The 144179-nt window shown below is 36.4% G+C and overlaps 3 protein-coding genes and 1 long non-coding RNA gene across 13 annotated transcripts; 1 reads left to right on the top strand and 3 right to left on the bottom strand.

Annotated features, from left to right (window-relative positions):
- Window positions 1-23187: 23187 nt before the first annotated feature.
- On the bottom strand, window positions 23188-36954 carry LOC136097381 (uncharacterized). 3 transcript variants are annotated; one of them, XR_011737250.1, is made up of 8 exons: window positions 36908-36954; window positions 36596-36757; window positions 35511-35553; window positions 34855-34964; window positions 33708-33886; window positions 31265-31300; window positions 28436-28543; window positions 23188-26283 (listed from the first exon to the last, which is right to left on the bottom strand). It is a non-coding gene; the product is annotated as an uncharacterized lncRNA (long non-coding RNA). The 3 variants fall into 3 exon arrangements; XR_011737249.1 differs by having other exon boundaries at window positions 36596-36918; XR_011737251.1 differs by lacking the exon at window positions 33708-33886 and having other exon boundaries at window positions 36596-36918.
- A 2563-nt stretch (window positions 36955-39517) lies between these two features.
- TMTC3 (transmembrane O-mannosyltransferase targeting cadherins 3) lies at window positions 39518-73308 on the bottom strand. Of its 3 annotated transcripts, XM_071799761.1 has the most exons (17): window positions 73200-73290; window positions 71427-71570; window positions 66473-66574; window positions 65536-65652; window positions 64719-64935; window positions 62940-63158; window positions 58742-58841; window positions 57994-58109; window positions 56134-56306; window positions 55293-55545; window positions 49533-49681; window positions 47012-47132; window positions 46285-46396; window positions 45469-45572; window positions 44115-44284; window positions 43108-43334; window positions 39518-41553 (listed from the first exon to the last, which is right to left on the bottom strand). In XM_071799761.1, exons 5-17 carry the CDS (start codon window positions 64905-64907, stop codon window positions 40733-40735), a joined length of 2754 nt encoding a protein of 917 aa, XP_071655862.1. In that variant the 5' UTR covers window positions 64908-64935; window positions 65536-65652; window positions 66473-66574; window positions 71427-71570; window positions 73200-73290; the 3' UTR covers window positions 39518-40732. The 3 variants fall into 3 exon arrangements, with proteins under 3 accessions (XP_071655862.1, XP_065693635.1, XP_071655867.1); XM_065837563.2 differs by lacking the exon at window positions 71427-71570 and having other exon boundaries at window positions 73200-73308; XM_071799766.1 differs by lacking the exon at window positions 71427-71570 and having other exon boundaries at window positions 65536-65648; window positions 73200-73308.
- A 63-nt stretch (window positions 73309-73371) lies between these two features.
- On the top strand, window positions 73372-127818 carry CEP290 (centrosomal protein 290). Of its 4 annotated transcripts, none has more exons than XM_071799741.1 (55): window positions 73372-73645; window positions 75528-75584; window positions 76187-76307; window positions 76654-76731; window positions 77502-77571; window positions 77775-77821; window positions 78194-78337; window positions 78553-78606; window positions 79573-79725; window positions 80632-80814; window positions 81174-81263; window positions 81338-81460; window positions 83290-83413; window positions 83936-84108; window positions 84623-84785; window positions 85449-85549; window positions 85642-85729; window positions 86205-86305; window positions 89351-89435; window positions 90786-90928; window positions 91485-91649; window positions 92467-92616; window positions 93673-93788; window positions 95648-95750; window positions 97355-97585; window positions 98088-98261; window positions 99818-99929; window positions 100716-100921; window positions 102294-102445; window positions 103402-103513; window positions 104286-104741; window positions 105802-105966; window positions 106189-106296; window positions 106385-106519; window positions 107170-107436; window positions 108552-108659; window positions 109243-109442; window positions 110107-110320; window positions 110518-110655; window positions 110746-110967; window positions 111523-111639; window positions 113059-113204; window positions 114091-114246; window positions 114856-114979; window positions 115536-116174; window positions 117220-117354; window positions 117597-117683; window positions 119932-120096; window positions 120445-120567; window positions 120880-121040; window positions 123875-124016; window positions 125705-125778; window positions 125931-126034; window positions 126633-126739; window positions 127029-127818. In XM_071799741.1, exons 3-55 carry the CDS (start codon window positions 76206-76208, stop codon window positions 127215-127217), a joined length of 8025 nt encoding a protein of 2674 aa, XP_071655842.1. In that variant the 5' UTR covers window positions 73372-73645; window positions 75528-75584; window positions 76187-76205; the 3' UTR covers window positions 127218-127818. The 4 variants fall into 4 exon arrangements, with proteins under 4 accessions (XP_071655842.1, XP_071655844.1, XP_071655840.1 ...); XM_071799743.1 differs by having other exon boundaries at window positions 86205-86317; window positions 115536-116069; XM_071799739.1 differs by having other exon boundaries at window positions 86205-86317.
- RLIG1 (RNA 5'-phosphate and 3'-OH ligase 1) lies at window positions 127815-137054 on the bottom strand. 3 transcript variants are annotated; one of them, XM_065837588.2, is made up of 7 exons: window positions 136897-137054; window positions 134855-134972; window positions 134138-134233; window positions 131112-131228; window positions 130493-130687; window positions 129341-129510; window positions 127815-128779 (listed from the first exon to the last, which is right to left on the bottom strand). In XM_065837588.2, the coding sequence occupies exons 1-7, from the start codon at window positions 136984-136986 to the stop codon at window positions 128591-128593; spliced, it is 975 nt and encodes a 324-aa protein (XP_065693660.1). In that variant the 5' UTR covers window positions 136987-137054; the 3' UTR covers window positions 127815-128590. The 3 variants fall into 3 exon arrangements, with proteins under 3 accessions (XP_065693660.1, XP_065693668.1, XP_071655849.1); XM_065837596.2 differs by having other exon boundaries at window positions 136933-137046; XM_071799748.1 differs by lacking the exon at window positions 136897-137054 and adding an exon at window positions 135824-136692.
- Between the last annotated feature and the right edge of the window lie 7125 nt (window positions 137055-144179).

The following is a 144179-nucleotide window of genomic DNA, read 5'->3' as shown; positions in this document are numbered from 1 at the left end:
ATATCTACATTCTCTGGCACTTCATATGTCAGCTTCACCCATTATGCTATCAGAAGTAGCAGGTTTGAGACTATGCTTATCAGTACAAACAATTCTAGTATGCTTATAATTTAAAAAGTTGTCATCAGGGGAGAAAAACCTGAGAGTAACTTGCTGTTACTACTCCAAGATGGTTCAGTTCAAAGTTGCTTTCAGTAAGCCAAGAATCTGTATGTCAGCTCTAACAGAGCTGTCAACTCCTGACTTCCATCAGAGGCTCTTAGGCTATATCTGTATCACAACATTAAATAGCACCAAGCCATAGGCTCAAGCCCAGGTGGAAATCATCCATGTAGCACATCTCCTGGCATATTTTGCCCCATGTAAATTTACACTCCATGATTCAGATACTGTTCTTAGCTGGCAGCATAGACAAGAGCAAACTGTTTTGCAGGAGGAGATGGTTAGGAACACTTTCATGATACTTGTTCTCCAGGAGAAATAAAACACCCCTGTGAGGGCCCTGAGGGCACTAATGACCCTGACCATCTTCACCTGAGACCCACAGCCCAGAAGTTCTATTTAAGCTCAGACCTGGGCTTGAACTGGAGGAATGCTGGTTTCTAGTTCAGCCACGGTTATGGCTGGTGGTGGGCCTTGTTAATTTAGACACCATCCTGCAGTCTGAATTCCTGCTTTTACCTTGGTCTTGCCTCATCACCATGAATCTGCCAAATGACTGCTGAACCTGATCCTGAACTGCAGGTTGTTTTCCAGGCTTGATTTCAGAACTACCTTATCACTGTGCTATCGATCTGGGCTGATGGTTAGACCAGGCTGCCACCTATGAGTCTGAACTGCTCTCTGTCTGCCCCAGGAGCCCCTGCTGCTCCCAGCCTTCATCCCACAGGGAGCAGCTGGCCTCTGTTGCTCCCTCACATCCCAGGTCTCTTTTATTTACTAGTGTGAGTTTAGGTCTGCAGTGCCTGTACTACCAGGGTGTCAGATGTCCAGCTCCAGTGCTGGTCTCCAGAGCAGCTCCTCAAGGAGGCATTCTTGGCTAGTTCTTCTGCCATGCCATTAAACCAGATGGGGACATCAGTGGTTCCAGATCCTTGGCCAGCAGTGATTCTGGAAAAGTGTTTTCAAAAAATAGTTTCATCTTTTTTTTTTTTTTTTTTATGACACTAAGCATTTGTGAGGAATTCTGTCAATCTGCTCTGGATCAAAACTAAGTTTTAAAAAAGAACTCATCACATTTATGATGGATCTGGCCCAAGTCAAGGCTGGATATGCAGCCTTCCCTTGAGCAGACTGTTCCTGACTGTCAGTGCTACAAGGGTTTAGTGCACCTGTTCGTATTCCTGTAGCCACGTTTAAGAAAATACTTCTGTAGCATAAGCAGAAATGTGAAGAGGAGAAAAAAAAAAACAATAAAGCTATGCTACAGTACAAGGGTATCAGCTGGAGTTTACAGTGCATATGAACATATGTTCTCAACCACTGCCACTATCTTTGACTAAAACTTTAACAGGTGATTTTCTATTACATTTCTGTAAGACAGTGCAAGTTTGTTTGCCTGACAGTCATATTGAAAAAAAATAAGCTTACAAATGCAAATGTTGGCATGAAAGTGTAGTGCTAATTTATCTCTATTACATAGCCCTACCATGTATCACTTGCAGATCTGCCCAGACAAAGCTTTTCTTCCTATAGTAGGAATCTGTTTCAAGAGTGGTCTATGACAAGCCCTCTGGGATTACTTGGTAATTACACCAAAGTCTTCAGCATTAAACACGTCCTAAAACACCAAGCAAAATTTTATATCATTTAAGGTAAAGTCTTCTAGTAACTAATTTTGCAATTCATAAGCAAGTAACTTCTTTGATTATACAGCTGTAAACCTCTATTTTAATTGGTTATTTGCAGAGTGATGGATTTTACTGGAGATAGTAATTTGCAGATTTAAGCAGCCTGACTTTGTGTGGTGAATTATGAAAATTGTGAACTTAGTGTCTGATCCCTGTAAAATGAACCATTGTCTCTGCACAAGACCAGAAGACTGCAAATCATCATGTTGTGGGGAAGCTAGCATGGGTTAATCTATTTATGGTCTGTTCTCCTTTTTCCTGTAAACAATATCCTTTTAAGCTGATCTGTACTCCTGAGTGGGGCATGTTAATTCAGTGGATGTTAGGCCACCTCCTTTCTTTTTTTCTGATGATTAAACAGGACTTAAGATTGTTTATTAGTGACCCTAAAATTTGAACTCAATCCTTGTTCCTACAAAACAAAGCCTAGCAGCATGCCTTCCATGATTAAATTAAAGCCAAAGTAGTATTTATGACTAGGATGCCCTTTATTATCTTCAAAACTGTTGCATGCTAAGAAAAAGATTATCCTTTGTCAGCAAGGGCTTTTGTTTGGTAGGCCTGGACACCTCTGCCCTTTGGGTACTTAATTTAGAGAGTAACATGAAGATAATTAAGACTGCAGAAAGAGGGTGGTGGTCATAGAATCATAGAATAGGTTGGGTTGGAAAGGACCTTCCAAGGTCATCTAGACCAACCCCCCTGCAATGAGCAGGGACATCTTCAACTAGACCAGGTTGCTCAAAGCCCTATCCAGCCTGGTCTTGAATGTTTCCAGGGATGGGGCATCTACCACCTCCCTGGACAACCTGTTCCAGTGCTTCTCCACCCTCATTGTAAAATGTTTCTTCTTCATGTCTATCCTGAATCTCCCCTTCTTTAGTTTAAACCATTACTCCTTGTCCTGTCACAACAGGCCCTGCTAAAATCTGTCACCATCTTTCTTATAGGCCCTTTTTAAGTACTGAAAGGGTGCAATAAGGTTTCCCCAATGCCTTCTCCAGGCTGAACAACCTGAACTCTCTCAGCCTGTCCTCATAGGAGAGGTGTTCCAACCCTCTGATCATTGTGGTGTCCTCTGGCCACTCTCCAACAGGTCCATGTCTCTCTTGTAGGACTTGCAGGACTCCAGGTGGGGTCTCACCAGAGCAGAGTAGAGGAGCAAAATCACTTCCCTCAACCCGCTGGCCCCTCTCTAATGTGATTTTTTTTTTTTTTTTTCCCCATATTACTTACATTTTTGAGGTCAGGAGTAAGTTCCATGTGTTTTTAAGATATTTATAAATGAAGTCATGGTAGTGATGGTATTGTCTTAACAGTGGTAATTTTAGAGACATATCTTCTAAATTATTAGCTTTAGTTTCTAGTTTGAGATTCTCAGTGAAACCATCTGTAAATATACATAATATAGGTGGTTTAGGGGTATTTTAGGAGGTCAGCTCTTTACTTGGGAAGGAAAACGTTGAAACAAATTAATAAGATTCAAGTAGTACGCCTCAGTCTTTTGCTCCAGATGGTAAATTGTACTTTGTGTCCTTTTTTTTAACCTCCTATTTCTCCTTCACACTAGGGTTATTAAGAGCAGTTTGTGCTTAGAGTTCTAGTAGCTAACATGAACTTAAACATAACCTTATTTTCTAGTAAATGAGTAGTTCCATTTGAGTCACTGAACAGCCATACACATGTCTGGTTTGATCTTCAGTTAGTATAAAAATACGAGAAAATATGCTCCACAACAGTTATTCTCGCAAACAAATAAAAAGATATTGTAGATACGCCCCCAGGTTGCATATTCGTCAAAGCGAGGATTATGAGTTACTTTATTTTCATACCTCCTACAGACCGATAATATATCTAAACACTAAAATGTTTTGAAAAAGTTGGAAACTAGTGCTGGGAGACACCTGCAAAAAGACAGAGTAAATAAAAGATGCTTATTGTTTAATAAGTAAGTAATGAAAAAGTGATTTATCTTAATCTATTTAAGTAGATAGTGCTAGTTTAATTTCTAGTGAACGTTACAAAACAACAACAACAACAACAACAACAACTACAACAAAAAAAAACCCTGACAAGTGTATTTTCATTTTCTTTTTCAATACTTCTCTCGTGGAGACAAAAAATTAAACTGTTCATCTTCTGGAAAATGAAATAAATTATTCATGAGAAGTAGTTATGCAAAATAAAGAGAGGGATACCTTAAATAAATTCCAGCATTGTAAATACTGAGAAATTATTAAAATATACTGTTTATTACAACACAAATATTAGTTACAGCATGTAAGCACCCAGTCCCTTCTTTTTGATTCCATTAGTCCCAGACTATTTAGCCACTATTGTATTAGGAGTCATAAAATACTGTTGCAAAACCCTATTAGAATGCATTAATGAAACAGACACTATGTGCTGGGTCCAGTTCTGGGCTCCTCAGTACAAGTTATGGACTAGAGTGAGTCTGGTGCAGAGCCATGAAGATGACTAAAGTATAGGAGCATCTGACATGTGAGGGGACGCTGAGATTGCCAGGGGTGTTCAGCCTGGGGAAAAGCAGCCTTAGAGGAATCTTATCCACATGTGCAAACATTAGGAGGGAATGAAGAAGGAGGAGCCACTGACTTCTCCCAGTGGTGCCCACTGACAAGGTGAGAGGCAATGTGCACAAATCAAAATACATTAAATTCCACACAAAACCAGGAAAACACTATTTTTAAATTTTTTTATTTTTTATTGTGCAGGCAGTCAAACAGGGGACCAGGTGTCCCAACAAGGTTATGGAGTCTTCATCCTAGGATTTACTCAAAACTGGACTGAACACGGTCCTGGGCAACCTGCTTTAGCTGACCCTGCTTGAGCAGGGCAGTTACACTTGATGATCTCCAGAGATGCCTTCCAATATCAACCATTCTGTAATTTCCAAAGCTAAATGATGCACAAAGATCAGCAAAGGTGAATACCTAAGTCATGTCCTACTGGTTTTGTAGCTATTCCCACCAGGGCCTGCATTGAGTCACCAAAGTCCTCACCATACTCTAGGAGAACTCTGTAACTGCAGAACCGCATTTCAATGCATAACTACCCTTGCACTGAGAGTTCAGCTTCTGATACTGTAAGAACAAGACTGAAGAAAATGTAAATTTAAGTCTCATCCTTGTGCCTCTTCCTCATCTTTGTACTTTTTCCATGAATCCACACACACACATCTGTTTGTGTCCTCCCTGTTCCAGCTCCACAGGTCATTATTCCCACATGCAGCACATTGAGGAAGGTGACAGCAGCCATTTCTCCCCTAGTGAGCCAAGCAGGAGACAGCTGGCAGCTCCCTGGAGAGCTCCAGTGCCTGAGAAAAAAGAGACCACATTTTTCATGACCATGGTATGCTGTGTGTTACATAACTCAGCTGCCGAATCCCAAGAAATTAAACAACATGGCAGACGCCTGAACACAACATTTTTTCAGGGAAATTACAGCTCAAGTACAGTGGAAACTCTGATACTCCCCTATGGCAAATACTCTTGAAAAATTGAGAGAGTAAAAACAGTCCTTGAAAGCATTTAACAGCTGCAGACAGGCTCAGAGTATAATAGCTCTTTGATCTGCTGTATGATGGGAAGAGCACCACTGGGAGCTTAATGCCATCATTTTATGGAAATGTCACGGAAGGAGACTCCATGTAGTTAAATTGTTCCGTCTCAAATACAACATTTATGAAAGCAATCACTTCTTCATTATCATCCAGGTGGATAAGATAGATCATTATATAATAGAAATTAAATCTGTATGTTATGTTTGAGTTTGGAGAACTAGAAGATGCTTTGATGAGAGAGAACTGCCTGTGGTATTTATGAGCCTGTTTGCAAAAAGCTACCACTAAGAAATGCAGACTCTAACTAATAATGCAAACCCTACCATATCATAAGCAAATCCCATATAAACAGCAAGTAAAAATGTACAAAGACAAAACCCAATCATTTAAACAAAAAGAAAAATCTAGGATACAATTTCAATTTTCTTCATGCAAACATATCAAAGCTGAAATCAGCAGAGATTTTTTTTTCAAAATGGGCTCTGCAAATTAAACATTTTTTAAAACATTGTCAGTACTGCTTTCAGACAATGCCTTTAAATTAAATAGGATTTCTCCAAACTTGTCCTGAAAAATAAATTTAAGTACTGACTTCTGACCCTGCTCTAAAGTCAGGTTTTTTTTCAGGGGCTTCAGGGATGTTTTTATCTTATTTATATAAATAAAAAGGTGTTTGTTTGATTTTAACTTTCTGATCTTTCATGAGTTAATTTTAAAATCTCATGAAAACAAACATGATCATCTGAGAAAACTCCGCGTCTTTAACTTGCAGCAAATGTTTCCAAAATACAGACTGAATGCTTTTTTTTATTGCAAAAGAAAATAAGTATAGGAACAATATACAGAACCTTTCATGAAAAGAAGACATTCAAAAATCACACAACTAAGTGATACATCTCTGTACAAACTACTTATTCAAAATAATTCCATGTCAGAAGAAAAGATGGAAGTTAGAGAGGAAGACAGACATGCTACGGAATGTATCATGAGAAATTCTAGGAGAAAAAGTTTAGAGGAAATTTATTCTAAATTGTTTGCTAGTAAATATAAATAAATAAAGTAAATCAAATTCTGCATAAGACCTCTTGGTTAAAAACAACTGAGATCATAATGGTTTGGGGTCATTACTATTCAGCCAAAAAACAAAATCAATTAAATTTAAGGGTCAATCCTTATCCTGGACTCAAGAAGGTTACAAGATGTCTTTTTTTTCCTTTTTTTTTTTTTTACTTGCTCTCTTTTTTACAAGCTACTGGCTTTGACTCAAATTTTAAAAGTAGGTATTATTGAAATGTAAGACTTCTGCTTTACATGTATTTGACAATTATAGTTCCAATATGGATTGATCCTGTTACTTTAATGGTAGACAACATAGCAAATACAGGGAGTTCGAAGAGTAAGATCCACTTAGTACAGTAATAGCAGAACTTCAGATCATATTGCAATTAACTAGTATCACCACTTCAGAAATAAAGCATCGTTAAATTTGTTATACTGCTGTGAGAAGCCTATAGGTTTTATTTATTTATTGGTTGTAGTAGCAGTAGTAGTAAATTCTCGCTTCTGCAGTTATCTTACATTAGCAAATATAGAAATGAGGAACTGAAGTAGGAAACAAGAATTTGTAAACTGAACTCTGCTCCAGCCAGTCTACTAATGACCTACAAAGCCTTATTCCTTTATCATTTGTGATGTATACGTCAGTGTTCCCCTCACTGCAATAAGTAACCAGGTCGGCACATGAGTCATTCTACAGGACCCCCAATTCCTTTGCTGTGTTTTCCTTGTGCTTTGAATTACCTCGTGGTAACCCAATTAGGTTGGGTGCTGTATGAACACGGGTGTGCTGCAGTGACCTCTTTTGTCTCATGTGCCAGAGCACAGCACAGCAAAACCCTTCCTTGGCTCTCCTTCAGAAACCTTTCCTAAAAAGGAAAGAACAATAAATCTCTCATCTTTAAATTTTTATAAAGCTTATAGGAATCTGGTATAATTTTGATACCCTGCCCCTTTGACAAATTTTGTTGCAATTAGACAGCAAGTTCAAGAACTATTGAGAAAGGTTTAGTAAGATATAAACATCCCCTCTCCATCATTTTTATCTCAATGTTCTGAGGGCTTTTATTTTTTTATTATTAATTTGATTTCATGAATATTAATTTAAGCGATATCTGCCAAATTTAATGCATTGGGAATAAATAGTCTGTACTGAAGGAAAAAATCACTAAATCATTGTTCAGTTTTTAAAAATTTGCACCAGGAAACAATTGATTCATCAGTATCAGGAAGATTTTAAAAGAGAGATGAAGGGCCCAAGTAGTCTTCTCATAGAATAAATAACAGGCAGCACACCTTTTTACTATTTACTACTTACTATTAGAAATGTTTGTAAAAAGATGGGGTTTTTTTCAAAAATATTCACTTAGAAGATTTTTTTTCCATTTTTTTCTCAAAATAAAAGCTTCATCTATTACAAAAAGACCTGACACAATTCTCTATTTATATAATCCTGATGAGCACACTATGTTTGCTAAGGTAGTGCCTAATAAAAATTCAGTTTGAGAGCCAATCCCTGGCAACACTGGCACACTGCTACAGCAGATGTTTCTTACTTTAAGAAAGCTGAAACGGCTCTTAGCTATATCCTAGAACTGAAGAGCACAAGGGGCGGAACTTGGCAAGAACAAAGTATTGTGATTCATAAAAATTTGGCTTCATAGAAAGACTCCTGAGAAAATGGAATTGTCTCCTTGGCTCAGGGAATTCTATTGCCATGGACTGACTTTGTTCTCTTGCTCTCCTACGAAAAAAACATTTTAGTGGAATTTATAGTAGTTTTTCTTGTATCTTAATTTAAATATTTGATCTTAATATTATTTCATAAACCAAGAATCTCTACTTCATGTTCTGCTGTCAGAACCATACAACTTGGTACCATTTTTGAACCTGAACTCTGCTCCAACAATGGGCTGAAACATTTACTGAGCCATAGATTGAGATTCAGTTTTTTTCCATAGGCAATCTTGCTATCCATGGAGGCAGCTTTATCACTATTACAGCTTCAGCTAGTGGATCTGCCTAGTGCCTCACTTTTTCAGGAGAACATTCCCTTCAGCTTTTAGCAGCTCTAAGGTCTGATCTGGTGCTCTGTCGAGCCCTGTACAATTTTGCCCATCCCCTCTGAATCCCCATCTTTGATGAACTCCTGGTATCCCTGTCAGGGTAGATGATGTCACTTACTCCATTTCTATACTACTTAGCACAATGGAGCTCTGTTCTTGGATGTCCCCAGGATGCCACCCTAATACAAACAACAGTATTCTTCCCTGCTCTCTGACTATCTGAATATCTCTTGGAAATACAGCAGAGCTGGATACTTATGGTATTACAGACAGAAGAGTCAAAACTTTGTTTGGATTTTACTTCTTGATATCTTTCTCAAGATTAAATTACTACTTTAAATGTCATGGGCTATGTCCACAAGTCATGCCTCTGATTTTAACAGGTGTTTTTTGCAGGAAGGAAGTATAGAGAAGATTCATTATAGCTTGAACTTTGTTTTTCTTTCAGTAAAGAGAGAAGCAGTCATATGAGCAACTGTTGACAAAGATTAGCTTACCTTTCTCACATAAAAACACCTTTCACCTAAACCTGAACAAGGTATGTCAAATTACTGTACAGAAAATGATCGCTTTCCACTCATCACTCAAAGAGATGCTTCCTCTATTCGTCATTTGTTTTCCTCATAAAATGAATAACTAACTGCCCAACATGAAGCACAGAGGCTGTTGCAAGTTCTGAGATGTTGCAAGTTCTGAGATGTTGCAAGTTCTGAGCTTTATGTGAATTTAATGTGTACTCAAAACTCAGTAGGATTTCCTCCATTTTTCTTCTTTATTTTCCTACACTGAAATGAAAACAGATATAAGATTGAATAGCCAATGAAAACAGACTTACTTTTTGGTTTGCAGAAGCTGTATGACAATCCCTTGAAATCACTAGATTTTTATATTTTGGAAACTAGATTTTTATATGAACTTTGTTTTTCTTTCAGTAAAGAGAGAAGCAGTCATATGAGCAACTGTTGACAAAGATTAGCTTACCTTTCTCACATAAAAACACCTTTCACCTAAAACCTGAACAAGGTATGTCAAATTACTGTACAGAAAATGATCGCTTTCCACTCATCACTCAAAGAGATGCTTCCTCTATTCGTCATTTGTTTTCCTCATAAAATGAATAACTAACTGCCCAACATGAAGCACAGAGGCTGTTGCAAGTTCTGAGATGTTGCAAGTTCTGAGATGTTGCAAGTTCTGAGCTTTATGTGAATTTAATGTGTACTCAAAACTCAGTAGGATTTCCTCCATTTTTCTTCTTTATTTTCCTACACTGAAATGAAAACAGATATAAGATTGAATAGCCAATGAAAACAGACTTACTTTTTGGTTTGCAGAAGCTGTATGACAATCACTTGAAATCACTAGATTTTTATATGAGTTCCTGTCCCTAACAGAGCAAGCTAAAAGTGTGAGCCCAAAACAACAGTTTAAATCACATTTTTAAAGATAATTCTTTCTATTTCAAGTAAATACCACAGGAAAAACAGAAGTGTTCAAGATTTTGCTGTGTTTTATGAGTACACTCTAGATGACTATTCGTAACTTGAGCAGAAGTCCCTGACACATGTTCAGGGAAAGAAAAAACATAAATTAGAAAGTAATTCTGGTTTTCTCTGTCCACAGCAGAATGCAGAGCTCTATTCATCCCCATGAACTAAAAACTTTATGCAGTGTTCCAACAGGACTGATAACACCCACTGGTGTGGGAAGACATGGCCACCTCTAATTGCAAAAGCACCTGACAGATAGAATTGCGCTCGCAGATATAAAGCTCAGGAGGTTTCAGGCAGAAACTAAATGGACTAAATTGTAGGCATGGCACTTGCTCATGGTATCTTCAGCCTTTCCAAACTCATCAAATTTCTAACATGGCTTCTGGTGGTGCTCTCTGAACAGTGGGACAAACAAGGGCTATAGGTGCTTCAAAAGATAAGTCCCAGAGTGGTAGCAAATCTTCCAGTCCCTATGAGGTCATGAACAACATTTTCTCATGGATGAGGATGTGAAGACATGCACTGTATGCTATGTGGAGCCCAGAATTATCAAGAGCTTCCTGGGGTGGACAGACCTGAGGGGAAGAAGTTGTGAGCACGGCAGAGCTGTTCTAGTCCAGCAAACATGGTACTTTACCACGATGACTAAAAGTCCACAGGCCTGGTGTTAACATGGCAGTGTGGGAGCTCCACACTTGTCTGGGCTAGCCTATGGCCTAAGCTGATTTTAGCTTGTTTTGGGTACAATAGGTATTACCTAGCAGTCAGGTTTGGTTAAATTAGCTTTAATTTTCTGTGAGGAAAAGTAATTATTCTTTGCAGATTGAACTATCTATGACCATGACATAAAATATGGCTTGTAAACACAGAATGGTACCAGAGATGCTGAACTAAGCTAAAAGCACAACGGTCAGCCAGTGGTCAGTACAGGAATACAATCTTGTTAAACCAGTTTAGATGTACAAAGAGAACATAAAACTGAGCAACTGAAATCATATGAAAATAACTGAGAACAAAGTAAGAGAATGCTCATGTACACATTAAGAAAATGGATAAACATAAACACAAGGGACCTCAAAACAAGGAAGAAAGAACCCTTTTGCTTTTCCCCGGAAGTATCAGGCTCCTGCTAGTATAGAAATGGTGACACGGTCAACTTGCTGGCACCCTTTCCTGTCTCCTCTGCTTGAGAAAGGCTGGCCAACAACCTTAAGAACTTGGAGGAACACTAGACAGTGAGCATACCACCAGAGAAAGTAAGTAGAGACTAAGAACTACTTTCTGTGTAATTAGGTGTATTTCTGAGAATTTCCCATATTGAGTTGGACTGTACTATTATTAAATTGTAGTACTGTGTAAGTATTTTTATAACTCTTTTCTTCATTTTGATTGCACTACCAAATTAGACTTCGAAAAAAATCATAGCTTCACATATATAGAATGAGTTTCCTTCTGGCAATGAGAAGATTTGGAGTGTTACATTGTGCACATAGTTTCCAAGTTCATCTATTAATAATAGCTCTCTCCTTTCTGTTTGCTCAGAATTCAGGAAATGTCCACACCAGCAGAGCCCCACCACCAGGAAAGGTGAACGCCATGTGGCTGCATAGCAGCTTGAGCTGACACAAGAGGGAAAGAGGGAACAAGCAGCCAAGGGCAGAGAGAGGGAAACTTGTTATTTTCCAGTGCAGTATCATATTATACCCTCACTGAACTTTTCCTTTACATCCTTGAATGTGGATGCACTGTGTCTCATAATCAGATAGTTTCTCAAATAACAAAAGCATTATCATAATATTTACTGAAAGTTCTACCTCCCAGTTCCTCTATCCTAAAATTTACTAGTGGCTCCAAAGCCACTAATGCTTAGCTTCAAACCCACTTCTCCATGACCTACTGTAAAGACCTCTGGCACACCAGCCGTTCCACTTCACGTGCTGTACCTCATCTCTCTTCCTTGGTGATCAAATTGCCAGTACAGCATCAGTGGCATTTGGTGGGATCACAGATATTGTACATGCTTAATGAGAAATCTGAATTTAGGTTCTTTCTACATCTGTTGTGCTGGCACACTTCAGGGCTTTGATGAAACAAAATAATGAATATCTATAACCACTAATTACATGCACACATTAAAAGGAATAGTCTTTTGAAGCAGTTCCTCACATTTGTTGACTGTTTTGGAATCTCTCTTCAGGTTCTATCATGACTTCATCTAAAACACTGTTTAGAGCTTAAATTAGCATTGTTAAGTAAGCAGTAAGGTTAGTGTGAGTTCTATGTTAGGACAAACCCTATAGTCTCTCAGTACCTTTCTTGAGCATGCTCTTGCCTCATAAGACAGCTTTCTCAGTTATTTATCCCTTGACAGTAGAATATAAGTTCTAGATTCTTGAGGGATTTTTTATAATAGAGAAAATAGAGATGGCAGTTATAGATGTTTTTCAAAGACTCACGTGAATAGAAGAGTTATATCATATTCAACCTCTTCACATAAATATAAATATTCATAGTTTCTTTCTTTCCATTCAAACACAGTTGGTTGTCCATGTGCTTTTACCTGACGCAGCTCTCTGATACTATCCAGCAAGTGATTGCAGTCATGTTCAATTCTTTCTCCCCAAAGCTTATCAGCTTTAACTTTTCCTAGATGTCATTCTGGCAGTATCTTTCTGCTAAGCAAGGGACAGCATCACCTGTCTGAAGATTCCAGCGCCTCTGCACTTGACTCACCTAATGACAATAACTTGAGTCAGAAGTAAAATTCCTCTGCTCTGTAGCCTTCTACAATTCAGCATAAAATGCTTCCATCCATTGAAACTTATTACTTGTTTCAACATCTAATATGAAGAATACCCTTCACACAAGTCTGTGATTAGTATTAAGCTCTTTGCTGGCTCTTGGTGGAGAACATCAATGATGGCAATCACCTACTTCTTGTTGGATTCAAATGGCCAGGACTACTGAACTACTATTGAGAAACACTGTAACTTAAAAAAAAAATAATAATAAAAAAATGTAATAATCAAGGAGGTAAAGTAGAAAGAAAAATAGATCAGAGGAGACAGATACACATTGAAGGAAAACAGATTTTTTTTCTTGATGCCAATTTATCTCATCCTGATGGAGACAGATGAATAATAAAAAACCATTTGCTTCCCTCCACTGGCTATAGGAGGGGACTGGGAATTAGCACAGATGTCTACAATGTAGGAGTTTAACATGAAGTGAAATGAATTGATCCTGGATATTTCATGAGAGGCTTTTCATTTAAGCATTTGCATTTAAAACAGCATTGTCTTTTTCTCCTTTTTTACAGAACTGATTACAGTTTAGAGAAGAGTAGATAACACAAAATGGTAAATAAAATAAGACCTTACTTTTATTTTTAGAAAAACAGATTTTAAGATCAAATCAGAAAGATACACTGAAGTGTAGGCCTCTAATCAAAGGTGATCAACATGTAAATAGAAAAACTACATCAGAATGAAATAAAACTTTAGTTCAGTGTTTTTCTTTTATGCTGAGTACAGCCTTTGATGTCTACAATTCATAATTTGTAAATTGAACACATTAGATAGTATCTGTAAAATCAGAATATGGAATCGAGTGTTTTTCTTTTCACTAGAAAAGACACTTTAGGAGAAACAAAAGGGAAGCTTCTGTAAGTATATTTGCAGAAAGCATTCTCTCTGTGACACCATATTTATAAAAATGGAGAAAATGATCCTACTCTAAAGAGAGAAAAAAAATCAAAAGCAACTTTGAGAGTTTTAGAAGCTGTCCACAGTGAAAATGTTTTAATATAATGGGGAAAATGGAATTTGCTATGTTGCATAGTCCAAATACTGAACCAACACCAGAAGATGCTCTACTTTTAGTTAAAATCTCATTCCCAATAGAAAAAAATATTCAGGAGTATTATTACTTGAAGAAATGTGTCAAAGACAGGAAGGAAATATTGATAGGGAAAGTGTGCCCTGATATCCAGTGAAGGTGCAGCCAGGATGTGTGAGTATAGTTTGAGCCATCCTATCAATGGGCTCAACCAGTTCTTAGCGCATTGGAGACTTAATCAAATATAAAATCACATTTGACCGTATGCAGTGCAAACACATTGATTTAGGAGCTAATAAAAAGTTGAGGGTTCATCATTGGAGATGGCAGAGGAGGACACCAAACAGGATGCATGGGTCAAACACAGATGATCATAAGCAAGCCAAAGGACGACACAATTGAGAAACACAAGTTGACAGTATGTGTAGATAGCTGTGAAATGCTCATTTCTTTGGAACCTGGAATCTCAAACTACAGCCTGCCCCCGTGGGTTGAGAAGTAAAGGTGCAACAAATCTGAGGGAAAGGAAAACTTTATCACTTCTGTCCTTTCCCTTTTCTCTTTTCCTGGTCCTTTTCTATGAAAATTGTTGAACATATTTGTCCTAGTTTAAAGTATCTATGATATATAAACATTACATTCTTCTGATTCTTGGCCCCAGAGCAGAATTGCTATAATCATTTGTTATGACCTAAGGTTTCTCTCAGGCACATAAAGCTGTGGTTGCAAATGCAGTCTGCAACTTATTGTGGCCTTTCAATAGTCGGGGGCTTACAAGAAAGATGGGGACAGACTTTTTAGTAGTGCCTGTAGAGATAGGACAAGACATAATGGATTTAATCTAAAAGACAGTAGATTTAGACTTGATGTAAGGAAGAAATTTTTTATGCTGAGGACGGTGAAACACTGGAACAGGTTGCCCAGAGAGGTGGTAGATACCTACAGCTCACTTATTTTGTAAAACCCAGCAGTCAAAATAGTTTGTCAGTCTGTTTTCTCTACTCTTTAGTCAGGTCTATTGGGTAATCAGGTATCCCTCTAAGTATATTCTCTTGCCTTTCTATTATGTGCGCTGTCTAGACTAACGAAGCCTTCAATATGTTAGGCACAGTCAGATATACCTCAGTTACTCCCTTCCGAAGCTAACAACACAGAAGACAAGACAGGAGAGAAAAGATTTATAGAAAAAAAAAAATAAATGAGTAGAGTACTCTGCCAGGTAAAGTGCTGACATGATGTAGAACCAAATGCACTGGTACAGGCTGGATAAGGCACTCAGCTTCTATCATTTACACTCAGAGAGATATGCTGAAATGCAAAGTACTGAACTGCAGACTACAAGTGATATTACTGTGAACACCAGTGGACTTTTCTAGGGGTCTGTAACATGGACAGTAGCTGTGTTTTCACTAGTTAAGTACAGTTAAGCACAAAGCAGAGTAGAGGTTTAGGAGGTGGAAGAGGAATGGCCTAAGACTGGAAGAGGAAGGAAGTCCATAACCTGCCGTTGCCAGTGAAACTTCTGTACTGGGGAAACACCCCATTGCTTTCATTTCCCTTACCTTCCACACCTCCTAAGTGAACTACAGCTTATGAATTTCTGTGGCTTCTGCACACATTCAATTGTTTTCAAATAACATCTTTAATTTTAACCAAAAGCAGAAATCAGCAATTTTAATTAAAGCAAGCTTGCAGCTTATGCCTTGGATTAATTTACTTCAAAAGAATCTATTACATATGTATATATGTATGTATGTATATAATACATATACAGTCAATGCATTATGGGCATCACATATATATTTGTATGTAGGAATACTATATATACACACACATATACATAATATGTATACGTACATAAATGTTATAGATTTTAATATACATAACATCTACAGTGCATTGACTTTCCCCTTCTGCACTTCGCCAGGAATCTTGCAAATAATCTGCCTTTTCTGCCATGAGATTGCCGTGATTTACTGAAAAGTACTAGAATTTCTAGCTGAAGGACTAGCTAGTCTGCAAACTTTCAAGCTAAATAAAAAAACAGCAGCACTTTTTAGCACTGACTTGTTTTAATGCCAGAAATAAGTGGTTATAACTTTCAGATTTTTTCGTTTAATTCCAGATCAACATGGGAAGGGCAGTAAACTCCTTTCAAAAACTATCATTAGTACAGAAAGGTTCATTACTTCTAATGTTTTCTAAACTTCACACTATTAAAGTCCTTTGAAACCACTGCGAGACGTAAAGTTTGACAAGAGGTTGCCTAGGTACAGCTCAGACAATCTAGATTGACTGAAAACTGTGTTGCCAGTAAAACATTTACACTTACATACTCTGTCAACAAGAGTCTTTATTCAACAAGAATTACAGATATTTCAAAGAAATGCAAACAAATTCAAAGAGAATATCAAACCCATAAATTTAAGATAGAAGAAAAGAAATAATATTTCAAGTATCAGAATTAATAAGTCCTCTGTCTTCAGAATATTTTGTCTATTAACTACTTTAAAATATTTCTTGCAATTCTTGTTAACCAAATTTAAGCATTCAATACTTCAAAGTATCTACTCAGTAATTTTGTTGTTTCAGATTACCTGTCTACAATTTATTCATATGATCTCTAACACAGCATGAGAACAGCTCATGTGGGCAGAAAATGTTATTATGGGAAATGAAAATAGTTCTGCCTAAAAACTAAGCCAGAGTCAGTAGTCACTGACAGATGATCCCTGAGGGCTTACAGTGGAAGAAAAACATTATGTAGTAAGATGTACTTTCTGGAATGTCATATACACGCATATCTTACTGCTATGGCTGACTTTTCTGACCTAAAATAAACCTCTGTTAATGAACACTATCCATTGTTTCCTGATGTGAATACACCAGAAGTCTCTTCCTGCTTCTGTGTAAGTGAAGAGGTAAGAGAAGCAGCATCAGAGCCAAATCAGTTCGCAACGAACATTCATAAAAACATTTCTCTTTGCTCTCCTTTGCAAAATTACATAATTCCAGTCTTTTCCCTATAGTGTTTTGTCTACCAATTAATGACAGACAACTTCAGGTGACTGAAAGCGGTTTTTGAGGGGAACATGACATTTCTACTGTATAAGCGCTAATGACGTGTCTGAGACACCCAAGGAGTTTAAATGTTTCTGGATGGACATGCATAATTTAAGCCAAAAGAGAAAAAAATATAATCTAAAGATCTAACAGTATAAAAGTTCTCCTTTTCCCTCCAACTAATCATGTGAAATACAGCTTATTTGAATTTTGCTGTTAATAGGCAATATATGACCAAAAAGCAACATATGACCAGGAGACCAATGTGTGCTCATACTGTACAGTCACTGCGTTCTTATGACACTTTCTTTACATTATGGATCATCTACCCAAAAAGAAACAATTGTCAGGCAAATATTTTTCCTAATGAATAATACAAAATACACCATTAATTTTTCATAGCAGGAATTCAATTTTAATACTGACAATATGGAAATGCATATTTACCCACAAAAGCACATTGCTGAGAAGGTCTCTCAGTACTCGTACCAGCCACTGTTTGAGTGGCAGGGCTGAATCACTGCAAAATACCTGCAAACAAGTCCCAAGATCTAGCACATAGGAAGCAGAAACTGGCTTAGTTAAATTTGAGAAAGTTCTGCTGCATTGACTCTGACAATTGCAGCTTTTTAACAAAATAGCAATGTCTGCAACCCTGTCCCAGACATCCTGCCTCCAAAGCTAAGCTGCTTTGAAGATGGTTTCCAACAGTATATCTTTGCTTGCTGGGCTAGCATAGCACCAACAACACTAAGCACTTATGGAACACAGAACTCTAAATAATTCTCTAATTGTTTAGTTAGCCTCTGAGATACCTTATTCTGCCATTTGGACTTGAAAAACAGCTTTGGTTATGAGTATTGCTGAGAGATGGCAAGGCCATTTGTTCTAATGATACCATGTCCCAGGGCTTACATGCCTTACATGTTTCTTCCCAGGAAAAAGTGCAGAATAAATGTTCCTTATCCTCATCAACTGAACACAAAACATCTCAATGACTCTTTTTCATTATCTGTCCAACTAGCATGGATGTATAACAACTCCTTTAATGTTTCATGGTGTCTGGCAATCATTGACTCCTACCATATGGATCACCTTCACCATTCTTCTGAAATATAATATCTACACAGGATTTTTTTAAGTCCTATCTGTCCATTTATATCTTTTTGAATTCCCAGTTCTTCTTGTATAACATATCACCAGTTGATAGCATGTTAATCTATGCTATTCCATTGCAACCATACTAAATATGGATCAGCGTCGGACTGCATTCTTTTTCAGTATGCTTTTTTATTAGGCTAATTATTTTTTTTCCCACCAGCCTATGTCACTGGGTTGTAAGGACTAACAGTTACACATCTAAATCCATGTCATACTGTAAACGGCCTAAATAATACAAAAATATCTCAAAAAATAAACCCCTGTGAATATACTATGGCTGAAAACAAACAAACAAACAAACAAAAACCACTGAACAAACAAAAAACCCACCCAGAACTAATACACACTATCTGCTGTTTATCCAATAGTAGGAAAACAACCTATTGTAAACGGTTTGTCTGGTGAATGCAAACCTGTTTATAAGTATTTGCTTTATTTACTTACAGTTTGGTGTCTATATAAAGCACAAATTTTCTCAACATTGCAGTTTTTAGGGATTAATATAGTACGGGGGGGCACACCTGGAGTGCTGGGTCCAGCTCTGGGTTCTCTAGTACAAGAGACATGGACTTGTTGGAGTCAGTTCCTTGAAGGGCCATGAACTTGATTAAGGGAATGGAGCATTTGACATACAGAGTCTGAGAGAGCTGGGAGTGCTTGGCGTGGGGAAGACAAGGCTCAAGGGGATCTTACCAATGTGTACAAATACATGATGGGGGCAGAGGAGACAATAAAGTCATACTTTTAGCCATGATGCTCAGTTAAAAAGCATAAAGTGAGATACTAGAATTTCCACTTCAACAGAAGATTTTTTTCCTGTTGTGAGGGTGGACCAAGTTGCCCAAGGAGGTTGTGGAGACTCCATTCTTGGGGATGTTCAAAACCCAACTGGACACAGACCTGAGCAACCTGCTTTATCTGACCTTTCTTCGAACAGTGTGGGTGTACTAGATGGTCTCCAGAGGTGCTTTCCAACCTAAACCATCTTGTTATTCTGTGATTATTTGGTGCTAGGGCCTGGAAGCTTGCCATCCTTTTAACTGTTCTGATAGTTTCAATCATTCTCCAGAGTAAATTGAACAGTACACTGCACAGTTAATGTCCTATTTTGTCTGATACTGGCTATATTCTTTGCTTGGTTTAGGTTAAAACATGCTGTTGCAAAAATTTGCTTTTTTTGCAAATTTTCTAATGAGTGTGTCCACAATCTATGTTCATGTTCTAGCCCATATTAAATGACAGCAGCAAGTGATTTATAATCAGTTTCAACTAGCCTTAGTTAAAGACAAAAAATATGCATCAAGTTATCTGTTCAAAATCATTATGTACATCTTGCTGCCTCTGGATGTACTGAAAGAGAGTAGGAGTAATATGACCCAATCTGACAAGCAAAAAGTTAGGAAGATGAATCAGGCCTGTCCTTTTCCATTTTCTCGAAGGCCAGGTTGTCCAACATAGACACATTCATCTTCAGTGCAGGTTTCAAACTATGACAATAATAAATATCTTGTGGTGAATTATACTTTCAATTTTCATTAGTGCTCAAAATACCTAAATCTCTAAATTTGATCTTATTTATTTTGAACAGAACTGTATCCCTCTCTAGAAGTACCTACGGAGAACTAAATTTTGTACTTCATTTTGACTGAGAATTTGAACTTTTGTGAGTTTTCCTTTTCTCAGAGTCTTTATCTCCATTGCACATCTGTGGGGAAACAGTGCTCAACAGTATTCACAAGATGCTAGGTTAAGCAACAAAATTAAATTAGAATTTCCCAGTATAATCCGTCATTTCCATGGAAACTCTCCTTGCCAGTTAGGGCAGACACCTTGGTGGTGATCTCAGCTGTGCTGTGATCTACGTGTACATGTCCAGTGTTAATGTCTTCCAGCTCCCTTTTGTTCTATTTTAAGTGTTTCACTGTTCTCTGAGAGACATTTTTAAACTACTTAATTGTTCTGGACCTCTGAGCCCTCAATGAGGATATCCTCCTGACAATAGCACAAACCTTGGTGCATGGCCAGTCCTGTAACAGCATTTATTTTCCTTTGCATTTCAATACATCACTTTAAATTTGCTATTCACCAATGTAAATATTTCACAGGCTCCTTTAGGAGGAAACTGCATCCTCCAGCTTCTTTTGTTTTAATTTTTGAATATATCAATAGATCAAGCTGCTGTCCCTCTTGAATTAATTCATTCATTGTGATTTCCATAGTTTGAAAACTTCTAGGGTTTTGTTTTTTTTTTTAGTTTTTTTTTTTTTTTTTTTTTTTTTAATTTTAGGGGTTAATTCCAAATCTTCCAGTAATCCACCCCACTGTAAACTTGTCTACAGTGTCAGATGTCAAGAATAACAAAATCAAGAGAAAGGAAGTCTCTCTGAGAGAGACTCTTTATATAAAGGTGTGGTGAGTTGATATCATCTGCTCCACCACAAGCCTCCATGGGCAGCAGGGCACAACCTGCATCACCATGGTGTTTAACACGTGCTGCAGGGCAATCTCTGCTCTGGTGCCTGGAGCACATCCTCCCCCTCCTTCTTCACTGGCCTTGGTGTAGGCAGAGTGTGTCTCACTCCTTTCTCTCAGCTGCTGTTGTGCAGCATTTTTTAACCCTTTCTTAAATATGTTATCAGAGAAGTGCTATCAACATCACTGCTTTGACCAGTGGCAGGTCCATCTTGGAGTCGGCTGGAGCTGGCTCTGTCCAATATGGGGGCAGCTTCTGGGACCTTCTCACAGATCCCACCGCTGCAGCCTCCTCCACTACTAAAGCTTTCCCACATAAACCAAATACATTTGGGCACAATACAGTACCCACACATCTAGACAGTCACTTCAGACTTCAGCTAGTGTATGCCCTGTTAACTCACAAACAGATGGTTCTACCTTGAAAATATCTGTACTTGGTCAGATCCATAAGCCTTGGTCAGTACTCCTTGCGTATGCCAGATCTATCATATTCAAACACAGTAGTCTCTTCTTACTGAGTTAACTGAAACTTTGTGAACTCAGTCAGTGTTTCAAGACACATGACAGCAAAAAATAAAGCTGCTTCTTTCCTTTCAATTGGCCAGCCTTGATCTGTTGGCCATCTCTCACATCTTAAAAAAAAAAACAACAGTGCACATATTAATTAAGTCTTAGTGTGTCGTGATTTATATAAACTACTCCTTTCTTTGTTCTTAAAAAAACTTCTATATCTATTTTTGCATTCCACAAAAATACACACACATAAATGCACACACATATATATTTATATATAACTGGATTACACTTCAATAAAAGAAAAGCCTTTACTCAAGAGTCTTCTAGAAATGCTAAGGTTTTCTTTCTTTAATTAGTCCCTGTTTAGCCTCAAGGTCTTTACAGATGAAACAACATTCTAGAGGAACAGTTAAAGTATATGGTTAAAGTATGAAATAAGTGTGTGAGTTAACTTGAATATCCCAGATAAATTCTATGGCAGCCAATTACACCTTCCATTACACCTTCTCTTTCAGCTCCTTCTTTTTATGTCTGAGTGAATGAGGACAGAAAGTGTAAAGAAATACTTGTAAATTTCGTTGTAAGCGTATATTTGGATTAAAGGTTAAAAATATAACTAAAAACTGGAAAGTACACAACAGGACTGGCATAATATTGCAGAGGCAAATTTATTTTTGATACTTCCAAAATTTTAAGAGCAACCTAATAATGACATAGGAACAGAGGTTCATATGGATGTATAAAATATAAAGATGATAGCCTTCAATGGAGTCAGATATGAAGGTCCTACTTGCACCAGAATTCAAAACATTTTCATTCTCAAACCAGCTAAAAGTGAAATTGGAATTGACAATAGGGACATGTTTTGTGTTTAAACAACAAAAGCAATGTTAGCTTTTAGAACAGAGGACATGGTATCAACCAAACTAACTGTGTCTTTAAAAATGCCAGACACAATTCTAGGAAGTTTATCAAAAGCATCCGTTTTTGGAAACAATTAAATATAGAACATCAAAGAAAAAAACCTTGCCAAGATTTTAATTAACTTCTGCAAATAATGAAACCTCTTTTTCATTTAGGCATTTTTAATTTGCCTGTTGCCATGCTATTACACCTAACAAATATATTCACATACTTACACTTCTCTATATAACCTGCTTGTGCATAAGCAATGTAGCTGTGGTATGTCTATATGTATATGTATTTTCAAAACATAAGTCCTGCCATCTACATTGTTTGAATTAATTTCCATATGAAGGCTACACTTTGATTTCAGCTGTCCCATATGAAGAAATTTGTTCTTTGTTTCCTACAATCATGCTGCCTTTGGTCTTCAATAATCTGTAAGTGCTTTAAAAAATACAAAAATCTTAATTAAATTTTCTTCTCCTGTGAAGCAAACAAACAAATAGAACTGTAATGTTTCTTCATTCAGGAACATTTAGTATCATAAAGGATATTTCATGTTTTGCCAAAAAGCTTAATAAAGGCCCATGAGGGCAAGAGACAGTAATTTAGCAATGTCAAGAATAATAATTAATGTGCTTCCTTACAAAATGAACCAATAATAAGTAAAGCAGTTTGGAGGGTTTTTAAAGAGTTTTTAAGTGATTTGGGTTTGGTAATAATTAGTCAAAATCCTTAAGAAAACCTTCTTCACATTTTTTTCCTTCATACTGCCATCTCATCTTGTTTTATTCTCTTAATGTTGCATTAGCCAGCATTTGAATGTGAAAAGGTGATATCTTGGCTTCTTTCTTCCTTGCTGTTGTTTTGCTGCTGTTTATAGCTTGCTCCTGAAAACTGATCTCAGTGCGAAAAGTGCATGAGCTAAGATTGTGCAGCACATTAAATTAGAAATCAGAAAGCAAAGCCAGAGATGCATTGATCTTTGATCTTCTTTTTCCATGGTCTCATCAAAGACAAAAGATCTTTCTGGGACTTAGTTATACACAGATTATACTCTCCAATATGTTTCAGTTTTCAAGACTGTAATGGGAATTAGCTTTACTGTAGTCTTCATTTTTTTTAATACAAAGTACTCTATGACAGAAAATATTGTTTTGCTTTTTTCAGTGGGAATAATATAATAAAATAAATAAATACTATAAAATAATATTGAAAATAAATAATCTAAAATAATATTGAAAATAATATATCATCTTAACGTTAATGTTTTAGCTATTTTTTGTTTCATTTCAGCTACCTTTCTGGGTTATTCTTTCAGTTTTGTCAGGTTGTAATAATAATGAGAACTTCGGACCAAATAATATATACTTTTTAAATGTAAAAAATTAGAAAGTCTTACTGTGATGTTTTTAATAGTAATCCATTATAGTGCCTTCATACCTTGCTATATTTGCACATAGAATGCTAATTTTCACTTAAAATAATTATCAAGCTTGTATTACACAAAGGGTTATATTTAAATACTTATAAATAAACAGAATATAAACATTGATTTTCAGAGAAGAAGAGAGAGAGAGAATCAAATACTAGTAAATGCCACTATCTTTCTGAATACTGCTTTGAAAGTATTGCAGGATACCGTGGGTTTACTTCAGAAGAAACCAAACCATGATTTCATGGCTACTAAAATGAAAACAGTATAAGATTGGAACAAAACAGAAAGAGATGCATCAACTCTCATATATTCACAGATAAGAACCTGCTTCTTCATTTAACCCTAGTTTTGAAATGAAAATGTTTTCCAAATATTTCTTAACTCTTAACAGTTACACAATTATGTACAGATATTTTTATAGAATACTCAAAATTGATTACTAAGTAAATCTTGCCAAAGGCCAAAATCAGTGTAATTTTGAGACTCCAACTTTCCGCTTCGGGGTTTCTTCAGGACTAGCAGGCTTTAGAGGAAAAATGTAACACAAACTAGTGAACAAAAACAACAAATATTTTCATTTGCAAGCAGAAGATGGGCATGACATTATCAAGATATGTGAAATACTGCAATTGTGTTTTACTGAATATCACTGAGAACCTAGTATGTGTGCCTTTAAACTACGCTTTAGTTAAAACACTTCTATTATAAAATTTGGATTTATGACTAAATGCTGTCTTTCAGTGAGGGTGAAAGATATTGCCCAGTATTTCATAAAGATAGAAAATCCCATCTGACTGAAAATCAGAATTTTGTTTTGAAAGGATTTGTTTACTTTTTGAAAGTGCTTTCCAGTAAATTGGAAGATTTTGGCCCTGACTCTCCTCATTGTGTGTTCTTGGCTACTTCACTACTAAGAGAATTAGCAAATCTCCTAAGATGATCACATTTATGAGGTTATTTACAAGGTCAGTTACCAGATTATTACAAGATTGGTGGCTGCACTGCTTCCAGCAATGCAGCTTTACTGGACCTGCTACACATCCACCAAAAAGCTGGCAGATTTTCCCTATCCCAGCTAGACTCCTGTCTTCACAGTCCCAAAATTTAATCAAACGACTAAAAGTTCATTTGAGCGAAACACAATAATAAATGACTATAAATTATTTTTTCAACAATGCTGTAATTAACGATATTTATTACTCATTCTATTGTCAATTTTCCTGTGTCACAGAATCACAAAATGTTAGGGACTTGAAGGGACCTCGAAAGATCAACTAGTCCAATCCCACTGCCAGAGCAGGAACACTTAGGTTACACAGGAAGGTGTCCAGGCGGGTTTTGAATGTCTCCAGAGTAGGAGACTCAACAACCCCCCTGGGCAGCCTGTTCCAGTGTTCTGGCACCGGTACTGAGAAGGAGTTTCTTCTCATATATAAGTGGAACCTTTTGTGTTCCAGTTTGAATCCATTACCCCTTGTCCTACCATTGGTTGTCACCGAGAAGAGCCTGGCTCCATCCTTGTGACACTCACCCTTTACATATTTATAAACATTAATGAGGTCACCGCTCAGTCTCCTCTTCTCCAAGCTAAAGAGACCCAGCTCCCTCAGCCTTTCCCCATAAGGGGGATGCTCCACTCCATCATCTTTGTTGCCCTGTGTTGGACTCACTCCAGCAGTTCCCTGTCCTTCTTGAACTGAGGGGCCCATTGATGTGTCCTTTGATGTAAATGACTCTCCTCTTATAGATAAATTTTCTGAGGAAAGGGAGTATTTTTTAAAAATCTATATACTATACTACATACTATATAATTTTTAAACAATCTATGTACAACTTTGTCTCGCACAATAGGATTATTAGTTACAGTTGACATTACTTACTTTTACTCATTGATTTCCCTAAGTGTATCATCTACCACTTCTTGTATGACAGCAGTCAGCCAGCAAGAATGTCAGTGCCTTGGTTTCTAAACAGAATATTTTACAATCTGTCTTTACAGAACATTCATAGCTCCTGTTCTCTGCGATATACACCTGTTTCACTACCAGCAAGAAAGAAAATGTGTTGACTTTATAAGATCAGTGAAGAAATGAAAAACTTTGTTCTAAAACTAGGCCAACTTGCCGTAAAGAAGCAACACAGCAAAGGAAATAATTTTGAAAGGTTCCAATTGCCATTTTAATATGTTTTGGTTAACAGTGCAGCCCCGTTCTCACAAACCAGACAGGTCCATAAAGACAGCCAAATGCACATGCAAGCTCAGATTTGAGCATGCTCTCAGATGCATGAAGGGACTCGTGCTTGAACGTGTCCAACTCTTCGATATCTCACAGAATGACTGGACAGGTTACAAGCACGGCAGCCACACATGTGGATGTATGTCCTTTCTTTGTAATGAAGGCTGAGGAAAAAAACCTTTCTTAAAGTTTAGACCACTGTTGGATCTAAATCTCAGAGTCACTGGCAATAATGCTTAGCCACTAAATTTTGCCTCACTCAGTTGAACTGCAGGCTTTGATCGCTTTTCACGTGAAACCTGTCTGATACAGTTACACTAGAAAATTTTATGGCTTAGACACATCTCAGCAGCACATTGCCTACAGGGGCAGAACACTGCCCAATATCCAGGACAAGTATCTCCGCTCCTCCAGCACAAAGGAATTGTCATAAGGCAATAGGTTCTTGGTCTACTCAAATAAGGCAATATGCTTGTCAGCTGACCTGAAATTCTGGTGTAAATCCCTCTAGAAGGCAGGAGCTGCTCTGAAGATCATGTTGTTTCACATTAAGACTGCAGAGCGGTGCTTCCATAGCAAGCCTCTTGACTGTGTAGCTTGTCCTGAAAGGGAAAGGATAAATGCCAAACTATTGTTTGTCAGATTGTTTAAAGCAATACTAGCAGGCAGTAAGATACTAGGAGTATATCAGAGCTTTTGTATGTAAGTAGACAAGAATACATATCCTTTTCTAAACTTAACAGAAAAGAACTATGGAATATGGGGAAAAGAAAGTGTGTAGCCAAAATATTTGAAGACTTATGACTGTTAAAACCTAATCTTTGACCCATGGTTACTGACACCACCAGAGAAAGCAGAGATTTCAAAGTCCACTGTGAGCATAAAAATTCTATCTCCTAAAATGCATTGAAACTAAAAATCACAACAACTTCATTTTTTTATAAATATTAAAGTCTTCAAGTAGCATACTAAACATGTGCATGGAATTCAGTTTTGCTCAGCATAGAGAGATAATTTGGGCTTGATTTAGTTCACTAGCCAGTCTACTGGAACAGATTTCACCAAAAAATTCCATGGGGTACGGTATTACACTCTAACTCTTTAACATATTTGACCTTAGAAGTCAAGAATTTTTATTTGGGTCATGTAAAGTGCAATAAGGAAGAAAACCAAAGGCCACAACTTCAGTGTTTGCTTCTGATTATCTCAAATTAAAAAAAAAAAAAAAAAAAAAAAAAAGTCTAGTGTTCATTCTAACACCTGAGATCTTATAGACCTACTATAAAAATGGTCTGGTACGAAACCAGAAGTGTCGACCTCTACAAATGCAGAATAAAAGTAGAAGCTGCAGTAACAACAAATAAACGTAGGGATTATAAAGACACTCTGAAGAGTTTGACATTTTTCATACAGTTCTGAAACGCATAATATTAGGAGCATTAATTATTAACAGGTACACTGTAACAAATTATGAAACAACCTATTTTCAGGAGTCATCTTTCAGGTCTCTTTGGAAAGTATTTCTCAGATTCTCAGTCTATCAGAAAGATTAATTTCTGAGATGTACCTCTGTATACACAGAAAACTATGTGTAACGGTATTAAAGGTTTTACAAATTTGTTCCTTTTTATATACTGCTGACATCAAATATTAATATCTTACCTGCTGAAGCTTAGGTCTACAGAATTTGTGACTAAGCTTGTCAAAATTATATTCCATTCATCACCTTATCTTCCAGATGTATTAAAAATAAAAATATTATTAAAATCTCATGCCAAATTAAATCTTCAAGCAGGATTTTATTTGAAAGTTAAATGAATTCATTGCTGACAAACTTAAAAGTATTTGCACGATCTTCTCTGGGAATAATGTGTTTTCAAGGGTATGAGTCATTAGAGATCAAAAAATCCAAGCACACGCTGTGATTTAACAGCAGAAGAGTTTATATGCATGTGAGAGTTACGAAAGAGGAGACTGAAACCCAGGACCAGCTCTCCTTTCAAGTCCTCTTGCTCCAGATTCCACAGAGCTTGCTTCCTCGTTTGATTTCACTTATCTTTCCATGTGATATGCTTACACAAGTTACCTGAAAATGTATGTGGCAGTTCCCATCATGAAAGGAGTGCTTCTATTTGGATAATATCGGGTGTTTCAAAGAGATGGACCGAATTTCAAACCACTAAATCTTTGAAACTGGGTCCATTTTTGGAAACACCCTGTATTATTTCCAAATGTAATTACTCCAGAGAAGGAAAAGAGCAATCTAAGTGTAAGTAGGAACATAATTTCCACTTCAAATGTTTTCAATTTGTTTACATAGTAAAAATGGTGTACCCAGGAGAATAACTGTGGTTATGGCATAAGAAAACTTTTCCAGAAATGGTACTTGAATAGAGAATACAGTGAAAGATCTACATTAGCCGTACAAAAATCCACTTAATTCAAGTCATCTGTTGCACAATACTTTACTCAAATATTACAATGGTCTTTTTTTGTGGTTTGTTTTATTACTAATTTGAGTATCATGGCATGTTAAGAAATGCTGTAACAAAACTTAGGACAGGTTGCATGGCTCTCATTTTTGGGGAGAAAAACGCATGCTATGAATCTGCAACACATTATTTGATTGGAAAATGCCACCTTCAGCACACTGATACATTCATTTCACTTACTGAGGAATGAAAACATGGTCACAAGCAACTATTGGGGTGCAGCTAGTACATTTAAAAAAAAAAAATCTATAATTTTCCTCACCCTTATTTTCCTAATTTAGTCATACACTAGCTTATCCATGTGGCCATTAGAAATCTTCCTGAAAATTCCAAAAACCTTCTACCTGGTCTGGTCCAATCTGCTTTTTGCCTTAAAAGAAAAGAATGCAGAAAAGGGAGAAAAGTTAATTTAACAATCTTACCCCCTTCCCAAAACAAACAAACAAAAAAAACACAACAAAAAAAACCCCAATACAGAGTATCTTAGAAACTCATTAAATTTACAAATAAAAGAGTCAGAAAACTGTTTTATACATTATATAAAATATACATTATAGCCAGTAAGAATATTAAATATTATATATTCATATAAAATATGTGTACATGTAAATATTGCATATGCATATATATATGTGTATAATTTTTCCTGCCTCTTACCCTCACCATGTGTTTTTTCACCATGTTAATTTTAAATTTCACTCCAATGATATTATGGGAGTGAAAATGACTCAACAGATCTGAGTTACTATTGCCTGTTACTTATTTGCCCTATCATCTTTGTCATTATATGTTGTATCACCTATAAGTTACATTGCTGCTAAGATCTTAATATAATATTTTCCACTACTAGGGCTGCCCATATCAAATCTATTTTATACTTTTATTCTCTAATTATAATAGAAGGTTAGATCTTTTTAATAAATCTGATAAATCATTTCCTGGATTAATTGTTTGATTGTGCATGTCTTCTATTTGAATAGGCGACTTACAAACATTTATTTGAAGAGCCATTTTTCCCTACAAGAAAATTCAAACAGCTTTCTTTATCAGATTCATATTACAGAACAAAGAAACAAACAACCTATTCTGGAATACTAGCGACAAGACGAGGAGGAAAATGTTTTCTCCACATTTAGCCTCATCTATCTCACATCTGGGATAAACCTAATCAAGATATTTTCCTTGTATGAGACATATCTGGGGGCCGAGTTCAAAATGGAATAATTACACAGTTAGCTATTGTAGGTCAGAACTCTGAGATATGTAAAAAGCAAAATCATTAGAGTAATCTGTTAGATCATTTAAAAATTGCTTATTTCTTTACAAAATAAATCAGTCCAGGCAGCAGGAGAAAAAAAAAAAAGAACAACACACAACACATTCCACACAAACAAGCTCTTCTCCGTGAACACAGCAGAGAACTAAATAAGAACAACAAAACTGTCGTTTTCAGTAAAGATGAGATAAAGAAGCATGAAATATGATGCACGTTCTCAGATGTAATGTCAATGGGTCCAGTGTCAGGAGAATTCCCCTGACCCCTAACAACTTGGGTCCTAATGAGCACCTGAACTAAATCACTATTGCCCTCAAAAGTGCTTTAAAATGTAGCCCCCCTGCAATTAGGAAGGCGGTCTCAAATCAAGAGGCTAGCTTTAAACCCGAAACTTCTGTACACAAAGCAAACCTGTATTTACAGATGGTGGTTAGGGGAAAAACAAAACAAACAAACAAAAAAACCAACACAACAACAAAACAAAAACACCAAAACAAAACAAACAACAACAAATTCAAAACCACCAAAAGAAGATTAAACCTTTTTTTCTTCATTTATGTTTTGTGCAAGGCTGAATCCTCCCAGTGCATTTTAAGCATGAAGGCTGAGAACTGAGCATTTTGCTGCCCTAATGGCTTGGCACAGCACATACGTGTGGAGATAGAAACTTAAGCTACTTGAGATGTCAGCAAGCAGAAGCTTAGGGTGCTGGTGAAGCAAGTCCTGTGTATGTGAGGACAGTCTCAGTGTTGAGAAGGCAGCTGAGAAGGGTAACTGAGGATGTGATTTTCACCCTTGCATTCCTCACAGAGCAGCCAGACATTTAAGAACCTCACAGGTCTGACACATACTGTTCAGAAATATGTGAAATCATACATCTTCTAGCAAGCAAAAGTTTTGAAAGCTGTCAAGTCTTTCTAGAAAGACTGCAGGCGAGAGAAGAACAAATCTCATGCTTTTTAAGAGAGGAGGGATAGGAAAAAAAAAAAAAGGAAACCTATAATATGATAGCAAATAGAAAAAGCTTTGGTGAAGGTTCTGGAGCACAAGTCTGATGAGGAGTGGCTGAGGGAACTGGGGCTGTTTATCCTGGAGAGAAGGAGGCTGACGGGAGACCTTATCGCTGTCTACAACTACCTGAAAGGAGGTTGTAGCATGGAGGGTGTTGGTCTCTTCTCACAAGTGATAGGACAAGAGGAAATGACCTCAAGTTCTATCAGGTGAGGTTTAGATTGGATATTAGGAAAAATTGCTTCCTGGAAAGGGTTGTCAGGCATTGGAACAGGCTGCCCAGGGAAGTGTGGAGTCGCCATCCCTGGAGGTGTTTAAAAGACGTGCAGGTGAGGATCTTAGGGACATGGTTTAGTGCCAGAGCTGGATTATGGTTGGACTTGATGATCTTGATGGTCTTTTCCAACCTAAATGATTCTATGATTCTATGAGGATTAGCACATGCTCCTAAGTTTTGGATTTAACCTCTGGTGCTCAGAAAGAATGTCTTACACGAGGCACAACCCAGCAGTGATTTATCCTGGTTCAGGGTTGTGGTTATTGTACTCAGCCATTCCAGAGTAGTGGTAGAGGTGGCCAGAGCTGCCTTCTCCTGACTTCTTGTGTACGTGCCAAGGCATATTCGTAAGGAAAGTCTTTAGCACTGCAGTGTCAAACCTTTATTGTAATATGAGCAGGAGACACTTCAAAACACAAATTATCACCACCAAAATTTTAACAAATATTATATACTATTCATTCCGTATAAACATGAAAATGTGTTTATACCTCTCAGGTGTTGAAAATTTCAAGATAGACCCTCACCTGGCATTTCAAATATATCATTTTTGCTGGAAGAATCTGTTAACCAATGAGAAATAAAATGGTAATTAGTTTTACATTTGAATATTTTTAAATTATGCAATTATTATTCTTTTTAATACAGTGCAAGCACATTCCTTAGATCCTCATGCTTTCAGAAATAAAAAGGAGACACATTAAAAGTTTGGATGAGGATCAGACCACATTTTCCAAAAATGTGCTCAACAATTTACAAAACAACTTGTTTTTAAGCATACATCATCCAAGTTATTCAGTATTGTCATTGTTTCATCGTGATTTTAGAATTGCTTTTGGTCCTCTTATTTTAATATATAAAAGATGAATCTGAATATTTCTTTCTTAAAACTTAACAGATTATTTCAAGAACCACTTTTTCCATATTTCCAGAATAAAGTAGGTTCTACTTTTGTTCTGTATTTAATGTCTTAAAACATTTCTAGGAGACAATCCTGTCCCTATGATTTACTTTTCACATATATATGACAGAACTATAAATCATAATAAAAAAAAAAATGTAATCCAGTACAAAATAATGCATTTCCATTTCTTTTTTTTATTTACAACCTTTTTTTTTTTTTTTACTATTTTTATAATGTATAATATATTTTATTATAGATACACAGTTGCAGCAAACTGTATCATCTTGGCCTACAAGCCAGGGGGCATAGAACCAAGAAAGGGAGAAATCTGCATATTCTTCTCTAACTTCATATCACCAACAATAGTGATTCACTCCAATGTTTGTAAGGCTTTCACTACCATTTCCAATAAATATAAAAAGACAATATTTGCCTCTTTATAAAAATTGAATTCTAGAACAAACTTTCAGTTACTTCATGTACTCCCCCCCAGGAACTGTACCAGTAAGTCCACACACGTGACTTTATACATCAAGGGACCTGTCTAAACGTCAATTTGGCTCTTTAAAAGCTCATTTATTTATCTTATAGTAGGAGTTTCTTAATGCAAAGGAGTAAGAAGGTAAAAAAATTCAGGGAGAAAATAAATGCACAAGTTTAGAAAACTTATTTCCACTGTTGCTTTAAGATTTCAGCAAGACTATAACCGTTGAAAACAGGAAATTTTAATATGATCTAGTTTTACATTGTTCTGTGCAGAAATAATTCACATGTAAAATATGTCAGCTTGCAATAGGCATTGTTACTTTCACAGGAGTACCTCAAATTTAAACATGCACTGTAAAATAAACAGAAGACGGGATGGAAATTCCCATAATTTCTTAGCTCAGAGTGCTTTAAGGAAGCACAAAATTAGAATGAACCTCCCGGATCACAAAGCTTAGCTTTGTATTATTACAAGTAGTGTTTTATGTATTCACATTAAAAAATGCTCATAGCCTTAGCTTAAAATAACTTTTCTTTTTCTCCCCCCTGCCACCGTCCTCCTTGAAAGATAGTCCCAGAATATATTGTTCCAGCAGTCTGCACCTTTTGCCTTATTTCCAGCTCGAGTTTATTTATAATTGTTTTCTCCCTTTTTGTTCTTATACAAACATTGGCTTTTAGCCTAAATGGTAATTTTTCTTCCAGTTTTTATCCTCCTACTGAATATCTTGATAACCACATGCCCTTTTGACTTGTCCAGCCTCAGATAAGAAGCTCTAGCTCTCTGCAGAGGATAAGCCCCCTGTTTTCTTTATTCACCCTTATTCATTTTGTATTTGTTTTAGTTTGAACTTCTTCATCTTGAGCATAGGTAATCAAAACTGAGTATTCCAGATGAGCATCACTAGTGTCTTGCAGCAGAAACAGCCCTGTTTCTACTGGAGTTACCATTTCAACACAATCACTACATTTTCTGGCTAAACGACTTCAGCAATTTATAATCCTGCTGTTCTGTAGGACAGCCAAGTGCATTTCCACCTTAGTTCTTTGCAAACTTCTAGCTTTCAATGGTTTGACACCAGTACCAGGGTGGATCACCTTGTATTATCTGTTATTGAATTTTATCTCATTTCTACTAATCCAGTCCTGAGAAGTGACTTTTATACAATAGCCTACCCTGTGTTGACACTGCTTAGAAATTTATATTGTCAACAGATAAAACCAGCATTTTTACTGCATTTCTACCAGGGCCATTGATGACAGTATTAAACAATTTCAGTGCCAAGCTCTTTTAAGAGCATTGCTAGTAACTACTGTGCTACCAGCTATTCCAGAGCTGTCTGTTGCTTCTTCTGTTTTGGATAGCTTTTATCCACCCTCCAATAACTCAGAGAACCATAGAATGTCCGGAGCTGGAAGGGACCCACAAGGTCCCATCTTTAAAGCTTTCTGTCCTGGAACATCAGCAGTGTGAGAAAGCACCACTGCCACAGAAACAAAAGATCACAAGAGAAAAAAGAAAAGACAACCCAGAGGTATTCCAGAAACACAGAGACTATGCCACTGAAATCCAAGCTCACCTTTGATCCTTTTATACCATTTCATCTAGAACTGAAGTAGGAACAGTCTACTGCCAAAAACAACAGTATGAAATGGTTTTTCAACTCTGAAGTTGAGACGGTCGGTAATTGATGAGTTTAAGTTTGCTGTATTTCTTCATTGGCCAGAAGGCTCTTAGGACACCCAGGCAGTAGACAGCCTAAGATAACAGTGTTTGTTATTTTGTTATTAATTTTTAAAACAAAAAATCCTAGATGTTGCATTTCAGTTGCTTTCAGGTTTATGTTTTTTCATTTTCTACAGTCACAATGTTTTGTGTTCATGAATTGAAGGGTCATCTGCCGCCTTTGTACTCATAATTAAAAAAAAGAAAACAAACAAAGTTGGTTTTGGGGGGAAAAGGTCTTACAGAGAGTAAGATAATCAAAATGTAAAGGAAGTCAAAGGAAAGAGGGCTCCTTTGGTTATTTTTATCACAAGATAAACCAGTGCGAATTATTGGAAATCCTTGGGAAATCCTTATGCTTAATTTTAATTTCTTAATCTTTGTAAATTTTGTGTTGCTTTTATCCTTGTTCAAATATGTATTTTTTGTGTATATTGATCAGAAGTAAATTATCACCAAAAGTTAATCATGCTTCTCACTTTTGCTTTTCATGAATATTTTAGAAAACTAGTTCTTCTGCATTACCTGTAAAAAATGTGAAAGAATAGTCCTGGAAAGGTGAATTTAAACCTAAATATTTGCACTAAAACCTTGACTATATTCACCCAAGTAAGGGGCAGAAATATAGTATGACTAATCCAAATAATCTTCATTGATACAGCTCACACTTTAACTTCATGCAAACCCACTCATATAAATACATCTAAAGAAAAACTACCTATTCAGCTTCTTTTATGTTTCTGCACAGTATTTGAATTTCATGAGTTTTAAGCTTTCACATACCTTTCATTGTCTCTATTTGTTTGTAGCTATTTATACTAGAAAAGTGATAAAAGCATTCCAGACCTGTTTAGAACTTGTTCAGGAGGGTAGAAAAGGGTGCTCAGATGCTCCTTTTAAACTTCTTTTATCAATTGTTGTCTCTCTTTTTTTTTTTTTTTAAACCGAACAAGCCTTATCATATTTTTGCATAACTTCAGAGCACAGCAGTTATTACATACCTTTTATTTTACTGGATTTCAATGAGGATTAATATCTCTTATAATTTGGCTTCCCTCACTTGTACCCTCTACAGCTTCCAGGTGTGCCTGATACCGTCATGCTCTCTCTGCTAATAAGAAATCACATTTATTGAGAAATCACAATATATTGCAGAATTATATAGTTGCACATAACAGCTGATATTCCTGTAGATGAAGCAAGTAGTGTGCTCAAACAAAGAACCCTCGATTATTCAGCTTGAGGCTGAGGAGAGAGAACTCATCTCCTATTCTGTAGGCACCAGTTGTCACAATCACGTTTGAGCTCTCAGTCCCAGGGAGTTGGTGCTCAAGCATCGTGCTCTAATGATGATCACAGACAACAAAAGTGAGGTCTGGCTTAAAAACTGCACATGAAATAAAAGGTGAGTGCATGCTCAAGAGGGTATTCTAGAAATCAAGACTTATGACTTCTACTTTTGGTAAGACATCCTGTAATTGTTGTATTTTCCTCCTCCACCTACTCTCATTGTGTGTGACTGAATACATGTATAATTAAAAATACCTTGCTACGTGTGTTTAAAAACACAATACTCTGATAATTACATGTAAGGAACAGACATGTATGTTGAATAGGTGAGGGAAATCTGAACAACATGCTTTATTTCAATGCTTACCTCTATTACACCTGGAATCTTTTAGGCTTCACATTCATTACAGCTGCAGCATAGAAAAGACACAGAGAATGCATTTCCTCATAAAATCTCATAAGTCATGTCAAATCCCAAAACTCTAAAAAATACAACAATTTGTCTGCTACATTGACCTACCAGTAACTAGAATTTTTGCAAGTTTCTATACATTTCTCCACAATGTCAAGGTGTAGCCTGGCATGCAAAGCCCCGCAAACCCAAGCATTTCATTACTCTCTCTGTTCACATCTGAAAAAGGCTGAACTCACTCAAACCAGCATATAACCTCCAAACTCCCGGCAAAGAAAGTTAGTGCCTCTGTATGGACATTAAACAAGACATTCACAGTTCTGCAAGAACCAGCGAAGCCTGCAGCTGAACAGGGACTTTTTACTCACTTTTTTCTATAGTATTTTTCTTATTCTGGTAAAGATGTAGCCGCTAACAGTTATTTGCATTATGCTGGTGTATTAACATATCGACATTTTATTTTAAATGGAACTCCTTAATTCAGAGTATATGGTATCTATAAAGTCCAATTCTCTTTCTGTAAATCTTTGAAATAATGAGGCTGTGCTGGGGAAGGTTAAATGTGTTTTCCTGGAACTGTTTCCCAGCCCAAGAAAGTTATACAGCTTATTATGCTGTTCCCATCCCAGGATAATTATGCAGAATGTGCTGTGATGTGTTTTTTGTTTTGGTTTGGGTTTTCATGTGTTTTGTTTTGTTTCATTTTCGTCCTTATTGCTTTTTGTTTGTTGATTTGTGTATACAACTTCTTCTAGCTGTTTGCAAAACAGACATATATCCCACATGCACAACCACTGGTTTGCACACAGGCACTAAATATCAGACTGCAGAAAGCAGCTTTTAAGTTTTCAAAGAATACTAGCTGCACTACCACTCACTGAATGCTATAAAAATAATGTGATAACTATCCAGGATCATTAAAAAAAAAAAAAGACCAAACCAAACCAAAAAAAAACCACCAACAAAAAGCCCAACATAGCATAGTAATATATGCAACATAGTAAGCTATGTTATTTTGATCCCAGGCAGGAATCTCTTACCTTTTTCTAAGTTATAAAGGACAGATCCTTCTTGATCAGTTGAAACACTACATAAAGAGTGCTACAATTTTGTGCGTAGAGGAAGTGAGGTGAAGGATGGGTGGAAGGAGAGACGTGTCTTCCAGCCTTTCCATTCTCAAACTTCTAAGCAACACAGGATTCCTAGTCAGAGAAGTATAATTTTGGTTACATGGCAGTAGTTAAAGCAAAACTTAGCAGGAGTTGCAAGTTCTGCTGTAGTTCCAGATATTCTGTCAGGTAGAGGTAGATTATAGAGTCTCTGCAAGAAAAATCCCAGCCACAAGCGCTCACCCAGACTGGGACTCTTCTTGGTGCTTTTGAGGGATGCACAGTTTGCAAGAGCCCAGGGCGGGCTGCTAACTTCCCAGAATTGTTCTGATCTTCATTGGGTCTTTCCAAAGCAAACTTCAGGAAGGAACAAATGCCTCCAAGTTCAGCCCAAAGCTCCATACCCTGGAAGTGGGTATGTGAGCAGCTTTGCTGCTACAGGGCACAGCCTGACCTTGCAACAAACTGATCTGCCAATGAAGTGGCAGACACCTGAAGTTCTGCTCCTCAAGAGCTGTTCTTTGTGCCCCTTAATCTTGGAAAGCCCAGTAGCCGTGAGGAATGGAAAGCTGCTCAGATGTTGCACTGGAGAACCTACATGAACAGTGCCAAAATGTTCCAGCAGCTTTTGCTTTGGGAGGGTGCTTACTCCCCTATCAGAAAACTGACAGTTCTCGCAGGTCAGTGCTTTGCTCTGAAGTCCCATTAAACATGACATTGCCTTTCCCACGGGTCTATGGCTCTGCTTGGTGTGCTGAATGAAGGCTGAGCAATAAAACATACTGCTGTCAGCAATTTAAATCCAGCTAGGGAGAACTCAGTAACAATACTCTCCTGGAAAACAAGGAACATGTGCATCTCCAGCATCCCATGGGCACAGAACCAACCTGTGTCCCCTTTGGAGTAGAAGGATCTGTCTGCTTCTTACCAGAGAGCCGGTGGGGAATGAGGAGCTGGATGAGAAGTCCCTGTAGGTTTTACAGCTATACAGGCATTATGTCACAGGCTGAAACCAAGACCCACTTTACCTAAGATGTCAGCATGTGGTTTTCCTTTTAAATATACTGGAATTGCTGTTATGTTCCAAACCAAGGTGCAGCTCTGTAAGTCTCCACAACAGAGCAGAAATCTAAAGCTTCCTATTTCCTTCAGTTAGAGGCTCTGGCAACACACGTGTTGCGTGTTTTCTTGCTTACCCTTGTACGAAACCCTCCATCCACAGCCATCTTCCTGTATGTTTACTCCTCGCTTGACTTTCTCTCTTCCAGCACTGTCCCATCAAGATACAAACTGCACTGCTCATTGAAAAGAATTTGACCCACTAATCTTTTGTGACTCTAATCTTCAACACTTTGCACATGCGCTTTTGTAGGAAAGTGTTTCTGTTTACCTATTTCCCTGACAAAGCTGATAAAAACCAAGAGACTAAAAAAGAAAAAAAAAATCAGGTCTGAAAAATCCTATTTCTAACTGTATTGCAAAGAATAACACTTAAAAATAAAGAATATCTGCAATACTTAGAAAATTAAGACCTAGGACATTTCATGTGCAAAACAGATAAAACAATTTCTATACTCAAAGATTAACCTACAATTGCACATTGTCCTTCTGCAGCTGCACTACCCATAAGCATCCAGTTGTCTCAACTATATGCATGCATACCTAATTAATCCTTACATTTGCACCTATTCACCTCTAACTCTCTATGCATATACTTACCTGCAAAAGATCCAAAAATGAATCCGATGAATCCATGAGTCTGTACTGAAATTATACGCACAAATGTGTATAACACTTAATATGCTTATTGCAGCTGCACATGTAAGGTTGAACAATTTGTGTATATAGGCAAAGAGGAGACATGTCTTCAGGTTTCTTCAGCAGCCATAGCAATTGCGTTGAAGTCATTTATAGCCCTCTTCTCATTCAGTGTGCCTGTCCCATCCTTAGAAATCGCCATTTCTTCCCCCTTGACTGAGGCTCAACTGCAGAAATTGAGAATGTGCCTTTCCTCCCCTCTTCGATCTAGAGACCGAACAAAAGCAGAGACGCAACAGGATTCTGGGAGCTCTTGACATAAAAGGGAAGAGAAACCCGGCCCACTCCATCAGAGAGAAAGTACCTTTTCTTACTACTCAATTCCTTCAATTTTCAAATGAATGTTCCTTTGTACCACCCAGAACAATGGCTAATTCTTTTGTAAAACACAGTTTTGGAGGGAAGACTTAATATGCAAGTTAGCGTTTCTATAAAGGTCAACATATCAGCGATTTTAGCTACAAGTTATTCGCAGTCAAGATAAAAACAGCAATTTTCAAGGTGTGGTCAATAGATTCCTGGGAGCACTTCCCCACATAGCACTACAGGCAGCACTTAGACCTTCTCTATGAAGAACTGCTGTGCACCACATACCTGCTCCTGTCAGCAGCTTTTAAATCACGGTTTTAAAAATCACTTCCCCCCACTGCCCCTGCAACACGCTATTACCGTGCAAGCAACTGTTATCGTAACATTACGAATGATACATAACATAGAAAAAGTCTGTGCAAGGCGTTCAACAATTTAAAAACCCTCCCACAGAGATAAATATTACATCTTACAGCTGGATTGCTGTCCCAGGCAGTTACAGAAAGGATTAAGTTTAAACAGTAGAATTGCTAAGGAATACTTCTACACCATGAAATAAGACAAAACATGAAGAGTAAGAGTTAGATTTAATGATTAATGAAATTATTACTGAACCCACCTCTTACACTTCTTTTCTTTCACATAATTAAGGAAAACATCAGGTTTAGGTAATTGGTAGTATAGTTAAACAAAAATATATGCATTGCACAAGAATAAAAGCAACACTGAAATTGCAAAGATTTTAATTTCATGTAAGAAATCAAAATTATGCATGAATGGAAAAATGTAAATGGGAATATTTTAGTAGTCAAATATTTAATAAAAACCACACACCCATGACAAAGTATCAAAACAGCAGAACTTAGTATTTGGAAGGATGCTATCTACATTTCCATGTGTTAAACATTGCTAAATTCAGTGGCTTAATTATTATCACACTGCCCTTCAGCAATCATTGCTTGTATTAGTGTTGTAACAAGTCATGAGAACAGAAACACTCTTCCAATGACAGAAATAGTAAAGCCAGTTTGCTATGAACAAGGAAGAATTTACTACATCAAGGAGTCAATCCACAGCCATTGATACAACGTCAGCAAAGACTACTGCATAGCATACTGGTTACTTTACCAAAAGTGCATTTATCAGCATTCAATGAACTGGGGAAAAAGTGAGAAAACCACCCTTTTTAATACATTTTTTAAAAAACAAACATGACTGACAGTTGAAGAAAAACACACATTTCCTTTAAAAGTAAAAGCATAGTCTAAAGATCTTAAGAGTATCAGAAGATTTCTATCAGGTAAAACAGTACAAAACATTAGCATTGTAAGTACAGAACAATTAAAAGGTGGTTATATCATTCCATATTTAGAATGCAACTGAAAATTTTAGTGTGTTGTTGCATCCTTCTATACTACAACCAGTGGCATTTTGAATGACTTTTGCTCAAGTTTTGGAAACAAATCATGCAACGAAAAACTCTTTTTCATGTACAGCAAAGGCCTAGAAAGATTTAAACTTGTGATGTGTAAACTGAAATGAAGATAATGTTAACACAAACAGATTTATATGGGAGAAAGCAGCAGTGTCTGTCTTATCCCATTCATTCTCCATTCACTGAACCTTTGAAAGTAGCATTACTGAATATCCCTGACTACCAATAATTTTTATGAGTGTTTTTATCTCACTATTAAGATTCTGCATTTAAGATTATTCTCAACCCTTTATCCTTTGATTCCCATCCCCCCTCCCATATTTAAAAGTTGCAGTTTTCTCACATAAATCATTGCTATGCCTTTTGTTGCTTGTTAAGTGATATGCGGTCAACATTATTTCTATCTTCAAAGCACTGAGACCACTTTTCAGTTGGATCACATATTAAACAATTAAAATTAATTAAAAATAGTATTCTTCCCTTATTCTATTGTGACATGATAAAGACTATTCACCATTTAATATACGTTCAATCTCTTCCAGTCTTTTCAAAGCAGCAACTCTCTTTTTCTCAATGTCTTTGATTTCTTTTGTAGATTTTTTGGGAGTCTCTTTGTCTAGATTGTTTTTCTCTGTTCGTTTCTTATTTTTCGAGTACCCTTTGTTGTTATCAACTGTTGTTTGGGTGATTTTCTGCTCATTTTTTACTCCTTTCAAATTTTGAAATGAATTTTTTTTTTCTTCTGCAGCTGCAGTTGCAGTCCCATCTGCTGGAAGTGATGACTGTTCCGTAGCACTGAGTGATGCAATTTTACTTCTAACTATGTTTAGATGACGCTGAATATACTCTTCATGAGGTGCCAGTGCTAGTGTTTCAACCAAACACTTTTCCGCTTTTATTAAGTCTCGCTCCTCAAAGTAAACCACGCAAAGATTATGTTTTCCTTGTACATTGTTGGGATCCAGTTCCAAAATTTTTTCAAAGCACATTTTTGCTCCAGCAATATCCTTCTTTTGGTTCATAAGGATATCTCCCTTCAAAATCAGACCTTTGGTATGATCAGGGTAGTACCTCAGTAGATCTTCCAGGACAGGCAAAGCCATCAATTCTTTTGCTGTCTGAGAATAAAGCAGTGCCAAATTGAACAAAGCACTTCGGAAGTTTGGTTGTAGCCTTATGGCTTTCTTCATCCATGCCTCTGCTTCCGTGTCTTTTTTGTCATCCATTGCCAGCATACCCAAATTGAAGTACCCATTTGCGTCCTGTGGTTCTTCTTTCACATAATGTAACAGTCTTTGTTTAGCTTCAGGCCGAAGCCGAGCATCACCTAAACGACAGAAAACAAATTTATTTCTAGATTTAATCTGATGGATTTTTAGACCAGGCTTGTAAAATGCTAATTTCTATACAAATTAAAATGTAACATCTTTAAAACAACTGTAAAATGGAAAGGATTTAGAATCCTGCTTTTTTATCATTGCTTTGTAACAGCAAAAGTAAATGACATCTGCCTTTTTTAGAGAATGAAAATACTTACAGTTGACTTGTAAGCAAAAGTCAGCATCATTATTCTATTATATGTTGAATTATATTTAGATTTGGTATAACAAATAGAAAAAGTATCTCTACAAGTTTAAGGGAAGTTATTTTCATGTGTGGTTGACCAAGCGGATTGCAGAGAATACATCAGTTCTGACAAACCATTTCTTACAGAAGCAAACTTGGAGTGCAAGATCTCGTTTTGTTAAAGACAGATTGAAAGAGGCTAAAGACAGATCACAGAGAGTGACTTCAGATGTAGCCAGGCTAAAATACCTTCTGACACCAAAACAATAAAATTGAACACTTCCATGTTTTAATTTGCGTTAAAAGTCTGAAAAATATATAGTAAAATAATCTTACCTAATAATACCAGGATTAGCTAGACTAGCTTGTAGTCTGTGCTTTTTTTCTGAATACTCCAATGAATGTATTTTAGTAAGGAATTCCAGGCACAGACTTACTGAAGGATGGAAGAGCAAGGAGGTGATTATAACTGCCTTCTTTCACCTCCTGAAACAGTGCTTCACCTTCCAGTATGAATAATTGAATACCAGATAGCTAATGCTTCTGCTTGTTTGAAGCCCCTTGTGGTTCTACAGACAAGAAACAAGGCATTTCTTGTACTACCTAACTTACAATGTGAGTGAGATGGAGAACAGTCCATCTGCATCACCTCAAATCAACTCTGTATTATCTCTTTTTTAGGGGTAGTTTACCATTGCAACAAAAGGGAAATAAACCTTACTAGTCACTTGCCAAATACTCTTACCGATAGCCTGAATTCACAAAAGGCTTACACTTACCCATACAGCTAGAAGCTATACATAAGAAAAAAAATAAACTCATGAAAATCTGGCTTCATCCATACTAATTAGCACTATTACAGAGGAACCTATGGGAACATTCACATTTCCTAGGGTTAGATTTGAAGGCCACAGAAGTCAGCTATATTTTTAGCCATTGAAAAATGAAATAAACCAATATCAATGCAAAATATATGTATTACACATATTTTACTAAACACATTTTTTTAAGATTATATAGGCACAATTTTGAAGGCATTTGTGTAACACTGTTCTTTATATGTATAAGATGTTATCTTGTAAAATAGCACTTGTATTTAAGATGCTGATCAGGTAAGACATATGTACACTTTGCACAAATTCCACACAGTACCAATAAATTACAAAGCTGACTATTACAATAAACAGTTTCTTCTTTGATGATGCTATGAACTTCTGATTTCCAAAAATAAAACACCTAATTAAAAAAAAAATTAAATAGCATGCATCATATAAATGCAAATACACAATATTTATATAAGGGACAACTAACATACCAGATTCCTGCATTAGCAGTGCTGAGTTGAACAATGCCAGTTTATGCGCTGGGTTGAGTTCTAGGGCTTGGTTGAAATTCTTCAGGGCTTCTGTCGGATCTTTCAGTTCGATGTAAACAATTGCCAAGTTGTACCACAGGTCTGCATTGGTTCTGTCTAGTTCTAGAGCTCTAAGATAAGCTTCCTTAGCTTTCAGAGGTTTGTTCATTTTTAAAAGTAATTCTCCCCTGTCAAAGAATCAGATTTAGCCTTCAATTTTTATTTATACTAATATGGAAATAATTGACAAGTTTTTTTAAAAGCTTGCCTTTCTCGTTATTTCTTGCTTGTTTGTTTTAAACACAAAACAATACAGGACCTTCTTTACATCCCATTCCCAACGCTTTCAGCTCTTAAAAGTCTGTATACAACAAACGCACATGCAGAACAAAAACCAAAATAATAAGTGATCAGCTTGATAGCATCTCTGTAACTACACTGCAAGAGCTATAGTTCAGGCATATTTGCAACTCCTTAAGTCCCAATGGGAATCACAACTAACAGAATAGTGAACAGAAGCCTCAACACCCACAGCCAAATTACTCTTCTCTATTTAACTAAAAAACACATAAATGACAGCTAAGTCCTGCATTTTCTGGACCACCTTTAACAAGAAAAGGATAAAACAAGCTCCATGACTCTGACTTCATAGTCAGCTTTATAATTCAAACCTGAACTAGGAGATTAGAAATTTGAGTTTGAGATTCATCAAGAAATCTAATGGAAGCATCTTGCTGCACAATGTTTAAATACACAGTCTATGTGGGAACACATCATTTGAAGCAGGAATTTAAAAGAACAGGGCTTGTAATGAATAATTGATTATTGCTCCAAATCTTGATGATCTCATTGGGAAATGAATCAAGTCCAGTAGCTAATTCAATTGTATGAAGTAAATACTGCTCACAGCACTGCAAATAACCAAATTTTTATTCAAGAATGTGTATCTCTAAAACTAGAAAAGATACCTGCTGATGTAAGCCTGCTTGAAATCTGGCCTCATACTAATTGCTTGTCGATACAATTGATCTGCTTCTTCAAGGCGAGATTCATTTGCTCGTATTAAGTTTGCAAGATTGATATAAACATTCAGATGGTTAGGAGCAACTCTTGCTGCATACTTTTTACCTGGAATGATCTGTCAAAAAGAATCCATGTACCAAACACAGGTAAGTCAAAATGTGAAAGACAATCAACCTTCTCTACCACATTTGTTTTAGGGTATCATGGAACATCAGTGTGCTGGCTCTTAGCAATTACAAATAGCAATTATTTTTTCCCAGAAAATCATACTAAGATCTAAACAATACATTTTCTTCTTTAATTCTATGAAGACATAGATGGCTTTTATATAATATTTAATATATCAGTTAATTAAGCTCTGTTACTACCTAACTGGGTTTAAGCAGATAGCCATTAGAAACAGATCAGACCTTGCAAAACTTCTCCCATTCAGGTAAAGAGTATTTCCAAAAGCCTGAACCGACATTCTATCAGATATTTTCATTCCCTTATTTAACTCTCCAGCCTAAAGTAAGTGTAAATAAGATTTTTACCAGCCACTGATACAGGAGGTAAAAAGTAGTTGTGAAAGATGAAAATGCTGACAGTGCAACTGTTGTACTGTTTATATTTCATCTGTCTAGAATCTTCATACTGTTTCACAGTACAAACTTTTTAATGTCATACTTCTACCAAAGAGACTGCAGATTTTTGTTGTCAGTCTCATTTTACCCACAGCTTTTGTTAACTTTTTTAAGTTCTCCAAAATATTCCTCTCTTTTCTTCATAAAGAGCTAGAATAAATAACATTTGCTAGGTATAAACGTAACTTAGCAAATGGCAAAGGTAAAAAAGCACATGTTTTTAAAAGTATGTTCAGGTGAAAATTTTTTTGTTGCAGCTGCGGCTACTTCCACCTTCAGTGCTGCATTTAAGACTTCTCTTGAGGGCTCAGAAACTCAGTCATCAAGGTATTAGCTGTAAGTGAAAATAAACCTACTGTGACTAGAAACTGTAGGTGTACAATTCTAACTGCTGCTTTCTTTTATATCCTCAATTTCATAAAAAAAAAAAAAAAAGACACAGGAATGTAAAAAGTAACTTCAAATGGTTTTAACAAAGAAGTTCCAAATTAACACTTTTTTTAACAGCCATGATGGTATACAACCTACTCTTTCAATAGATAGGTTTTAAAAAAAGCCCTAACTTTTATGTATAGCAACAGGAAGAGCTTCAGGAAGAATACAAAAATTGTATAATGAATATAAGTCTGAAAGAGTTCCCTCCTGTGGTGGTAGATAAAATAAAATTACTTATTACCTGTGGCATCAATGATTTAGCAATCATATATGATTCTTCGGCTTCTTTAGTTTTGTTTAAGTTTTTGTAAGTTCTTCCTACATTCATGTGGGCACCAATATCATCTTAATAAAGAAAAGAATGACATTTCAAATATTTCCAATGCACTGAGTATCATGAAAATAAATACCTATGCCTTCAGCATAGCATACAGGTACTGCATGAAGACCAACAACAAAAAGGCAATTTTATATTATTTTTCATCTTAAATATGAAGCTAATAATTCAATCATGAATCAAAGATGGATTATGAAGTTACTTGGGAAATGGTAAAAAATTTGAGGTCATACTTCCACATATCTGTCTTTAATCTCTTCCTACAGTAGAGGCACATAAATTGAAGGTTATTATTAGGTTTCTAAAAGGAAAAAGGAAAGGTTGTCCAGTACTATCTAGAACTTCTTTTGCAACAGCATGTAGAATACAGTAAATGTGCACTTTGATACTATCTAGATTTCTATACACCTCCCTAGTTTTAGAGAAGATAATTAAGTAATAATTATGTTTCATACAAAATTACAGTTTAACTTAATTCCAAATGTCATTCAAATAACAGTTTTAAATGGAAAGTCTTTGCATCTTCTTAGATATAAAAACTTTTCTGGAGGACTTTTTTTTAGCTTATTTCTAAAAACTATGGATCAATTAATATAGTGTATGATGTTCGATGTTTAGTTGGAGAAAAAAAGATCATCAACAAGATTTTAAGTAAGCTAAGCTACTGAAATAGCAGGAGTGCAGAGACATCATTCAATGGCAATTAGTCAAAACTTTTACCTGGTTGCACTTGTGTGGCTTGTATGAAGAACTGCAGAGCTCTTTCAAAATTCTTTTCATTTTCTAATGCATGCCCCACATTGTTCCATAGTTTTGCATTGTTCTTATTTACCTAAAACCAGAAAAAGATGCCAATGCATACAGTATTCAGCTGAAATTACATGACAACTGCTTTTCTTTTAACTATGTCTTAAAGATGTAAAAATATACAGCTAATGACATTTAATCAAGCTGCTATAAGAGTAAGAAAACACTCTATACAGAATTATTACATTGGACTTATTGCTCAACATCCATTTATTTTAGTTACTTGCTCCTAGAAATACCAAACATTTTAAAATTCATTATCACTGTTATGGGATGTTGTGCAAACTACCCTATCATGCTATATGCACGTTAAATAAATTATTCTATGCATCAAACTTTCTGTAGATTGTCGTAATAAAACATATCGTGCTTTCATGCAGATAAGAGAATACATTCTACAGCTTTAATAGAAGAAAAAATTATCATCTATTTCTTGCACATGAATTCCCATGTGTGCATCACACTGCTTTTATTAAAGGATTCCCAAAAGCAACTAATTAGATATTAATACTGTCAATGTAGAAATAAAAGTGGCTAAACAAGCATCATTTCTCTCCATTTTTATCATGCTCTAGTGCAGCTTTTTGAGAAGAAAAGCAAGACAAAGATTCCATTTTCCCTTTCAAATAGAACACAGTACCTTTAAAGCTGACATAAACAATGTGTACTCTGACTCCCAGTCCCAGTTTCTGTGCAGTGTTTTTAAGGCATGAGTGAACAGTACCACAGCCAAACAAACCCAAGAAATTTTTCTTAGTACGCTATTAAATAAAACAAAGACTTGTTATGAGCATACAAACAATTTAAATTTATACTAGAATAAGTATCTCATTTGCTAGGAGGAAAATAAACTGAGGAAGATATATTTGTTATTTACCCAATTTTTTTGTTATCATTACACAATTCACTTAATAATAACAGATGCAATCCACATAATAGAATATAAACAAAAACCACAGGAAAACTATACTTCTGCTAGACCTTATCTGTAATTGAAGGCAATAAACATGATCATGATGTCAAAGAGTGAGGTTCTTCAAAACACTGTACAAAATGTTAAAAAAATGAAAAAAGCAACTAAAATGTTACCCACACAAATTCTTTACTGCACACATCACCAATATTTCCCACCCTGTAGAACACATCTAAATAGAGAGGTCTGCTGTGGAGACTGCCACAGCAGACCTCTCTTATTTGCTTATCTTCCATAAGCAAATAAAATCCTAGTGTTACTGTAATATCTAAAGAGGAGAAAGGTCATGAGTCTTTGTAGTGATTTTTGAAGTTGCAAACTGGGGCAGAGGTCACTCTCTGAGAAAAGGTTGTCAGGAACAGATTTCTACATTCCATGCAGTTTATTTTTCTTAAGTTTAAACATGACTGACTTTAACTACAACAGATGTGAAATAATTCACTTTAACATGATGGTCTCTGAATTCTAGCTCAATTATGAAAAACCATGTTAAACACCCAGTAGCCTTCCTATAATTACAAATATCATTTTGTTTTTAAAAATCTCATTCTTGAGCAGACATATAGCTGTTCACCATTGCCAGCTTTTCTTATACTTGGTTTATGCTTATAATTGACTGAAAGGGTTTTTTTTTCCACCCTTTTTAAGATATACAAAAAGCTGTGCAGACTTAGACAACTATGCTTTGTTTAAAAATAAAATACTAAAAAATAAAAAGTAGAACAGCAAAGTTAAGAGAGAAATTCTGAAACATTAGCAAAGCGACTGCTGAGAACTGGCATATCAGTAAAGTATATTCCCACCAGCCTTAAGAGGAAGTTTTTTCCATTCCACATATTTGTAAAGCAAGAAGCCTTCTCTCTCTCATAAACTTTTTAGAGTGCTGATTCCCAATATTTGCGTAGTAAATGACACTGCTGTCTAGTATTTCCTCATCCATCCTCTCCTGGTTCCTTCCTTTTTTCAGATCACTTCTATTTTTACTGCCTTATAGTGGGATTTGTGATAATACTTTCTTCTCACTCCCACACGGTACCACTAATTTCTGTCAGCTTTCGCAGCACCAGTTAGCGTAAGTTATACTACAAGACTTCAACTCTAATCATAGCAGACAACAAAAACTGGGAATTGCCGCCTTATTGTTTGTCTGATATTGCATTGGGATGGCACTGGGGTAAAAAGGGTAAAGCATCCAGGTCAAAGGGACGTATGTGCAGATCAATGTAGAAGATAGCAGAAAAAACAAAGGTGCATGCAAAACATGCTCTCAGAGCAGAATTTCCTAAGGATAAATTGTTATCCAAAAAAATATGTAGTTTAAGAAATACTAAATGGCACTGATGTCTGTTCCTAGCACAGCATGTCTGAAAATTTAATCAGTAAAAGATATTTTAATATGATGTAGACTAATATACATGATTCTATAAACTTCAGTCAGTAATCACCTTTGAATAAAGTACAAATCAAATCTGGCCAAGAATTTTTTTTGTCTAATCCTTCAAAATGTCTGGAAGTTCAGCAGAAAATATTTGTGATTCTGCTCCTCTGCTCTGGTGAGACCCCACCTGGAGTACTGCATCCAGCTCTGGAGCCCTCAGTACAGGAAGAAGACGGACCTGTAAGAGAGGGCCAAAGGAGGCTACGAAAATGTTCAGAGAGCTGGAACACCTCTGCTGTGAGGATAGGCTGAGAGACTTGTGGTTGTTCAGCCTGGAGAAGGCTCTGGTGAGACCTTATTGGGGGTCTTCCAGTTCTTAAAAGGGGCCTATAAGAAACATGGGGACAGACCTTTTAGCATGGCCTGTTGTGAGAAGGGGTAACGGTTTTAAACTAAAAGAGGGGAGATTCAGGCTAGACATGAGGAAGAAATTTTTTACAACGAAGGTGGTAAAATACTGGAACAGGTTGCCCAGAGAGGTGGTAGATGCCCCAACATCCAAGGCCAGGCTGGACGGGGCTCTAAGCAACCTGATAGTTGAAGATGTCCCTGCTCACTGCAGGGGGTTGGACTAGATAACCTTTGAAGGTCCCTTCCAACCCAAACTATTCTATGATTCTAGAAGAGCTATAATGTAATAAATTCATATTCCTAAAAGCTCCACTGGGAAAGCTTCCAGTTATAAATATGGTTATCTTTTATAAAATTAAGAGAGACAAGTTAAACCAGTCACAAGTAACACTATCTTACCTTTTATTGGATAATTTCTTCCACCCATGTGCTACTAAAATGCAGAATCCCATGCTAGGAACATACAACACTCGTTCTGCCACTACAAATCCAACAGGAAAAAAGAGGTTTGATGCAGGAATGAATGGTAGCACTATTAAGCAGAGTGCCTACAAAAGAAATGCAAATGAATTAGTAATCAAGATTACACAGTAACAAACTGTACTCAAGAAAAAAAAAGACATGAAGCAGTTGTGAAAGATCCCAGAAAAACAGATATACATAGCAGATCTTTGAGATTTTTTTTTCTTTTAAACATTAAGACCTGTTTTACATTGAGACCACTCCAACAGGGCAAGTTTTAACGTTCAAATGACACTATTCCTTTCTTAAGGATATACAAGTGTATTTGCTTTCCTATACTACAGAAAATAGCAGCTGTACAACAAAACACTAGAATCAAATTCAAAACATTTTAATAAGAGTTCCACATACAAAAACATGCTAGTCAGAGAACCTTGGACATAATAGCAATTAAAAAAATTATACCAGCTCATATGACACATAAAGCAGGTTTGTTTTGTGGGTTTGTTTGGTTTACAATACAATAAATTTTTATTTTCTGTAGAAAATGTGAAGAAATAACATAAAAATCAGGATCAACCACTGAATAAAAATCAGTGTTTATATACTACACTAAAGGCACTCTCGAATATCTAAAATGACAATGAACTTAAGAACTGCATCATTGCAGCTCTTAGGCTGGTCACAGACATTGTAACAAAAGGTGCAATGGAAGTGGAATTGACGGTTTGCTTTAAGTTCTGGGTGACTGTAAAACAGCAGCTTTAGAATCGCTGGTAGCTGAAGACTCAAATAATTCTTTTCAAATATCTGGGTCCATGTTACAAAAAACAAAATCCCTACAGAAACAGAATGTTTCTTTGAATAAAGAGGAATTATCTAGAAATGTTCAGTGAAACTGGATGTCACCTTTTGTCTAATTTAAGTGTAACTTCAACTGCCTTTTCCATGTTAAAATAGTTAACATATCCAGTTTGAAAGTCAATCTAACAGTTCCCATATAAAAATGCAACACTGATTTAAAATGTCAAGGTTTTATAGCTCCTGTTTCAAGGGGCCAAGAGTATACACATGGATCATTAACATGGTTCAGCTGATCCACAGCAATTCATTAAGCTACATGAAAATAAACACATAATTGAAACTTGAAGAAAACATGAGCACAATATAGAGAACATGTGGATTACGTGGGGACAAAATTTAATTTATTGTCATTTCACATTCCTCTTTCTCCTTGACATTTTACAGTATGTGCTCCTTCTAGAGCACCTCTGAATCTGTAAAAGCCTTAACATGGAACTCTATATAGATTTTTGTAATCCACTTAGAAATGCAGGATTCATCACACTCTCCCCAAGCCAGCGCTCCGTAATAGTTTTTTAATTTAGTTATAGCAAATGCCCTCATATTTTGGGGGTGGATTATGGGAAGTGAGTGTATCATTCTGTATTTCACTTTCACAGCCAAACACATTTTTGAGCTCAAAAGCAAATGTACAGAAGCATGTCCGAAGTGTGCTTTAGCAAATAACGTGCTGTTTTGCAAATATTTTCACTGCAATGTGAATAAACAGTATTTAGCTTTGAAACGTATGTTAAGCTTGTACACAGGCTTGAATGAATTATTTTATGAAATCTTTCGATAAACCAATTTGAAGAAGTCACGTCTTAAGATTAAAAAAAATAGTTTACATTATTGCTCAAAAAATGCAGTTTTTTTTTTTTTTTTTTTAAATATAATAAAGACATTGGCCCCGCATCCCCATCAGGTTGACATATGTATAGTCAAAGCCAATTCTTTCCAATGGACTTGAGTAGAACGGATTCTGCAGTTGATATAGCTAGTGCTTGGTCTCCACAGAGCACTTATGATCTAGGTATCTGATGAAGGCTTTTGCGTGTTCTGGTCTGTGCAATTCCTCTGATGACCAATGTTACACAACATTTTGACAAACTTCTCTTTAGATCCTTGGTGCACTGTCCTTCAAACACAGTTTTCTGGGCAATAGATTCAAAGACCTAGTGCGGATAAAAATGCAATCTCTTCTGTTCGTTTACTCTTTCTTTTTATCACAGTCTTTCAGTAGATGCAGAGGTTTCATTCAAAAAATACCCTGATCAAGGCAACTGAAAAAAAAAAAAAGCAAAAACCATTAAAGTATGCTGAAAGAAGAAAAGCATATGATAAAACTCTAAAATACAACCATAAGCTATGAAAAGCATCTGAACTGCTAAGTAACCAGTCGAAAGTTCACAAGGAATCATTTTAAAGCTCGAGTGAGTTGTAAGCACAGGGAGTAGAAAAATAAATACTGTTAAATTTAGAAGTACTTAGAAGTGTTAGAAACTTACACCAAGAAACCTAAGAGCACCTGTCTGTTCCTGACATTTGCACAGTAACAAGCCACCACAGTTTTCAGCTGAGTAGCATGGAGCGCTGCCTTATCAGGAGGGAGGTAAAGCACCCTTGTTTCAGACACTCAGCAAATACCAAAAAAACCTGAAGAGCTTTTATTAAATTTTGCCAGCCAAAGGAATCTCTATACCCAAGAAATTCCATGAAGAAACAAGCCTGATTCTGAAACCTACTGGAAAGCCACCCAAGTAATTCTACATCAGTACTATGCTCAGTACTCAACATTTTTCAGTATGTACAGTGTAACCTATTTACAATGGTCACTTAGTCTGACATTCAAGTTATCTGCTTACAGGGATAAAGTAAATAGAAAATAAGATAATTTAACTGCTTATACACTGTTTCTAGGGCATGTCCTTTAATAATGCAAGAATAATTGATTACTTCAAGCAGCATAATGATATCAACCTGCCAAAACACGTTCCATTTTATAATACACAGTCCCACTTTTTGTTAGCTTAATAGGCAGTTGGTAAAAAACAAAACCAAAAAACAACGGTAACAAAAACCAGACACACAAAACCAAACACAACCAAACCAAAACAATTTATGTGTTTTGTCTTCTCTCAGTTCTGTTATTTTGAAAAGACAATTTTAGAACCTGTGGCAAAAACTAAAATAAGACAAAATGTAACACTATGTACCCACTTACCAGTTATTTTTCCTGTAGATGACTGGTATCAAACAGATGAAAACTGACTGAAAATGAGTCCTTCAGCTTTTGCATCTCCCAATAATGAGTTCATCCTTTGAGAATGTACTTGGGGAGAACTGTGAAATGTCCACTGGCACTTGAGGAAGTGGGAGAAGGAATCTCTTCTGTCTTGTCGCTCAAGGAGTACAGCACCAAATGCATATTCACATCAGCAAATACAGAAAGGCATGTTCAGACAGACTTGCGACCTCCTTTCTCTTTTGCGTTTTGGATCCCTCTCTTCTGCATTTTTTTTGCAAAGTGTAAATAAACATCTTTAATTCTGCAGCAGGTCTAAAGTTGTACCTTTTCTGATCTTATAAATAAAAGTAACTTGAGATTTTTCCCTTAGAACAGGCTTCAGCATGACACCTCAGGGTCTCATAGAGCTAGTGGAAGAAGTAAAACATGCTGAAGATTTGTAATGGCAGAAGCTCTTTACAAAGTCCTTTATTACTCCATTGGAGTGACACTCATTAGAGTGTGAAACATCAAACAGTGCAGTCAATCATGGTAACAAATGTGATGAAGCCACAATTATACAAATACCATGTGGCATCCATATGGATAGCACATAGATTTCATACCTGCCAGTGTAGTAGTTTATTTTGACCAGCACAAACTCAGGCTTTTATTGGCAGAACTGAGAACCAAGCGTGAAAAAAAGTTTTTTTAAATTAGTAATTCAACATAGTTTTATGGAACATTGCCATAGTCTGTGTAAACGGGTATCACTAATAAAATATTTATTCACTTTCTTCATTTGAAAGACAGTACTATGATTTCTCTACTAAGTCAGACTGAGAAGACATCAGAAATATATTGTTCTCTCCCCCTCCCTCCCTTGGCAAACGATCCAGTCTACATCAGGCTGTTAATGGCTTACTGGAAGGCAGAAATAGGCTTTGGCCTACAGTGCTATTGCACATTATAGTACATATCAATTAATTTTTAATATAAAATATTGCATTCTTATTTCCTAAAAAATTAGCTTCTAGGCACTTAAAAATTATGCCTGAAAAAAATCAGCATCATCCTGAAGGTTATATACACAACATGGGTAGGTATTAAAGAAAAACAACTTTCATTAAACAAGGATTAAACTGTATTAAGTGACAGTGAGGCTCCTGTACCGGAGTGAATGACCTCAGAAGATCCTTCCCATAAAAAACGCTTGGAATAATAAAAGCAAACATAAAAAAAGCACCCTGAAACTGACTTACAACAATGTCTGCTGACAATGTCATTAACCCTTTCCTCTTCTGAGCTTTACTGGGTAGGGAGCAAACAGAAATGTAGGGAAATAAAGAGCCTTGAAGTTCACGAGCTGTTCTATGAAAAAAACTGAACCACTCCCCACACACATTTCTACTGCTATCAATGCACTACACAAAAATTGTTTCAGCTTATATAAGAAAGATTAAGCTACTCCTTTACATCTTCTAAGTGCTGTAAAGCATTTTTTTCTAGGTATGTTAAATTTTACATTTATTATATCAATAAGCTAAGTTTATTTTCTTCCTAGACAGTTTCCAAATTCAGGACAAGAGGCTTCATCAGCAGTACTACAAATAATTTTCATTGATTTACTAGTGAAACAAATTGCCTCACCCCAGTGACAAGAACAACCATATGAGCTAGAACTATAATGTTAGGTCTCTTTGAAGTGAATCAAAGTTTGCCAGCTGTTTAGCAAAGAAATCCTTAGTCTTAAATGGTGCATAAATATTCCCACCCATCCAAAACTTTTTTTGGCCAAGTCAGATATTTACAAAGTACATTATTCTGAAGCAGACTAAGATTTATGCGTGCAGGTTTGCTGTACAAATAATTGCACCACTGATTTAATAAAAACCATGGTTATCAAGTAATCATTAATCTTGTGAAAAATCTGCAATGGGAGCAATCAAAAATATGACTGGGTATAGGTGAAAAAATACTAGCTCATTTGATCTTTAATTTCCTCCAAAATATTCTTTCTTGTTACTCCAGTTCAGTTTTAAGGTCATGTAATACTAAAAAATAGCAACTGACCTTACAGGTTGATAAATTAGCTTTTCCTTAGAATATGAAAAAGACCACATAAAAGTGCCTTTGTTAAAAGAACAAAGACAAAAGAGGAAAACTTATATTCCTAGATGCCAAAGCATCCTTTTCTTTCATACCTATGAGAAAGAAAATCAAGTCACTTGCTAAATACTACTGACTACCAACATTTAAATAAGGTAGACAGTTTGCAGGATGGAAATGCATTCTGACCCTTAAAACATATTTAAGTTCTACTGAAAACCCCCATTTACTAATTGAGTTCTGAATATCTGAGAAAGGCTGTAGTACAGTTTGCAAATAGACAACAGGGGGCATACTTATTCTCATCTCTTGTCTATTCTTCTCCATCTCAGCCCTGATGGAGTCACATATTTAATTGCAATTTAACAGTTTTGTTGCTACAATGATTTTCCTCTTTTATATGTTCATTCTAGTCCAAATCTGCAACATCTCCAGGTCACATCAGATTAGACATGTGACCAAACAGCCCAAGCCACTTACACTCTTAAAAAATGACAAAAACAATGCATCATTCATACCATCAATACAGTCTTGGAGGAATCCCCAGGATATCGGAGACTGAAGACAATCAAAGATCCCAGAAAGCAAAAGAACGTGAGAGTGGCAACATTTCTAACATCTAACAAAGACTCCACAAGAGGAATAGTTCCCATTGTCCAGTCACAGCATAATTCTGAGGGGTTGAGAAGAAGCCATGCGTTTACAGGGAGGAGGTAGTTGAAAGTCAGCTGTCTTGCTGGGGATGGACTAACAGCAGCTGGGTTATCAAACCTAAAGCAAAAGAGAAACAGAATGATTTGCACCTGAAGTTGGGTTCAGTGGTCTTTGTTCATGTTTTTAATAGTTCATCTCATTTTTCAGGGCATATATTAGATCCTTGTATATCTACAGTGCTCACACACATCTAAGATAAATTACAGTTTTTTAGTTCTAACATTATTCATATACACTTCAAGCATTGTATCTGAAGTCAAACATGTTTTCTGCATAGTACATACTTAGAACAAAAAAGATATTTTTATGTAGAAGAGGGAAAAACTTAAGAGTATTGCAGTGTTCAGCTAACGTTCAAACATATAGCAAATAAAAAAATACTTACTAATAAAACTTTTCATTTCTGAATTACTATGATGAACTAACAACTGTAAATTTTTAAAAATTAATGTCTGCCCAGGTACTGAAATATAAATTTATCATTTATCAATTTCACAAACAATGTAGTATTACACAGTCATTGCTTACCAATTTAAAATATGTTAATAAACATTTAAGTTGATGTATTTTTCCCATTTCATCCAAACCTCATTAAACCACATCTTATTTATCAGTTTCTGTAAATAAGTGACACTTCACTATTACCTTGTAAACACTGGAAGTTGAGACTGGATAACCTGGACTCTGACAACTACAAGCAGCAGCGTACTGAACATTAGGACTATGAGCTTCAACAGTGTTTGGAGCATAGAGAAAGGAATACTGCCCTTCCCTCGAAGAATCTGTACAGCTGTGTCCAACAACATTGGCAAGGTGTACTGCACGGGAAAAAAGTGGTTATAATCATACAGTGCACTCATTAATCCCTTAGATAAATATGAACTACCTTATCTTTTTTTTTTCCTCTTGGTTTTCTCTAAATGCCTGCTCCCAATAGCTACTTAACTCAGCTTCTTAGAGCTTTCATGACAACCCTCAAATAGAAGTCCACCATTCTACTAAAAATAACACTATTCAAGTATTCCTGCTAACACTATCATAGCTGAATTAGTATCCCTGTAGTTCTCTATTTTGCATTGACAGATTAAAAAATTTGTGCCATCTTCAGAGACTTCAATAAATCAAGTATGACCATGAAACAAATTTTGGAGAAATCACTATTTCTAGAATTATCAGCCATTCTGAATACCTGTCCTATAAACAAAATTCCTTAGGAACAGTAGAAATACTATTTACTTCCTGATTAGCCCTGGATTTCTATTTTATGCTTCTGTTCCAATAACCCATCTCTCTCTGCCTCATGAACATTATGACCTTGCACAGTTCCCCATCATACACTCTCTTCCCTGTGTACCTTTTACCCTATGTCTTCATGCCTTGTGCTGGGGATGATTCATTGCTTCACATATACTGAATGGCTGAGCTACAGATATAGGTTTTTGAGACCTGGTCAAACTCTTAGTTCATGCTACACCTGTGCCATCAGAAGAAGCCTCAGCTTGGATTTTATCTTTTCTACTCAGTTGATTTACACAAACTTGTTAAACTTTCATGGAATTTAGAATCAGATCAAAAGTTACTAAAAGAAAGGAAAAGTGGATTGAAAAGTACAGTCACATACTGGTGATTTCCCAGTTTGAAAATTACATGCTTATTCACTATACTTGCTAGGGCAATAGTTACAAACACCTGCATTTCTGTAAGCACAAAAAAAAAATTATTTTAGTATTTTGGCCTTGAATACGCATCCCCAAGAGAGACAACCTTTCAAATTTTACAGATGCAGTTTTTGCAAAATACTCCTTTGAGTAATTAAGGAATAGTAAGCTAGAAAATGTTCTTAGAATATGCAATCATACATTTTCAAATTACATATGGTTTGACTATTAAAAAGACAAAAATTACTTATCTGCGGGAACATCTTGTTTCTCTAAACAAAAGTTACTATTAAGTTATAGACTTGTCAGTGTTTAAGATGAAACCTATCATATTGGAATTTAAATTTAAAGGTATTCTTAAAATGACGTCATAAGAATATTACTGATTCAAATAAGACTACTCCAAACTGTCTGGTTATTCATTAGAATGTGATGAAATGCATTTTTTATATGGTATGTTCCCTATTTTTACTACTGGAATTAAAAACAAACAATCCCCCATATTTTTGTACCTCAGACTTTAATCAAGATTGTTACATGCTAGCCAGCAAATCTCAGTCAATTAAAACCTTAGGTTTCTGCTAAGATGTGTAAATCCTTTACTGAGTTGATTTGGTAAACACCTTTGCATGACATGTAAAGCACAATCTAGAAGTCATTGGATTCCCTCACCATGAACCATGTATGTTAATCATTAGTTGAGTCAAAGAAAATCTGAAAAATGTAACAGAACTCCAGAGTTAGCCTGAACTGATAAAAACAGTGCTGAAATATGACACTTCAAAATACTTAATGTCTCATTACAGAATTCCTGAGAAGAAATTCTATTTATTTTCCAACAGCTTACCCCTTGAGCAATAAATACTTCATACACACAGCATATCCCCACCACTGTTATTCCTTGTTCTTTACACAGTGTTGCAACAGCTACAAGAAACACCGTCACTGCAATTGGAGTCCACACTGCAAATAAAGAAGATGTTACTGAAAATTCTCCATCTTACAACAAAAACAAACATGTAATAAAGTAAATTAACCTAAAACGTGAAGACTTTGGCTCTTATGTTTGAACATGCTATGTTCTATGAACTTATTCAGTAGGTCATTTGTTATTAAAGGGAAGATGACTAGCTTTACATAAAATAATATGTATCACTTTTAAAACTGCCTCTCTTAAACTGAAAGAACTAAATGAAAGGCAAAAGACTAATCTATGATAAGAAAACAAAAAAGCCCGATCTTTCCTAATTCACCAGAAAAGTTCTTCAAATTGAATGTTTCATAGGGAGTCACAAATTTTCAAAAGGCCAATTTGACTTTGAAAAGAGGTAAGCCTCTTACACCTCCACAGAAACTTTGTAGCTTACTTGTGACCATCTGAGGCATCTCAGCCCACATCTACTTACTTGCATTAACGCAAGCCAGTGTAAGAGTCCTCTACTCTGGGTGTTACAAAGCAACTGAAAAAGTGTTTAAGTCTTGAAGAAAAAAAAAAGGGCAATTTATAAAAACCAGAACACCCATAATACCATTTTAAGAGTGCTATTATCAGTGATATAGAAATTAATTTATGAATATATTTGTCAATCATTTACCTATGGTATTATCAGGCCCTTTCGATTTTGTATATGACAAAAATGCAGCTAGAAAAAAGATAGATGACAAAAGCTCTGCTCTGCCCACAACTCCAGTTACCTGAAAAGGAACAAGAAAACAAGATTATTCTTCTTGTCACTATTCTAGTACTAGAAGAGTGCATGACTGATATTAGGATATGCATAAACAAGATCTGTAAGCCAAACAGAAACAGCTAGAAGAGTAAGGTTACTTTCAGTTCGATCAGCACTGAATTCAAGATCAGGACCACACTGGCCACCTGTAGTTGATGCTCCCCCAGGTATCACAATTAACAAGACAACTGAGAAATATGTACTTCCTTTCATCTTTAGTAACACCAGTCACAAATAACATTTGAGACAGATTATTTTATCTTCAGTAACACCAGCCACGAATAGCATTTCAGGCAGAATTTGGGCACAATAACAACTGCATTCTTCATAACACTTGGAAGAAACTAGCTTTCACGAATAGGAGCTTTAAGTGAAGCCTGGCAAGGACTGTTGTACATATACATCCTACAGGGAGTGGCACATAGGAACTATGATCCTTAGTTTTGTTCATACCTTTTCTGACTGAACAGATATGAACCTGAAAACAACATTCCCTTGGCTGGTGCTATGGCAGCTCTTAGGTGAGTAGTCAAGAGTTACAAATAAATTGATGGCAAACTCTTTGCAATGGAGTTAAAGAATGACTCAGGCTTTACTACAAGTCTGGCAAACTTCTGAATGATAAAACTGCAAGTAGTGCCTCCTTTGGTAATGAGGCAGAGAGAAATGCATTTTATGAAAATTTGGAGAAGTGCTAAAATCCATAAGGCAGAAGCTTGTTTCAGAATCCCCAATAAAATAGCAATTAATTTCCATTTCAGGAGGTGTTTTCAAAATATACTGAGGTGCAACGAAAAAACAGAGATGTAGGACAGGTCAATACATTCATGGTTACTGAAGTAGCCACTGTGCTGAACCAAGTACCATTCAGGATGGCCTCTCTTCTTTATTTGTCCTCTTCTGTAATGCCTTTGATTACATTCAAATTTCTGCAAGTGAACTGGCTGAAAAATGGCATGTCAACCCAAAGCAAACAGTCATGATTAACTAAGAAAACCTCATAGCTCACCATTTAATCATGATGATGCTGAAAACTGACTTTCAGCCATCCAGACCCAGCTAGAAGTTTTTATTGCTAGGTACATTCTTGGTCAAGCATCATTGATCCAGCACAACACAAAAAGATAAAGTAACTCAATATCCAAGGTCACACTGTAAAAAAAAGTTTTCAAATCTGAATGTGAAATCATGCTCTGATGCTTCTGTTTGGAGTAGTGTACGTTTACCAAAACGCACATTGAATCATGCACAGACAAAACATGTTTCACAACTGAGAGGACATCAGAGTTTGTGTTAACATTTTGGATAGTATCCAGGTGTTTGTTACCAAAACGTTTCAAGATGTTTCAAGGTTTTCTGATCTGGATCTCAAAACTGTCCAGCATTAAGCACAAAATTATGGAAAGTTTTGCCTGTAGACCTGGTGAAAGAGATCATTCGTAAAGCAAGTGTGTTGGTGTGCCTCCATAGTCCCCTACCAACGAAACAAGAGATTCTATTTCTGGATATGAAGGTGACTCAAAAGAGAAAATTCCAGTGCTCACAAGGTTAGCTGACATCTCGTAGCTGTAAAAGGTGGTCAACATGCCTCTGGCCAGAAGAGTAGCAAAGTAGCTAGGAAGGCTGAAATAGAATTCCAAAGACAAGGACAAACGAGACTATGTTGCTCTTATCCAACCTATTTCCTCAAAAATAGTTCCTCAGAGAATGATACGTTACCCCTGCAAGAGTCCAGTTTCTCTCAGGAGTCAAGCAAAAAATTATTTTCTATTTATCCTGCTCTGCTAACTTTTCCAGGAAAAGGTCTGAAATGTTTATGTCTTACATCTGCTGTTTCAAACTCTTTTGTGCAGGTGAGTAATAAGTAGGAAACTAATTTGAAGGAATTCAAATTGGATACATTTCAATTATCAAAAGAAAGAAAAGGTACCATCAAACAATAAAAAAACTGGGAATTAGACCTGTTTTGAAGTCTCTGAAGTCTGAATAAGTTAGTTGGCACCTAAGTACTCAGATCTAAAATACAGCTCATTATTACCTCCTCTTTTCCATGTATGGAAACTTTCAGTTGTTTTGCCTTTTATACAGATCCACAAGTCTCAACTGTCAATTCTAAGAATCCTTTCTTGGTTGCGTATTAGGTGGAATTCTCAATGCTCACACTGGAAAGGATAAAATGCACTATTTCTCAAAAGCAGAAAGCTTAAATTGAAAGAGGTGGGGGCAAGAGGAAGAAAACCCCCGAACTGATTCTTCACTAAGTACCTAAGTACAACAGCAGGGAAATTCAATTACAATTGCACTTAGATAGCACAATCTCCAAGTGTTTGAAGTACAGCACAAAGTTCTACCAATCACAGTCTTAAAGTGCCCTCATGTGGCCAATATCAGGGATTACATGCTCATTACCAATTTGCTTCATAACCGTACACAAAACATTGTCCTACACAAAAAGCTTTCATGACACAATGTTTTGTAGGATTTGTGTAATACGTCTTGCTAACTCTGTTGCATAGTGCTAAAAGCAACTGTGTTACTGTTATATGGAATCTGACAGTTCAAGTATGACAAAGAATCATTCTGTTAGGAATGAAAGTGATAAAATTACATAGGGTGACTTAAGCTATGAACCACTAATGTAAGTCACTGGCAACTTAAAGTTCCTGCAAAGATACTATCACATTTACTGCAAGGAGACAAAGCCAAACATTGAAATTTAAAGCATGTTTTTTTCAAATAAACAGAAAACCAAGTCAAATTAACATTTTTTGACCCATATTTTACCCAAGATTTTATGGGCGATTGTGTTTTCAAGCACAGAGGCAAGAAAAAAAATTTCACTGTTTAACTTCTGCATTTTTAAACATGCCACTAACAACTTCTAGCAAGGACATATTAGTAGCTCAAATAGCAGCCAATTATAAACCCCATAAACTTAATTCCTATAAAGATGTGCTCAAAATACAGATGCAGGCTACTGAATCACTGCTGACAGGGACTTGTGTCTTTAGAGAACAAGAGAGAGACGTGAACTCTTCAATCAAACAAATCAGGACCAAAAAAAAAGCAACATAATGTAAGAGCAAACGCTTCTCATTTTCTTAATATCAAAAGACATCCCCCTCTCCTCCAAAAAAAACCAGATTTAAAAAAAAAAAAGAAAAAGAAGGTAACACTTCCGAAACAGCAAAAGGTTTGAACATTTTCAGTTTTCTGAAAAGTATGAGAAAAGTAGACTAAGAACAGGCTTTGCAACACATGTGAACCGGAATCTAGGGAAGCCAGTCTAAGTGGTGCAGAAATAACAGCAGAGAATTCCACAGATCTGCTTTATCAGTGTTTTTGACAAAAACAAATCTAATGAATGGTGATCACAAGACTCCATTTACTCCAGAACATTGCAAGCCTGGTTGACCATTAAAAAATAATATAATCAGACAGCTTGTATAGATAACGCTTTTCATAGAAGTGAAAAGCTCCCTTCAGAATCTAAGGAATGTTAAATATGAGAGATGAGAAATGTATTTCCTCTTTCTTGTTTCAGGTACGTTCAAAAATGAAAGGTTCAAACAGAATGGCCCTTAAGCTGGATGTAGCACACAACAATAATCCTAGAAAGAATCCCGCCAAAATAGATATCTTGACAAAAAAGAAAGTGGACAGAACAGACTTGGTGATTAGCTAAAGGGGAATGCTTAGCAATTCTGGAAATAAATTAAGAGGTATCCATAGTACTTGCAAAATATTATACTGGATCAATCATCACAGAACACAAATATCTAGGTAAGCTAAGGTAGCCATTATCATAAAAGTCAATGTTCATAGCAGAGACCCAAGTTATTTAATAACTAATGTTCCTTTATTTTTCAGTAGCTGCATGAAGTATCAAACAACCCCAAGCATTAAATTTGTCACATCTACCACTCATTGCAAAAGGCAGAGTAAATACAAGTAAAATCACATGCTTTTTGGAGTTACAACATATAAACAGATACAAACCCCATGAAACTTAAGGTTCATTAATACAGTTTGAATAAATTAAGCATATCACAGATATACCTACCGCTTCAGTGTGTATTGGGTGCACTGCAAAGAGCAAGGATGCAACTACACTGCTCCTGTTGTCCAGAAAAAGTTTACAGACTTTGAGGAAGACTACACAAACCACCACATGAAAGACCAGATTTAGGAAGTGGTAAGAAACTGCGTTTAGTTCACTGAACAAGTAGTTTAAGCGAAACGTAAGAACTGTAAGGGGACGATACGATTTATGACTCCTCTCCTAAAAGAAAATAAATGAATCAGTCAGTCACCACCAACATATAAAGGGACTTTTACTCTGAAATATCTTTCTAAAAATCTATGTGTACCTGATTCCTCCGTCTATTCTCAAGCATCTACCTTTCAAACAAAGCCCTGAAAATTAGTAATACTAACAAAAAAAAAAAAAAAAAATCTGGTGAAACTCAATTTAAAATTAAAACGTCAAGTTCATTTGATTCTTTTTCTTGCTTCCACAGTTTAAATGTATTACTCAAGTATTTTGACTGCTATTTCATGTTTTAAAACATTTTGTAAAATAAAATAAAAATTTGGTGCATTCAGCTAAATGTATTATCTATGTATTTTCAATATGCACACCAATCAATATGTCTATGTTACCAGTTACTTCATCCATAAACCCTTTCAAAAACTACACTTAATGCTATTTTCCTGTTTCGGAAGGCATCTGTCAACCCACAACCTGTTGATATTTTGCTTGGGGGTAAAGGAGAGGGGACAGGGGAGGACAGGGAACCAAACTTCACTTACAGACAAAAACACAAGGTAGGAAAAAAATATTTTAAAAGCAATGAACTATCAAATCAATCTGACTTCATTCAGTTAAAATTAACCTGATTTTCAGTTATTTGTAAGTGCAAAATCAACACTGAATGAGATGTCTTTCTCCTGTTCCACCTGATTACACTTTTTTTGGATTAAAAACATGTTGAAAAATACTACTTGAAATTTTACTGAGAGGAGTTTAGGAACCTACTTTCTCTCAATGACTACAAGACTAGATGGCATCTGAAAAATAGTTTGGAGGCTTTCATTACAGGGTTATATGAAGATTACGTATCAAAGTCTATTTGCAGAGCTAGCAATTAGGATCTCACAAGGAACTAATACTGTACGTTATGGACTTAAGAAAAATTTAAAAGGCAGAATGCCTTGACAAGCAAAACACCTGTGACTGTCAAAGTTTTTATTAGTTTGCTCAGTAATGACACCATGTGCAACTTTCTAAAATATATGTAAATCTTTTATCCACTGCCATTTGACAATGTTTATCAACAACTTTAATGCCAATGCAGCTTTTCAGATAAAAACACAGCCACTCTACAAGGGCTACAAACCAAAAACTCTGAATTCATATAAACGTACTTACTCAAATAAATGTAACAGATTTAATATCCATTATCTAACTCCTAGCTTTGCTGTTTAAGTGTTCTCTTTCCTTCCAGACTGCAGTTAGAAATAAATATCCTTCTATAACAATGTCTAGCTTTTGCAGGACAAGAAGGGAAAATGGTCAGAGTTGTCCAATTTCAATATTGGAATTAGACGACAGAATCTTAAAATTCGATACATGACTTCATTTTCTTACAAGTTCTTTTACTACAAAGAGTAAGAATATAAGTAACATCTGTTCCTGATTTTATAGTGCAAATCACTAACACCAAAAATTATATCAGAAACAAACTATACTGTTAAAACCACATTGGGGAATAAAAGTATATAAACACTCTGCAAGATTTCTATTTCCTAAATGCCTCAAAGTGTTTCACAAACAGTTTACCTCAGACATTGGAGTGCCCCAGAAGTCATTCTGAAACAGATTTTTTAACGGAGTAGAAGGATGCAAATCTTTATTGTCCAAAATTGCTGAAACATCATCAAAAACAAAGCCACAAAAGAGACTGTTCCAGTAGCAGGCTGTCACCACACCAACTATTAGTGCAGCTTCCTTCAGGCTTACATCAGCCATCTTCTCCAAGAGTTTTCATGGACAAAAGCTGAAATATACAGACAGAAATTTGATTAGTTTACTGATTAAAACCTGAACTTGATAAATGAAGTCAAGTTAAGACATCCAATATTTAAGAAGTTAATGACACTACATTTCTAAGAATCAGTGATATAGAAAGCTTTCCTGAAGTCTCATCCATCTTACACAATTTAGTCTTTAAAAGAAAAAGTCTCATTAAAAAGTCTCACCCCTAAAACATCCTCACACAGGATGGATGCTCCTCTATATTTCATGTTTTACTAAAAAAAGAAGACTGATGATAAATCATGATGTAGTTTTTAGCAGACAGCTATGCCGTTCCAGCTCTCTCAAACTGGAGAGCTATGAAAATTAAGTTCTCTAGAACTCTGCGTAATTTAACACACTGACAGAGAATAGTAAGTTATCCAAAAGACAGTCAGTGTGTTAATTAATCACGTTTTTTAGGTTTAAATGCATTTCTCAAAATATTTCAAAAACAATTTAAAAAAATTTCCAATACTCTGAAGGACAAACAGGAAACTTGAAGAACTTCAGAAATATAGGTGTTCAAGAACAGGTAAAGAAGTACACTAGTGATAATAAATAATAAATAAGCTAGATTTACCATTGAAGCTCACACTTGGCTCGTTTGCATTCCTCTCAGAAGTTCACGAAAAGGTCATTTTTTTTCCTCAACTCTGCCAATTGATCTGATGTCACTGAATGCCCATGGGAATCCTGTCTAAAGAAAAATAGCATGGAAAAAAGACATTACAAATGAACTTCACCTTACATTTTTTTCTTTCATCTTGCATAAACTTCCTAAGCCGTAGAAATTATTAAATAGCAGTTTTATCATTATTTAAAATGTAATATAAGCGCAACCTGATCAAAGGGTGAAATTACTACGTATTGGGTTGTTTGCCTTGAAACAATCAGAAGGTAACTACAGGTCAAAGGCATTCTTTTTGACCACTAGTTGACACAGCACAGATTACTGCCAGTTTTCAGGACCAAAGATATTGAAAAGCTACAGACAGTTGAACTCTGACTTAGTTTTGAGAAAAAGGAGAGATGACTGAACAAAAATATATAGCATTTTCCCCAAAACTAGAGACAGGCAACATCTGTAAGGACACAGAACAGCTAATATTCACCAGATTGCGTAGATCCATAAATATGTAAAAACATCAGCCTTATGTCTATCAGGGTTCACACATTAAAGCTAATGAGTTATTTGGAAGCTATAATTTGTTTTAGTGTCCTAAGCCCTGAAATGTGGCTTTTTTTTTTTTCTGGTTTGTTGGGTTTTTTTAAAATTGCGTTCTCATTTAAGAACACTGTCCTCTAAAAACAGGCTGTAGAGATATCTCATCCAGACAGATAATCTCATTAGTGGTTTGAAGCCTGGGCCTGAGAGCACAACAATTACCTATCACAATTAATAAGGAGCAGTGGTACAGGAAGGAATATGTGTACAAGATGCAGTAGCAGTTAAACTAAAAAAAACAGGAGAAAGATCATTTAAAAGCAATCAAACTAATCCATTTGGTGTTACTCACATAATGGTCAGTGAAGGTGGCTTTTTCTTTGGTAGTTCTTGGAGCACTGGCTCTTGGTGTAATTTCAACCAAGGAAGACCTTTTCTTCAAAGCTGTCACCATCTTCGTATTAAAAAAAAAAAAAAAAGGGAAAAAAAAATCTTAAATGTTAAAAGATGCTACTACATGTGTTTGCCAGGCTGGATCAGAGTACTTCAAAACACTAAGCCAAGATTAAGTCTAAACATATCCATGGTCTTCTTGGCAGTCAGAAAAATCTTATTTAAAAAAAATATATATATAAAGCATACTGCAGGAATACAATAAAAGACAGCTCACTTTTGAACTTCAACTTGCCAAAGTTTTTAAGTTGACCCCCCAAAGAAAGTGGAGAAGGAACTGCTGTTTTCCACCATACTGAAAACAGTTTGCAATTCCTTGTCCTGAGCAGTGCATTTCCTACTTCTTGAAGTTCACTAGTACTATTGAAAAGCAGTGACACCTGAAAAGGACCTACAATCAACATGTAATGGTTTTCCAACATACAAGCCTACATTTTTTAAATGGAACAAGATAATATTGTCATACAGAACCAACTCTAAGTTTTATCTAAATTTGCGCTTTAAGAAAAAGCATTGCAAGGTGAATAGGTTTTTGGTGACTTGAGACTTCTTTATTAACAATATAAGATTTCTATATTAGTTGAAGTAGGAAGCCCTTGCTTGCTGAGGTAGTTCTTTGAAAATCTTATTTCAGAAACAGCTACTGCTACCCAACTAGGAAAAAAAAAAAAAAGGATAGATTCCCAAGTATAGCCTCCTATTAAAAGGAAAAGCTTAACCAGCCTTAATTGCTAGTTCCTCAACTGCTTTTTGTATGTTTTTTACTTTTCGCTACAAGGAATATATGTCAAAACAACTACTTTGCTTATCCTTTAATCCTAGGCAATTCTGATGCTTTGACAAGTCTGCCTTTTTGCTCTTAGTTTCTAGTATTTCTTCCACTCAGAACTCTACTTTTACATCATTACAGACCATGCTGTTCCCTCACAAAGCTACATGTACGTACATGCCAACTGTAGGGAAAATACTGTTTTCATTTGAATTAAAGAGCATTGTTAAGCATAAATAATTTAGCTACATCGTAAGTCAGATTTAAGTGCTTAGCCCACCATCAGCAAAACCTATTTGAGGCCTCCAAAAGAAATTCACCTTTAACATTACAATTTTTTAATTTGCAGTTTGTACTCTTCTTTACATGTACATTTCAATCATAAATATGGTTGCAAATACATTACTATAATTTGATCTTTCAAGACAAGTATTTGAGCCACAGACACTCCAGGCAACTCTGAACAGCTTCCTAAATTTACTGTAAGGAATGAACATATGCCACAAAACGCATTGTCCTGGCTTTAGAACCAAGTCACATAAAACACTGCTTGAACTGTGCCAAGCTCGGTAACCTCAAATGCATCACACCATATCCCCCTCGACATTTTGTTGTGTGCAAAAGCACTAGGAGGTCTTGGCAACAGACGAGCATAATGGAAATCTGCAAGAACCCCCATTTTCCAGCAATTGGCTTCCATGGCAAGCACAAAGAGAAAAACAGGAAATGCAAGGCCATGTACAACAAATGTAGCACAGACACTTTACTACTTTTGACTTGATGCTGGTTTAACTGAAAATTTTCTTCATGCAGTTAGAAACCTTTCTTTTTCATAGCTAGCATGCTCATCATTTGGACTCAGTTTGAGAACAGAGATAACACCCCAGTACAGAGTTAATGTTTTTAATTGCTCTGGTCTGAGAGCCAAGGACATTCTGAGTGCTCTGCCGACAGGTGTGAGGCAGCGAGCAATGGGGGAATGGATGGGGCAGAGCTTGACTGACATCCAGATTGATCACTGACTGCCAAATCCATGACAATACAGACAGTTTAGCACTGCATAATGCAAAATAATAGTACTCTGCAGAAAAAAATTCCACACAAATACAAAAAAATGCATAATGATGCCTTAAGAGTATCCTCAGTTGGGAGATTTGGGAATGTGGAAGTCATTTTCTGCCATTGTGAATTTAGGAAAAATTAGGGAGTATGTATTCAGGAAGGAATAAAGCTGTAATCCCTAAATATGAACAGCTATTTAGCACCTCATAATTAGCTATCCCCAAATAAACTTACCCTCTGCCATCTTACATCAACAACAGTCTCTTGCAGGAGCAAATATAGTTGTGTTGATTAGACACATCTTACTACTTAAAAGTTAGAAACTTGGCAAGATATTGCAGATTCTTCTCCTAAAGGGTAATGGCACCCTGAATGGCATTAATAACAAATTCTGTTCCAATTAAGCCTACTTCATAGAAAATGTTCTATCCAAGTCTCTTTTTACTTCTTTAGGAAAAATAAAAAATAAAAGACACGGGTAGTGGCAGTAATAAAGAATTTCAAAATCATGGTACTCCTGTATGGAAAAAAGCTTGTACAGTCCACCTAATCCTGCTCAGGTTTTCCAGAGAAACTGACAGGAATAAACATGATCATTAAAATTCACCTCAAACAGATGAGCCAATTGCAAAGTTTCGACTTATTCCAGCTTTTGTATTAAAGTGTGTACTACTCTTGAAAATATTCAGCATAATTGACTTCTTATTGAGAGTTGCAGCTTTTGATATAGTCAGTATTTTGAAAGTCAGTTCAAGCTGTCCATTTTTTTTTAAATTCACTTTATTCACTGTCTGTAACAGAACACTATTCACTACAATCTAAAGATTTACTTTTATCGCATATTTGGAGAATATTTTCATTCACACTTTACTAAATACTCATAGATTTAAAAATACACCTGACACTTTTCAGTCATAGCAAGATGTTCACATTTTCAAGCATAATCAAAGTGCAACTGTTTCCTGGAGATGATCTAAACATTAGTGAGGAGTCTGTAACTCCACAGAGTCACTTTGATAAAGAGTGCTTTCTATGTGCAATGTGAAGCATAGTTATTATATAAACCTCAAGGAACTTAATTTTGTGTTATAGTAATTAGACTGCAGGAAACAAAACCAAGGTAATTTGTGTATGGATCAGGCAGTTCCTTGAAAAGCTTTGAAAACAAACTAATGAGCATTTATACACATACGTAATAAGAGTGGGCTTCCCACTCTCCTGTTTGGAGTTCTAAAGCCAGTGAAGAGACAGACATACACAAAGGAGATGCCAAAAAATAGTCATGCATCTAATTTACTCTGGAGACGTGTACTTTGATAACTATTGAAGGTCCTGAACTGTTCAAAACGTATTTACAGTTCACACAGAAAATAGTCAAAATACCAAAGGTGGGAGAAAGCAAAGAACTGTTAAAACCACTCCTAGATTAATTTTTATTTTTAAACAGACGAGCAACAGGTTCATCTAACAGTTGGTGGTTGAATTGGCGAATATCAAGAGATATATACAATGGGTTACCAAACTCAGTAGTACAGTCACTTACAAACGGCATCAGAGTTCAGCTTTGAAGGCTCTGCTAATATACTAATTTGTCTTGCCTACTTGCTACCCCTTCTGTGTTTTTATTTTTGAGCTAAATTGAATATTCTTTCTGCTGACTTAATATGATCTCTTTCTGTCATTCAACACTCATAATTTTGTTTCTGTTGTCCCTTTCCAACACAGTCTTTAAATTTATCTTATCTTAAATGTTACTGCAAGGTATAATTCAAGTACAAAACAACTTAGATGTACAGCTGAGATTCAAATGATTAGGCTTCAATCTCATATAGGAGAAGGTAAGCAGTATTTGGGAAGATGAGAGGAAGAAGAATGCAAAACATGCCTGGATTCCTCTTTCGTCTTGCTGAGTTCCTGGAGCAGAATAAATATAACAACAAAAGTTTTATTGTGGCAAACTTCCTGTGCATAAACTACAGGATCAAGAGGAATGGGACTGATCTGAAGTACTCTTAATTCCACAGTAAAGCAATGACCCCCAGCCTTCTCTTCATACAGTTCTGAAGGATCAACTAGATGAGGAATGGCAGCTCTGACAGGGAGTCAGAACATGTGGGAAGAAAGATTTCCCAGGGGGAAGACTGTGTAGAGCTTGCTGGCAACCAAACAGCTGAACTAACACTCAGGACATTTTAAGGTACTCTGGTACAAATAAGGCTCAAAACACAAAGCAATTTAAAAATGGGTAGAGATGAAGATACTGGTTTAGCTTCAATTTGTTCAATGCAACTGGTCCAACAGTTGGTTTAAATACAAACCACACTGGCATGATGTGTATTTTAAGTATTTTATATCTTAAAATGATTAACAGGATCTCACACTTCCAAGTCAAACCTTTAGGGTTTTTTTTGTGGTAGTGTTTTGATTTCGTTCGTAGTTTTGTTTTGGGTTTGTTTGGCTTGGTTTTTTTTATTTTTTTCTACATTCAAACAGTAACAAAAAACACTTTTTATATTTAGAATAACTATGTAAACTGTGATTTGTTTCCTCATAGGACACTGATGCAAAAATAGTGTCCCTAAAATAATGCTGATCAACAGTGTTCTAGAAATACAACAGCAGAAACTGCATGTTTGTTAACGTCACTAAATAAACTAACAAAAGCCACATGGGTGGCATAAGCTGAAAAGACAGCCTTTAGACTCTACTGTGCATGTCCTTATTTAGTATGCTTGGTCTGCATATGACTTCTTGTGGTATTTTTAATAACATTATATTAGATCCTTTATACTGCAGTTTTTTGTAGTAGCTCTTTCAAACAGCATACTGCTACCAAAACCGTGGTTTAACATGCATGCCTAACTTTTCTAACAGGATAGGTCAAGCTGTTTACTATGGAGTTAAAACATTATTTGGCTCCAGAACTGCAAGCATGCAATCCCACCAAAAGAAGATCTACTTACTCAAAGATTGTCACACGATTAAATGTGATGCAGAACAAAAGAAAAACTAAATCACTTGCCGTAAGCCATTCTGTATTTTACAGTTTTTTCTCATTTTGTGTAGGGTTAATACTTCCATTCTTCTCAACCTCTTTTTTCACTTTTGGAAGTTTTCATGCCCACCTCAAAATCCCCTTTAGTTTGAGATCAAACTTCTTTATTACCTGCAATACACAATTATAACCTGGATCTGGTTTCATTACCAGTATAAGTAATAGCGTATTTTCTATTGGTTCTGTAACAGAACAACTCAAAAAATGCTGAAGCACATTAAATAGCTACACTGGCATTAATAGATAGTTAACTTAAGAGGATTAAAAAAAAAAAAAAAAACCAACAACAACAAACCTACTCAGAAACATCTCAACATCAATGGATTATTTTCTTTTCTGTATCACAGGGGGATCCATTTCCTGAAAGTTCATCTTGTAGCAAGGCAGCACTAGTCTCTGTGGATCACCTGCTCCACCTATAAAAGTCCCTCCTGCTAAGAAATTCTTCTACACTTAACCATAATGAAGTCTATTTTTAGTAACATTTCCCATTCATGAAATATAATCTGGTCTCTTTCCCTTCCCTAACTACAAAGTTTGATATTCTTACACAATATAGAGCTGTAATTAACCACTCTCTGGCTGAGGTATAAAAATCTTTCCTTTCAATCAAGAATTTAGAGTCATGCCAAGACTGGCACAAGTTACATAACTATAAGGTGTGCCAGGCATCTTGTGTCTTGTCAGCCTTCCTTAAATATCAACACTTGTCAAGAGAGAGCAAAGAAAACAATGAATAATGCAGAAAAAGGCAAAAGTCCAAAAATGACATTATGATCACCTATCTCTTTCCACTAAGAAAAAAAAAAAAATCTTCAGCTCTCTACAGCTGTTGAATGCATACAAAGCTATATACATATCTCAAATAGTTGCTGGTTTTCCTTTTTTTATTTGTAAAGATGTGCTCACACCCATTTAGCTAAAGACAAAGGATCCCAAAGTTTTGGGGCCATCAGACCACTACCAATGCCCAGACTTCCTCGTTGGCCACCATCCATCAATGAATCAGAATAGTTTACAGGCGTGATCTCTTCCCACACTGCTCTGCAAGGTAACATCTGGGCCTCGACTATTACAGAATCACAAGATGTTAAGGACTGGAAGGGACATCAAAAGATCATCTAATCCAATCCCCCCACTGCAGCAGGAACACCTAGATGAGGTTACACAGGAAGGCAGCCAGGCAGGTTTTGAATGTCTCCAGAGAGGGGGACTCCACAACCTCCCTTGGCAGCCTGTTCCAGTGTTTTGTTATCCTCACTGTGAAGAAGTTTGCTCTCATATTTAAGTGGGACTTCCCGTGTTCCAGTTAGTACCCATTGCCCCTTGTCCTATCACTGGTTGTCACCGAGAACACACACTTACACACGAAGCACAGGCGTATCTGGGCGGTGCTGCAACCCTCCCGTCGGTCGGTCATGCGGGACAGAGCAGGTTGGCCGCAGCCCGGGGTCAAGATAAGGCCGGGGAAGGAGAGTACGGGGTGGGGCAAGAAGCCTGAGGAGGGGTGCGGGCCCACGCTTAGCTCAAGTGGCGCGAAAGAGCGGCGAGACCGAGGCCGCATCGCAGGCCGGCGCTCAGCAGCCGCGGAGAGCTCACGGATAAGGCCCGGCAGCACGGCCAGAGGGGAGAGGACCACCCGCCGCCGCGGGAAACTACCCCGGGCAGCAGCTACGCCGAACCCAGCCCTCCATCCCACCCAAATCCCGTCCGTGAGGGAAGCGCCACTGCCCGCCCTACCTGAGGCCGCGTAGGAAGCGGCTCCACCGTTACTGGCACCAACCACCGCCCACAACTCGCTCCGCCGCCGCCAGACACCGCGCATGTGCATAGCGCCCCCAGCCCGGCCAGTGGAGGCTGTCGGGAACCCGCCCCTGCCCGGCGGGCCCCGAGGCATGCCGGGAGCCGCGCGGCACGCTGGGACACGCAGTCCGCGGGCGGGATTGCGGCCCAGCGATGGGGTAACGGTTCCCCCTGAGCCGCACTACGCCCTGCCCTGCCCTGCCCCGCCCCGCCCGACTCCCCACCGTGTGGCCGTCGGGACTGGGAGTGCCCGGCTGGCACCGTGTCGTGCCGCGGGACCGTGGACTTACCCCGCGCCGGTGTCCATCCGGGTCCCCGGGAGCGGAGCCGGCGGGCGTTTGATGGCGTCGCCTAGCAGCGGCCGCCGCCGTCCTCGAGGAGCGGTGAGGCCGAGGGGTGGGGGGTGCTCTGAGGGGAGGAGGCCAAAATCGCTGCGCTCTGCGCTGCCCCGGTAGCGCCGCGAACAGCGGGCGGCCGGACCTCGGGCAGCGGCGGGGCCGCGGGTCCCCGGTAGAAGTGTCCGGGCTCAGGCATCGTCGCAGCGCGGTCGCCGGGACAGGTCACAGCCAACCGTGTCCGATCTCCACCGGTGCCTCAGCCGTTCCCTGTTGTGAAGGTGGACGCAAAATGTGGCAATTTGTTAATTCAGCAGAATCAGATGAGATGGAGGCAAAATTGTCTCTGGGCAGCATCCTGGAGAGATCGTGGTCTGTCACTGTGCCCTTCCCGGGCTCGGATTTACAAACTGGATGAAAACAGGAACCCTGCACAAGATCCTGTTTTGCTTGGGGCTTTGCCGTTAGGATCTAGTGCTCTGTAGAGCTAGTAGATGGGAGCTAGTCTGGGTAAGGTAATTCGAAAATCACAAGTAGCTTAAGAATGGTTAGTCCTAGTAAATTAATATTGAGTTTGCAGAGCACATCTTACGCATGACTGTGTTGCTTGTTGGTATGCAGTCTTGCTCAAGTATACATCACTGTGCCACATGTTATACACACCTTCATGGAAAAAAAAAACAGCTATTCTTTCTGGTGCTTAATTTCACTCTGATGATAAGATACCTGCATGGTAGCTTAGCTGCCTCTTTGTTTCTTGGAGGCAGCACTAGACATTATTGTTGTTCTGGTAGTACTTGAACATGCCCACCAGACCTCCTTTTCTATCTGGCCTTACTGAACTTTGTAATATCTGTCCATTTTATGTGTGTTTGATTCCTAGAGTAAGTGAAGAACATACTTTGATAACTAATGTCAAATGCACATGTATTTCACACCTTTTGTAGAGCCATGGTCTTGGTGTCTCACCACACATCATCTGTCAGCTGAAATCACAGGTTCTAGTTGAGGGATCAGCTAAATGTTATGATGGAAAACTCTTCAGTTAAAGAAGTTCTCATTTATTGTCTTTAAATGTGTACATACTGCGTATACTTAGGTTGTGCCCCCCACGACTTACCGTAGATGGTCTCCCAACAAGTTGGATTATTTTGTTTATGTATGGCTGTCTCTCCCTTTGGAGACTGATACTTTCTTAAGACGTTATTTTATAAAAAAAAAAAAGAGATTTGAAAGATGGAAGGAAGGAAAAGATTGACAGTAGTAAGGTTGTATGTTTGCTTAAGAATAGTTTTGATTTTCAGTCATTTTATAGTGATAATTCCTACATCATTGCTTAAGAAAAAAATAATAGTTTTTAAAAAATATTCAGAAATATATATATTTAACATTCATCTATTTAAAAATATATTCAGAAAATATGAGGAAGGATTAATTTTTATCCTCTTTTAAGCATACAGCTGAATTTCAGAGTCTTACAACTCTTCTTTCAGACTACTTAGGCATATTTTTGGGGGAAAATAATACCAGTTCAGCCTTTCATTACAGAAGGAAATTTCATTTGTTGGGTCTTTAAACCGCTGACTGATGAAGAGGGTGCATGATGGAACAGATCTCAAAATAATCATGCTCAGCATAGAACATTATAGCAGTTATTGATTTAGCTTCATTTTTTTTTCCTATAAAATATATATCCCTGCTGTATCATTAGTTTTTTGAGTAATGAATTTAATATTCCTGATAGTTTTATTTCTTTCTTAGTTTTATTAACCATTTATACCATATTCATAATTTAGGGCAATAAATAGTTTTAAATTGTTCTAATTTAAACGTAGTAGAATCTAAGTTTTGAAATATTGATAATAAAGTCTAGAGACAGCTCCAGAGAATAGAACAGTCCAAGACTTCCAATCCTTTCTGCCTTTTTCAGATACTGCATTGCCTTTCAGGTGTATGAGAAGTCACTGTGGCCCACAGCAACCAGTAGGTAAGCAGTAGAACAAAACTTTGCACCACTTTCAGATCGGATTTTTGTCAGTTTCCAGTCTGTTTACTGTCCTTTATCAATTCAAGTATTCTAATCAACAGGAAAGGATATTTAATAGAACAGTTTATTGTCTTAGAAATGAATGTCAAGAAATGGATGCTTGTAGTGTCAAACTAAGGCACATGTTGGTTGTGTTTTATCTATGAGAAATAATGATTTTGTGACTTCAAGATATTTCTCCTACAAGGACTGATTCAAAGGGCATCCAGTTGTGTTTGTTCATTAACATAAAAAGAGAGGTGGGGAGGCAAAGAAGTGTATTAGAGTTAAAACAGAGGTTTCGCATGTGTCTTGGTCCTCACTGTTAGTGTCACAAATTCATTGAGTATGCATGATATAATTTTTTACTTAATGGTTTAACTATAGTCTCCTTGTTTGGAGTAGGTGAAAATGTGAATACTATGTTAATCAGTGTTACAAAATTGATACAACTGTTAGAATCATCTGGTGTGGTTCAGAGGACAACTTCCTTTAAATCATTTGACATAAAATTGAACAGCACCGATAATATCTGATAATTGTTATTTTAATTTTTGTTCCAGAAAAAACTACAAATTCAATATGGCACCAATTTTGGATTGGAAGAAGCTTATGAAAGTTGATCCAGATGATCTACCTCATCGAGAGGATCTAGCAGACAGATTGTTGGAGACCGTGTCCAAGGTACTCCAGGGGAAAACAGAACATCAGGGTTTTGTTATGCATTCTTCCCTAAACTGTCTCTGTTCCTTCACATACATAAATGAACTGAGGAAGAATTTTTTTACAATGAGCTTGGAAAACCCTGACACAGGTTGCTCGGAGAGGTGGTAGATGCCCCATCCCTGGAAACTTTCAAAGACAGGCTGGACGGGGCTCTGAGCAACCTGATCTAGTTGAAGATGTCCCTGCTCATTGCAGGGGGTTGGACTAGATGACACTTGAAGGTCCCTTCAACCCAGACTATTCTATGATCATGTTTTGTGATTTTTCATTATTTGTATAAAAACACTATTGTCTCTTTGCTTAGGTTGATGGGAAAGAATTAAAAACTGAAACTCCAGAAAAACTGATACACCTTTTTAAAATTACTCAGTCACTAATGAAGGTTTGTATTAATCCTCACTTTCTACAATTCTGCAGATGCATTTGTTTATCTTTTTTTGTGAAAACGCATCATTACTCTCTCCCTTTTTTTTTTTTTTTAATTTTCCTGTATTAAACACATATGCTTACTCCTAAGAGCATTTATATGAAAAATGTGTGCTTGCACCAGAGTGTCTATTGGGGTTATGGCATGAAGCATTGGGAAGTAAAGTGAATAGGGCTAACATAGTTATATAGTTAAGGAACCTTAGTTTTATAGATGGAAAATGCAAACAAATATTTCAAACATTGGTTAGATGTTTTAAGTCGTTGATGATGATTTTAACTTTAATAGAAGTTTTCATTGATGTTGTAGAGTAAATAAAAATGTCACCATGTGTGAAAAAACACCACCATCCTAAAACAGATACTATAAATCTTTCATGCTTTCTTGTATTTAGTGATAAATGTACAGACAGCAAGAAATACCAGCAGCAAAGTTCGGCACATTGATTTTAGAGCAGCTTTTTAACTGTTTTTAATTCTCAGCAGTATACTTTTGAATGTTTAGGTAGCCTTGTAGAATAAATTATTAAAGAAGATATTTCAGCAATCTGAACTTCTTAATTGCCAGCACAGGGAACAATGGGAGTGGTTTCATTTGTTTAAAGAGAGAAAATCAATGTTCTTTTGTAAATGTATGTATAATTTTAAACATGAGGTCTATGGAACAATCTTTTATTTTAGTAGTAAATATTTCTTCTTTGATTACTGTACTTCTTTTTTTCCAAGATGAAAGCTCAAGAGGTAGAGCTGGCACTAGAAGAAGTTGAAAAAGCTGGGGAAGAGCAAGCCAAATGTGGTAAGTGAGCCTTTTTATACTATTTCTAAATGATTTGTTAAATGTATTTTTTAGGGTTTTTTCAAGTTTAGGGAACTGAGTAAAATATGCTGAAGTCAATTGCTTCAGTGAAGTCAAATATTTAAAGACTAAGGGTAACCATTGTTCTTCTATGTATTTTTTACATTGTTGGGTAATTCACTATATCTGTTCTATTTTAACAGAAAATCGATTTAAAACAAAGATGATGAAACTTCAACATGAATTAGAGGTATGTTTTAAAATTTTGTTAGTTTATAGAGTGCTGTTTGATGTTGTTTTTATGAGGTTTTTTAGACTAATATTTTAATCTAGTAAAAAGATGTAATAGCCCTAGATTTTCGCTTATTCTTTTTATTAGCTTTTGAATATTCACCAGCCTCAGGTTTGCAAAGAGCTGTATGTACAATGAATTTTTTCATACTTGGATAAATCCCATGTAGTTTTAGAGATTTCTGTTTTGTTCAAAGAAGCTAGTGAGCCCTTCCTGTTGCTTTTCCTGAACATTAGGAATGTTAGTTTTAGCATCTCCTTTGGTTTTTTTAGTTCTTTCAATTTTCTAAGAACTGTACTATATTTATAATGTTATTTTAATGCTCCTAAGATGGCACAAAGATCTGCCGGTGGTCGTGATACTCGTTTTTTGTGTGATGAGATCCGCCGACTGGAAAAGCAATTAGAACAAAAAGAGAGAGAGTTAACAGATACAGAAAAAGAATTGGAAAAAGAGAAGAAAGTGAATGAACAGGTAAGAAGGACTTTAGCTTGACATCTCTTCTAGGACATCTTTTGAAAAGTTGATGTTCTGAAAGAACCTCTGGAATAAAAGAAAAAAACAAACACCGCAACCACTTAATGAAATAGGACTGCTGTCCTTTCATTTTCTGTTTTGTTTCTGGAGTTCTTTATTTTTGTAGTTTGTGGTGTTAGTGATACATATAAAGGTTTTCTGTCTTGTTCTAGCTTGCTCTTCGAAATGAAGATGCTGAAAATGAAAATATCAAATTAAGAAGAGAGGTTAGTAAAGAATTTTTTGCTGATTTACTCTGTTTTTCACTTTATTTATAGATATATTATCTGCTTTCTGCATTTATAATCTTTGGCGTGGCATGATGTGTAATTCTGGTTTAGAACATATCCTGGTTACTTGTACAAACAGTATGGAATTTTAATCACATTTAGCAAATATATAATACATCTGCTCCAATGAAACTTAGTTAATTGAGGTCAGGAGGTGTCTACATTTGAATTTACATAGTCCTACTATGCATTAATTTGGTCTGGATTTTGTGTTTTGAATTGTTAGTATTTTTCTTAGAGACTATTGACAAATAGATTGGGTTGATATGAGACAAGAATCAGCTTATGCTTGCTGCTTTTGCTAAGATCGTCTGATTGGTTAAAATAAAATTATAAAAAGTCAGAAGTTAGTATAGCAATAAATGCAAAAGGAGTTAACATTCTTCATTATTGGACTTGTTCTCATAGTCATTCTCTTGAAACTTTGTTTCCAGCTGCTTTTAGAAAAAAATGCATGGTTCGTGGCATTTAGTACCTGTAGTCTTGGCATCTGAGAGAATAAAACAAACACCAAAAGTTAAAATAATGTCATGGATGGAAACCTTGAGAATCGTCCCTCAAAATACCTTTTTACATGGGGGTGTGTGTGTATTTATATGCATGCACAGGTACACAGAAAACTCTATTTTATTTTGTCTCTCTGTTGATTCCTATTTAGTCTTCCTAAAGCAAAGATAATTTCTAATATTTTTCATACTTTGTTCTCTTGGTCTTGTTCTCTCCTTTTTAATCCGAAGAAAAAACGCATGAAGAAAAAGGTGAGGCTTCTAAGTTCTTTAAAAGCAGACTGTAGGAATTTGGATGAGTTTTGTCTTAGCTCTTTGTGTTAGCTTGCTAGGAAAGCAACAACTTTGTCTTGAACTCTTCAAAACCAGATTTAAGTTTGGATTGCTTTCTGTGCAGAATGAACAGTTGCGTCAGGATGTAGTTGACTATCAGAAGCAAATAGATTCTCAAAAAGACACAATTCTGTTACGAAGAGAAGAGGATTCTGATTACAGATCACAGCTGTCCAAAAAGAACTTTGAACTTGTCCAGTATTTGGATGAAATTCAGGTAAAATCTGCACATGTTGTTGAATATTTCTTAGACTGTTACGAACAATAGTGTTTTTCACAAAGCTATGCCAATTTCTTTCTCAAGTCATGTGGAGTAAGGGAATTTGGAATACAACTGGGTTCTGTGATGTATTGGTGTGGTTTAACTCCAGCTGGCAACTAGGACAACGCAGCTGCTTGCTCAGTTCCCCCACCAACCTCCCAAAGTGGGATGGGGGAGAGAATCAAGAGGGAAAAAAACCCTCATGGGTTGCAGTAAGAACAGTTTAACAGGACAGCAAAGGAAGAAGTAATGATAATAATAACAGAGTGTCCAAAACAAATTATGCACGATGTAATTGCTCACCACCAGTGACACCAATAGCCTGTAGGTTCCCAAGCAGCAGTATTTGCCCCCCAACTAACTCCATTTCACATATGGAGCATAACATCATATGGTCAGGAGCACCCCTTTGGCCAGCTTGAGTCATCTCATGTCATGTTGTGACTTTGCTCCCTTCCACCTTCTTGTGCACATGGTAGAGCATGGGAAGCCACAAAGTCCTTGACTACCCTGCAATAACCAAGACATCAGTATGTTATCAACATTCTTCTCTCACTAAATCCAAACCACAGCACCATGCCTGCTATTAGAAAGAAAATCAACTCTGTCCCAGCTGAAATGAGGACATGCATATACTTCGCATTTGTGAATCTGACATAAGTAGTGAAGTTACAGGCAACTGGAGATGTGTCTTATATTTGCTGTTAAGGTGTGTTGAAATCGATGATCTAATACTCTCTCTGATGATGTAATACTCTCTTCTGTGCAAATTTCATGTAAGACTTTTAAGTCTTACATTTAAGGTAGCTATCAATTAGTGCTTATTCAGGTCTTAAGATGTGCACTTCTTTAATTTTGCAGAATTTAACTGAAGCCAACGAGAAGTTAGACATTCAAAACCAAGAACTGAGGAAGAATCTTGAGGAATCAGTGCAAGAAATGGAGAAGATGACTGATGAATATAACAAAATGAAACTAATTGTGCAACAATCTGATAGTGTTATGGATCAGTTAAGAAAAGAGAAAGAACAGTACAAATTTCAAGTAGGAACTGACTCTGATATTATTGAATGTATTTTTCTGTGTTTTATATTGTATTTTCATATTTTGGGTTAAATTTAAAAAAACATTTAACATATCAAGAACACATGCTCTACTGAAATAGCTTTCTAAAAGTAGTGTGATCTTTAAATTTGGGGCAAATTTTAAAATTTGACTGCAGATTATGAAATTTTTCTGTACAAAATGTTAGTCATACTCTGTTCATAAGAGTCATCACCTTTCCTTGCTGCTATAATGCTAATCTGTTAAATTGTATGTACTTGATGTACTGTGTTTGTACATATACACTGGTTAAGCAAAATATTTTTGTGATATGATGTTCATTCAAATGGCATTTCTAGGTTCAGGACCTTTCAGATCAGCTGAAAGCAAAAACTGAGGAAGATGATCCACTCATGGCAGCTGTGAATGCAAAAGTTGAAGAATGGAAGGTACTTTTTAATGCTTTTTAATTATTTTTCGGAATTATTTTATGTGTTCTGATAGTATTTTATCCTCGTTTCAGAAAATCTTAGCTTCAAAAGATGATGAACTCCTGGAGTATCAGCAAATGTTGATTAACTTGAAAGAGAAAATTAAAACGGCCCAACTTGATGTAGACAGAAACAATATACTGGCCCTTCAGCAGGTACAGTTGATGTGAGAAATTACATACATAGAAATTACCATTCACTAAATATGCTAGTGACCAAATGATTATTTAGTCTTTCATAGTTTGCAGATACCAGAATATGTATTATTTATGTTTGAGAATTATAAGACAGGTTGATTCATTCCACTGCCAAGTGAGCTTAATAGACAATGCACAAAGGAACTTCTCTTGCTATATGTATGAGCTGAGGGCTTGGTAGTTGGTTCTGTTATTTTCATATTTACCTTTTCTAACTATAAGTAGAATGATTGCTTTAAGCATCCATAATTTAATGTTTTTGAATTATAGCTTAATTCCTGTCCTCTAAATTTGTTAGTCAAGGAAGAGTCTTAAATAGCATTTAATTTTCTGTGTTTCTTTGCCTCGCTTGATGTCGTAATGTTAAGTCTGTGGTTCAGGCCATGATAGAGCTAGCTGAATGTGAGTGTCATATTCATGCAAAATTACATAGTTCGTTATGATTTTGAATTTCCCCACTTACTTGGAAAACATAAAAAAAGAGTAAATAAATAATGCAGTCCATTAGGAATGCTGACATATACATTATGGGAAGCATACTGTATGACACCAGGATGATTTCCTGCTTTCCTTCAAGTTTTTTAGATAAATGTGTCATGACATTTGTGTTACATGTCAGGGCCTTGTAAACTGAGCAGTATGGTGAGATATATTTTGCAGTCTTCCAAAATTAGGAACAGAGGCCTTCTCAGGAGAAAACAAACCTTAAGCACAAATCAGCCTGTGATGATCAGAAGAGGAAGACAGCTGAAAGTGACTTCGATAAACAGTTGCAAAGTCTGGTTTTAGCTGACTTAGATGGCTCTAGAGGTTTCTTTTTTGGATGACTGTCACTAGCATGACATTTTGAACAGTTTTGTGGAAATTAGCATATTTTTAAAGCAGACACTTAAAAATTAAATCAAGTTACTGCACTGTGCTCTAACTCAAAATAGACTGAGCTTGTTATGGTTCAATGTATGTTAACATTCTTCAGGGTTATTTTTAACTCTTCACAACTTTCCTAAACTCTTTGCCTTTACCTTTGAAATGCGCTTACATTTGTCCTCTTAAGAAAGCCAGTGCTTTTGTTTTTCATAACATTGTTATAAAGTAAGGATGGCAGCTCTTGAGGTTTTTCATTTATAATTACTTTCTGTAACCTTTTTCCAAGTCTCTTTTTTCTATTTTTCCTCTTCTTTTTTAATCACAGAAAAATTAACATTAAGCTTTGTGATATTTCTAAATTTCATGTATAAGCACAGAAATAGTCTAATATAAATAGAAGTCACTTGCACAGTCTGTGTGTACTTATGGATGTATATGCATGCAAAACAAGGTGTGATATGAATTTTTAAAAGTTGGATGACTTACTGAAAGGCAGTCTGCAGTACAGGTGTCATGTATGATGGATCGTTAGTCCTCGCAGTCTTGAACTTGGATCTTTTGGTTGCCACTGTCAATTGTTTATGACAAAGCTGTAAGAAACCTGTATCGTCTGAAACTTTTAATCGTACTCTTAGAGAAATGTTCTGTTTAAAACTGATATACTAAAATACTGCTTTTATTTCTGTGTGTGTTTGAATACTTTGTTTTTACTCTGTTATTTTTCCTGCTTTGCCTTAAAATACCCAACTTCTAGACAATATCTGAACTCTATGTTGTAAGTACAGTATATTTGATGTTCTATCAATTGTTTTGTGTTAGCTGCTTTTAATTTTTTATTTACTGTGTGGTGGTGTATATTGGTAGCTTGCCTGTCAGCAAAGAAGAATTCATTAATGGAATTTCTGGTTTTGTGTGTGTAGGGTGTGCAAGAGAGAGATGCTCAGATAAGATTGCTTACTGAACAAGTTGAACAGTACACCAAAGAAATGGAACAAAATGCATTTATTATTGAAGAATTAAAAAATTATCTCCAAAAAGATAAAGGTAACGTGACAATTTTATTTTAATATCTATGGAAAGGAAAATAAGGAAACACAAATATACTGTGCATTCTTTATTCTCTAGAAATACAGAAAAAATATTTGCAGTATTTGAGTACTATTAGTATCTATTTATTTTTGTTCATTTCTGTTTATTAAACGTTAGTGAAGAGTTAAAATTTATTTACGATACTTCGGTGGGTTTTACAGGTAGTAGAGTGTCTAATAAAACTATAGCCAGCCTGTAAAGGTTAGAGCATAGCGTATAAGATTTCAGTTCTATCAAGAATTGCAAACGAGTAGTAGCATACAATTCAAAATAAATTCTGATGTCCCTTTCATGCACTAGCTTCTTACAAATATTATTTGAATGAATGATTAGGAAAAAAAACTCTCACATATAGTCTTTTAGAATGGAAAATTAAGATCTCCTTTACAACATAATCTGAAGTATTTTTTCTTGGTTAGTGGCTAATAGCAAGAATTCCTGGTTGAATTGTAAACAGATCAAGATTTTTCTTTCCAGGTCACCCATCTCTTGCTCAGCAGAATCATATTGGGGATATGCAAGAAAAGTTAAAGATGCTAGAAGAGAGAACTAAGGAGGCTGAGAAATCGGCAGAATTAGCAGAAGCAGATGCCAGAGAAAAGGACAAAGAGCTTGTTGAGACTTTGAAACGAATGAGAGACTATGAACAGGTAAACAACTTGTCAGAATGAACAAGATATTTAATCATATTTTTAGGAGATCAGTTTTTCCTTCCATTTTTGTTGACTCTGTTCTAGTTAGAAATGAAATGAGTGACTTTTGATGCCAATTTTTTCCTTTTATTTCATAGTAGCATTTAGTGGTCATTGCATGTGTTAGCCACGCTTAACAATTTTTAGAAGTTGTCAGTTTTAACATATTCATCTGTGCTTTTGAAGTCCATTGAACAGTAATTGAACACTTAAGATAATGATTCTTCAAGGGATCATGTAGTCAGAGGACTTGGTTTTGAAATATGCAGAGATTCCTCTGTAGTCAAAAGACAGATTTGTAGGATCTGCTTCTTATTCAGTAACTTTTTTCATTAAGCATAGTGCAGAAGAGTGATACAAGTTGAAAAACATTTTTTCTTATCTGTGTAATGATGAAAGACAGATTCATAATTTACTTTCGTACATCTTCTGTTGGTTGTATTGTTTTAACTTTCCATTTGGGTTTTTACAGGGAATATATGGTTTGGAAGAGGCTGTTGCTGAAATAACGGATTTAAAAAAGCAAATCAAAATACGAGATCATGAGATTGAAACCTTAATTAAGGAAGTCAATAAACTTGAAATTAAAATAAATGATTTTCTTGATGAAAATGAAGAACTCAGAGAGCGCTTAGGTATGCTATATCCCTTACATTTTCAATTATTGGTTGTGTAAGAATTGAAATAACATTACATCATGGAAATCTATTACTATACCAAGTAACTAATGGGAAATAATTTTGTATATTCTGCTAATATTTGCAAGTAGTTTTAGTGAGTTAGCATTTAGTGCATGGACGTACACGACTATAAACTTGAATGTATGGGACTAAAGTTGGCCTACAGGTTGCTTTGAAGAAAGTAAGAGGATAGGTTTTGTAGTGCTTTTTTTGTTTTGATTCCTATTTGACTCTACACTGCCTAATTATTTTCATAATATGGTATCTGGAAACCATAAGATATGGAAGTTGTAATGCTAGATTGAAAAACACACAGAAAATTTTGGACAGGCTTATTTTTACATAGAAGCATCTAAACATGAATATAGCTAATTTTAGGTGGCATTTTATTGCATTTTGTCTTTTGAGTAACTGAAGTAAAATTATGCTTTCTTCTGGTGTTATTACATGGAGAATAAGATGTATGTATAAATATACAAATATATTTATTCAGCTATCAACATTTTTTTAATTCTACTTGACTAGTTATGTTCTGATTTAAATTAACTGCATTCTAGTGATTACTAGCTTTAATGTTTCTCTTTAATGAATAATTATACAGCATATTCTGTGTTTTAGGTCTTGAGCCGAAGACAATGATAGATTTAAATGAATTCAGAAACAGCAAAGCACTGAAGCAGCAGCAATATAGAGCTGAAAACCAGATTCTTTTGCAAGAGGCAAGTGATAAATCCTATTTTTGTATAAGAGCTACACAACAAAAATATATTTGAACAAACTGAAATACTGATCTGTGAATAATAATATGCAGATTGAAAGACTAGAAGAGGAAAGAATTGAACTGAAAAAACAGATTCGTAAGTTGGCTCAGGAGAAAGGAAGAAGAGTTGCAACAACAGGTGGGATTTTTTTGATTATAAACTGTCTTTTCAAAACTGTCTATACTTATTAATGTAGCTATGTTATATTTAATCATTTGTTTAAATTACAAGGCTAAATACATTTCATTTAATATGTAGGAAGAGGTGCATGAGTTTGTATTTCCATAGTCTTACAGCCCAGTAGCTTTTTGACTTGTGATGGGTAGTAATGCATCATTGAGAACTGTGTCACTGGCTTGCAGTTCTTAGATGCAGTATGATCTCATTCTGATTTCCAGTAAATATACATAATGTATATGTTTCAGAAATCTTACAGTTCCAATTCTGTGCCACCCTGGGAAACATAATGTGCTCAAATGGAAAGGTTTACAATTCCTTTCTTTGTAGGTAGAAAACTAGAACTCAGATATACTGAATGGAATATATTCCCTTGCTTGGAGACAACTTAAAAATTGATAACCCTTTATTTACTTCTACCTTTACTTGCAAGTAGTATCGGATGCTGCTGATGTGCGGATAACTGATAGCTTTACTGAAGAGAAGGAGATGGATAAGAGGAAGTTTGATTTCTTGAGCACGCGTGATACTGCTGAGGTAAAAGCAAAGGTAGGTTCATAAAGCAGGTTCATAATAAAAATGTTATTTTGTAAATTTCAAATATTTCAATAGGTGCTTTTATTAACTGCTTTGAAAAATTTTAGAATGAGCAAATATCTTGTAGAAGACTAATGAGTATTCTATATTTTCTGTGAATATAGGCTAGAAGTTTGTGTAACATGGAAGGGAGAAACACAATTGCAGATAGAGAAGCACCAGTTAGACTTTTGAAGTCAGAGAAAGATATAGCTGAAAACAGGAACGCTGTGGGAAATCTACCTGGAAGAACTGGCATGCTTGAACATTTACATCACTTGGAAAAAAATGAGAATAATTCTTCAGTTCATTTAGGTTCAAAACATGTGACAGAGTGGCAGCTCGTTAATGACAACTGCAGTTCTGAAACTCTTAGTATAAAAGAGCTTTTCATATCATCAGAGCTACAGTTTACAGAGACATCAGAGATAACACATTATACAAACAATAGAGAGATGTCAGAGGACTACACAGGTTCGTTTTCTGCTCATCAGCAAGTGTGTCAGACCTCAGAGGTAAATAATCAAAATTACAGAAACAAACCATCTTTTCACAACGAAGTCCCAATGATTTCTAATGCAGACCAAGCAGGTCAGGAAAGTTTTTGCCAAGGACAGTCTCTCAGCGAAAACTCTCTGATCCATTGCACATCTGATCTTGGAAAGCCACTAATGCACAAAACACAAATAATGACATTGAAGGGTAAGCAACACTATTCACAAGTAAAGTTTTCTGATTTAACTATCTCACAAGAACACAGAGAAGGAAATGAATGCCTAACAGAATTGTCACAAGTGAAAACTTTGGAAAGTGGACTTGAAAACGGACAATCAGAATGCTCAGGTCAGGTAGATCCTGTTGAAAACCTCATAGAGCAACTGAAGAGAGAAATAGCACTTCTTAGAGCACAGGTGAGACACCAATATAGTATGTATATGTTTATATCTCTTGCAAGTATTTAAAAGATAAGTTCAAATAATAAAGATGTGTTAGTTTACTTTCATCTTTATTAATTAAAGCTATAGGGTAGTTCTAATAGAATGGCACATTTTTTCTTCAAATAAAGTGCCAAGTTATTAATTTGCAGATTATTTGTTGACATAGGGTTGAAAAGTGTAGGCACATACTTTAATTCTGTCAGTTTGCACAACCATGCACACATACATAGATGGGTACAAAGAGAGCACAATTTTCATTCTAAGACCTTTGACACATCTGTGTAAACAAAGTGCTCATCACTTTTCTTATTAGCCCATACAGCCTTGCATCTCATACAGATCAGTTGTTGCGACTGTATTTTAAACAACATAGTTTGAGGATTATTTTTTTAAACTGTTTTAAATAAATACAGAGAAATTCAAATGGTAGTTTACAAGCATTATTTGAATGAAGTAGGAACTGAATCAGTCCTTTGGTATGAAAGACAGAAGATGAAGTTTATGTTAAAAGATGCACATGTTATTTGACTATAGGACATCTCCTACCTCCAGAGAGGTAAAACCTGTACACCTCCAGATGGTGTAAAGTTAGACTTTTGGAATGAAAAAGATTTCCACCTGGGAAACCTCTAAGAAGTTCCTGAATTGGTTCTTCTATCATTTTATCCATTTCCCTGCCAACTGACAATGTATATCTGTTTTCAGGAAAAAAAATATTTCCAAGGAAAAATTCCATTATTCATTAAAATGATCTCAAACGATCAAATATTTTAGGGTCTCAGAAGGGTTTTTGAAAACTTTTTATAAATCAGTGAAAGCATTGGCTGATTTCAAGATGCTTGCTGTGATTTCTTTTATTCATATGATAAGTCATGTAACTTAGTCATGTAGCTTCCTAAATCGGTATCTTGAAATGCTGTTAGTTTTCTGTATAGTGGAGGATATTGATTTGATTGCTAGAGATATATTTGGTGCATGGATCAAGCCAATGTTTCTGAGTCTCAGAGACTTCTGCTCTGTGTCACACTGTTGTTCCAACTGCTACATGACCCAAAAATATCTTTTCCTAGACAGTGTTATGTGGGATACACATTGTGTATTTTTTCCAGTGAATCCATCTCTGTTGCCATTGCATTTCAAACAGGAGATTCATATGTGGACTGGGAAATTTTCATGAAGGCACACACCAAATTTGAAAAAAGGCTGGGACTACAACGGTAGATTGCTAAAATTAGCATCTGTGTATTTTTTGACTGGGAGAAACTATCTAAGAATGTGATGAAGAAACATCATGGTTACAATGTATAAGATAAGCAAATAGGTCTTTCCTATCTTTAACTGAAATATTTTGAAACTGATGGCATTTTTTATGAGCTCATTGAGCTGTGTAATTGGTCAATGGAAAGTACAAGTCTATATAGATCAGGCTTTTGTCAATTATACAACAGTTTTTCCATGCTACATGAGTATGCTTTGCTGTTGCGATTTCTCCTAAAACATTGTATTAGCCAGCTGCGGAATGAGTAATGCCTATATAATTGCATTTTAAGTAGAAAAGAAGTGTGTGTATATCTATATATATATATACACATATAGGAAGATAAGTCATGAAAATATATAAATATTTTTGCATATAAATGGAGACAGAATCTAATAACTTACCAATTTTTTTTTTTTTTTTTAGAATGAGCAGATATCCAAAGATTTGTTGATCAAGAGTATGCTAAATAGTTATACAGAATTAAATCTTGAAAGATGCAGAAGCCAGGCAGTGCAGGTAGTAGAAGGCTTTTTAAAAAACAAAGCAGGATAAATATTTCTATAAAGTTTATAAATGGTTTAAATAGTTTTTTCCTGATAAATTCGTTGCTGTGAAGATGACTCTATTTCTTTGATTTTTGCCTTCTATGTAACACCTCATTTTGGTTCACATACTATGTAATTTCACTGTTGAATAGATATGTATTAGCAGTATTTTAAAGTGTTTATTCCATAGGTTCTTAATGAAAATTATAATATTAAAATTCATAAATTACAATTTTTGAGTCTTTTTTGTTCTTTTCTTTAGAATGAGTACCTTGCAAATGAATTAAGCAGGAGAGAGAGAGAGTTGGAAGAGAACAGGACTGTAATAGCCAAATTTCAATCTAAATGTAAGTTGCAACCTGTTTTAAAACTAGTGAATATTATAAGGTGCCTGCAGATAGTTTGCTTATTTAGTTTTTCTGCTTCTGTGTTTGTGTCCACGAATATCTGACTTTACAGATTGTTTTAAATGCAGTTAACTTTGGTATCCTAACAATGACAGAATATGTACATAAAAGGCTATTACATAATCATTCTGATATACTTCTAACTGTGGAAATTGTGGTTGTGAATTGGTCCAGGTGTCAACACAATGATTGCAAAACAAGGCAAATGCCATTTATCAAACTGGAATTTCTTTAAATTCTCATTAATGACTGCCTATTTTTAAATGTTGTGGTTATATTAATGCATATCTTTGTATGTTGGGTAAACACATATATAGTGTTGCTAATTTTAAACTTAAATTAGTGATAGTACATAAAACGTAGTTTATTCACACTAAATACATTAAACTAGAATCTCTTATGTTTTTCCTTCCTGAACCAGACCTAATAAGGGCTTTAAGTCTGTAAATGATCCCAGTTATAGCAGTTATACAATTTACTTGTGTCATTGTAGTGCTTTTCTGGCTCCAAGGGCATCTGGGAAATTAAACCCGCTTGCTGCTTATGTATGTATATGTGTGTTAGCTGAAGTGCACTGATTGCAAACTCTGAAATATAAATAATGCTAATTTCTCTAGACAAGAATCTTATTTTTTTCTCAAAATAGGCTTGGTGAAACTGCTCAAACTGCTTCAAATGTTGCAGTTCACTCCTGGGTATTCAGAACAGCCATATTGTTAAGGGAATGTCCTGACAGGTTTGAGGGGTTTTTTTGAAGTTTCCAGGCTTCTTGTTATGTGCTGGAAACTCTGGACTTCCACTGAGAAATTAATGGTGGCAGGAAAACTCTGTGTCTTGAGAGTCCTTACTACAGCCAAATAATTTAAATGTTCTTTTTTTTTTTTTTCTTTTCCCCCAGTCTGCAGCAGGAGATCAGGCAATTCCTATATACTTTGTTGTTATACCTGAACGTTTCCAAGATAGACACATTTCTGGATTTGTGTCTGACTAGACAGGCTACTAAAGAGGTGAAAAAAAGTGGCAGGAAACGTTGAAAGCAAGAAGGTTCAATATAGTTAAATGTGTTCCCGTGAAACTTTTCATTATTGTTTTGTTGGTATTTCTCCAGCAAAATACACTCTGTGGATGCTCCTAGCAGCTTTACTTTTAGCTTCCTAATTGGTTATTGTCTGTATGTAACGTCAACATTCTTTTCATATATGAAATCAACAAGTATTATGATGAAGTGTACTAGGGAACCTTAAGTCATTTTTTCAGTGCTTTTAGACACATTTACAATTTTTATTACAGTAAAAGAACTATCAGAAGAGAATAAACAACTTGAACAAGGAATGAAAGAAATATTGCAAGCTGTCAAGGAAATGCAGAAGGATCCTAGTGTGAACGGAGGAGAAACAGCCTTAACAATTCCTAGTTTGGATCGTTTAGTTAATGTAAGCTTACTTTCTAAAGTATTATTTAGCTTTATAGGATTTAGAGGCTTTTTTCCCTCAATTATTGGGTTATTGTATAATTAAATAATAGCTTTAGTTACAAGTAGGAGTACTTAGTGTGATATCTCTTTAAAAATGCAAATTAAAAATATAGAGCAACAAGAAATTGCCAATAAAAAATTTTTAGAAAATCTTCATCTGGATAGCATAAAACTGTCTTTGGAAGTTTATTGGCCCAGTCGTAAAGCTTAGGGAAAAATTTGTTTGCATGTCTTTTATCTCTATGGGACCTGTGGGAAATTTTTAAGAAAAATTCTTTATTAAAATATTTTACAAAAAGAAATCAGTGTTTTGACAGGAAAATTTAAACTTCTAAATCACAGTCTATGGCAAGTATATAATCAGGAAACTGATAAGTAGATTTAAAAATGTTAACATGTCATGCTTTTTTGGTAATTTCATGTAGTCTAAACTTAAGGGCACCAGTTTACCATGAAAAAAGAAAGCTTTTCTGTACTTTTTCTCTGGATTGTTAATTAAATGTTTACTGCATTAGGCAATGGAGTCAAAGAATTCAGAGGGAATCTTTGATGCTGCTGTGCACTTGAAAGCTCAGGTTGACCAGCTTACAGGAAGAAATGAAGAATTAAGACAGGAACTGAAACAAGCTCAGAAGGAGGCAACAAATTTCTCTAATCAGCTGGCAAATGCAAATGAAAAGGTATGCAATTTATTCTATACAATTTATTTTGTACTTGAGACATGACTGCTCTGGTAATTTAGAATAAAACCACACAATCTATAAGATACTCATTTTACCTTAGGTGAACAATGTAATTATATAAATTTATGTATTGGATCTAACAATTGTCCATTTTAAGTTCAGATCTTACTCTTCTTAATGTTACTTTATTCTTGGAATATTCTGTCATGTTAAACACCGAGCTTGCCTATCTTTTGAGGAAAGTTGTGCCCAAAAAATCTCACAGACTTCTTTCTTCAAAAAGCCAGTAGTCTTGCATTTGTTATTTATTAATAGTGTTCTAAAGTGATGAATCGTTCTCTAAAATCCTGTGTCTTGTGGAATGCTTCTTCCAAGGCCAGAATGAGGCCTTTTATGTACTGTTAGAGAACCAGAGAGCTTTTAAGAAGTTAAATGGAAAGGCAAAGATTTGTTTAGAATAAACCATCAAATATCCACTGCAATAATTCTGTCCAAAACTTAATCTTTTCAGAAGGAATAGAAATGCACTGCGTTTTAAAGAATTTGTAATAAAACTGTGGTGAATCCTGAGGTGTGTGAAGCTGCCCTGACTGGTGGAGTAATTTGATAAATGTGGCTTAAGATTTTATGCATTTAATGATTTATGGAATCACAGCATTTTTAAAAGGTTACTTTAGAGTTTGAATACTAAGTGAAAGTGACTTAGGTTGTTAATAACAACTGATGTAGCACAAGAAAACAATATATTTGCCACTAGTGATTTTTTTTTAATTGAATAGCCGGAGCTACTTCACATTTTTGTTTTTTTCTTTAGATTGCACAACTGACAAATGAAATTTCCCTATTACGTCAGTCAGAAGGTGCCAATATTGTCTTCCAAACAGTGAATCTTCCTGAAGGAATGGGTCCGTCAAGTGTTAATATGATTAATTCTCTGAATGAATATTTGTTACGTCTTATACAGGTAACTGATTTCTCCTTGATAACAAGAATATTTGCAACATATAGCTAATTCCCTGCAAAATCTAGTGCCACGCCATGTATGGACATTGGAGAACTCTCCAAAATTACTTTGAAGTTCTGACATTCAGTAAACTCTTCAGGCTCTTCTAGTTTTTGTTTTTTTTTTTTTTTTTTTTTTTGTTTTTGTTTTTGTTTTTGTTTTTATTTTTTTTTTCTAAGTTGTAAGGATTTTGCTGTATTGTAAACCTAGAAGGTAATACTTAATTCAGTTTTTGACAACAGTTCAGATTTTATTTTTCTTATTTGAATATTTGCCCACCCTTCTACTTCTGCAGTTGTACTTTTTCTATAAGAAATTCTCTCTTACTGCTGTCTAGATTCCACACGTGAGTCCACATGTGCCAATCCTGTTTTTCTCTGTACAGAAAAGGTCTCTATTTATTTAGTATATGAATTTTCATTCCATTATTTATTGAAAATATGTGAACATTTGTAAAAAGAGGCTTAAATACATTGAATCCAAGATCAGTGATTCCCATGGGAAGCCGAGCAGACGAGCATATAGTGAAGAATTGACTCTTTGAGAATTGGAGTAAAAAGAACTTACCTTTTTATTATTATTAAATTATTTTGTTCTATCTTTGATCACTTTCTTTTTGTTGATTAGAGAATATTTTTCAGCTGTATATGATCATAAAGTAGAAGAGTGTTTGGGAACATGAGAAGAAAACATTGCTTTCCATTTTGACATTCAATTAGTATTCTTTATGGACTAGCAACATGTCATGGTGTTTTGAACTTTGAGGGCTGTAATCCACAATGAAATTATGCACTATTTCACACCTATTCATATGAATGCCAAAGTTTACTGGACTTTTTTTTCATCTGCTGCTTCTTAAGAAAATACACATTTTATATCTGCGGTTCCCACAGTTCATGACAGCAGCATCTATCATGAAAAACACCAGGGAGAATTGGCATTTTGATGACTCCTTTCATGTTTAAAACCTATATTAATCACTTCAATATTTTTATTTATTTGGAAAATAATAATTAGGAACTGGAAAATAAAGAACAGCTACTTAAACAATTAGAAGACGCAGTAGAGGACTACAAGCGAAAATTTTCAGTAATTCGTCATCAACAAGGCTTGCTGTATAAAGAATATCAAAGGTATTGTTCTCTTTTCTGAAATACAAAAGTTCAACTATCTAATTGTTTAAGAATTTTGAGTGCAAGATTTGCTGCTGGATCAAGGTAGTTCTTTGGTTAATCTCATAAATACTGCTGCTCTTAGATATGGACTCCATATATTTTCTCTAGTCCTATACAGTTTCAGAAAACTCTTAGAAAACATTTTCTGCTGGACTTTTTCATATTGCTTATTTTATGAGGATTGCATTGTGATTTCTGCATCTGATATATTGTATTCTATTAGAATCTGGTATTATGAATGCTTCTGTCTCGGCTTTCAAGGATGGGTCCTACAGTTTTTCTAAGGGGGGAAAAAAAGAAAGCTGATATCCAAATACAGTCACAGATCTCTGTTTCAAAATATCAGCTAGTCATGACTTTTTAGTTGGTTTTCTTTCAGTCTCCTGGTTCCTTTATATGCTTTATTGAATCTAATTTCTGTACAATTCTTCATATGGTGAAAAAAAAAGGATTTTAATCTCTTAGGAGCATAGGGATGAATATGGGAATTTGGTTTCTTCAATTAACAGGCTGATAGTTGGGTCCTCTCTGTCTTTGGATTGGAATGAACAGTCACTGGACAGCTTTTAGAATAAGAGTGTTCTATCTTTTAGGACTTTCTTTGTTCTTTGAATCAGTTAAGACTTCCCAGATAATATTATCTCTCTTTGAGACATTATAGCTATAGCTTTTTGAAAATATTAAAAGTTCTAATGTTCTGCCTCATTAACCTACTAGATCAGGTATCTCCAATCACAGGGGTAAGATGATGATTCAAGGCTCCTTCTCCAAACCTGTTACAGATGGAAGTTAAGGGAGGAGATTCTTTGACTTGGCATCTCGTAAAGATTCACTTTCAGAGCATTTTTTTTCATTTTCCTCCATTATGTTGCATTATGGAAGAAACTAAGAGATATTTGAAGAGAAAATACTGCTTCTGAAATACCCTCGATTATTTGTTTAAACTAGCCTAAATATCCTATGCCATCTATAGGAACTTCCTTATTAGACATATATAAATAGTTTATAGTATTTTTTGTTTTCAAATAAATAAAAGTGGATAGAGGAGAGTAGCTTGGGCCAAAGCAAAGTGGAATCTTTTTATGGGTTTATTTTTTGCTTTTCACTGGAATAGAAAAACTAGGGTGGGAAATTATGTCATTTATGCATCTGAAATAAATTAATGTAATTGAAGGAAAGATTAGCGAAACCACTGAAAAAAAATGAGTTGATATTACAGCCACTGCCTGACCTTTTGTTTAGTTGTCTGACCACTAATGCAGAATTTGGGTGTGGGAAACCAAAGTTTAATTCTGTCCACTTCCTGAGGGAAATTTGAGCCAATATCTTTTAAAGAAAAAGCCAGCTACTATGCCATGGGGAGTTCTTAGAGGATGAGCAAGTAATTTTTTCCATGTGTTACTGTTCTGTTCTGTATGATTAATTAAAAATACTTCACAATCAGCTTAAGTATTCCATCTCTCAGGAATTGCAGAAGCCTTGTTCTCCTTGCAAGTTGTTTCTCTTAGCTAATGAATTTGCAAGTGCTTCATACTAAGGAAACAGTTGTGGAAAAAATCACTGATTATTTGCCAAACCATTTTCTCTACCTGTAAGTCATATCAGCTAAATTATTGGGCACAATTGTGAATACCTGCTGAAATCGACTGGGCTTGGTCTGCTTCAAAAAGGAAAGGCCCGTAGGTTTTTCAGATTACCTTATTGCTAAAAATAAGTATCTTGGTTTGCAATATTTCAGGGTTGCCTTTTTAGTTACAGTTTTAAAAATCATGTAGTCTTTCATCATTCTAAATGAAAATATTTAATTACGGTTTTAGTCAAAAGGAAAGCTGGCAGAAAGAATCAGAAGATATGAAAAAGGAAAAGAAAAAACTAGAAGAGCAAAAAGAACAGGATGCTACAAAAATAAAGGCATATTCTGTAAGTAATTGTGTTGCTTTCATTTTTCAAAAAGGTTTTCATACATAGAACATAGGTTTTAATACAGTACTGTAATTTGTTAGATGGGGGAAATGTTGCAAGGAAAAACTGCTCAATTCAAATCAAATGAGAAGGGAAGTGGTTTATTGATTTACTAGTGGAATGTAAATAACTCGCAATCAGCGAACTATACATTCAGAATTAGTATCAACAGTACAAAAAGTAAATCACAAAATTAAGGCACATAGAAAATCTTACTATAGACTTAATCTCCAAGTACCATTCAGGAATTAATCGCAAATATTTCTCATCCCACACAGCTGTATTCACACCCTGGCCCCTTCAGGTTACAAGCAGACACACCCTTTCCTGAGAGTGCAAGTTCACTTTGCACATGCACATTTTGGGTGTACTCTGGGGTGCTGTGTGCGTGTGGGGGTGCTGCGGTGTTATGTATACCTGTGTGCCTCCCTGCAGTCTGCTGATCCATGTGCTGGTGAGAAATCACCCCAGCACATCACATACAGACACCTGAGGTCTGGGTCCCTGCTTGTTGCACATTTACCACAAGTAAAGTGCTGGCGGTGTCCATGGGGAGGAAGCACTCACACCTGCACAGAGGATGCAGGGACAGAGGGGCAACTTCTGAAGCTGAACTAGGTTATGAGAGCGGCGTTACAACTCTCTTTGCCCACGTGGTTAGAAATTTTCGTGCTGCTTTTATATTAGTTTTCAAACTGGCTACTTGTTTCAAGTCTCTGATTTTATGATTGCTGTTCAATCTGGTTGATTTAAGAAAAACAGGCTTCTTGATCAGAAAAGCCAAATCTTTGCCAGTTGTCACAGAACTAGATTTTTTCATGGGTTCAGGCTTCCAAGATTCAGGAGTTTTTTCTATCTGCATGCTCAGTCTTCATTAGGTTCATAGGAATCTGGGGTATTACAGTTCCCATTTCTACTCCCCGTCTCCTTGGCAAGCTGATGTGTGCAACAGCAAAGCTAAAGCTTACCTCCCTTCTGTGACCTGAGTCGCTGTAGTTCCCTCTCCCCGTTTGCTCCCGCACCTCAGATTTATGCATGCACGCAAACACATGTCCACATACACACAAACACACACGTTTCCAGAGGAGGTGTCCCGTGATTACTGCACAAATATCAGTTTGGCCCTCAAAGTAGGATGTTATTAGTATTTGTTAGGAATTACAGGAATTCTGTTTAGTTTAGAATATTGTTCCAATACATTTTTATTCTAGTAAAAGGGGGGAAGATTGATGAAAATGTATTAGGAGAATTATTTTTGTTCTAAAATTTGAAAATGTCAACATTAACTAAAGTTCCAGTTAATCAGTCAGATGTATTTAGCTTCTGTTCCTTAGAACGTAATGATTTTTAAGATTTATTTTTTTCATTTTCTTATAATAGAATTTTGTATGCTTATGCGTGTGTTGAATGTGTGTATATGTTTTATTAGCAAGAAGAAACCTTTTCAGACAGATCAATGGAATTTTTATACCTAGATTAAAAAATGTACAAGAAAGTTTGTCTACATAATTGAGTTTTACCATATTTCTCTACAAAGCTCTTGTTTAAAAAATATTTTACAGAGTTTACTCAGTGCACTTCAGCTGGATCCTGATGAAACAAAAAAAGTACTTGCAGAAAATAACAGAAAAATAACTGTTTTACAAGTTAATGAAAAGTCGCTGACAAGGCAGTATACCACTTTACTTGAAACGGAGCAGCATCTTAGAAAAGAAAATGAGAAACTAAAGGGTGAAATAACTCAAATGGAGACTGCAGTTATACGGAAGATTGGAAACTTGCAACGATTCAAGGTATAGTTCACAGTAGTATTAGTACACTTTTTTATTTTTCCGGTTTGGCAATAAATACACTTTTAAAAATGGAGGCAGTACCAATTTCTTGAGTGCATTATACCCAAGTGCTTTGTGAAAACATTCTTTATATTTAAATAAGCATCATCATATGAAACCTGTCACTTTTCCTCTTCTGAACTTGCTTCAACAAGCTATTTTTATTGAAAGTGTCATATGAAACCAGGTATTACTTTTTGGCCTTGCAGGTTGCTAGGGCCTATATTTATTGGGTATGTTTTTGACAATGCCTTATGACTGAGAGGCAACTGTTGATAAAATATCAAAGAAATTTTGTCAATGTTTATTGCAAGCAATTTAAAAAGAAGGACGGTAATTTAGTAAAATAAGAGTGTCATGTTAAATTGTTATATTAAGTGGTATTCTTTTTCAATTGAGGTTTTTTTTTTTATTTAGAGATCTAGCAGACCTTAGTAAGCCATTGTGTTACTTATTTTCATAGGAAATGGCTAGCTTTAAGATTGCAGCTCTGCAAAAAGCGTTGGATGGTAGTGTGCCATTGTCTGACCTTGAACTGGCTAATAAGCAGTATAATGCATTAACTGCTAAATACAGAGATATGTTACAAAAAGATAACTTGCTCGTCCAGCGGACAACAAACATGGAACACATGGAGGTAATGTTTGCATTATGTTTGAACCCTAGGGGTAAGAAAAACCTCTTATATGTTCATTCTGCATTGTTTTTCATTCTTACTTAATAGAAAGATAGAATGTAAGTCCCAGTGCTAGAACTACTGGTTACAACAGCTTCATATTGGGTGTGAGATGTTGGAGCCAGTCTTGCTGTTGCTATTGAATTTTAATTTGCTTATCTGGTATTTTTCAGTGGATTAAGAAACACATACGGCGTCTCAGATTTTATTTCAGTAGGCATACATAAAAGCATTTTTTATAATTGCATTGGTGGATTTGGTTTTGTTCTTTGTTTGCTTTTTAAGTTAAGCTCTGGGTATGTTCCCTCACAAAGTGTTTTTAGTTATTTGACTACCAAAATGAGGCTGTCAGAAGGAATATTTGGTATCATCTTCAGTTTAGGAGGTCATAAGGAAAGTAGAATGAGTGTAAACACTTTCAAAGCTTCCTCTCAAAGTGCGTGCTCTTACTAATTCCTGACTTACAAGAATGAAATGTTCAGTTACAAAAGGCAGTAAGCATTAGGAATTTTACTTCCATAAAAAAGTAACTAACCAAAGATTGTTCACAACGTGTTTGCAAAATGTCACAGAGCCTGCAAATACATAACTATTACTTTGTACTTTTATTTTCAAGTAGAAGGGAGCTTCTTTTCAGAACTGTGAAGCTGCCTTCAAAGATATGTTACTAGTACACACTTTCTATTAATGTCAAAAATAACAGTCCAAGAAAGTAGTAACCAGTAATTAGAAGTCATGTCCTATTCTTATCTGTTGGGTTTCTGTGGTTGACAAAGGGTTGAATACATGTGGTGGGTAAACTTAGTGAACTATTAAATTTGTCTGATTGGGAACAGGTAGTTGCATTTTTGTTAGCAAAAGAATGAATGATTCCTTCTCTATTTTATGAAATTGTGTGTGACAACTTGCATTGCGTATTTCTGCAATTTCACAGAGCTAGAGAATCATTTATCAACAGCAAATGAAAAATGTGTTTAGAATATTAGAAATTCAACATTTATATGAAGGATTCAATTTGTTTTACTGGTTAATGTGGAAATTTGTGTTTCTCTTTGGAGGAGTGAAGGAACATGTACAAAACTACTGTTCAGCATCATATTAGTTGCCTAGAAGTGCTAAATGGAGCATATGATCTGTCTCAAACATGCATTTATATGCAAGATGAAATATCCTGTGTGGGATGAAAAATCCTCGAGAAGTGCTTCTTTCTTTCCCACTGTTAATGGGATGTTTAGTATGACAAACATAGATTTCTGAATCTAATTCCAGACACTCTAGGAATCACAGTCACTGATGATAAGTATTCTCAGTAATGCTAATTGACAGTAAGGTACAACATAGAAAACCAAGACTAGCATTTTTACGCTTAGGAGGAAACCACTTCTGTTGCCATATATGTACATTATGGCTTGTGTTTCTGTGTAAAATCTATTAATTTCTGAGATTTTATAGGTACTGAACATCAAGTCCATTACAGTTAAATAGTTTGCTGTTATGTTGCAAATTTTGTTATACAGCGTGAGAATGAATCATTGAAAACACAGATAAATTCATTGAATAAGGAACTGGAGATCACGAAAGAGAAACTTCACACTGTAGAACAGGCTTGGGAACAGATGACTAAACTGGGCAAGTATGAAAATTATATTGCAATGTTAAAAATCAAATGGTATGTCCGGTATAAAAGTACTATTTTTAAAACATTTTAAAATTCATGTATCTTAAAGAACAAAATAAAAAGTCAAAACTATTTTTCATCTTTCATTAATGGTCTAAAATTTTTTTTGTGATTTTTTTTTTTTTTTGTATTTGATAAATATTATTTATCTGTTTGACCAAAACCAACTTTGCTGACTTCCTCTGGAAACTGTTCCACCTTGACATTTCTTGGGTTACTGGCTCAAGGGTTTAAAAGCTGGAACTTGTAAAGTAACGTCACCTGATTTTTTTTTATTTTTTAATAGGGTGCAATGTGTTCCGACTTGACTATCAGTCAAAGTACTTCATATGTTCTCAGGAAAATTTATTTTTCCTGGGTTCACGCTCTGTAACAAAGCATTTTTTTCTTATAGCTGGGGCTTCTTTGTGTACAGTTTACATTCCCATTATTCAAGAATTCACCTACATCTGTTTCTTTTACAGTTTTAAAATTAAATTTCCTGAAGATTTTTCAGCTGAATTAAATATATATGCAGATATAGCCATTTATAATTAATAATAATATTTAATTCAAATTAGATACCTTTCAAGCATGTAATAAGGCAAGATAGTCATGCTTGCAGTTTAAAAAAATAATACAGGTGTTTTGATACAGTTTATCTGACAAAGTAGATCTCATGTTCTTTTTCATGGTGCACATAATTTCATAGTTGAATCAACTTGCGTATTTCCTAATTTAAATATTTTTTAATGTAGGGGATGACAATGCCATGGACAAAGCCACAAAAGCAATAACCAACAGTGAAATTTCGTCCATTTCTAAGAAAATCACAATGTTGGAAATGAAGGAACTAAATGAAAGACAGAGAGCAGAACATTCGCAACGAATGTATGAACATTTAAGGAACACTGTAAAGCAAATAGAAGAACGTAATTTTGAATTGGAAACAAAATTTGCTGAGGTAAATCTATTGAGGCTTTACAACATAATCTAACACATCTTAAAAACATATTTTTGGGCTTTTCAAAAAGGATTAATCTCTTTTGTATCACAACTGGCAAATAAGCTTATGGTGCAAAACATAGCTGTCTTTAAGAGCTGCAATTCTGCATGCAGAGGACATTTGTAAAAAATATAACTGATTTGTCAGCAGTTTATTTCAACTATTAGTTAATCTCTACAAAACACATGATAGTTTGCTAGTTTTCCAGCAGACTGCTAGAAAAAGTCTGTTCTTGACCTGTTTTTTGGTATCCTAATTCGTATGATCCCTTTTCTGCTAATTTTCCCTTAATTACCAATGATTCAAAAAATGTTAGACCTTTGCATGCCTTGTGCAAATTATATGATTCTGTTACAGACTGGCCATGTCCTCTGTCACATGACAAACTTTATCTATAATACAGGAATAGAAATTGCATGCCATCGAAGCTGATGGTCTTCAGTATTCCTGTTGTATCTGTCTTAAATCTTGTTAGATGTTTTTGTCCCCACTATTGGTATTTCAAGTTTGTTCCATAAATTAATTATTTAATTGTAGGAGACTTTATTATAATTTCCAGCCTAAATTTATTTATATGTAGTTGTACACATTTGTTCTTGTATTGGTACTGGCCTATAATTTAAACACAAGGGATAAAAAAGAAGTTACTTTGGCAGGAATGTTGATAGATTGTATTCATTTCCCCATCCTTGTGCTTTGCTAGTGTTCAGCCTAGCTATTTTAGCTTGCAATTATCTGGACTTCTCATTTCTCTACTGTTTTACTAGTGTTTGTTACACTGTTTTGATTTGAAATAATTTGGGACATGGCCTAACTGAAACTGTGTAAAGCTTTTCAGTGTCAGTATCATTAAATATGAAAGTTATTTTTAGAAAGAACAAAAGAAGTACACTATTATGAGTCTGTCACTTATGACTTGTATTTGTGTTGCCAGTCCTGGTATGCTAGATAGTATGTAAATATATAAGACTGTTAATTCCCTAAAGAGTTTACAGAGTTTATTTTTTCTTTTCTACTTATTTTAGTGTAACAGCAAACTATTGCGGTATTAGTTTTAAGAAAATTCATTCATAAAAATTGTGTTTAATTTAGAATCCTGTTGTGTGCCAGCCTTTGTATATGTTCCTGTGTGTATGCAGTGCTGCAAACAAAAAGATGTTTAAGCAAAGAGGAAAGGAAATTGTTTTTCGAACACAGCTGAACAATGTTTTGTAATGACTGAAAAGAAAAAGATACTTTTGACACTGCTTTTTCTTTGCAGGGTTGGGAATAATTGTGTGCTTAGGATACTATTTTGTTTGTTTCTGGTTTTGTTTTTTTTTTTTTTAAGCTCACCAAAATCAACCTTGAGGCACAGAAACTGGAGCAGGAATTAAGAGATGAACTGTCAAAGAGTGTAAGTAAGGCAGTAAGTGATGCAGATAGGCGACAAATTATGGACCTAGAGAAGCGTGAGATGGAGCTCAAGATTGAAGTATCAAAGTAAGTGTTGAAGTAACAGATTTTGAAAGCAGTGTGTTTGGCAGCATGCAAAAATGTAGGCTATATAGGTTTATGTAATATGCTACTTGTATATTACTAACAGATAGTTTTCAATACCTGATTTTTTTGGCATTTATATATGCCCAATTTAGAGTTGAAAATTAAGCATTCAATTCATTACTATAAAGAAAGTAATTTGCTTCATTTTGATTTAAACAAGTAATTAAGTGCTGGCCTGGATAGGCATGGGTAAGTGTGCACTTACATAGCTATTACTAGTATTTTAAAACTAAATAATTAACGTTTATTTTGTTTCTGTGCCACAGCCTCTCTTAAATGTATGAAAATCCCAGAAATTGGAAAGCAATCCTTACTTTCAAAGGGTCACATATATCTTGAAGGTTAAACTGCAGTGGGTTTTGGTTTGTTTTGCTTTTTCCATTTACTTAGAGGAACTTCATATGCATAAATTGAAAAACTGACCTTTTTAGGTATGTTGGATATTGACATTTGTCTTCAAGTAAATAAACATATTAGATTCCTAAAACAGCAAAGTCTATGGGGATATTTGCAGTGATTTTTGACACTGAAAATAAGTGATTAGACTTGGGGAAGCAAGCTTTTGAGCATTTATGTCCTGAAGTGAGAGAGAAGTAGAAGACAGAGATGCTTAGTTCAGGTAAAAACAATGGCACTGTTTTCCTAGAGTAAGTTACTGCTGGCAAACTTCTGGATAACTTACACGAGTATGTCCTGTGAAAAATTTGAATAGCAATGCAGAAGAATTTTCGTAACCAGGATGCTGAGTAGTAGAGAAATGTGTGCTGAAAAGAGCAAAGTCTTCAAATGTTTGCTATGAGGAAACATACTAAGCATCTTTTCTTAGCGTGTTATATGTAGAAAAAATAAGTTATTCAGTGGTTTCAAGTGATGGATACTCTTGTCTTCTCTGCAAGGTTAAGAGAACTATCTGATGTAGCAAAAATGCAAGTTGAAGCTCTGGAGGCACGACAGCAATACAGAGATAAAGAAGTGGAATCTCTTAGAATGCAAATTTTAGACTATCAGGTAAAATTCAGCCTTTATTAACACTGCAGTTTGGATTTTTTTGCAGTTTGGAGTGAGAAGAAATTAAGTAATCTTACAATTAATTAGAAAAATGCAAAAGCATTCCAGAAGAATTTTAGGAAGCTGGCCCTTGCAGTGGCTTTACCCTTTCAAGAGTTCTGTATTCCATGAATTATTCCTGTCTCCATTTTTTCCATTTCTAGCTGTACAGCTATTACAGATCCTGAGCTTTTTTTCACTGTTATTTAGGTAATATTTATTTCAATATGATTAATAGCTCATGGTCAATATTTAAATGTAATATCAGAAAATATTTATTGTTTTTTATAAGATAAGCTATGACTTGTAAATCTCAAAGATTTGCAGCAGACTTGTTATATTACTTTTTATTAGCTGAAACGATTGTTTGTGATTTGTTTCCATGTTCTAGAATAATTTGAATCCCTAGATATAACACTCCTGCCAGTTTTTACGTTACTATATTATCTAAGTTTAGGTTTACATTTCTTCTTCATTTCCTGGTATTTTGAAATGATACAATTTTTAAGATGAGTATCTGAAAAAGTGTACTTCTAAAATGTGACTGTAGGAACAACAACACGGAAAAAAAAAAAGCTGGGTTTAGAGACTAATTGTTGCTCTTATCCATGGAATAAAATACATGCAATGTATTTATAAAATAAAAAATTAGTAGCTTGTTTTTACTTACATATACACTGCATTAACATATTCAAAATTAAAAATAAATTTGTTCTATTTATTTTGTTCTTAGGCACAGTCAGATGAAAAAGCAGTTATTGCAAAACTGCATCAACACATCATGGCCCTTCAAGATAGTGAATCTGTTGCTGTAGGCAAATTGGAGACACTTAAATTGAAACTACAGAAGATGGAGATCCATAATCTACGTTTAGAGCAGAAGCTTGATGAGAGGGAGCAAGCCTTATATTTTGCCCGAATGGAAGGAAGAAACAGAGCCAAACATCTACAACAGACAGTTCAGTCTTTGCGGCGGCAGTTTAGTGGTGCTCTGCCTTTAGCACAGCAAGAAAAATTCTCTAAAACAATGATTCAGCTACAGAATGACAAACTGAAGATCCTGGACGAAGTTCAGCATGCCCAGGAGGAGCGTCGAAATGCAGAAAACAGAGCTTTAGAGATGGACTTAAAGCTGAAGAGTTTAGAAGAATTAGTAAGTGCATTGAAGGATACAAGAGGAGCTCAAAAGGTTTGCTACTTAACAACTTTGAATAGCTTTGTTCATCTGATCTGCTTTTAAATTCACTAAATGTATTTTAATGTAGAACTTAATGCTTTCAAAATACACTTTGTTAGAATATGACAGCTATCATTTTTTGGTTTCGTATTTTAAAAATGAATACATCATTAGTTATTTGTCCTCTAAAAGTCAGCACAGTCAGATATACTAATTTTGTGCCAAATTAAGTGGCATAGGAAGTAGAGTCTAACTAGGAATTCAGTTATATTAAATTGAATTAAATTATAAGTTGAATTAAATTATGTATGACATTAAATTAAACAGAGGGTAGCATTCTGAAAGTTCTGTTCCATGAGCTTACATTGAAATCTTCACTACAAATCCATGTCTTTTGAAATAAATCTAGGGGCAATAATATAAGCATCATGATCAGAAATGTTATTATACTCATGTAATTCTACTTAATCATCTTTTGCTATTGTAAACAATGTTGCCTTGAAATTTTAGTAAGGGCTTTTCACTTCTCTTCCAGATCACTGTGTATTACATTATGCGGTTTTACCTGTCATGGCTAAAGATGTCTGTCTGTAAGCAGTGGCATGTTTTAGCTTTAAGCCAGTTTTCAAATGTTTTTCTAGGGCATTTTGACATATATATGTCTGTTACTCTTAGTAGATGTTCATTTTTTAATACGTACTGGTTTTAATCATTTTGAAAATCTTTTGCTTTTTAGAAAAGTCAACCAAACTTGCATGCTTTTTTTGTTCAGTCTGAGCAGATGCATAGGGTATAGCTTAGTTAGGTGGTCAGAAAATTATTTGCAATGCACTTCTCTCAGTGTAGGGGAAACCTGTTGCCTTTCCAGTTGTCTGCTGCACTTTGCAGTCATTCCTCTTGCAGTTCCATACTCTTGCCAGGCCTCCTTGCTCAAGAAGCAGCTTAAAAAGGCAGAACCCTTTTTCTTCTGCTTGGATGGATAAGTGTCATAGTGCCTCAAAGTCAAAGAGTGTAGCTGCATCTAGCTGGCCTGTGAGTTTGGTAAATATAATAGTGTACCATTCATTATTAGGTAATTGAATGGCATATGAAGATGGAGGAACTCCATCTGCAGGAACTTAAGCTCAATCGAGAATTAGTCAAGCAAAAGGAAGAGGTGAAGTATTTGCACAATATAATCTCTGAATATGAACATACGATCAACAATCTGGAAGAAGAAATTGTGCAGCAGAACAAGGTATGTATTTCTGCATGCTACTTGAGAAACAGCCTATTCCTTATTTCACTAAGTGATTTTAAAAAGAAAGATTCTTCCTAGTAAGTGTTTAACATAGATGTTTCTATCTTGGTTCCATTTGAATATTTTACATTTTAGTGGCTTTTTTTTTCCTCTTTAAGTTGGTTATAAAATTCCCATTGCTATCAATAAATAAAATATCTTTATCAAACTTTCATTCAGTTTCATGAGGAAAGGCAAATGGCTTGGGACCAGAGGGAAGTCGAACTGCAGCGGCAATTAGACCTGTATGATCATCAACAAAATGAAATACTTAGTGCAGCTCTAAAGGTACATGCAGTGAATTGACTAAAAATAGACTCATAGGCACTTTTTTTAGAGCTTTCAGAATTACATTAATATGAATCTTTCTGTGCAGTTAGAAGAGGCTACAGGATCAGTTCCAGACCCAAATCTGCCACTCCCACAACAGCTGGAGTTGGCTTTGAGAAAGATTCGGGAGCATATTCAAACAATCCTGGAAACCAGGGCAACCTGCAAATCACTGGAGGAGGTAATTAAATGTATAAATTATCATATAAAGGGACAAAGTTTGTATTTCTATGTCCTTTAATTGTTTTTTTATATAAGAAATATCCTTTTATAAGTGTCACTCAAATGTGTCCAGTCCCTTAGATGCATTTAACACAGAGAAAGTGTAAATTATAAAATCACACCATGACTAAAATGGAATATTTTTCCATTGAGACAAATTATTGGGGAAAATTTCTGAATGTCCTAGAACATTCATTTAGTAGGGTAAGATGCTCTTGCTGTACAAAATTCATCTAGTTAAATTTAGCAAGTGTTAAATTAAATTGAATAAGTAGCACAGCAAAATCCTTTTATCCTGGGTTGCTAAACTGAAATTGTGTTACAGAAGATACTTTGTGGTTCTTACGAAATTTGAAAAACACCAGTTCTAAATTTGGTAGCACAAAATAAGTTGTGTAAGTGTATTATGCCAAGCAAATAATACATAAAGACATGGTAATGATATTCTGGGACTTCATCTAATAGTAATCCTATACAGCCAGAACTGAGTGCAAAATGTTTTGTGTTTATAAGTCCATTTAGACAGATCTTTCTGGTACATCTTTTAAAAAATAAGATGTTTTTTCAGTGTTTGAATTCTGGAAACACAACAATTACCTTTTGTTGCAGAAATTAAAAGAAAAGGAAGCTGCACTGTGGAAAGCTGAACAAAATGTTTTATCAAGAGATAAAGTTATAAATGAACTAAGACTTCGATTACCTGCAACATCAGAAAGAGAGAAAATAATGGCCGAATTAGGCAAAAGAGAAGAGGATCCAGAGTACCATCATGCCATAAAAATTGCTCATCAAACCATTTCAAATATGCAAGCAAGATTAAATCAAAAGGAGGAAGTGTTAAAAAAATACCAACGTTTGCTTGCTAAAGCAAGAGAGGTATTTAAACATTTTGCATAACATTTCTGCCATTTTTACATTGTTTTAGTTGATTCTTTGTTCATCTCATTGCTAGTGAAATCTTAAAAAGTTTCTGACCTCAGAGGTAACAGAACAGAGACAATTAGTAAGCTTTTGTGTAAAAAGTTCATGTAGAATTTTTTATCTTAAAATAGGAGGCATGCTCAGTCAAGAGGGTATGTATATGGATGTCTAGGAATTAAATTAGTGTGACAGGAAGAACATTAAAATTCTGCTGTGGTCTCAGTATATTGTATATTTACATGGGGTTTTCCAGTACTTGCAACAATGATCACTGGACTGCATCTGGTAGTGAACTTGGAAGGTACAGGAAAGACATGCATTTATGGAAAATATGCTTCTTAAAGCATATTTTAAATTGAAGCATATTTTAATGCATAAATCATTTATCTAAGCATAATTTATATTATTTAAGCATACTTTTTATTCTTTATATACTTGAAGCATATTTTAAAGCATAAATCTTGTGTTTAAGAGGTACTTCAAAACTAAACATGCATCAGATTTAGTGTGTTTGGATCAGGAGAGCATTTCCAAAGCAGACTTCTTATCATCTCCACTTAATGTTCTTTGGTTTACACTTGTAGCTATTTCTTCTGGGGGAAATAAAGTTTTTTTTATTTGGAACTAAGCCAGAAGATGGACTCTAAAAATCAGTTTACTGTGTTCTGTCTGATAGCAGACATTCAACCCCCTGAGATCACACTATAGTCCAAAGTAAAGAGACCTGAGAAGTACATAGTCATAGAGGATGAGGACCAACACTAACTGTTTTGCTCTCCAGCTGCTGTCCTGTTGCACCATACTACTTGCTACATAGCTTAAAACTGCAATAGTAGATTTTTTTCCGAATAGCGTTAAAAAGTTTAAAACAACAAAAAAGAAAAAAGAAAAAAAAAAACAACATTTATTATATCAAGAAGAAAAGAATTATAAAAGCTGCCAGAATTAGAGGAAAATTAGGGGAGCAATACCAAGCAATGAGTGAGCAATCAACATGAAGGTAGTCTAGTTTCATGGCTTTCTGGAATAGTGTGCATCAGTAGAGTTACATTTTTGTTTTGAACTCTCAGGAACAAGAGGAAATAGCAAAGAAGCATGAGGAAGACCTTAGAGGGCTACATCAGAAGTTAAATTTGCATACTGACAATTCCCTTGACAAATTCAAACAGACTGCTTTGGTAAGTTGTATGTATTTGTGGGATTAGTGAAGTTGTTCCCAAATACTTAAAATTGTTGGCTAGAAGAACAGTTTTACAGTCAAAAGTAGGTAATAAATGATGAGAGGAAAAATAAATGGGTGGTTGATACACAATTATTTTATTGTTCTTGAGAGAACTTGCAAGAAGTGGATTAGAAGTAAAGTGTAAAAAAAACAAAGTTACCACCTCAGTATATATAAGCATTTTTCATATCATCCTAATTTATGGAGACTTCTAGGAGATAAAGTTATGTTTTGTTTTCTGTTCATTTCATTCAATCTATGGTGGTGTTAAACCAACCCTTTCAATACACATTTTCTCTTGGCTCTTTATGATAAGATGAAACATCTATTTAGCTGGTTATTCTGTGGATTATTAGATGCACAAAGCTCTTTTCAAACCAGTGTGACTCCTTTCTCTGTGAACTAAGAATCACATCTCAGTAAATAAACATTTTAGATATTAATGCTTGGTTATATCCAGGACTGAGTTTAAAATGCATCACTAATGCTTACCTTTAAAGCTTAAAATGTTTATTACAGGTATTTGTTCTGTTTTACAGGAGTTAATGAAAAAGACTTCTTTATCACTTTCCAACAACAAACATCTTCTCCGCCTGGCTGAAATGGAGCAAACTGTAGCAGAGCAGGATAATTCTCTTGCTTCACTTGTTGGAAAATTACAGAAAACATCATCTGATTTGGAGAAACAAAAACAAATTACTTTAATGAAAATCAAAGAGTTTGAAACTATGAGAGCCCAGTAAGTTTTTAGACTCTTAACATAAATCACAATTGGATTTGATTAAATTAATTATGTATTGCTGCTACAGGACTGGTCTATCCAATGGAACGTGTTTTCCTGAATTTCAGATTTAGCTGTAAAAACTGACTCGAGAGTTACTATGGTTGTTAATTGAAAATTATTATTAATCTGTAGCCCTTCATCGGGGCTAATACTGAAAAACTGTGGCTTGGAAAAATGCCTTTCAGTTGTCAGCTTTGTGAAAAAGTATGCAAGGAGTCTTGCTATTAGAGTTGTCTTTATCTTTAAGGTACTCTGATACTTGCTGGTTTGTGGTTTGGATTTTTTTTCTCCTGATACATCCATTTGGGCTTGCTACCTAATAAGTTTAAACTCACAAAAATTTAACGTTTGTTTGAAAGGAGAAAGGTGTGATGCATTCTTTCTCTTAGGGCCAGGAATTAGAATGAACAGTGCTCTAATCTCATTTTGGTGACCTTGAGTAATTTTCATATTAAATGGAGGCCTTCTTTGTTGAGTCAGTCTTTTTTTGCTGTTTCCAAATCTCTGTGTATTTGCTTTAACAATAATTAAAAATATAACAACGTGCCCTTCGTTTTTTATTTGGAATTCACTAACTTAATTGTTCCAGTGTACCCTATTAATGCTTATTTTTTATTAGGCTTCAGGAAAAGCACACAGTAGATGTGGGACATCTAAAAGATGAAGCAAATGAACTGAGGAACGTGTTATCTCAGACGGAGAAGGAATTAGCAAATGTAAAAGCTGAACTAGAGGTTCAAAAGGAAGCAAATAATAGAGCACCCACAGCAAGACTGAAAAACCTGGTGGAACAGCTGAAGAGCCAGTTAGCAATAAAAGAGAAGCAGCAAAAAGTTAGTCAACAAGGATTAATACCTATGTCACATAAACTTTTAATGTTGCTTAATGCTTAAGAACTCTGCATAGTACAGCAGGAGGCAGAATTTAATTGCATCACATAATATTGTAAAATATAGTTGCCTTTTCTTCTTTTGTAATGTTCATATTAGCAGCTTCTTCACTTAAAATAACTTGAATTTATTCTTTCCAGGCTTTGAGTAAAGCACTTCTGGAACTCCGAGCAGAAATGACTGCTAATGCTGAACAGCAGATTATTTCTGCTGCATCACAAAAAGAGGCAAATATGAATGTCCAGGAGATTGTTGACAGAGAAACAAAGGGGCTCACAGTGAGTACGAAGTAATATCATTATATTGCATTGCTGTATTGTTGATAATACTGATTTTGAGAGTTTGCTGTTTTGTTTGTTTTCTTTTAGACACAGATCGAGGAATTAAATAATCAGATTACAAAACTTACAGATAACCTTAAAATAAGTAAAGCCAGGGAAAGTTCTTTATCCGATGAAAGGGATGAGTTGAACCAAGAACTTCAGAGGAAACAAAAAGCATTTGCTAAAATGTTGAGAGAAAAAGACGAAATGGAGAAAGAAAATGAAGAACTGAAGAAACGGATTAAGAGGCTAAGCAGTATCATTCAGGTAGAAGTGATTTTTAAAAATAAGTTTCTGCATAAATGTGCTGGTTTTGAGGGGAAGACAAAGTATTTTGGCAGGCATTGAGAGTTACACTTGATTTAAAAATTTACATTTGTTCATCAGCTGGGTTACATGTGAGCTATTAGCATTTGCTGTTGGAAGCATGCCACAAATAAAAGGAAGACACTGAAAAATACTCGGGTTTTGGAATATGTTTGAAAGAGTCTGAGGAGTTGAATTACTACTTTCAGAGCTTCCTTGAAAATGGAATTTTTTTATCTTCCTGGCTGTCCTTATTTCCCCTTTAAGAAGAAAAGTAAAGGAGTTACAGTAGAATTGTCTCGTTATTTTTTAATTCAGCTGCTTGCTGCTGATTATTCCGTTTAAAATGCAAAGTTATGTTCCAATACTTTAATAATGTGAAGTTTTTTTTTAAAGATCCTTTAGGTTGTAAAATAATTCTACCAATTGGAATTAAACCCCTTATTTTTAAGTGGAGAAGAATACTTAGGTAGTGGTCATTACACTTTAAGTTCGTAAATGTTTGTAATTTTTCAGAGCAAAGCTGATGAACAAAATCTGATAGATGCACTTCAGAAAAAAATTAAAAAGTTGGAAAGTGAACTTGAGAAGAAGTGTGAAGAAACGGGAAAAAAAGGTGTAAGAGAAGACAAGGTATGTGATACCTAGATCATGGTTTTGAAAGATATCATCAGCCTGGGCGTAGGCAATTCAGCTCTCCCTGTTGCATCCGAAAAAAAACCCAAACAACCAAACAAACTTGATCACCAGAAAAGTGGTTTCATGACTGTAACTTCTTCATGTTGCCTGTGATCTTTGTTACTGCTCTTGTTGCTTAGTACTGGTATACTAATGTTTTTCTGCGCTTCTTGTAGAATTAAAGATCAATTACAAATCTTGGAACTAAGATTTTATAGGTAGCAGTGAAATTGATTACGTAGGTGCTGTCAAATGAGTATTTGTGAAATCAATGCAATGATAAAAACATGAAGTACTTAGGAACAAAAATGTGCATCCTAAAAGGGATGATGTCTGTGTAAGTGATTATTCTTCACAGTAGTGTTCTCCACATACAGGAGGTTCTGGGTGATTGGAGGAGCATTCATTTTACCAGTTGTTTGGTTTGGTTTTTCACTTGTTAGTTTACTACTTTGGTAAGTAGTTAGTGGCTTGTCATAGTAATCACAAAGTATACTGGAGTATTATAGCATGCTTTTATAATAACATTAAGACTATTCACGATATTAAATATTATTCTAGAACTGCACTTATGCTTCCAATTAATTGAGACTTTTTAAATACCTGTTGCTTAGTTTCTAGAGTTATTTTTCTCAAACTTGACACGTGTTTTCCTTTTTCCAAGATTTTGCTTTCTCTCTGTCCCTTAGTAGCAGTAACTGTTTAGAATGAAGATGGAGAAGTACAGGGGCCAAATGGAGAAGGGAAAAGTCCAATTAAAAAAAAATTACTTACAGGAATATTGACTGTGATTTTTCAGTAGCCATTTGTCATCATGTAGGCACAGGTTTTAACTGATGGATAATTTATAGTTACCGAATTGTAACTTTACACAGAGATTCCATTTCTCATAGGAAAAATAAACTAAAATGACCAATTGTACAGCTGTGCAGCAAGGGCATATAAACTCCTGGTGAGCTGCAGAAGACAGACGTGCTGTAAACTGGCATAGAAAAACACTTCTTTTTCCTTAGTCTGTCTTCTTTACTAATGTGTATTTCAAAGTTAAAAGATAATTTCACAATTTCATTTCTAATTTCATAAAATATGTCACTCCTTTGTAAAATGAATATTGGAAGCTCAGGAAGAATTCGGTAATAGCATTAAACTGCATCAGCTTTGTACACCAGTCACTACAGCATACTTAAAGTATCCATCTGAGCCTGCTATTTACTTTATAGTAGTAGGGTAAATATTAATAATAATTGCCTGCTATAGCTTCATCAAATTGATAAATTAAGAATATATTATTCTTAGTTTTCTAACATGTTTCCTTATTTGGGTTTAAGAAAATAATTGAAAAATAAATACATTGTTTATGTATGTGCTTCACAGACCTCCAAGGATGAAATAATTAGATGGGAAGAAGGTAAAAAATGGCAAATCAGAATGGAAGGATTGCGGAACAAACTAAGGGAAAAGGAGAAAGAAGCAGATGCTTTAGCCAAACAGTTGAATACATTGAAGGATATTTATACCAAGTGAGTTGGTTTTAATAGATCCAGCTACAAAATGATGACATAAGGGAAATCCAAATATTTTTGCCACGTAATATTTATAACAGGTTGTTATGTTTATAAGATTGATGTCTAGAATTCGACATTGCTATTGAAATTAAAAGGATTAGTTATTTTTCAAGCAGCAAGCTACTCCTCTTGTATGCTTTCACTTGTAGAAGCCAACAAACTTTTTTAGAAGAAAATGTCTCTGAATCAATCTAACTTGAGTCCTTTATTATGCTTCTTGTAGCATTCTGTTATTCTCATGAAATAAATAACAGCTTTATGAAGACAGACTGTTTCTCACCACTGTGTTATTTAATCAGATTGCTAGGATTGGATACTATGCTACTGTGATGTGCAGCGCGACTGAAGTACTGGTGGTTCTAGGGTTATGAGATGGAAGCCTTTAAAAGAAACAACACATGCACAAACCCTCTGCAAATGTTATGTTTGCTTCTGTACAGTAATGGCAGGGTTTTACTAATAAAGGATGCAGAAGAGGAAAAAAACTGTAATGGTGATTGTAGCTGTTATATTGTGGTTTGAAACTGCTCTAAAATGGCATTTATTCATAGCAAGTCTTGCATGAATTTCACATAAAACACAGGCAAGTGGTTTATGACATGCATGATACTGACTTGATGTTCATTGTTTTTTTAGGTTTGGTTTTTAGGTTTTGGTTTGGTTTTGTTTTATTTTTATAAAGCTGTACTGTCCATACAGTCACTTTATTGAACAGAAAGGGGGAGTGGTTCAATGAGCAAATAAATCGCAAATGTGGATTCTTTAAGACAGAACATATTTTCTCCTAAAGAAAACAAGTTAGCTAATAGAGTTTTAAATGTAAATTTACTGGATGTTGCAGGACTGAAAAAGAGAAAATTGGTCTACAGAAGAAAATGAAAACCACTGGTATCACTGTTGACCATGTTTTTGGAATAAGAGCTTCAGAGACTGAAAAAGAACTGGAAGAACTACGAAAACGGAATCTAGATTTAGAAAATGAGGTTGCTTACATGAGGTGAGAGGCATTTTAAAAGAATATATAAAAACTCAAAAATGTAAATGAGAAAAATATCTGTGAAAAGCGATAGTTAGTCTCTGTTAGACCAGCTGATTTAATATGGAAAAAAACAGACAGAAATTGCAAAAATCTGTCTTTAAGCATGTGATGAGCAAACTTCAAGCTACTTGGGAGCAACTGTGCGTGTTCAGAGAATATGCAGCATTGGTTCATTATTCTAGAAAGCTAAATAATATGAAAATTATCTGGCTCCTATTGTGTAAAATTATAATTACAGTTAAGAGTAGGTGAAAGTTACTGGAACTGCTAAATTGTTGTTCAGGAGTATTCTTAATCAAGGTATCCACTATCACAGTGGATAGTGTACTTGAGTAATAGAAGCTGCACACATCTCAAAAGAACAGATTCCTTTTACCAAAGTAAGTACTTTCAATTCATAGGGATTAGTTGCAATAGTGTATATGGCTAACATTGATTTAGAACAACTAGCCCAGTAATACTAGTAATCCAGAAGTTAATGTTTTGGGGTTTTTTTTACCTTAAAGGATGTTTTTCAGCATTTAATATCCATTTGTTTGTTTTGGCTTGATTCATTTTTTGATGTAGGACACAGCAAGCAATGCCTCGAGATTCTGTTGTAGAAGAATTACATTTCAAGAATCAATACCTTCAGGAAAAGCTTCATGTATTGCAGAGACAATGTTCGAGAGAGATATATTCTAGACCCTCGGTAAGTTAATAATGTAACCATATTATGTAGAGGAATTGCACCTACTTAACAAAAATGTGTTATCCAATTGGTATTCTGTGTCATTTAGCTGGTTTTATTTCAGATTATAGTAGTCTAGAACAGGATATGAAATACTCAGCTTTTCAAGTTTATAGAAAACGGAACAAAACAAACCCCAAAACCCCCAAACTTATAGTTTCTGTGTTCTACAGGTAGAAGCTGAAGTATTCATCATCCTAGCATATGTGGAGTAATAGGTGATATATATTTAAAAATATGCGAATCTGCAACTGAAAGACTACTTTTATATTTCATATTGATTGAAAATCTGGGATACTCAGAGTCTTAGGAAATACTGAGCTGCATTTCAGTTACATAAGGTGTTTTAGTTGCAATTTTTACAAGGTTCATTATATTACAAATATTGCATTACTGGGTTGTCTTAATCTTTCAATAAATAGATTTAACAGTGCATTCTAGGTTTCTTTATTTCCTGTTTTGTTTTACTGTCTTCTGCTTTTCTTTCATGCTTCATTCTGTCTTCAACTTGAATCAGAGTACATGTGACCAAACTGAACTGACCAACTCTGTTCCTATCAGTAAACAAAAGTATCTGAGTTCCCTTCAAAGGAAAGCTATTTCCAATAGGGATGAAATCAAACATCATACTAATTATAGAATTGCTGATGGCAGTGAAATAGATGAGGAAGCAGACATGCAAACATGCATAATGCATGATGAAGTCCATGAGGCTACTGCAGATGCAAGCACAGAGGTGTGTCCTGAACAGCATCCTGAAGAGAGTGAGACATGCAAGGACACAGATATTTCTAGGGAAGGACTGAAAAACAAAAATATAACTGATGAAGAGAACTTCAGTGAAAAAGAAGAAAATGTAACCCAACCTGAAAATGGAAAACTTAATGAGGAATTTGAAGAAGAAGAGAGGAAGCAAGAAATACTCAGGCAATCAAATGCTGATGAAGAAGGCGACGTAGAAGAGCCTTATACTGACAGAATGAGCTGCAATCAGTCTGATTCAGGGGAACCTTCTAATCAAGCTAAAGGCTGTGAAGCAGAAAAAAAAAATGTGAATAATGAAATGAATCAACACACTGCAGAGGATAAACATGAAACTTACCCACGTGGTACAGAGGGGGTTGAAACAACTCCAGAATTTTGTGAAATGCCTGAGGTTTGATACTGTAGCAGTCCTCTAGCATTTCTTTCGTATAAATGATGTAGAAATAGAATAGTTTGATCTTGATAATACAGTGGTTTCCTATGCATGGTCTGCAGGGATATTGAAGTAGTCATAAAGCAAACCTTACACTTCCATGACAGGCACGTGTGTCAGCTCACAAGGAAACTACTGCCAATTCTAAAATTGTGTTCCAGAAAGCTTACAAATAATCACAATGATTACAAGCAGGTAGTTAATGACCTCCATTCATTAACAGACTAATGACGTTTTATTGCTTACATTAAGAAAAAAATATGCTTTCGGGAAGCAAATACTTTATTTCTGTCATTATTAGTGAATAATTAGTGGACCATGTGGTTAATTCCATGGTTACATAAGTAAAAACTGCTGATTACTATATCATCAAAAGATTTTACTCTTTACTAGTCAAGCATAATAATTTACCATATACTTCTGATTGGAATTGGCAACATAAGGCATGCTAAGCACTTTTATATAATAGAAACTACTAGCCTCCATGGATAAAGACTTAAGATTATGGGAACCAACAGACTAAGAATTAGAGTTATATACTACTGAACTAGAGTTATATACTACTTCTCCTGCCTTGCTCTGTAATCTGTTTGACTTCAGTGAAACTCCTTATGCCATATGTACTATTTAATAAACAGATCAGAATATGTCCTTAAAATTAGATGCTGTTCCCAGGTACAGTATCACAGCTTGGTACACTGAGTAGCTTTTTTTCTCTTTTAGACTTTGAGATTTATTTCTACGCAATAGTTTGAGAGTTAGTTTTGGTTTGACAAAATTTTTACTCATTTATACTGATATGTAAACATCTCTTAAATGTTAAGCAAGTTTAGAAAATGTAAGAGGAGCTAGAGCAGATTAGATCATAACTGGTGACACAACTGTCATCAATTTTGTTTCTGTGAAAAATACTAATTCTCTGTTGCTCTTTATCAGCTACAACTGATATAATGAATGGTGCATTATTTCTTCATAATAATTTTTTCTCCTCCATTTTCTCAAGACATCAGGAATAGGATCAGATGATCAATATCGAAGAGAACAAGAGGTTTTCAAGGAAAATTTAAGATTGTCATCTGAAAACGTTGAGCTCAGATTCCAACTAGAGCAGGCCAGTAGAGATCTGCCAAGACTAAAGGTAACATCTTTAGTACCCTTTACCCTGACACAGGCTAGGGGATTGCTTAAAGACAAATTGGTATCTTTTCTGTACACACTGTAAGTTTTTAATGTTTTTTATGGAAGAAGGTTGAATGGCTGGTAGAAACAAAGAAAAATGTCTTTTTCCTTACATTTTTCAAAGTAAATCAATTGTAATTTTGTTACTGTTCACCTCAATTTGAAATCTAAATAAACTGCTTCTTACTTTGTTTTTTTTAGGACCAAGTAGGGGACTTAAAAGAAATGTGTGAACTTCTCAAAAAAGAGAAAGCAGAGGTTGAACGAAAGATGGGCAGCATTAGAGGGGTGAGTATTATAATGGCATTTTTCATCATAATGAAACCAAAACATTGAAAAAAAAATATTTCATAAATATTTCAATAAAGCTAAATTATTAATTATATGTAAAATGAAAATTATATTCATGTAACTATGTAATAGTTACAGCTTTGTTTTAAAAGATAGGATTTTGATTTGATGCAGATGTTATTATAGGAAGTGTGAATTATTGTTAGTTTTTTATTTGTTGTACTATGCAAGATGACATAGTTAAGTTTTACCCTAGCTACTGTCAGCTACTTTAATAGAGCAGTATTTCAGAAATTACAGGAAAAAGAAGGCTTCCACAGTGCCCAGCATCTCTCTTGCCACTAAGTTGTCAAACTCTTTGTGTGACCTTTTAGAGGAAGCTGATTTCATAAAAGCTCTTCAGTGCCTTCCTAGCTTTTTCAATGTACAAGGAAAACAGGTTCTACTTCTGAGTACCTGCAAAATATTCTATATTTCCCATTCTTTTATTTGTACCTTGCATGGACTGCTTGTGTATCTGCCAGTCTCTTATGCAGTGGTAGTTTTTGGATAAGGAAATTCAGCTTATAAAACTGTTCCATGCAAAGCTTTTGAGGAAGCAGCAAATTCTGACTCTTCCTCCCTTTTCAGGCACTAAGATCTGACAAAGGTTTTTGTTTAACTTTGCCGTGTACCAGCACAAACCTGATCCTTACAGTTATTTTAGAGAAGAATAAGTCATTTTTACTTCCAAAACTTGCTTGCTATATAGGTTTATGTAGGGCTCCAGGGAGTAAAATCTTCCCCATTTTCCACTGTACTGTGCTCCTTAACTTTGTAGAAAGAAAAGAAGGTACTTCATGGGCCCAGAACTGGTAACAGTGGCATCTTTAAATTTTTATCACTGAGGAAAACAGTTGCTACATAGATGATGAGAAAATAAATGTATTTGAACACACTTCAACGTAGAATCATAGAAGCATGGAATCGTTTTGGTTGGAAGAGACCCTCACGATCATCAAGTCCAACCATAACCTAACTCTAGCACTAAACCATGTCCCTAAGAACCTCATCTAAATGCCTTTTAAACACCTCCAGGGATGGTGACTCCACCACTTCCCTGGGCAGCCTGTTTCAATGCCTGACAACCCTTTCCAGGAAGAATTTTTTCCTAATATCCAATCTAAACCTCCCCTGGTGCAACTTGAGGCCATTTCCTCTTGTCCTATCAGATGCTACTTGGGAGAAGAGACCAACACCCTCCATGCTACAGCCTCCTTTCAGGTAGTTGCAGACAGCGATAAGGTCTCCCTTCAGCCTCCTTTTCTCCAGGCTGAACAGCCCCAGTTCCTCAGCTGCTCCTCATCAGACTTGTGCTCCAGACCCCTCACCAGCTTCATCGCCCTCCTCTGAACTATCTCTAGTATTTCAATGTCCTTGTTATAATGAGGGACCCAAGACTGAACACAGTATTCAAGGTGCAGCTTCACCAGTGCTGAGTACAGTGACACAATCACTTCTTTAGTCCTGCTGGCCGCAATATTCTTTATGCAAGCCAGGATGTTGTTGGCTTTTTTGGCCACCTGGGCACACTGCTGGCTCATATTCAGCCGGCCGTTAATCAGCACCCCCAAATCCCTTTCTGCCAGGCAGCTTTCCAGCCACTCTTCCTGGAGCCATCTTTTCTACCTCTTAAATGCACCTAGTGAAAGAAGAAAAATAGAGAAATTACAATCTTTTTTTCCCATATTTATTTATCACCCTGCAAAGACAATAAATATCTTGGGAAAGGGAGATTTACTCATTGTTTAAGATGTAGTTTTTCTCTCACTTTTATGCAGCAGAAGTATGGTTGCTAAAAAAGGGCCCTGTTTTCCTCCTTTCTTCCCCCCCACACACCCCAACAGTATGAGCATTCAAGTAATTGCATGGCCTGTTGGATCAGGGAATTGCTCTACAAGACAAGCTAAAATAAAAAGTGGTAGTTTATTTTCCTAATGTTTCAGTTTAGTTCATGAAGTACAGTGGATTTTGAACTAGCTGCACCTTTGTTGGATAACACAGAAAATGAAGGAGCTTTGGGGGTGAATATATCATTTTGGGGAGCTAAGTATGCATGAAACTTTAGGGTTCAAGACACACCAAAAATATAACATCTTTTTAATAAATATAAATTGCAATGATAAAATAAGTGATGAAGTAAGATTTGGAGTATCTCAGAATGTTAAATTGAACTGTTTACTTTTTTTTTCTTCCCTTTCTATAGGCTGGTAGAAGTGGAAAGACAGTCCCAGAATTGGAAAAAACAATTGGTTTGATGAAAAAGGTTGTAGAGAGAGTCCAAAGAGAAAATGAAGATCTGAAAAAAACTCCAGCTGTGGTTTCTACTGAGAAATTACTTGGTCTTGAACAGGAAAATGAGAGGCTAAAGGTACTAATTCGTCTCCAATAACTATATTTAGACAGCAGTTTATATGCAAGTTAGTAGTAAAACAGAGCAGCAAGCTTGTTGTTGACATTGATTGGCATGAAAAAGTGTTTTAAAAACACCAAATAAATATGAAACGTGTAGAACACAAAAGTAAAACTTCATTTTAGTATAATGTACTGCATCATTTAGGTAAAGGTACTCTGTACCTTAAGGATATATTTAAATATGTGATGAAATGTTATGTTCACTGTGCTAGGGAGCTGCAACTATGCTGTGCTTAAAAAATGGAAATCTGAAATTTTCTGTTAAGCAAGGTATATGTGTTTTAACAAATTGTTTGATATTTAGTCTGAAATGGAAAAAATGAAACTTAATCTGGAGGGCCAGCTGAATATGCGTTATGAATCTAAAACCAAAGGCATGGAAAAAGTCATTACAGAAAACGAGAGGCTGCGTAAAGAACTGAAAAAGGTATGATCATTGCAATGCATCCCTTTATTTCCATTGGCTACTGGTTGTGGCAAGTGTGTTGTGTGTTTTTTTAATGGTTGATATGGAATGGACACTTTTCTAAGCACTGATACTGCTGTGACATAATTTTTAATATGTGGAGAGGAGACATCCAAGGAGCAGCCCTAGGCACAATTTGGAAGTTGTATCATACTGACCCTGGATGCAGTTTTCCTCTCAGTCAGCACTGACCCTATCTCACCATCTATTTAGATAATCCTGTGCTTCATGTGAGGGTAAGTATTCCATAAATCTTTATTTATTGAACAATAGGAAGCTGACAGTGTGGAGAAGCTACGAATAGCAAAGAATAACTTGGAGATATTAAACGAGAAGTTAACTGTGCAGCTGGAGGAAACCACTAAGAGGCTCAATTTGGCTGAGAGCCAACTGGATGGAGCTGACAGCAAAGCCTGGAAATCCACTCTAACAAGGTAGGAATTGAGAATGAAGTAAGGAAGATAAACACAAGTGTTAATTCCTCTTTAAACATTAGCAAACAAATTAGACCGTCATTTTCATAATTTTCTTTCCTCTTTTGAAGATAGTTTTGGATTATCTGTATTTTATTTTCTGATTCTATGTTAGTATGTTGAATCAGTATCAGTTACTTCCCTCTCTTCTGCAGATTAGCTGTAGACTCCTGGAGTTCTGATGAAAGAAGTATTTTGTGTTCCTTGCTACTTAAATGTCTTGTATTTGTCCCTTGTGGAATAATGTCCGCATTTTTGCAGAACGTAGTATTTCAATACCTTGCCACATGGATGACAATCTCAGCAGCCTGCATTATCCAGCTTGGCTGCATTTGCATCTGCATTTAACCACGTCCATGTGCAGAGGCTGTGTCACAAAACCCACTGGGATTTCTGTACTCCCTGGGACATGTAGGCTTAGCCAAAGATCCTTCATGTGTGTTCTGAAGGCCCTAAAAGCTAACTGCAGTCAGCCAGTTGATTCTGCTGTCTGTAGAAGGGAGAAAATCTTGGAGTTTATCTTTTTCAATATATAAAATGATGTGTGCGAATTGCCATTTCTTAGATTTTTAGATAAAACTCATACTTTGAAATCAGCATCAAAAATCATTTTTGTTTGGTAGTAACAGGAACAACTTTTTACCAATAAGTTATCTGAAAAATACCTATCAGTTGTTTTAAAATTCAGGTATCACTTTTATCAGTCAGTGTGGAATAAACTAAAGAAAACAGCTTTATGACACCAATTTCTGCTTTGCAATGTAGGCGTACATTTTTAATTTATCTGTACTTCTGCAATTAGTTCAGATGCTTTTTCTATGACAACCTACTTATGCTGGAGATCTTAACCCTGCAGCCCAAACAACTTTAATTCCATTCATTTATTTGCTATAGAAGCAAGCTGTTTAGTTCAGTGTTCTGTGGTTTGCTTACAGAAATGATTTTGGCAAAGTAAGTCGCCCCAAAACCACTGCCAGTCCAAAAAGCTTTACCATTACACCCACTTTCAGTAACGAGCAAAGATGCTGGTTATATGTCACACTAGCAAGTTTAATAATTAACAAACTGATACAGAGTTTGCAGTTTGAGGTAAGATACATTCACATGAAACATGCCTGTGATTGATCAAAGTGAATAAGAAAGGAGAGTTTTGCCCCTCTTGATGCAAGAGTTTTTAACTGGATATCATCTCAGAAAAGGACAAGAAAATGAAACTATGCTTATGCTTTTAAGAGAAATAAACAGCCTGCATCCTGTATAAGGATGGAAGAGAGCAAACTTTTGGGAAGAAATACTTAGTCCTGGACTCTCCTGGATGACCTTCAGGAGGAAATAAGATGAAATGTTCCAAAAGTACTCTTCTATAGTTGTAAAGTGGTGGAAGGTATCTACAAAAACAACCTGTGACAGCAATCTGATTAGGGCAGAAAATCAGCTGGACAGGAAAGACACTTGTCTGGTTCCATCTTAGGTCAATCACTGTTGAATAGTTTATCTGCTGATGTCCAAGAATTTACCCACTTGCCACTCTTGCACTCCCACAGCATTCTTTGGGGTGTTCTGGTGCTTCTCTGACGTACTGATGTGCCATTTCGCTGAGACTTCAGAAAGCCGTTTCTTTTTTTTAACCTTTCCCCTAAGTATGTAGTGAGGTAAAATGTCTTAATGCAAGGTCAGATTTAGCATAAAGAAGGAGGGCAAACCTGGCTGCCAGCTACAGGAGGAGGAAGAGGCCAGGAACATGCAATGAGGATGGTAGGCCCTTAACAGCTACCATATCTGCTCTAGTAGTTTGAATGCAGTTCTTCTTTTAGTTCTTCACCTCTTTGAAAACATTTCTACTTAGTTAAGTTCATATAGATAGGTAGTTGTGTATAGATAGATTCAAAATATATGGTTGTGCTTAATTGTACTTCCCTACTTCAGCTGGTGTGAATAAACACTTTTATTTGCATTTACTTTAACATGGTTTTAAAGTAAGTTAATAACATTGAGACATTACTAACCTAGAGGAGCTCACTGGGGCACTTCAACATGCAATCCACCTCACCACCAGCACATCTTCCAAAGCCATGTGCATGATAACAAAGTATTTGATAGGGCAGACAAAGGTGTCACCCAAGTGACCCTTGCGAAGGCACTTTGGCAGGTGGCAAGACATTGGTAATTGTATTGCTGTCCCACTTCATATGGGCGACTGGGCTACATGATCTCCAGATCAACATTTCAATGACTCTACAAAAATCTTTTTGTAACCTTGTATGGCTCAATGCAAAACAGAATCCTCCTCAGACTGCTGTTACTCCAGGGTAAACATGAGTTCTTGCAGGACATTTTTGCCATTGGAGTCTTCATCTTCTGTATCTGTATTGGCTCTTTTCTCAGGACATCAATTTATTTTCCATTAATTATTAAATAATAAGAAAAATACTGTCAAAGGTGTGACACTGAAGTAATACCTGACCAATGTGCACACTGGATCAATAAGAGACATGAATGTTTTAAGCAGGCAGTAGTTTGGGGTTCATGTGCAATGCCATGGAAGGATTCCAGTCCGCATTTAATAAAGTGTAGACACAAAGATCCACAAAGGGGTATTCTAAGAGTAAAAACGTATTTTTCATTATGCTTCTTTCACCTGATTTATAAGACCAGTGACTATTTCAAGGCAAATGCCCCCAACATATTTTAGGGTGTATTTTATTGCATTTAATCTCCTAAAGATATTTTAATCTCTATTCCTGCGAAAGTATTAGCTTTTGCTCTTATCTTTTTCTAAATAAAAATATTACCAGGATGCACGAAACTAAGATGAAGGCAATGGAAATGGATATTGCTAAAAAAACCCAAAGCATTACTGACCTTAAACGGCTGCTTCAGGAAGCAACAGAACGTGAACACAATGCTGATAAAAACTTACATGATCTAAAAGAACAAGTGAGTAAAATTTAGCCAGATGTCTCTCAAAATAAATTGCTTAATATTGATTAGTTTCTTTCTAATGTCTGTATTGGCAGAGTACATTTTTTTTCTCTAATCCACCCTTTTGTAAGTTTTTTCAGTCCTGGTTGCCGTAGTTGTATATTTACATGTTTTAGGCAATTAATGAGGTTTACTACATATTATCAATATATATTCCTGACTTGCAGTCTTAGGAAAAGATATATTTTTTCTACTGTATTCTTCTGTTGTGGGTTTGGTTTTTTTTACTTCTAGTTTCATTGATCACATGAAAGCCTGTAGGTACAGATCCTTCAGATGGTCTTAAAATATTTCTAGTGTGTTCCACAGAGTGAGTTTGTTGCGGGCACTTCCCTGTTCCTTCCAGATCTTTTTTTGGGCATTGACTTTGCCATCCTAAGGAAGATCTCCATACCTGTTTGCAATATGGCCTCTTACATGCAGTCCTTAATAAGTCTTCCAAATATTATTTCACACACGAAGAGCTGATGAATATTAAACTCAGGTACCTTTGTAAAGATATATCAAACTTTGCCCTTTAAGTACTCCAGAGATGTAGCTCTAGGACTATACACCTAGATTAGCTTCTGTCTTCTCATTTATTAATATGCAAATGGTTTTATTCCCCAGACATCTTGTACTGGCCGTTCTCAGTGTAAGGTATTGAATACATAACTTTCAATACAGGAAATCATATATATTATATAAGCAAGTAAATGTGTTCAATAAATGGAACTGGGTCCTATAAAACAATTATTTCATTAATTTTTGCTTGTTTTCCCTTTTCTAAAGTCAGCATTATTAACATGAATTGTATACCAGCAGCAAAATTAACAGAGAGATAAAATTATTTCAGTATGTGATACTACTTTGGAGCAACACACTTGCCAGTTTCTTTCATGTCTCAAATACTGATGAAGGGATGTGGTCAAGGTTAACTTAATTTCAAAGAAACTGGTTGTGAAAAATAACAAATCCTTAGCATTTTGGATAGAAATAGAATCAAATCTTATTACTAACAGTAGCCTTATGAGAGTTCATAAAATGTCACTGCATTCAAAAACTATATATCATCTCATATTTAAAACACTAATTTTTTGCTCCTGCATCTTCTACTGAAAGGCGTTTCTAGAGACGAACTCCCTCTCTAGTCAGTGGCCTGTTCTGGCTTACGGCTGCAGGTCATTTCTAGTTAGCGTACACTCATGTGAGTTTTCATTGAAAATCACAGGCTTTACATATTTTGTTTAAAAAGGAACCTGGATACCTAGGTATGCAAGTAAGCACATCAGTAGTATTTTTAAAGAACTTCAAATGATGTAGGCATTTCACTTCCCTACAGGTATGTATAAATTATGGTAATGTAGCAATATGTCTTAACTTTCTTTGTAACTCTAGCTTTAGAATACTTTTTATTCACCCTTCATGAAATATGTAGCAATGATCTATACTAACTTTAAAAAGGCTGTAGATAATTAGCTTTGTGGAAATTGTCAGTAGAGTAATACTTGGGTTTTCTTCTCCGTGATAACCTAGTACTTGATTACATACTTAGTATTATTTTCATTCATTTTTCAATCCTGTGTCAAAGAGAACTCCATCTGAACTGCATTATCCATGGACACTGTTTTCAAGAGTAAAACTATCTTAGATTTTCTTTTAAGGTTGAGCTTCTCAAACAGTTTCCTGAAGGTGCAAAGACAGAGCAAAGCCTCATGAGGGAGCTTCAACTTCTAAGGTAATGTACTTTTAAATAACTAAATAAATACCTTAGCCAATATACATAAGAATGATCTGGAAACAGCCATTGCAATTTTTAGTTCCACATTTTATATTTTAAAACATTTTAATAATTTTTAAAAATTATTCTAAAATTGTTTTATATTCCAGATTAACTAATAATCAATTAGAGAAAGAAAAAGCAGAACTTGCTCACCAGGTGGAGGATTATAAGCACCATATACACACACATACAAGTGAAAATCCTGCAGCTGGTAATAATTTTCAATACTTAAAATAAAGATCTTTGTGTATTTTGGGCCTAAAACTATTTTTACTTAGTATATGTGTGTAAAATGATAATAAATCTATAGAATTATTTGAGTTATATTAATGCAAGAGTAGTATAAACTGGAGCAAATTAAGGTCTTGAATTTTTGAGTATTTTATCGGTCCCATGGGAAAAGCAAAGCACTATAGAGCAGCCTATGGCCATATGACTGGAGAAAAAAATCCCCTAACCCTCTTGAAATTATGAATATAGTTAACAAAATCCTTATGCTACATTATTCCCAAGTTTCCTGCATTTATTTCAGAGAAACTGTACACGTTGTATTTCTGAGATGTACACTAATAGACTGGCCCTTGGAGTATTGCATTCTATCACACGAACTACACATAACCACCTAATTTGTACGAGAACTAAAGAAAAGCTCAGATGACTTGAATCTTTGGTGGTTGTTGATCCAAATTGGGTTTACACACTTCAACTGTTTCAGCTTTCAGGAGATTCAGAATTACTGAAACAAGATTATTCATGTCATTGATTTTCATCACCTTAAATTTTATAACAAATTATTATTATTTTTGTAGGACTTAATGAAATTGTAGAGAATAATAATATTGACAAGTTAATGAGAGAAGTAGCTGATCTCCAGACACAGCTGAAAGCCTCAGAGCTAGAAAAACAGCAATTAAAGGTGAGTTGCAAGGATCATCCTACGCAAGACAATGAACAAAATTATGAATAGCTAGAAAGAGCTGTTTAATTTCTAAACTAATAATTAATGACAGAGTCAATATCTAAACATTATGCTTATAAAGCCTATTTCGTTGTTGGTGAATGTGGTGTTCATGGGTAGATTTTTGTGTCTCTCGAGAACATGTTCTCATCATTTAGTCTCTTAAGAAAAAGGAAAAAAAAGCTGTTGTTGACGTGTATTTCCTAAGTTCTGGATAAAGGATGTACTCCTTCATTCTTTTTAACAGGAAGAAACAAAAAAGCTGAGAAGAGAACTAGAAAACTTCAACCCTTCTTTTTTTGAAGAAATTGAGGATCTCAAATATAACTACAATGAAGAAGTAAAAAAAAATATTATCTTAGAAGAGAGATTAAAGCAGCTTTCTGAAGAGTTTGGCATTCAAGGGGATAGTCCGGGCAATGTTTCTATTGATTAGGCCTGTGTTTAGTATCCTCACTATCGATACAGAAAATAAATGCCAGGGCAGTTACATAATACTGATCTATTTGTCTGTTTTTATCTTGGAATGTAACAAGTCTACTGAAGGTACAATAGTTTGGCACACACCTAAGAATGCAAATTGGATTAGTCAACAGACTATGGTCGGTATTTACATCCAGTAGTCAAAATACAAATGAGTGTAAGCTCTCCCAAGTCCTTTGCAATGTGGGTAATCCACAGGTGTCCGGTGAAGCTGAAAACTTGGACTTACCCTAAAAGTTTATAAACTCTTAAAATGTGCTAAGTATACTAAGTTCCAGATCGAGAAGTAGATGAAATTTGTTCTTGCCATCTTGTGCTATCATACCTCCTAACTATGGACTCGGGCTCAGTGTGCTGGATGTCTTTTCTTACAGCCCTGGCTATTTTTACCTCAATTTTAGAAAATCCAAGAACAAATAAATGAAAATAAATTTATAGTATTTCTGCCAAACTAATGTTATTTTTTGTAGATAAATGATTTTTCATTTTGTATATTTTATATAGCTGGATGTATACTTTTATAGTACAGATAAAATAAAACCAACTCAAATGATCATGAAGTCTCACATTTATTTATATGCCATCTTACTAAATACACCCCTGTTGCATTTTCCTAATTTAGATGCAGTCTGAAAATGGCTATTATTAAGCCAAGTCACATTTCTCCTCTCTAATTACTAAAGATCTCCAAAATAGAACTAGTATACTTTCTATTTACTCTTTCTGTCCCAAAATAGTAGAAGCAACTGTAGGATATAGCTTACTTAGGTTTTCAAGAAATAGCATAATGCTGCAGCTTACCAGTTAAATAATACACTGAAAAGTTTACCCCAAAAGAAATTGTTACAACTTGTAAAAACCCCACAAAATTTCAGGGCTAAATCTGGTCCCACCTGAAATATGTCCTTTACTGTTAAGAAACAACTAGAAACAAATCTGAATCCTACATACAACAGTGTCATAATAACTATATTTATATAAGTCCAACCTATGGAAGTGTTACAGTTGTATGCATTCACTAGCTAAGCTATTAGGACCAGCCAGTGTTAGACAACATATTTCTTACACTTAATTAAAACAGTTTCCAGAATGGGTTCAAAAGTTAACGATTTTTCAGAACTGAAAATAAACATGCTGAAAGCTAAGATCTGTGATCCACATGTCAGATCTCTCGTTACATAAAATCAGTCATTTAGGAAAAATTTAAAATAATATAGTACCGAGGCTGCTGCCAAAGCTAGAAGATTATTTGTAGAGTTCTGTGGTAAACACAAGTAAAAGGAATGCACCACATGTGACAACAATTAACTTAAAAGAGAAAAATCATTACACATCAAACTTGATATCTTTGAGTCTGTCAAATCTTTGACCATCCAAGTTCGAAAAGTGGTGAAACAAACTCTTTGGTTCAAAGTCATAGTCATATTTAGTTCTATTGAAAGAAATTACAACAGGCTGAGAACTCAGGTACGTCTCCGCAAGTGGCCAGGGTAAACCAAGATGATGACGATGGAGCTAAAACAGAAATAAGACTAGTTTAGAGCTTTTGATAATAGCAGCCCAACAGTTCCCAACTTCTGGGGTGTGGATATGAGTGCTTTAATTCCGTGATCCTTGGCATTAGGGCACTTATAACCATCAATCAGTTTTCTGAATGAGTAATAACAAAGAACAAAATGCAAACTAGAACCAAGGTGTCCACCACAGCTTCAGAAATACATGCTAATTATCAAAACTCACATTCTTACTAACAATACTTTTCTATAAGTAAACATTACAATAAATGAATTTTTAAAATAAAAGAACTAAGCTTTAAAATTTTGAGTCACTCCTAATACAGCGAGTCAAGAAAATATTATTTTATGTTCTTAATTACTTCAAGTTATTAGCATAACGTACATAATGAAAAAGTTTAACGTTGCCATTGTAGTGATTCACTGGGTTGACTAATTCTACCGTCACCTGATTTGCTATAAGAACATTTACTACTAAAGCATTTGGAAAACAAATACCTCAAAATACTTAATGTATTATGAATTATTATAGTGCTTTCCACATTTCCATTTATATCCTTACCTTGATTAAACACCCATCATGACAGTGCCACACAATTCCTTCAACTTTACCCTCATTGCAGCCTTCAAACCAAGACAGTATGTCATTTTGTTTCAATGCAGGTGGATTCTTTAATTCAAATGCTCCGTGTGGTACAAGAAGGTGTACAGGCTGCTTCTTGCTTCCTAATCCTATGTTAAAACAAACAAAAATCTTCCTGCTAGTTATGTGTCATAACTTAAGATTCTCCTCGCTTTTGTTGTTACAGCTATCTTAAAAGCACTCTATAACAGTAGACTTCTATTAGATGCTACAACATTGTCCTGCCCTTAGGAGAACATCTAAATATACTTTCAAGTATCAAATGTAACTGTCTCCTCCTCACATAACTTTTTGTTTATATAAAATAAACATGACACTGAGATTTATACAGCTGCCTGCTTTGCCCTTGTGGTCACCTCCTCAGTAACCATAAAGGTAAGAGCTAAATTCTTCCTCAAAATCTGGCATATTTTCTTGTGAATATGGATTAATATTTAAGCCAGGCTGTTAACAACTGCATTGTGTCTTCAGTAACTGTTCAATATCTTCATCTAAGAATACAGCTATTAGAGTTTTTTGTTGCAGTTCATTTACATTCTGCAAAAATGTTTAGACCAGGTACTACGATTTTTCCTGTCCATCCTTGCAAGTTATCCTAACAGCAAAGCTCAGAAGCTAGAACTCGCTTGTGCTCACACCTAATTATTTTTGTTATAGGCTTTTAAAGGGAGAAGTCACAACCAAAATTTAGGTGAAATTGCATTTCCTATAAAAATACTCATACTAATTGATAATTTTAAAATTGCAATTTATTAATAGTAATATGAAAAGCAATTTTTCCAGTCAGAATATTTTTGAAAGCCTAAAGCAAAGCATTTTTATAGTAACTCCAAAAGCACATGAAGGTGGAAAGAGGTTTGATAGACATAAATAGTCTCATGTCAACTCAGTGACAACTGAGGTGAGTATTTTTGGTTGAGTTTTCTTTGAGCCAGCCTGTTCTTCTTTCTAAAAAGGTTACATTGCTACCTTAGAACTTTTTTAAAAAACTTATAGAAAGAAAACACATAGTTTTCACTCAAAAATTCCACTAAATAAAAAAGTATTTAAGAACAGACCATACAGACTTACCATAAGGATTTGCATTAATATTAGTCCCAATAAGCTCCAATGTTTGTTCTAAAATCTCTGATAATGGCACCGGACTGATTTCCAGAAGCCCTGGGTCAGCATGGTGTTTCAATACCAGTGCTATTTCAGCCTCATAATTTATAACAGATGAATGCCAGCAATACTGCTTACTATTCTTCTCCACAGGCACCCAACCTATGAGAAAACTTTGCATTTTACTGAAGTAAACATCTGAAGTTATGACATGCATACTAGAAGTGTACATGCATTTAAAAAAAAGGCAAAAACCACAAAACTAAAAACACACACACAAAAAAACCCACAACACAATTAACTACAAGCAGAAAGTAACAAGAAAAACTGTCATATCTCAGAGAAATGTCAGAGGAATATAAATGTGACAACTATGCCTTCAGCTGAAGCTTGGAAGTCTGTGCAGCAAACTGCAATTATTTTCAATGTGTCAAAAGAACAAAACCTTTCTGGATAGTGAATGACATTCCAATTGTTTTCTGAATATGTTAACTACTACTTTTAACTCTGGAACTAACTCTAATTCACTTCAACAATGGACTGCCGCCTCCTCCCCCCCGTTTTACCTGTGCTGCATCATAGGTACCTGGCATATGTCCATTTTCATCAGGCAAAGGATTGCCATTAGAGAACTCGATGTCCTTTGCTGGAATCCAGGTATCTGGAACAGGCTTGAAATCCTCTTCAATATTCCAAACAAATTCTAGACATACAAATGTGGTAAGTTTTGGCAAACTGTCAGTCAATTTTACATTTTTATCATCTTCCAATGCAAGTATTAGAATACCATTGATCTAGACCTTGTTTTACAGACAGTAGTCCCTGTTATTTTGTACGAGCACCAACAACTGGCACACTTAAGCAGTCTAGAATTAGGAGGGTTTAAAGAAGCATAGTAGCCTTTAAGTAGTTTAAAAGTTCAAAACTAACCAAGATCAACAAATAGCTATCCCAATAGCCAATATTATATTTAAACTACAGCAAGAGAGAGAATAGAATAGAATAGAATAGAATAGAATAGAATAGAATAGAATAGAATAGAATAGAATAGAATAGAATAGAATAGAATAGAATAGAATAGAATAATTTCAGCTGGAAGGGATGATCACTGAGTCCAACTGCCTGACCAATTCAGGGCTGACCCAAAAGTTAAAGCATGGTATTAAGGGCATTGTTCAAATGCCTCTTAAACACTGACAGGCTTGGGGCACCGATCACCTCACTAGGAAGCCAGTTCCAGTGTTTGACCAACCTCTCAGTAAAAAAAATGCTTCCTAATGTCTGGTCTGAACCTCCCCTGGTGCAGCTTTGAACCATTCCCATGAGTCCTGTCACTGGATAGCAGGGAGATCAGCACCTCTCTCTCCACCTCCCCTCCTCAGGAAACTGTAGAGAGCAATGAGGTCATCCCTCAGCCTCCTTTTCTCCAAAATGGACAAATTCAGAGGTCTCAGCCACTCCTCACGGGACATTCCTTCCAGGCCTTTCACCAACTTTGTTGCCCTCCTCTGGATGCATTCAAATACCTTTACATCTTTCTTCCACTGCGGGGCCCGGAACTTCACACAGTGTTCAAGGTGAGGCTGCACCAACACTGAATATAGTGGGATAATCACCTCTTCTGATCAGCTGGCTCTGCTGTGTTTGTTGCAACCAGGATGCGGTTTGCCCTCTGGGCTGCCAGGACACACAGTGCTGGCTCATGTTGAGCTGCTGTCAACTAGCTCCCCCAGATCCCTTTTTGCAGGGCTGCTTGATCGCCAGTTACTCCTTTCCCAATTTGTACTTGTGTCTGGCATCACCCTGCCCTAGGTGCAGAATCTGGAAGAGTGACTAATCTCTAACCTCAGTTCCTGGAAGATTTATGGAGAAGATTATACTGCGTACTGTTGAAAGGCACATCAAGAATAATGCAATCATGAGATAATCAAGATGGGTCCTACCATACTATCTACTAGCTCCTCCAGTACTCTGGGATGAATTTCATCAGGCCTCATGGACTTGTGAACATTCAGTTGATACAGCTGGCCCCTTACAATTTCAGCATGCAGAAATGTAAAGTCACTGTTCCAACACTCGTGGTCCTCCGACTCAGGAGACTGGGCAGCCCAAGATCTATCAGTATTATTAAATAATGAGGCAAAAAAGACATTGACTGCCTCCGCTTTTTCTTCATCCCTCTTAGTCAGATGACCATCTTTCACAAGTATCAGTCCAATGTTTTCTTTAGACCTCCTCTTGCTATAAATACACTTAAAAAAGGCCTTGTTGTTATCTGAAAAAAACATTGGCCAGTTTCAACTCTACTTGAGCTTTGGCATTTCATTTCTTCTTGTTGTATATACAAAGCAGCTCTGTAGTCCTCTTGGAAAGCCTGATTTCACTTCCAGAGATCATATAAGTTATTTTTCCTCTTGAGCTTCACAATGGTGTTCAGGCAAGATGGTCTTCTGCCGCACTTGCTTGACTTAAAGCACAGTGCAATGGCCTGCTCCTGTGCTTCGAAAGGGTGATTCTTAAAGACTGGACAACACTCATGGACTCCGAAGCCCTCAAAAGCAGATCTCCAGGATACTCTGCTAAACAGCTCCCTGAATAGCTTAAAGCTTGCTCTCCTGAAGTCCAGGGTAGCAACTCTGCTGTCGTTTTCTCTTATTACACTGAAAATTTTAAACTCAACCATTTCATGATTACTGCAACCAATACAACCGCTTATCATCACATCACCCATAAGCCCTTCTCTATTCACAAACAGCAAATCTAAAAGGGCGCCTTTCCTAGTTGGCTCATTGAGTACCTGTGACAAGAAGTTATCTCCTAAAAAGTTCAAGAATTTCCAAGACCTGCTCATCACAGCAGGATGACACTGCCAGCTGATGACTGGGAAGCTGAAATCTCCTACAAGGACAAGGGCTGGGCAACCAGTAGCAGACTGCAACTACAATATCTCCTTTGTTTTCCACTCTCCTAATCCTCAAGGTAGATGAGGTTCTTAGGGGCATGGTTTAGTGACAGTGTTAGGTTAACAATTGGACTCTATGGTTTTGACGGTCTCTTCCAACCAAAATGATTCTGTGAGTCTAAACACATCACCATTCACTGTACAGCCTGTATAATGAAACTCTCCCTTACATCCACAGGAACACCTCCACCTAGCTTGCCCTGCCTATGCCTCCTGAACTGCTTTAGTTATTCATCCCAGCACTCCAATCATGGGACTCATTCCACCAAGTCTCACTTAGTACCAATGGTATCATAGTTCTGGGACTAATGCTTCCAGTTCATCCTGTTTGTTTCTCATACTGCACACCTTGGCGTACAAGCATTTCAGACACGCCCCTGAGCCATCCGTGCTCCTAGGAGCAGCATCAATGCTCCCAGTGCCACTATCACCCTTCAGCAATGTCATGCAAACCCTTGGCTTACCTACTGCAATCTTCTTGGTATCCCCTTCCCACACTGATTCTACCTTAAAGGTCTCATAAATTAAAGGTAAGAGTGACATTTAAAAACTTGGAGCAGGACCACCGACATTTCCAGTATTATACTAGATGTGTTTTTCCAACTGGAAAACTTACATTCCCAAAAAGAAGGAAAGAAATCTTCACTAACCTTTACAATCTTCCAGTGAATACAGGAATCGTTTAAACCTTTTTTCAGCTTGTTTGTTGGGTTTTCGGTCCAGCCTGGCCCATAGATATGGTTGCCCTAGAGTTTCCGGAGGGATAAAACCAGCAGTTTACTGAGGTAACCACACCCTGCAGAGTGCTGAATTCAGCTACATCAAAGGCAAGATAGGAATCCTTATTTGTCACTAGAGAAATTTTATATTGAAAGACATCATTTAAATTCATAAATTATCTACTGTATAGAAATCTAAAAATCTATTTGTAGAATAATGCCTAGTTTAACAGTTTCCTTACAATTTCAGGTAAAGGCAGGAACACCAGTGATGCAATGAATCACAGTGTTCTCATTTCCTCCCAACGTCCATCCTTTTAATCTTTCTAAAGGATATTAGACACTCTTTATTATATAAACTCTAGTGTGCAAGGATGACTTGCTAATAAGAAATTTTAAAATTGGCATAGTTCCTTGATTAGCATCTTCATTTAAACCATACTTTATGCATTTTAGAGAGTAAAATCTGTAAAAAATTCATAAACACCTACTATGTTTACAATAACGATTACTTTGTGGTCAAGATGTTTAATGACAGTTGAATTCACAACAGCTGTAACCCAATAAATCATACAATAGAAGTGAACGTCAAGTAAAACAGGGCTTCTAGTCAGCATGAGAAATCTGCATATGGATCTTCCTGATTACCTTTATAGGTAGTTACATAACAGCAGGTTCCGTCCACCTTTTCAGTAGGAATTGCATTGTATATATCTGCCTCTAACGCCTTCCCACTTATAGTTTCAGTTGCCAAAACTTTAAATGGCTGAAAAGAAGACAGGTATTTTAAACCCTCATCATGGCTGTGACACTGCCTTGTTCTCACATGGATTCTTGTTCCTTACAGTTGGCCTCTGCAAATCCACTATTATACATTATATTGCTGATTTCTGATCCTATCAAAATACACCACTGTTTCCTCAAGACATGACAGTTTGGAAAATGCTCTCAGACAAAAGAACAAAGTCAATCTATTTGCAAACTCTCTCCCTCTCCTCCATTCTTGATTAGTATTTAGAGATGACTTTGCCTTCCACTTTACACAGTGCTTATAAACAAGAAGGGTTCCAGTCCAACACTACAACATCTTGAGAGGTGCCTTCCTGTATCACTACGACAAGAGAAATTCATCATGACCAGCTGCTCCAAGCTTGCACTTTGGAGATGAAAGTCAACGGCACCATGTTAGTGTAATACACAGACCAGGGGAATGTAAGGTGGCAAAAGCATCCTGGTGTTAAATATTTAGCATCAGTGCTGTCAATTAAACACTTTCCTGATTAGAAAAAGCAAAGAGGTAAGTGGCCTGGAGATGTGAAATAAATATAAATATCCAGCCACAATTAGTCCAAGATTCCAGGAGTACTTCCACAGGACTTCTATAACAGTGTCACCACAAACATATAATCAGTTGTGTTTGGATTCAAATATATTCCTGTATAGTCATCACCCCTCTGTCCTCTCTCCCCAGTCAATATTGACTTTGAAGTTGGTCACTGCCTCTACCTGCTAGCAAATCACAAAACAAGTCCTTCTTTTGCAAAAGTTTCAAAACATAACTTGGAATTAATGAAAACATTCTCAATGCTTTCATTAAACCATGTGGCTGTTTCATACCTTGGAAACCAGATTTGTGACCATAACATACAGCATATATGAGGATCTTATGAAGATTACATGAAAATTTTCAGCAGAGTAAGAAAACATATCCATTGGTTTTCCCACCACCACCGCCATCCTTTTGGCTCTAGAAGTCATAACCCCTTCTACTATGCTTGCTGCACTCTGAAAAACCACAAAAAGATAGTGTTTGCCAGTTCCAGAGCTAATAAAAAAATTGGTGTTTTCTACATGAAGGAACAACAATGTAGAGTGGTACACTTACATGACCATTATTGAGATACTGCTGGTACTCAAAGCTGAACAATTAACTTACTGATGTTCTGGCAATCATTTCAGTGCTTCCATCCAAAAGTCAAACAACAATGGGAGAAAGTCAACCCTATGGATTCAAGCTCACTGTGCAGCCAACAGACAGCAGCAGGTGCTGCTGCTAAAACTGGAAAACACAAGCTGAAGAACTACAGCAGACAGGTGAATGACACCCTGATCGGCCCCAACACTGCCTGTTACATCTTGGGAAGAATTAACTTTGATTGGGCTCCATTACTTTCACCTCGCTCCATGTCTTATAGCCTTGAACGAACTCTTCCATCATAAGCCAAATGCTCCCAGTGCAGACATGTTGGAGCGGTCTCGTTCCTGCCATGACTGTACCCACACTTAGAAAAAGCAAACTCAACATCAAGGTGAACACCTGGATGCACTTAGCAGGAAAAGGGTGGGACACACCTGAAAGAGCTCCCAAACGCTATTTATTTATCGCACTTAAGACGGGGAGACACACACAAATACGGGAACCCCTACCCCACATTTTGGTCACGCTTTGCAGTCAAACCTCCCGTCACTCGCTGTCCCCCCCCCCCACACACACACCACACCACAGCACAGCCGAGTGGGTCTGACACAGCCGATGCCGCTGCCTGTCCACCCCGCTTCGCTTCGCCGTGCGACGCCGCTCCCCGCGGCCCAGCGACTGCCCCTGGGTCTGGGCCCAACCACGGCCCCGGCCCCGCCGCGGGGACTGCGGCCCCGCCGGCCTCCTCACGGCCCCGTTCCGCCTCGGCCACCTGGCGCTCCCGCTTGGCCGACGGCTCCTCCTTCACCTCGGTCACGAACACACACGGCACCTTCCGCTGCACCGCGCCCCGCCGCCTCATGGCCCCGGCCACCCGAGCCCGCCCGCTCCCAACGCCGGACCAGCGCCGGGCGGAACTGCGGCTGCACCGCCCCGCGCTGCGCCACGGGAAATGGAGTCCGGGACCGCCCGCCCGCCCGCCAGGAGCCCCGCGACGCACCCGAGCGCTGGGGAGGGCGGCCCAGGACAGAACGGGGCGGGCGCGCTGGCCTCGGGGCGCCTTCCCAGCAGCCGTCAGCGAGGCAGGGCATCTCCTCTCGGAGGCGCCCAGTGCGGCCGCGGGCGTGGGGCAGCTCGAGGATGTCGTTCTCTCCCCAGAGCGGCTCCCGCTGTGTCAGGGCCGCCCTGCCCGCCTGCTTTTGTCTCCGGGCTGAGGCAGCGCGCGGTGGCGGTGCCGTTGGTGCCGTCGGCCCAGCAGCCGTTCCTCGGGCAATTTTCTGCTTGCCCGGGTGCCGCACGCCTGGGTGGGGCAGGGATGCCCAGGCCCCAGGGTTTGGGGAACAATCTGTGTTGGTTTTGCCCCCGCCAGCACAGGGACCTCCGGGTGGTTCACGGGCTCTGCTCCTCAGGATAAACCTTTGAAGCTGTGGTGGGTTGACGCTGGCTGGACAGCAGGTGCCCACCAAGGCTGCTCTGTCACTGCCCTCCTCAGCTGGGCAGGGGAGAGAAAATACAACGATGGGTGGAGATAAGGACAAGGAGAGATCCCTCATCCATTACTGTCATGGGCAAAACAGACTTGACTTGTGGAAACTTGGCTAATTTATTACCCATCACATCTGATTGGAGTAATGAGAAATAAAACGTGAATCTTAAACCACTTTCCCAACAGCCCTCCCTTCTTCTCATGCTCAAGTTCACTCCTGGATTTCCTCTAACTCTCCTGTCCGAGCCACACAGGGGAAGAGGGAATGGGCGTTAGGGTCAGGTCTTCACAGGGTGATGTGCAGTCTGGACCAGCAGTGGGTCCATCTTGTAGCCAGCTGGCACTGGCTCTAGCGGACATGGGAGAGGCTTCTAGCAGCTTCTCACAGAATCCTCCCTGGCCGCCCCACCTGCTTCAAAAACCTTGGCGTGCAAACCCAATACAGAATTAGTTCTTCCTGAGCTTACCACCTTAAGCTTACCTCACACAAGCACAGCCATAGAACTACAAAGAGGCCCTGTTTCCACAGCTTTTGACAACAGTAACACTTTTTCATATGGCTGCTCGGGTCAACTGACTGTTCAGTATTCATGGTCCACATCTACGAAGCCACAAGAATGAAGATGATGAAGAGAAAGAGAACTGTACAACCGCCACCTCGTGTTCAAAGTTTAATTCTTAAACATGTTTCTGAAAGAGCATATAGAATTATTCTGGTCAATAATGTATAAAAATTTCATTATATCTATTTTGACAACAGAGCCAAGAAGACATGGAAGTGAATAGAAAACAAGAACAATACATAGAGCGGAGAATGGGATGAAGCGAGTGGTTGAAATTACAATAGTCTAAAGTGAAATAAGATGCACCAATGTTTCAAAAGTGACAAAAATAGAAATTAAAAAAGGATGTTCTGTATGGTCATGCTTTAAGGTATTAAAAATATTCACTGAGTTTTGTCAGTTATAAAAATTAGACAGTTAAGATGATTTTTAGAGACTGTGGCTGTTCACCACAAGACCAAAAGTAAAATACATGCATAGGGTTGAAAAAACCTCTAAGCAGAGTGTTGCCCCAATTTATTTAACAGAAATTTTAATGTATAACAGAAGTTCAAATGCATTAGTACCTTAAATAAATAAATTGTTTCTGGATTTCAGTAAAGCTTTGATACTGTCTCTCACAGCATTCTCCTGGATATTCTCCTGCTATTCTTCTGAGCACAAAAAAAGATGAGAAAGAAGGTGATTTTGTCTCTGCAGGGCTCACAGGTGGGTACCGCAAAACTGCTCCACACAGGACCCCAGCGCAGCCTCGTTCCTGCCATGACTGTACCTGCATTTAAACAAAGCAAAGGATGAATACCTGGGTACACTTGGTAGAACAAGGAAGGGACAGACCAGAAATGGCTACCAAATGATCCTTCTCTCCCAAAATTAAGGCTGGGAGCCTTATAGAGACCTGTACTACGTATTTCAGTCAAGATCTGCAGCCAAACCTCTCGCCTGGGGCAGCTCCAGGGCTACAGGTGCCGTTCTCTCCCCAGAGCGGCTCCCGCTGTGTCAGGGCCGCCCCGCCCGCCTGCTTTTGTCTCCGGGCTGAGGCAGCGCGCGGTGGCAGTGCCGCTGGTGCCGTCGGCCCAGCAGCCGTTCCTCGGGCTGTTTCCTGCTTGCCCAGGTGCCGCACACCTGGCTGGGGCAGGGATGCCCGGGCCCCAGGGCGTGGGGAACTCTCTCTGTCGGTTTTGCCCACGTCAGCGCAGGGGCTTCGGGATGGTTCATGGGCTCTGCTCCTCAGGATAAACTTTTGAAGCTGTGGTGGGTTGACCCTGGCTGGACAGCAGGTGCCCACCAAGGCTGCTCTGTCACTGCCCTCCTCAGCTGGGCAGGGACCTCACCACCTTAAGTCTACCTCACACAAGCACAGCCATAGAACTACAAAGAGGCCCTGTTTCCACAGCTTTTGACAACATTAATGCTTTTTCATATGGCTCCTCGGGCCCACTGACAGTTCAGTATTCATGGTCCACATCTACGAAGCCTCAACAACGAAGAAGATGAAGAGGATGATGAAGAGAAATATACAACTGCTATCTCGTGCTCAAAGTTTAATTCTTAAACATGTTTCTGAAAGAGCATATAGAATTATTTGAGTCAATAATGTATAAAAATTTCATATCTATTTTGACAACAGAGCCAAGAAGACATGGAAGTGAATAGAAAACAAGAACAATACATAGAGTGGAGAATGGGATGAAGCGAGTGGTTGAAATTACAATAGTCTAAAGTGAAATAAGATGCACCAATGTTTCAAAAGTGACAAAAATGGAAATTAGAAAAGTATGTTCTGTGCCGCTGCCTGTCCACCCCACTCTGCCCCGCCACGCAGCGCCACTCCCCGCAGCCCAGCGACACCACTGGTGCCAGGCCAGGGCAGGACAGGACAGGACAGGGCAGGCGTGGTGGCCTCTCCCCAGCAGCCGTCCCCATGTCCTGGGGTAACAGTTCACCTCAGCATTGCCCGGGACTGAAACTTCATTTCCCCCATAGGTATTTTTGGTTCTGAGCCAGCCCAGGACATGAATGGAAATAGGGGGATTCATTCGGGACACAAGGGGACGCTGCTCTTTCTGCTTTAGAGCTGGCAGTAGACATTGCAGAAGCAAGAAAAAGCAAGTAACCCCAACCATGTCAGCAGTGAACAGCCAACAGTGTACTAGAATCACAGGAGCAGCAAGTGTTCCCATCAAAAGAAAGAGCTATAGCAAGAAAAATATTGGGTTTTGCTTAAAAAATAGTCAAAGAATAAGGTTTGTCTTTGCACTATCACAGGTTTGTTTCTCAGGCCACAGGCTCTACAGCAACAAGTCGGGTATTATCGCAGCCCCGGCAAATGGGTTTGTTCCATTTTTCATTAAAGTAACGTTGAAATGGGAGACTCTGAAATGGTCCCATTTTCTGGGATTTGCACTGAAGCAATGGAGATGAAAGACGATGTTCAAGCTGGACATGTCTCCTGGCGCCACGATGTTGATATCAGGAGCTGGAGGAGCAGTAGGAACTTTCAAAACATAACATTCTATACTGGCTCGCAACTGCCTTGTCCGTTTGGCCAGGCTGCACAAGGGACCAGCTCCTTCGTGCGAGCGCCTTTTGCTGCGACTCGGCATGCTAGAAATGACCGCAACAGGGAATGACAGCCATTTCCACTGTTCCCCCGGTGCACAGGTAAGTGCTGTAGGTCTTAGAGTGCTTTGGATCCTTGATTTCTTGATACAGCCATGTTGACAGGGAGGTCTGTTACGTAAGCGTAGAAGCTGATAGGTCACTGTGTCTGGGTCATGACCACCTCTGTAGAGGAAAAATTTGATTTTTGGACATGGCGAGAAGAGCCAATGATCTTCTGAACCATGGACAACTTTGTGGTTTGCATCCATGTCAGCAATGGGGATTTAGGTGTTAATGTCTTGGAGATGGGCTTTTGCTCTAGACCCAGCGAGTCTCAGGGGACGGCCCAGTTGAACGGACTACAGTCCAAACGTGGCGTGTTTTGGAGATGCTGCTCTTAGGCCCAGCTGTTAATGTCTGGATCTGGGTGAAATTTCCTTTAAAATACCACACAGACTCTCATTAAGAATTGAATTGCATAATCAGAAACGATCCTAGAATCTGTACCCTTTAATAAGACAGAGATATAGAAAAACAATTTTACGTAGCGCTAACAAGAGTGACTCTCATGAAAGCGCTATCTCTGCAATATTATGTGGACTTTTTAGCTGGTGAAATTTTGACCATTAGAGGGTCAAAGAATTAACAAGTAATTAACAAGTCCATTAAGTCCATGTAGATATGATCATTATTGTTTTGGATTTGATTGTTTGGGTTTTGTTTTGGTTTGGATTTTTGTTGTTGTTTGTTGGGTGGGGGAGGCAGGTTTTTTCTTTCTCCATTAGGCTATTGTTTGTCATCTCTACAAGCAGCTGGGAGATGGTGTGAGCTGTATTAATGACAGTGGTCTCAGAATATCAACTCCCAAACTTATTCAGATTTTGCTGAGAATCTTTCTGGGTTGGGTTTCCCACTGCTTATTTCCCATGGACCCATGTGCATTTAATAAGAGAGTCTAATGTAAGATTTGCAGTTGTACAGTCAATTTCATTTGGGATTGACCTGATTATTCCATTCTGGGGGAAAGGAAACTCAGCCGCATGTCAGTTAAGAAACAGATTCTTTTTCTTCCCAGCATCTCCTGAAAGGTCTGCAGTACAGAATATGGTCCCACAAAATATTGGTCATATGTTCGCCGCAGTAGACAGTGTACTGCTCCATTTAGTCAATTTTTATTGTTCTGTTTGCAATATATGACAACTCTTTTTCTCCTGCAGAAGAAGAAGTACAGCCACATCGCCTGTTTCTGGGAAAAACAAACCTCAGGCTGTGTGAGGATCAATTGTGCCTTCCATCATAGCAAACCTCGAAATATAAATGGACTTTTTCTGCCACCTAGTAACAGTGAGTAAAAAAATTTTCTGTACTGTTTGTCCATTAGTGTAAGCAATGACATGAGAATGTCCCTGCAGTGCTCACTAATCTCTATGAAGGTCCAAAATGTACCATGGTAAATCAATCGGGTAGGATCTGCTACCCCAGCAAGTTCAAGGCAAAGAAATTAATTGTATTGGCATTTGAACAGGGTTGCCATATGAATTTTCAGCTGTCATGTCACGGATGTTTCTATCAGTCCCATGAAAGGGGTTAGCAAGAGCTATGGAGTATAAATATTGCAGGAACAGTTTGCAAGGCTGTACAATATCTGAAAATCAGAATATTTATAGAAAATTTTAAAAACCCCAATATTACAAGATGTGTGTTTTTTTTCTCATTCCTTTCTAAGAGAAGCTCTTGGCTTCCAGGAGTCCTGTTACACAGCTGGAACCTGGAGCAAGGAGTGTCCAGGGCAGGGAACCAACACAGGTGTCAGAAATCAGGCAGAAGCGGGAGTCAGTGTGACTTGTCATAGGTGCATGAGCAAGGGGACTAAACCAGAGCTGTTCACGTCCTACCTGGTCGTGTTGAGCCACCCAGCCCCAGAGGAGCAAGGCAAGAACTTGCATACTGTTTCTGTGAGTGCCCAAAATGCAAATCTTCCTCTTATTTCTTGAAAACTGGAAACCATGTCCAACTTCAGCATTTTTAATATAATCGACAGAATCCTGATTTTGTCTCTAGGTGCAGATTGGTCAGCTGGTACAATATCAATAATCCCACATTTTTTCATTATTTTTATTTCAGGCAGATTTATTTCCTGGCTCTCAGAAAATGCTATCCCAGTTCTGAAACCGTTTTCTGAAAAGATCATAGGCAGCTATAGATTCCTAAGGAAAAGAATGCCTCTGTTGATTTTCTTCTGTTTAAGTGTCAATTATTTTCATGATCTAGATTTTGTTTCTCAAAAATGTACATTTTGTACTTCATAAAGAGAGTTGTGATTCTGAAAATCTGCATAGAAAAAAATGTGTGCAAGCTAAAAATGGGTAATCCAGTGCTCAATATTGCTAAATTCACCAAGGTAGGTGCCATGGGGAGTGGTACAGGTCTGCCTGTTATTCAGCATATTTAAAATATGTTCATATCTGGGGTCCAAAACTCATGTCCTCATTTCAGCACAGGTACTACTACTTACATGTTCCCTATGTTGTAAATATCCTGAAACACAGTGGAAGAAAGAAGGATACTGACTGAAATTAGCGTATCCACCAGCTGGAAGAGATCTCCAGCCTTCTCTACACATCATCAAAGGATCAAAATGTTCCTCTTTTCACAAGGCTTCACTCCTCATCTGTTCTGTCAGAGGAGTTACAACCCGTGTTTTTTCATGTTTTCTGTTGGTGCAAGATGCTCTTTTGCCAAGCTTGGCAAAATAGTTTTACCATAAGGCGGAATGTGCCTGTGGAATGATGCCTTCCATATGATAAAGATTTCAAAGCTATATCTGCTGGTCTGAACCTAGATTTGATATTTTAGTTCCTCCTAATAAAGAAATATTATGTGCTCTTCTGCAGATGTGCCATTGCTACAGGGTGGCCAAGAAGGGACTCTGCATCCAGCCCATCATCAAGAATCACTCCAAAATCAAGAGAATATTTTCCTAGCAGTTCATGCTCCACTGATTATAAGCCTCAGGAAAGAAGAAGATGATGAAGAGGACAACGAAGAGATGGAGAACTGTAAACAGATTATTTTTTCTTTTACAAAGAAGAAGAACAGGGTCTTTTTCTACACTTCACAACTGATTTGTTATAATAACCATTACCTATTTAGAAAAGAGTTGTAGACAAATTTTCGAAATAGTCTCCAGCTAATCCCCAATATCTTGGAACCAGTACTCACCAGATGTGAAGCATCGTTTTAACTCCTGTGAAATACCTATCTGTATATTTCAATAGCAGTATCATCCACATACCCCCGTTTCATTAAATAGAGTTTAAAATGTAATCCACAAATTCAGGTGGCCATCACATACTCTTCAAACTTACTCTAAAGTTGGGGACACAATTCACTAGATGAACT

Source organism: Patagioenas fasciata, chromosome 1, assembly GCF_037038585.1.
Source record: "Patagioenas fasciata isolate bPatFas1 chromosome 1, bPatFas1.hap1, whole genome shotgun sequence".
NCBI lineage: Eukaryota > Metazoa > Chordata > Aves > Columbiformes > Columbidae > Patagioenas > Patagioenas fasciata.
The sequence above is the reverse complement of the archived record's forward strand: the minus strand, read 5'-3'. Positions and strand labels throughout refer to the sequence as shown.

What these genes read in the sequence shown, in the direction of transcription:
- TMTC3 (XM_065837563.2), bottom strand. Translation starts at nt 64,907, where the DNA reads ATGGCTGATGTAAGCCTGAAGGAAGCTGCACTAATAGTTGGTGTGGTG. An exon ending in CCTCCAAGACTGTATTGATG is followed by an intron (nt 49,682 to 55,292) that starts GTATGAATGATG and finishes TTTCTTTTGTAG; the next exon opens with GCACTCTGCTTAATAGTGCT. An exon ending in AAGCAGGCTTACATCAGCAG is followed by an intron (nt 43,335 to 44,114) that starts GTATCTTTTCTA and finishes ATTCTTTGACAG; the next exon opens with GGGAGAATTACTTTTAAAAA.
- CEP290 (XM_071799739.1), top strand. Translation starts at nt 76,206, where the DNA reads ATGGCACCAATTTTGGATTGGAAGAAGCTTATGAAAGTTGATCCAGAT. An exon ending in AGTATTTGGATGAAATTCAG is followed by an intron (nt 79,726 to 80,631) that starts GTAAAATCTGCA and finishes TTAATTTTGCAG; the next exon opens with AATTTAACTGAAGCCAACGA. An exon ending in TGCGTAAAGAACTGAAAAAG is followed by an intron (nt 120,568 to 120,879) that starts GTATGATCATTG and finishes ATTGAACAATAG; the next exon opens with GAAGCTGACAGTGTGGAGAA.
- RLIG1 (XM_071799748.1), bottom strand. Translation starts at nt 135,964, where the DNA reads ATGACTTCTAGAGCCAAAAGGATGGCGGTGGTGGTGGGAAAACCAATG. An exon ending in TCACAAATCTGGTTTCCAAG is followed by an intron (nt 134,973 to 135,823) that starts GTATGAAACAGC and finishes TCTTCTTTTCAG; the next exon opens with CCATTTAAAGTTTTGGCAAC. An exon ending in TGAAAATGGACATATGCCAG is followed by an intron (nt 130,688 to 131,111) that starts GTACCTATGATG and finishes GTTTTCTCATAG; the next exon opens with GTTGGGTGCCTGTGGAGAAG.